Here is a 144,179-nt window from a genome sequence, read left to right as displayed (position 1 = left end):
GCTCAAGTCTCTTTTGAGAACATCAAGCGCACACTTTGCTAGGCTCCGGACCTTGCGGGTATCCCATACAAGGACATCCCGAATTCCCTGTGGAAACGGCCGCGGAGATAAAAAAAAAGTTGGCAAAGGGTGATCCGGTTCTGTTTGATTTATTGGTTCGCTCCAACCTGGTGCATGAAGAACTCACCAGGCTAGGCATCAACAGCATAATGCTGCTGAACAAGAAGGTGAACGTAGCACGGGATGTCATGCAAAGACTCCGTGATCTGCTGGATAGAGAAGTCGAAAGGCAAGATCAAAAATGAATGGAAACCATGCAGAGGCTGACCATCACCGAAAAGACGTTTACAGACCGGTAGCCACCCGGAGTTGAGACGTTGAACGGGAGTGCCGATCGAAAGTGAACCAGCTAGTGAACTCGATACCGAATGATGTCCCTTTGAGGACTTCGTATGTGGAACGTCAACAATCAACCACTACTGAAACCGCTCAAGATGTCAGTGTTAAATTAAACTCCAGCGCGACAAAAAGGGTTCATTTCACTGATGCGAAGGAAAAGTACCAGCCGTGTTCGGATTGTTCATCCGGAGATCAAACTTTGTCCGGGGAGTCATTCACCTTCGGGCCCGATCAGGATGACTTGTCCGGCGAGTCCATGTCAGGGCGACTGGGGGACAGAGTTTTGCCCGGGGAGTCGAGAAACTCATACACGAATCAGATGGCGACGGTTCATGTTCCATCAGCTCGAGCGATGACTCGAAGCCTCAGTCCTGGGAGAATGTGTAGGAGACTACCTCCAACTCCGACGAGTCGGAGATTGCGATTCATTCCTCATTAGTAGAATGGAAACTGCGCGCGTTGGTAGGGAGATGCATCAAGACCCAGACAGGGACAGATATACCTCCGATGAGGAGGGCACTGTAGTCGATAATGCTACAGATGAACTCGAGTTGATAGCAGTGTCGAAACTTCCGACTAGATTACTTCCAGATGCTACCAATCTGAAACCCTTAGAGCAAGAAGCAACACCTTTGAAAAAGATATGGTGTGTTAAATTGATGGATGATTATCATGCTCCGGAGTTAATAAGCGGACAGCTTAATGTGATGAAGACATATCTGAAAGCCAGGTACCGACTATCAGATCTTTTAAGGGCTGAGCGAAACAATAGGTTGACCAGTAAATTAAAGAAATGTATAGAAAACGGAGCATCCGACAAAGATGACTTGGAAGAAGACAGCTACAAGATCCTAATGCTTTTTTACAGCTTTTGCATGGGCTCCTTTTTTCAAGCGGGCAAAAGCGAGGAAAGCAAAAGGGAGCACCAAAACGGGGGGAATAGGGCCCGACAGCAGGAGCTTAGGCAATACTGTCAGTACGTAACCTTCTTTGTACACCGACTGCGGAGTTGCCGACCGTAGCCAAAACCAGACAAAAAATGTGACATGCGACATGTCTCGGCGATGGTGACAAACAGTCTGAGCAGCGACGTGGAGACAAATCCGGGATCATGGGCGGGTACAGGAGGATAAAAATGACAATAATAGGGAGATCCGAGTGGTCAGTGAAATGCGATAGTTGCAAGCAATGGATCCATTGGAACTGCACCGAACTGGGGAAAAACGGTCGGTGGAGCAAGGACTTTAAGGGGCCATGTTGTATAGAGGGGCAAACCTCGGCAGCCACCGGAACCCAGGCCTCTGCAACCACCAGGCCCCCCGACGGGAGATAAAAGACGGTATCAGAGGGAAAGAAGAAAAACGCGACGCAAAGACATAAAGAATGCCAAATGGGAAGAGCGAGCGAAAGTGGCTGGGAAAGCCTCTGACACACTAATATGGACGTGGAATATACAAAGGGCCAGAGTGACCTTTCCCAAAAGAATTCCTTTGGCTGACATAATGAAAGTTATAGCAAAAAGCAAAGCGGAAATCGTTCTCTTCTCAGAACTCAACGAGGAAAGAGCAGCAATGCAATGGATAAAATTCAAAGAAATATATGGGGTATTAGTCCATGGAAAAAAGAGCGGCATTTTCCTTTGGTGGGCAGTTAATTGGAAAACTTAAGGGTACCGGAGAGAGATCGGAACCAGGAGCACCGCCGTAGAAAACGACCAGTTAAGGCTCGTGGCAACTTACCAACCGATCTGGTGCGGTGAGTAAATGTAGTTCAAGGCTTACAGAGAAGAGTTAGAAACATGCGAAAGAACAAAGAAAGAGAGAACTACCCTCATACTAGTAGGTGACTTCGATTCCTCAATAGGGGACACCAGCCACCGGGACAGAGACCCCCCCCCCCCCCCCCCGAAGCAACCTTAAGTGTTTAAGGTACCCTCAGGGGTAACCCTCCGGGTTAAGCTAAGTGTTCTAATAACCCTCCGAAGCAACCCTCCGGAGTGACATAAGCCCCTTAACAACCCTCCTTAAGTGAAACTCAGAGGGACCACTCGGGACGATTTAAACATCCTAGATATCCCTTGAAGGTTGAAATAGAAGGTCGATTACCTTCAAGTTGTTTATATTAGTGATAAGTAGACCAGAAGATCCGGAGATTCGCGATCAATATGGAATTCTAAATCGCGTTCATCAGAACAAATTTTTCCGACTATTATTTTGGTTGTGTGGTTGCCTTGAGCTACTATTTAATAGGGAAGCTCGGGCAATCCGGGAACACACAGAGGAAGACATCGGTGATTGTATTAGGCAAGACACACTCACTTGAGAAAGAAAGTTGTTACCTACTCTCGTGCACTTGGAACTGTCCGATTGTGGGAGAGATTTTTGCTTAAATTCTAGACACTTTCGATCGGAGGTTGCCTTGAGCTACCCAGTAGTACAGCTCGTGCAATCGCAGGACACATAAAAGAAGACCTCGGTGAGTGTATTAAGCAAGAAACACTCACTTGAGAAGAGAGTGTCCTGCGCTTTGTTTGTTTGGAGTGTTCCAATTGAGGATTAATTTTTTTTATCTGTTATTGAAACCATCTTTGCTCTTTTACCTGATTACCTGAGGGGAAAAGATTCCAAACTGGACTCTAGGGCTGTGAGAGCGCTACCCATAACAATTGGCCGAGACTAATGTGAGTCGATGAACATTATATAGAAGTCTATGGCCCATACCCAATTCTGATGAATGTGGAAGGCATAAACCATTACACGAAACCTTACGCGACACTACAACTGACCAGCTAGGCCGGATCTACATCCGTCAAGAAGAGCTTAAGGCACGAAAAATCGATGCAGTCCACGGAGGCTGTGAAGCCGACCTAGCAGCACACGTGCTGGATGTGCCGGACAAACAACTCTCCAAGTAAGGACTGCTCGACACCGGAGCAGTGGTCAGTGTCATGCCCATAAGCACTTGGACCAGCAAATGCTTCGATAGGTCGAATTTGGTACCGACTAATACCAGACTGGCAGCGGCCCATCAAGGTGCAATCTATGTGGCCGGAAGAAATCCCATCGTCGAGCTGAAATTGGGAGGAAGACATCTCTGGATGAGTTTGCTGGTTTTCGAGAACATGGATGAGTCCGAGCAGTTCATCCTAGGACGAGACTTCGTGCGCAACTTCGACGTCACGATTGACCTCAACGACGGATTTATACGAATCAAGGACCCAGAGAGGAATTATCAAAAGAAACCCGTCAAAATAATCTTGATTGATCAGGCAAAGGAGCCAATTTTCCTATATCAGAAATGGAGATTGAAACCAAATTAAGCTGTAGTAGCGACGTTCAGGATGAAAAATTTAAATGGGCTCAGTAAAAACAGACAGGTGTGTCTGGTCTTCAACCCAAACAGAAAGAGCTCAGCTATTTTAGGAAGAAGCTTCTCACTCACTCAGAACGGATTTTGTGTCAGTGCGTTGTTGAACACACAGAAAACAGCGGTGACGATACAGCGAGGACAGAAGCTTGGCTATGACTTGCTTCTAAATACAGAGTATCAGCGGTCTGTGAATTTGAAGAGATTTAAAGTAACTGAGTGTCCATTACATGCCAACCAAGGATGTTTTTTGAAGAGAATAAATGAATTGAAGTCTTTTAAGAAATTGTTTTCAATGAAATCAGAAACGGACGATGGGCTGTCTTGTTGTTCGTATTTTTATGAGAGACCAACATAAACAGAATGGAATAAAACCAGTCCCACCTGAGATAGTGCACGTAAAAGCAAAATATCGGATAAGAAACGAATTACTTAGAGCAGTGTTGAATCGAAACGCGGACGTTTTTTCTAAACACAAGGCTGACATAGGTTGCCGCTATTTTGTAGAACATGTGATACAGGTACAAGAGGGTTCGGTACCTCACAGGGAAGGAGCTAGGAGAATGACCCCGCAAAGCAGAAGCATGCAGGAAAGATATTGAGATTTTATTGGAATATAACATGATTGAACCATAGAAGTCCCCGTGGGCCTGTGGAGTAATCATGGCTAAAAACAAAGGGGGCAACTTAGGTTTTGCTGTGATTTCCGTTACTTGAGCGCAGTAACGATAAAAGACGCCTATCCGATCCCCGCATTGATGAAAATCTCTCCAAAATGGGAAATACCAAATTGTTCACGCTGTTGGATTTGGGCTCTGCGTTCGGGCAATTGCCCCAAAGAAAGCACAATCGAGAGAAAACAGGCTTCGCGTGTGAGCTGGGACTGTTTCAGTGGAAAATGATGCCCTTTGGACTATGCAATGCGACGGCTACTTTTGATGGCCCAAGCACTCAAGAACTTGACTAAAAATTACGGGAACCTCATCATGTGTTACGTTGATGACGTTGTGATTGCAAATCCAACCTTAAAAGAAAACATAGAGAGACTGGATAAAGTCTTTACTTGCATGAAACAGGCCGGCCTGAAATGCAAACCCTCCAAATGTCAGATCCTAAGGATCTCAATCAAGTATCTGGGTCGCCTTGGGGACAAACATGGAGTCATACCACATCCTGAAGCAGTTGAAGCAGTGCTCATCTGGAAGGCACTGAAGACCGACACAGAGTTGATGAGCTTTCTCGGATTTGCTAATTACTACCGAGAGTTTATCAAAGGGTATGCTGATATGATATACCCTATGCAACAATTGATGAGGAATAAGGGTAAGGAATCCAATTGGGCTGACGATGCTCAAGTCTCTTTTGAGAACATCAAGCGCACACTTTGCTAGGCTCTGGACCTTGGAATGCCGACAGAGAAGCAGATGTTCGTGCTAGGCACAGACGAATCAGTAAATGCGATATCGGGCATACTTCACCAGGAGAAAGAGTGGAACAGAAAGACTGTTCTCCGACCAATTGCCTATGAGAGTAAAGTCCTAAGCAACACAGTGCACCAAAACCGGAGATTTTCGCAATGATTAGCGAATTACAGTGCACCGAAAGCGAAAATTTTTGCAATGATTATCTTTGTTGAAAAGTACAGAGCCTACTTAGCGAGTGCTCCATTTAAGTTGCGCGTAGACAATCGAGCCCTTGCCTGGCTAAAAACTTATTCGATGGACGGAAGCTATATCGATTGCTGGGTCGTGCGTCTGGATGACTATCACATGATTATGGAGCACCAAACACGTGACAAGCGCCAGAATGCGGATAGCCTTAGCAAAAAGAAATAGCTTTGTGAGCGATTGGAAGAGAACCAAGCAAACCAGGTAGAAATTAAGGATGGATTTTCCTTTCTGGACAACGTTACCTATGACAAGCTGCCACTCACCAGATGGCTGGATAATTCTGGGTATCCCATACAAAGACATTCCGAACTCCCTGTGGAAACGGCCGCGGAGATAAAAGTGTTGGCAAAGGGTGATCCGGTTCTGTTTGATTTGTTGGTTCGCTCCAACCTGGTGCATTAAGAACTCACCAGGCTAGGCATCAACAGCATAATGCTGCTGAATAAGAAGATGAACGTAGCACCGGATGTCATGCAAAGACTCCGTGATCTGCTGGATAGAGAAGTCGAAAGGCAAGATCAAGAATGAATGGAAACCATGCAGAGGCTGACCATCACCGAAAAGATGTTTAAAGACCGGTAGCCATCCGGAGTCGAGACGTTGAAGGGGATTGCCGATCGAAAGTGAACCAGCTAGTGAACTCGATAACGAAAGATGTCCTTTTGAGGACTTCGTATGTGGAACTTCAACAAACAACCACTACTGAAACCGCTCAAGATGTCAGTGTTAAATTAAACTCCAGCGCGACAAAAAGGGTTCAGTTCACTGATGCGAAGGAAAAGTACGAGCCGTGTTCGGACTGTTCATCCGGAGATGAAACTTTGTCAGGGTAGTCATTCACCTTCGGGCCCGGTCAGGATGACTTGTCCGGTGAGTCCATGTCAGGGCGACTGAGGGACAGAGTTTTGCCCGGGGAGTCGAGAAACTCACATACGAATCAGATGGCGACGGTTCAGGTTCCATCAGCTCGAGCGATGACTCGAAGCCTCAGTCCTGGGAGAATGTGTAGGAGACTACCTCCAACTCCGACGAGTCGGAGATTGCGATTCATTCCTCGTTAGTAGATTGGAAACAGCGCGGGTTGGATAAAGAGATGCATCAAGACCCAGACAGGGACAGATATACCTCCGATGAGGAGGGCAATGTAGTCGATAATACTACAGATGAAACCGAATAGATCTCCTATGTATTAAGGTAGGGAATAGAATTCCTATGTATTAAGATGGTTAGGTTTCAGATGGTAAGTTTCAGAAAAATTTTTGGCGTCCGATCTTACCATGTTTTAAGATAGTGTTTAGATTTCCCATGTATTAAGATAGTGTATAGATATCCCTCTGTATAAGGATTAGAAATTCCTTGTATTAACATAGGGAATATATTTCCCAATAAATTAAGATAGGGAATGGTAAGGTTTCAGTGTGATGGTAAGAAAATAGTAAGAAAAACGGTATTTTTTGGATTTTGTGTGGAAATGTCTAGTTTTTTCGCAAAAATCTCGGCATGCGTTATGTAATTCCTGAGTGTTACATGTAGAATGTGCAATGAAGAGAATATGTTTATAGGTTCATGGTAAATTCATGGTAAGATGTGCAAAAATTTGGAAATGCTTATAAAAAAATTGATATTTTTTCAAAAAACTTCAAAACACGATATGATTTGATCTAATTTTATTAGATGATCCTTTTTTGAAACTGTACTCAATCTAGCTTAAATTATGCTGAAACCTACTGAAACCTTAAAAAATTTTCAAGTTTTCGGAAAAAATTGCAAAAATTTCAAGTTTTTGGAGAAAACTGCCAAAATTTCAAAGTTTTTGGAAAAATTTCAAGTTCTGAAAAAATTGCAAAAATTTCAAAGTTTTTGGAACAAACTGCAATTTTTTGGAAAGAACTGCAAAAATATCAAGATTTCGGCTAGTTTTTTGTTGCTTCTGATCTAATTGAATAAAAAGTAAATATGTTTAGAGTTTAAAATTAAGCTCATATTGTATTTCAATTGGCATCATGTTGAGACACCGATACAAAACTTTGAATAGACATATAAAATTTTCCAAATTTTTCTCACAAAAAAATGAAATACGATAAATTTAAGCATTATTTGAGTAACAAAGAGCGGGTTATATAATGCTCTCAACATTAACAAGAAAGCTCATAAAAGCTGAATCGAAATTGAAACTTGTGGAAGATAGTGAAAATAACCGTAATTTTTAAGAAAGTAAAATAAAAATTATTCAAATTTATTAAAAATTTTCCATTTACAACCTTTTAATTGGATATTTAACTAATTTTTTGTCCAATTCAGGGAGAATTGAAAAAGGACTCTCAATACAAATGAACATTAAGAGCAATACTCCATAAAATTTCTAGATTTTTGCTCAATGATTAACTCAAATTTATACAAAAATTACAAATTCAGAGAAGTTGTTCACCTTAATAAAACAGAATTTCAGATCAATGATGAGAAATGAACAGTTAATAGCTAAAATTGACTAAAAACGAGATAAATTTTTCTTAAAAATTTATTCGATATTTGCTCAAATTCAACAAAATCTTCTTCATAACTGATGATTATCTCTCTGTTGCTTCAGCAACATAATTTCACAATTTTCCGTAGAAATGATCTATTCTTAAAGGTTATTCTTACTTTCTGCTTAATACATGATTCCGCTATTTAACACACTTTGCAAGAAAATTTAGTCAGAACTGGAGAATTTAATGAGAAAATAGTATCAATCGAACGAACAATTTGCTAGCAGAGATGAAATTAGAGCTGATACCGTCTGATTATTATGATAAAAATTGTAAATGTCTGCCTCAATATTCCCTTGTTAGGTGCTACAGTAAACTATTTAAGCAAAAACACACTTTTTGGGATAAATATCTATCACCTTTCTGGAAAAATAGTCATTTTTTTATGATTTTCTGTAGAAATGCTCTATGTTTTAAGGTTATTCCTGCTTTCTGCTTAATGCATGTTTTCGCTAATGAACACATTTTGCAAGAAAAATTAGTGAGAACTGGAGAATTTAGGAGGAAAATGGTATCAATTGAACGAACAATTTGCTGGCAAAGATGAAATTAGAACTGATACCGTCTGATTGTTACGATAAAAATTATAAATGTCTTCCTCAAGTTTCCCTTGTTAGGTGCTACAGTAAACAATTTAAGCAATAATACTACTTTTGGGATGAATATCTATCACTTTTCGGGAAAAGTAGTCATTTTTTCATGATTTTCTGTAGAAATGCTGTTTTAAGGTTATTCCTGCTTTCTGCTTATTGCATGTTTTGGCTATTGAACACACTTTGCATCAAAATTTAGTCAGAACTGGAGAATTTAGGAGGAAAATAGTATCAATTGAATGAACAATTTGCTGGTAAAGATGAAGTTAAAACTGATACCGTCTGATTATTACGATAAAAATTGTAAATGTCTTCCTCAAGTTTCCCTTGTTAGGTGCTATAAACTATTTAAGCAAAAATACAACTTATGGGATCAATACCTATCATTTTTCTGGAAAAAAGTCATTTTTTAATGTTTTTCTCCAGAAATGCTCTATGTTATAAGGTTATTCCTGCTTTCTGCTTATTGCATGTTTTCGCTATTGAACACACTTTGCAACAAAATTTAGTCAGAACTGGAGAATTTAGGAGGAAAATAGTATCAATTGAATGAACAATTTGCTGGTAAAGATGAAATTGGAACTGAAACTGTCTGATTAATACGATAAAAATTGTAAATGTCTTCCTCAAGGTTCCCTTGATAGGCGGTACGGTAAATTATTTCAGCAAAATTACAATTTTTTGGTCATTAACTATCGATTTTCTTGCAAAAAAAATATGAAATAGCTTCTTTTCTTATTTAAAAGGGAAGTCTCCTCAAAAATATCGAAGTGAGAAAGAATCGGTGTTGGTTAAAACATTTAAAAAAACATGTAAAAAAGGAGAATGTAAATGTATTTTTACAATTTAAGAAAAAATTAGGAGCAGCTCTATTAGTTATATTCTGAAAACCTCTGGAAATACGCAAGGGAACCTAGTTCCTAACATCTACATTATCAAAAAACTTCTAAAAGAGCGCGTCTCAAAAAATTGATTTAGCAAAGGAAATCAAGGTGCAAACTGGAACAATTGTGTATTTTTTGGATTTTTATTAGGCAAAAGAAAACTCTATATAGTAAAAAAAAATAATGAAATGTAGATCTTGAAAGCTGTTTTTGCTTTATGCTTCAAGTATCTTCTTCCGAAAGATGTCGGATTGAGTTTACTTTACAAAAACTATCTTCAAAACATCTGATTTTTCATAAAAAGTTACCTTATATATGAAAGGATAACAAACTTTTCTAACGAATTACACATAAAAACCAACCTTTGACACTTTTAATGTTGGAGTTTTTCTCAAAATATGGTTTATAATCTCAATTTTAGTAAAATTATCTCAAAAAGCCTAATGAATTAAATTGAGTTTCCCTCTCATTTTCTCAGTTTCTGCTTCATCTTCTATCTATCAAATTAATCCAATTTGAACAAAAAATTTTATTTGAAAATTGAATTTTTGATGGAAAAATTTATCTTTTCAACGAACGTTCAACACTCCGAAGCTGAATGAATAACGTGAGTCCTTTGCTAAACGTCTTAAATGATTTTCTCTACTTGATATTTTTATATTGCTGTTTCAACTCTGAATTTCTGTTTTGAAGTAAAATTTTGGTTGAGAATGATGTATATTTTTATCTTGAAATTTTCAAATGTTAGCAGAAGATACATTTTCCAGGACAACTATCAATTTTTTTTCTGAATTGTAGACAAAAAAGCAAAAGAAAACCATAATTTTTAGTAAATCAATCACCAATATCTGCTGCGCACTATTCTATGGTTACTCTTACAATCACTAAGCAAGGAAAACTTTAAAATGGTTACTAGGTAAAACCTTTCAATAAATCAATGTTTTTATAAATATCCAGTTTTTTATAGTTTTTGAACAAATACTTAAGCACTCCTTAGCGTGTGTGATTCACTTTTACTACAAATTTATCGCAACAAAATCTCCGCAAGCTTGCAACCAATGGAGTTTTTACTGTAGGTTAAAGATTTTCGGATTGATTTCCGTCGAAAGTTTCACGACAATTTGAACTCGATTTTTGCTGGTTTTACCATCAATCAGAGCCTTTGACTATGACAGAACAAGAATAAGGACAAAAAACTGTAAATTTTTTTCTAAAAAAATTTCAAATATAGTGTATAGACTTTTCAGACAAGGTAAAAAATTTTTATTCAATGTATTTACTACTATGTTTTTCTTAAAAATATATCAATTTTACCTTCTCTTGGAGTGTTTTTTGAGACTGCCGAGCACATACTTTAATTATATTGACACTGCTTCTTCTTGATATGATTAGTAAGTTCCTCGCTGCTAAATGTATAAAAGTTACAATTGGAACACTTTAAAACATCACAGTGCTTTCGATGTCTTGACGCATCTTTACGTGTGTATTCTCTTCCACATTCAAGACATGCAATTCTTTTGTTTCTATTAGGTAACGGTATCTCAATAGGAAGAAAAAGAAAAAAAATGGGAGATTTAGAATGTCCCAAATTTTCAGAAAAGAAAAGTTGAATAGGCTCAAAAAATGAGTAAAAGTGAATAAAAACAGCAAATTTCTTGAACAATTGTTTTTGACGTGAAAGAAAATCAGAATAGATACGCTATTTAGCCTAGCTGAAATGAAAATCATCCAATCTAACCCTGGAGTTGTCAAAAATTTGCTATCAACCAATCAGAATCGAGCATTCATTTTAAGGAAATTTTTATTTTTTTCTGATACCAACCAATCATAATCGAGCTTCAATGATCATGGAATTTTTAATAGAGTTTATGTCAACCAATCGAAACTGATTTCTACTTCTCATGGGTTTTTCAACAGTTTTGATATCGTTTGTAGTTATCAAGGATTTCTTCACCGGTAGTGTTTGTGATAATAACCAATCAGAATGAAGTATTCACAGATTTTAAAATACTTTGTAGATCAGAACCAAACTATGTTTATGAAACTTCCCAATCAATCAATTTAATTGAATTTTTCTAACATAACTAATGTATAAAATTTGATACCTTAGAGAGATAAATGAGATTTCTGGTCTGGTTTATACTGCTTTTTCGAGGCTGAATTCAAATTTTGAAATTTCAATCAAAATTTTTTCGATTTGTTCTATTTCTAACCAGTGAAAATAGAAATTACCGATATTTACATTTTTGTTGTTTTCTTTCTGGTATATTGTAATAAAAACAACCGGAAGTTTTTTAAATTTGGATAGTCGATTAAAAGATAATCTGACAACTCTAGATTTTGCGTTTGTATCAAATTCAAAACAGTAATCGAAATGATGTTCCTTATCTTCAATATTTGTTTCATAGAATCTTCCATTCTTTTGTTTTTAACTGATCGACCACTCATTTTGAGTCAGTTCTTCTAAATAAAAACATTGTTGATAAATTTGGCAGTACTCTTCTTTTCTGAAATCTCCTCTCCATCTTTTTAACAGATTTATTGAACTTTCTGTGTTTCTATACAAGTTAAAACTAATACGATCTCCATCGACGTCATCTGTCCACCACTCTTTTTGTTTTTTGTAGTAGTTCAACCTTAAAATCTGATAATTGTTCATTTCAGACATTGAAAACGCTTTTGATAGAAACATATTTCTTACTGAAATTAACAAAGAAACTTGAAAAAACTCGAATTGTTGAACCATTTTTACTTATTTTGTAACCAACATAAAGTTATTTCCCTTATTTAGAGAATGTTTATTTTTAAGTTATTTCATGTAGCCAATCAAAACCTCAAATTAAGGCAATTGAAAACAACCAATGAAATTCAGAATTTCGAAAAGTAATGATAATGTTACAATTAACTATACATTTTGTTTGTAATGTTGTTCAAATAAGACAACTTTTACTCAACTTTTGATACAAGCATTAATTAAATTTTTTTTCTGTACTTTCCTAAACAAATAGTGGAAAATTGATGATTGGATAGAGCTTTATGTCAATTTTGATTAAATTTTCATGTTTTGTCTGACTTTTCCTCAGATATCCCAGCTCTAAATGTAAACTTCAGTGACAAAAGATAGTTTTGAACCAACAATTTTTCAATCAACAAACATACAAAACATCACAAAGCATTAATGAGGCTTACAATTATCAACAAACAAAAAGTCTCCCAAAATTTGGGACAGTTTTTTGAATTCGTTCAAAGTATAGTTGACATAGCCAACTTGTTTCATTGTTTCATTCTCTTTTGCAGTAAAGAGTCGAATCTGAATGTAGGGTGGCTTGTTCACACTGTACTTCTTGATTGTGACACACACCCTCCTCATGTTGTATGTTGCTATTTCATATACTCTATTACAGATCTCCAGCTCCTTCCATAGTTGATTCTTTGCCAGGTTTGGCTTCATATATAGGTACGAGTCCAAGGTTTTCAGCATCGTGAATAACAGTATTCCGGATTGTCGATAATGCTTCACCTTCTTTTTCACTAAGATAGACTTGTTGGGACTTTTCAAATTGTCCCAAATCGTTAATTTTTAATAGTTGAAAGCAGGGCTCAAAATAAAATTTCCCCTTGTAGGATTTTTGGAACCAAACAAATCTCCCAATTCTTGTTTGATTTTTTGAAAACTCAATATAATTGGGACTAGTGTCTTTTCTTGAGTACATTTTTGAAGAACAGACTGATCAGATCAACAGAAATCAGAAAAATGATTTTGAGATTAATTGAAAATTGAAGTAAAATGTATGACTCATCATGATTTCCATTTATGGAAGTAATATCAAATAAGGAAAGTTTTGTATGAAATTTACATATACCGAAATCACGTAGGCGTGACTTTTCCTATATAAATCCACAATTCTCAGCAAAAATCATTCTTCCCAATGGCTGCTGCTATGTGTCAAGCTCTTCCCAGCTTTTGTTCAGATTATTGTAAAAAATCACTATTTATTTTCGTTTCCAGTGATTTTTACGAAAAATACATAGTAACACAGGATTATTGTGTCTCTACCCACATCTCTTTATGTTCTTTGGAAAATTGTAAGTTCCATTTGGTTTTAATAGGAATATCTCTTAGCCAAATTTTTCAGAGATTAGATAAATTTGCATACATATATCAAGAAATTGACTGTCTTTACACTTTGTTCGAACACAGATTCTATTCAAGTATTGTTACGTCAAGCGGAGAAGTGTTCAATCAGCTTAGACGAGCTGTTCAACATAACTTACGATGGAGAGGAGCCGAAAAGATGCCTAATATTGCAAAGAAACGACTAATTCGGAAAAAAATCAAAAGACCTTATTTATGTTCCAACCAGAAACTGGCTTCCACACAAACTCTTGGTTCAGCGTTTCTGGATAGATATCGAAAAATTCAAAACTCAAAATATGAACCTGATTTGTTCAAGATTATTGATTGCTTTATTGATTGTCATGGTTCTGAGCATAGTGATTATCTAAGCTTTGTGATAAAATAATCAATTGTTTTCAAATGTGCTCTTCAAAACTTACATCGATAAATCTTTAAAAACAAAGCTTTAGTTCAGGAGCACTTTATTCAAATGGTAAAAAAAAACCAATTTACAATTCAATGGGAAACTTGAAAAAATGTGTACAAAATCAAAAAATGAGTTAAATTTTGAGTTCCTTGTCACTTTCTTCTTCATGTGCCACACCATGTTTCCTTCTAAACAGAGCTAAGTTATCCTGTTGAACCTTCAATTTTTCTTTCTTGTACCTTCTATCACGAATTGTTTCAATTTTTCGCCAATCATGTAGGGAAATTCTTAAGGAACTGAAACACTTCTTCAGATCTCTGTAGAAGATGTCAAATTCAACCATTTTTTCAAAAATAGTCATTTGTTGTAGATGTTCACTTGTAAGCAAATGAAAACTATTTCCGTATCCCAGATCCACAACTTCATCAAAATATTTTTCATTTGAATCATATGAAAACCCGTACTTTTTTCTCGAAGGTGACTTAGACATAGCCAATTCTTTTCCAAATTCCCTAACTCTTCTACTCTCGAGTTCTCTCCATTCCGAAAGATCTATGATAATTTTCTCACTAGCGTGGGACATTTTATTAAATTTGCGAATCTTGACAGTTTCGGTGACAATTTCAAACTGGATGCAGTAACTCGCTCGTTCTATTATGATTGGTTTCAAAGTTTGAGATAGATTTCCGTTTTTCTTATGTTTTTCTTAAGATAATTGAATATTTGTTACAAGAATTTTGTCAAAAATAATTTTTTCTAACCTGAACAGTTTTTAAAATATAAATATAAATAAATTTTTTTACGTATACCTATCTAAGATTTTTTAATACACGTTTTTTCTTGGTTTTTTCAAAAATTGTGTTGAATTTTTTTTCATTTCTAAAATGATAAGGCAAAAAACGCAAAATTTTGATGTAAAAAGCATGTTGACTTATTGCTCAGAAAACTTCCAATACATTGGTTTTCAATTGTTTCTGATCAACAGACATGCAAAAATTAATTTTCTGAAGGATTTATTTTTGAATAAAAAATTCATAAAGATTAGCAATTAACTGTGCAAGAAAAATTGTAATGATTTATTTCGGCAAGATGGTAAAAGTGTTTCAATTTTTTGAAGCGTATGCAAAAATTGTTTCACTTTTTTTTGTAAAAATGCGAAAATTGTTTCAATTTTTTTGACAAAATGCGAAAAGTGTTTTAATTTTTTTGACAAAATGCGAAAAATGTTTCAATTTTTTTGACAAAATGCGAAAAGTGTTTTAATTTTTTTGACAAAATGCGAAAAATGTTTCAATTTTTTTTTGACAAGATGCGAAAAGTGTTTCACTTTTTTTGACAAGATTCGAAAAGTGTTTCACTTTTTTCCTACAAATGCGAAAAGTGTTTTACTTTTTTCGATAAAATGCGAAAAGTGATTCAATTTTTTTGACAAAATGCGAAAGTGTATCAACTTTTTCGATAAAATACGAAAAGTGTTTCAATTTTTTTGACAAGGTGCGAAAAGTGTTTCAACTTTCTTTGATAAGATGCGAAAAATGTTTCAATAAATATGACAATTTGGGAAAAGTCTTTCACTTTTTTTGACGAAATGCGAAAAGTGTTTCAATTTTTCTACAAAGTGCGAAAAGTGTGTACAAGATGCAAAATCCATTAGGTAAGTTTTAACAATAATTTAACAATGTGTGCAAAAATTATTCGAGTTTCTTAACATATGTGCAAGTTCGGAGTACTAAATTAGGTTTTAATTGCTTTTAAATAGTTTACTCTGAACCTCTCAACTATTCTCATAATTAAAATGAAATTGAAGAAATTAAATAAATACAAAGAACAAAATAATTCCAAACAACAATTATTTACAGAAACATTTAATCAAAGAACTGTCGAGCAGCAGAAGAGTTCTGTAGGTTCTCTATAGAACGCAGAGCTGGACGAAATACCATTGCTGGTGGTTGTTGTGGAGCCGGAGGCGTCATTGTTTCTGAGAAACCCTCATCTTCATCTATTGTGATGGGGTTTTCGGCTGATCCTGCCTCCTCCCAAGGAAAGAGGAAGTCGTCGACTGGTTGAGCTACAAATCTTGAGTCAGGAATCTCGGGGTAGTTCATTCCCACATGATCAGCAACTTCCTCCATCATTTGCATTTCTACAAGTTGGTTCTCTGTCATGGGAACTTGTGTCATATGATGTTCGTTGAAATCCCTTCGCAACAAAATCTTGAATGTGGAAGAGAATACACACGTAAAGATGCGTCAAGACATCGAAAGCACTGTGATGTTTTAAAGTGTTCCAATTGTAACTTTTATACATTTAGCAGCGAGGAACTTACTAATCATATCAAGAAGAAGCAGTGTCAATATAATGTTAAAGTATGTGCTCGGCAGTCTCAAAAAACACTCCAAGAGAAGGTAAAATTGATATATTTTTAAGAAAAACATATTAGTAAATACATTGAATAAAAATTTTTTACCTTGTCTGAAAAGTCTATACACTATATTTGAAATTTTTTTAGTAAAAAATTTACAGTTTTTTGTCCTTATTCTTGTTCTGTCATAGTCAAAGGCTCTGATTGATGGTAAAACCAGCAACAATCGAGTTCAAATTGTCGTGAAACTTTCGACGGAAATCAATCCGAAAATCTTTAACCTACAGTAAAAACTCCATTGGTTGCAAGCTTGCAGAGATTTTGTTGCGATAAATTTGTAGTAAAAGTGAATCACACACGCTAAGGAGTGCTTAAGTATTTGTTCATAAACTATAAAAAACTGGATATTTATAAAAACATTGATTTGTTGAAAGGTTTTACCTAGTAACCATGTTAAAGTTTTCCTTGCTTAGTGATTGTAAGAGTGATCATAGAATAGTGCGTAGCAGATATTGGGGATTGATGTACTAAGAATTATGGTTTTCTTTTGCTTTTTTGTCTACAATTCAGAACAAAAATTGATAGCTGTCCTGGAAAATGTATCTTCTGCTAACATTTAAAAATTTCAAGATAATAATATACATCATTCTCAACCAAAAATTTACTTCAAAACAGAAATTCAGAGTTGAAACAGCAATATAAAATTATCAAGTAGAGAAAATCATTTAAAGACGTTTAGCAAAGGACTCATGGTATTCATTCAGCTTCGGATTGTTGAACGTTCGTTGAAAAGATACATTTTTCCATCAAAAGTTCAATTTTCAAATAAAATTTTTTGTTCAAATTGGATTAATTTGATAGATAGAAGATGAAGCAGAAACTGAGAAAATGAGATAGAAACTCAATTTAATTTATTAGGAGTTTCGTGATAACTTTACTAAAACTTAGATTATAAACCATATTTTGAGAAAAACTCCAACATTAAAAGTGTCAAAGGTTGGTATTTATGTGTAATTCGTTAGAAAAGTTTGTTATCCTTTGATATATAAGGTAACTTTTTATGAAAAATCAGATGTTTTGAGGATAGTTTTTGTAAAGTAAACTCAATCCGACATCTTTTGGAAGAAGATACTTGAAGCATAAAGCAAAAACAGCTTTCAAGATCTACATTTCATTTTTTTTTTAACTATATAGAGTTTTCTTTTGCTTAATAAAAATCCAAAATATACACAATTGTTCCAGTTTGCACCTTGATTTCCTCTGCTAAATCAATTTTTTGAGACGCGTTCTTTTAGAAGTTTTTTTGATAATGTAGATGTTAGGAACTAGGTTCCCTTGCGTATTTCCAGAGGTTTTCAGGATATAACTAATAGAGCTGCTCCTAATTTGTTCCTAAATTGTAAAAATACATTTATATTCTCCTTTTTTACATGTTTTTTTTAAATGTTTTAACCAGCACGGATTCTTTCTCACTTCAATATTTTTGAGGAGACTTCCCTTTTAAATAAGAGAAGAAGCTATTTAAAATTTATTTTGCAAGAAAATCGATAGTTATTGACCAAAAAATTGTAATTTTGCTGAAATAGTTTACTGTAGCACCTAACAAGGGAAAGTTGAGAAAGACATTTACAATTTTTATCGTAATAATCAGACGGTATCAGTTCTAATTTCATCTTTGCCAGCAAATTGTTCGTTCAATTGATACCATTTTCCTCCTAAATTCTCCAGTTCTGACTAGATTTTCTTGCAAAATGTGTTCAATAGCGAAAACATGCATTAAGCAGAAAGCAGGAATAACCTTAAAACATAGAGCATTTCTACAGAAAATCATAAAAAAATGACTTTTTTTCCAGAAAAGTGATAGATATTTATCCCAAAAAATGTATTTTTGCTTAAAAAGTTCACTGTATCACCTAACAAGGGAAACTTGAGGCAGAAATTTACAATTTTTATCATAATAATCAGACGGTATCAGTTCTAATTTCATCTCTGCTAGCAAATTGTTTGTTCGATTGATACTATTTTCTCATTAAATTCTCCAGTTCTGACTAAATTTTTTTGCAAAGTGTGTTAAATAGCGGAATCATGTATTAAGCAGAAAGTAAAATTACCTTTAAGAATAGACCATTTCTACGGAAAATTGTGAAATTATGTTGCTGAAACAACAGAGAGATAATCATCAGTTATGAAGAAGATTTTGTTGAATTTGAGCAAATATCGAATAAATTTTTAAGAAAAATTTATCTAGTTTTTAGTCAATTTTAGCTATTAACTGTTCATTTTTCATCATTGATCTGAAATTCTGTACTATTAAGGTGAATAACTTCTCTGAATTTGTAATTTTTGTACAAATTTGGGTTAATCATTGAGCAAAAATCTAGAAATTTTATGGAGTATTGCTCTTAATGTTCATTTGTATTGAGAGTCCTATTTCAATTCTCCATGAATTGGACAAAAAATTAATTAAATATCCAATTAAAAAGTTGTAAATGGAAAATTTTTGATAAATTTGAATAATTTTTATTTTATTTTCTTAAAAATTACGGTTTTTTTCACTATCTTCCACAAGTTTCAATTTCGATTCAGCTTTTATGAGCTTTCTTGTTAATGTTGAGAGCATTATATAACCCGCTTTGTTACTCAAATAATTTTTTTGTGAGAAAAATTTGGAAAATTCCATATGTCTATTCAAAGTTTTGTATCAGTGTCTCAACATGATGCCAATTGAAATACAATTTGAGCTGAATTTTAAACTCTAAACGTATTTACTTTTTATTCAATTTGATCAGAAGCAACAAAAAACTAGCCAAAATCTTGATATTTTTGCAGTTCTTTCCAAAAATTTGCAGTTTGGTCCAAAGACTTTGAAATTTTTGCAATTTTTTCAGAACTTGAAATTTTTCCAAAAACTTTGAAAATTTGGCAGTTTTTCTCCAAAAACTTGAAGTTTTTGCAATTTTTTCCGCAATTTTTTCAGTAGGTTTCAGCATAGTTTAAGCTAGATTGAGTACAGTTTCAAAAAAAGATCATCTAATAAAATAGTTATTAAGTCAAATTATATATCAAATCATATCGTGTTTTGAAGTTTTTTGAAAAAAATCAATTTTTTTATAAGCATTTCCAAATTTTTGCACATCTTACCATGAACTTACCATGAATCTATAAACATATTCTCTTCATTGCACATTCTACATGTAACACTCAAGAATTACATAACGCATGCCGAGATTTTTGCGAAAAAACAAGACATTTCCACACAAAATCCAAAAAATACCGTTTTTCTTACTATTTTCTTACCATCACACTGAAACCTTACCATTCCCTAACTTAATACATTGGGAAATCTATTCCCTATGTTAATACAAGGACTTTCTAATCCTTATACATAGGGATATCTATACACTATCTTAATACATGGGAAATCTAAACACTATCTTAAAACATGGTAAGATCGGACGCCAAAAATTTTTCTGAAACTTACCATCTGAAACCTAACCATCTTAATACATAGGAAATCTATTCCCTATCTTAATACATAGCTGGGAGACCGGATGTACTATAGCCTATCTTAACACATGGAGGTCTCCACCCACCCCCCCTGATCACCTCACACATATACTACTGACGTGGAGACAAACCCGGGATCATGGGCGGGTACAGGAGGATGCAAATGACAACAATAGGGAGATCCGAGTGGTCAGTGAAATGCGATAGTTGCAAGCAATGGATCCATTGGAACTGCACCGAACTGGGGGAAAACGGGCGATTGAGCAAGGACTATAAGGGGCCATGTTGTATAGAAGGGCAAACCTCGGCAGCCACTGGAACCCAGGCCTCTGCAACCACCAGGCCCCCCGACGGGAGATAAAAGACGGTAGCAGAGGGAAAGAAGAAGAACGCGACGCAAAGACATAAAGAATGCCAAATGGGAAGAGCGAGCGAAAGTGGCGGGGAAAGCCTCTGACACAGTAATATGGACGTGGAATATACAAAGGGCCAGAGTGTTCTTTCCCAAACAAAATTTTTTTGGCTGACATAATGAAAGTTATTGCAAAAAGCAAAGCGGAAATCGTTCTCTTCTCAGAACTCAACGAGGAAAGAGCAGCAATGCAATGGATAAAATTCAAAGAATTATATGGGGTATTAGTCCATGGAAAAAAAGAACGGCATTTTCCTTTGGTGGGCAGTTAATTGGAAAACTCAAGGGTGTCGGCGAGAGATCGGAACCAGGAGCACCGCCGTAGAAAACGACCAGTTAAGGCTCGTGGCAACTTACCAACCGATCTGGTGCGGTGAGTAAATGGAGTTCAAGGCTTACAGTGAAGAGTTTTAGAAACAAGCGCACGAGCAAAGAAAGAGAGAACACCCTCATACTAGGGGATGACTTCGATTCCTCTATAGGGGACACCAGCCACCGGGACAGAGACCTCCTGAAGCAACCTTAAGTGTTTAACGTACCCTCCGAGGTAACCCTCCGGGGTAAGCTAAGTGTTCTAATAACCCTCCGAAGCAACCCTCCGGAGTGACATAAGCCCCTTAACAACCCTCTTTAAGTGAAACTCAGAGGGACCCCTCGGGAGGATTTAAACATCCTATATATCCCTTCAAGGTTGAAATAGAAGGTCGATTACCTTCGAGGGGTGTTTTTTAGTGATAAGTAGACCAGAAGATCCGGAGGTTCGCGATCAATTTGGAATTCTAAATCGGGTTCATCAGAAATTCCCGAACAAATTTTTTCGACTATTGTTTTGATTGGGTGGTTGCCTTGAGCTACTACTTAATAGGGAAGCTCGGGCAATCCGGGAGCACACAGAGGAAGACATCGGTGATTGTATTAGGCAAGACCCACTCACTTGAGAAGAGAAAGTTGTTACCTACTCTCGTGCACTTGCAACTGTCCGGTTGTGGGACAGTTTTTTGCTTAGATTCTAGATACTTTCGATCGGAGGTTGCCTTGAGCTACCCAATAGTGCAGCTCGCGCAATCCTAGGACACATAAAAGAAGACCTCGGTGAGTGTATTAAGCAAGAAACACTCACTTGGGAAGAGAGTGTCCTGCGCTTCGTTTGTTTTGAGTGTTCCAATTGAGGGAAGTCTTTTTCTTTTAGATTAAGTTTTTTTATCTGTTATTGAAACCATCCTTGCTCTTTTATAAAGAATGAACAAGAGAGCGCTCGCAAATGGTGAAGTTTGAGAAGAGGCGCCAAAGAGATGATTGGTCGATGGACAAGTTTTTGGACGACCTCGAATGGCTCAGAAGGAGGAGTAATACTGACGAGAGAATCTCAAAGCGATTATGGGTGAACTTAAAACCATGTTGGCCACACACTTTACCTTGTCAACGGACTCTGTACCCACGCCGGATGACTTACGCATGAAATCGCGTGAATACTTACTCATGAAACCGAGGACGCACAATTGCTATAGAAATTACGGCAACTACAGTGGGATGAAGACTGATACGAATTCTGGTTGGTATAAGTCTCGTGATGACATGGATAGGAGGAGGTAATGCACCAATTGTGGTTCGCTGGACCATCAAGTTTCAACATGTTCCACTCATAAACAAAACTTGGAAGCGATTGGTTACTTTCTTGACGATGTTGATGCAACCGACGAGGACCACGAAGAACACGTGAGAGGCTCATAATGAAGTATGTGCCGAGATGTTTCTTTTGTAATCTGGAAAGACATCTCAAATCTGACTGCATTCAGGAGGAGCTTTCAGGAGTCAAGGCTAGTCGAGCCCGCCTAATGAACGAAGCTGAGTCACGGAAGAAAAAACTGACACAAGGCACATTCACGACTGAGAAAGTGAAGACCTTGCCAGATGACGCAAATGCCTCGAGCCTGGAGGCTGATTCAACTTGTGCGCTCTACGTTGATTATGGCCTAGCGGCTCGGACCGCACTACGAATTGATCAGCAAGAATTGGCTACGAAAGAAGTAGAACATTATGGGTTAGGTCTGAACTGGAGAAACCCAAATAGAAAGAGCTCAGCTATTTTAGGAAGAAGCTTCTCACTCACTCAGAACGGACTTTGTGTCAGTGTGTTGTTGAACACACAGAAAAAAGCGGTGACGATACAGCGAGTACAGAAGCTTGGCTATGCCTTGCTTCTAAATATAGAGTATCAGAGTTCTCTGAATTTCAAGAAATTTAAAGTATCTGAGTGTCCATTACATGCCAACCAAGGATGTTTTTTGAAGAGAATGAATGAATTGAAGTCTTTTAAGAAATTGTTTTCAATGAAATCAGAAACGGACGATTAGCTGTCTCGTTGTTCAAATTTTTGTGAGAGACCATCAAAAACAAAATAGAATAAAACCAGTCCTACCTGAGATAGTGCAGTAAAAGCAAAATATCGGATAAGAAACGAATTACATAGAGCATTGGTGAATCGAAACGCGGACGTTTTTTCTAAACACAGGGCTGTCATAGGTCGCCGCAAATTTTGTAGAACATATGATACAGGTAGAAGATGGTTCGGTACCTCACAGGGAAGGAGCTTGGAGGTTGACCCCACAAAGCAGAAGTATGTAGGAAAGATATTGAGATTTTATTGGAATATAACATGATTGAACCATAGAAGTCCCCGTGGGCCTGTGGAGTAATCATGGCAAAAAAAAAGGGTCAACTTAGGTTTTGCTGTGATTTCCGTTACTTGAGCGCAGTAACGATAAAAGACGCCTATCCGATCCCCGCATTGATGAAATTCTCTCCAAAATGGGAGTTGCCAAATTGTTCACGACGTTGGATTTGGGCTCTGCGTTCGGGCAATTGCTCCAAAGAAAACAGGATCGAGAGAAAACAGGCTTCGCGTGTGAGCTGGGACTGTTTCAGTGGAAAAGGATGCCGTTTGGACTATGCAATGAGACGGCTACTTTTGATAGCCCAAGCACTCAAAAACTTGAGTAAAAATTACGGAATCTCATTTTGTGTTACGTTGATGACGCTGAGATTGCAAATTCAACCCTAAAAGACCACATAGAGAGACTGGATAAAGTCTTTGCTTGCATGAAACAGGCCGGCCTGAAATGCAAATCCTCCAAATGTGAGATCCTAAGGATCTCAACCAAGTATCTGGGTCGCCTTGGGGACAAACACGGAGTCAGACCACATCCTGAAGCAGTTGAAGCAGTGCTCATCTGGAAGGCATTGAAGACCGACACAGAGTTGATGAGCTTTCTCGGATTTGCTAAAAACTACCGAGAGTTTATCAAAGGGTATGCTGATATGATATACCCTATACAACAATTCATGAGGAATCAGGGCAAGGAATTCAGCTGGGCTGACGATGCTCAAGTCTCTTTTGAGAACATCAAACGCAAACGAGAACATTCCTCGTTAGTAGAATGGAAATAGCGCGGGTTGGATAGAGAGATGCATTAAGACCCAGCCAGGGACAGATATGCCTCCGATGAGGAGGGCACTGTAGTCGATAATGCTACAGATGAACTCGAGTTGATAGCAGTGTCGAAACTTCCGACTAGATTACTTCCAGGTGCTACCAATCTGGAACCCTTAGAGCAAGAAGCAGCACCTTTGAAAAAGATATGGTAATTGATGGATGATTATCATGCTCCGGAGTTAATAAGCGGACAGCTTAATGTGATGAAGACATATCTGAAAGCCAGGTACCGACTATCAGATCTTTTAAGGGCTAGAGATGTAACGAAAGAGATGTATAGAAAACGGAGCATCCGACAAAGATGACTTGGAAGAAGACAGCTACAAGATCCTAATGCATTTTTACAGCTTTTGCATGGGCTCCTTTTTTCAAGCGGGCAAAAGAGAGGAAAGCAAAAGGGAGCACCAAAACGGGGGGAATAGGGCCCGACAGCAGGAGCTTAGGCAATACTGTCGGGCCCTACCCTTCTTTGTACACCGACTGCGGAGTTGCCGACCAAAGCCAAAACCAGACAAAAAAGGTGACGTACGACATGTCTCGGCGATGGTGACAAACAGTCTGAGCAGCGACGTGGAGACAAACCCGGGATCATGTGCGGGTACAGGAGGATGCAAATGACAACAATAGGGAGATCCGAGTGGTCAGTGAAATGCGATAGTTGCAAGCAATGGATCCATTGGAACTGCACCGAACTGGGGGAAAACGGGCGGTGGAGCAAGGACTATAAGGGGCCATGTTGTATAGAAGGGCAAACCTCGGCAGCCACCGGAACCCAGGCCTCTGCAACCACCAGGCCCCTGACGGGAGATAAAAGACGGTAGCAGAGGGAAAGAAGAAGAACGCGACGCAAAGACATAAAGAATGCCAAATGGGAAGAGCGAGCGAAAGTGGCGGGGAAAGCCTCTGACACAGTAATATGGACGTGGAATATACAAAGGGTCAGAGTGTTCTTTCCCAAAAGAATTCCTTTGGCTGACATAAGGAAAGTTATAGCAAAAAGCAAAGCGGAAATTGTTCTCTTCTCAGAACTCAACGAGGAAACAGCAGCAATGCAATGGATAAAATTCAAAGAATTATATGGGGTATTAGTCCATGGAAAAAAGAGCGGCATTGTCCTTTGGTGGGCAGCTAATTGGAAAACTCAAGGGTGTATATCTTAAGATTTTTTTGATACTATTTCACTGGGTATTTGAGTGGAGTTAGTAATAACTTAAAACTAGGCTCACCATGTGTTTAACGTTTGCCGAGTCACTAATAGCATCTGTAAGATATTAAAAGGATATTTTTGATATAGAAGAAAGTTGAACAAGCAGGCTTAAGCTATTTTTCTAAAAATTCTAATTTTTGTTACTCGTTCTGCATTATCATCAGCGAGATCCTTAAAATATGAGGACCTCGCTTGTCACGAAATATGCAACGGAGAGACTTGTTAGGAGTAACAACTAAGATTCCCAGGCTGAGCAGGGGAAGCACGCGGAGGTTTAAGTCGCGGCCTAGCCAATCTCCGATCAGCAGCATCTCCGACGTTTTCGCTTGTGAAGCAACGAGTGAAGGTCATAGCAGGAGGCTCCCACGAGATCGAGAGCGAGTTTTGAGTCTAACCACAAGGAGACTGAGGGCAGCCCCGTCGAGAGCATGTTGGACGGACCCAGTCACGCCAGAAGCGGATGCCACATTACGATATACGCCTCGATTTTTGAACTATCGAACAGTTCGCATAACATTAGGATGTACGCCTCAATGTTTGAACCATTGAACAGATCTCTTGAAACGTTCATTTCTAAATCCTCGAGGACTGCTGAGAGAGGAGAGATGTCACGAAGAAAACCGAAGAAGCCGAAGTCGTACTAGGACGAGTCAGATGGTTGTATAAAAATCTGGATAGAGATGATGAAATTAACCTTTGAAGAAGAGAACCTATCCAAGAAACACGATTTGAGCGCACTGACAAGCAACTTGGAAGTCACGGCTGTGCAATGACGAAGAGAACGAATGACCGAGAGAGCGCTCGCAAAATCGTTGACATCTTGCTGAATTGTTTCGACTCGGATTTATAGGGGTATCAGACCATGGTGAAGTTTGAGAAGAGGCGCCAAAGAGAAGATTGGTCGATGGACAAGTTTTTGGACGACCTCGAGTCAGATGGTTGTATCAATATCTGGATAGAGGTGATGAAGTTAAATTTTGAAGAAGAGAACCTATCCAAGAAACACGATTTGAGCGCACTGACAAGCAATTTGGAAGTCACGGCTGTGTAATGACGAAGAGAACGAATGAACGAGAGAGCGCTCGCAAAATCATTGACATCTTGCTGAATTTTTTTGACTCGGGTTTATAGGGGTATCAGGCCATGGTGAAGTTTGAGAAGAGGCGCCAAAGAGATGATTGGTCGATGGACAAGTTTTTGGACGACCTCAAATGGCTCAGAAGGAGGAGTAATCCTGACGAGAGAATCTCAAAGCGATTATGGCCATAGCCTCGAAGTTCATGGACGGAGTAAAGGGTGAACTTGAAATCATGTTGGCCACACACTTTACCTTGTCAGCGGACTCTGTATCCATGCCCGATGACTTACGCATGATATCGCGTGAATACTTACTCATGAAACCGAGGACGCAAAATCGCTATAGAAATTACGGCAACTACAGTGGGATGAAGACTGACACGATTTCTGGTTGGTATAAGTCTCGTGATGACATGTATAGGGGGAGGTAATACGCCAATTGTGGTTCGCTGTACCATCAAGTTTCAACATGTTCAACTTATAAACAAAACATGAAAGCGATTGTTTACTTTCTTGACGATGTTGATGCAACCGACGAGGACCACGAAGAACACGTGTGAGGCTCATCATGAAGTATGTACCGAGGTATTTCTTTTGTAATCTGGAAGGACATTTCAAATCTGACTGCTCTCAGGAGAAGCTTTCAGGAGTCAAGGCTAGTCGAGCACGCCTAATGAACGAAGCTGAGTCACGGAAGAAAAAACTGACACAAGGCACACTCACGACTGAGAAAGTGAAGACCTTGCCAGATGACACAAATGCCTCGAGCCTGGAGGCTGAGTCAACTTGTGCGCTCTACGTTGATTATGGCCTAGCGGCTCGGACCGCACTACGAATTGATCAGCAAGAATTGGCTACGAAAGAAGTAGAACATTATGGGTTAGGTCTTAACTGGAGAGTATAGAGTTGCGTGAGAAGCTTGATATTCTAGAGAAGACAGTGAAAGAAGAGGACTACAGGATTCCAAGAAACGGGGTTTGAAACTAAATGTCATTTCAGGGAAGACCTTCGAAATGTCGAGAGAGGGGAAAAAGGTCAATCATATTGCTCGCGGGTCATCAGGTGGTGAAGAACGTAAGTGAGCCATCAGAAATCAGCCCGGTACATCTGGATACGTGGAAACGGCCGCGGAGATAAAAGTGTTGGCAAAGGGTGATCCGGTTCTGTTTGATTTGTTGGTTCGCTCCAACCTGGTGCATTAAGAACTCACCAGGCTAGGCATCAACAGCACAATGCTGCTGAATAAGAAGGTGAACGTAGCACCGGGTGTCATGCAAAGACTCCGTGATCGGCTGGATAGAGAAGTCGAAAGGCAAGATCAAGAATGAATGGAAACCATGCAGAGGCTGACCATCACCCAAAAGACGTTTAAAGACCGGTAGCCATCCGGAGTCGAGACGTTGAACGGGATTGAACGGGAAAGTGAACCAGCTAGTGAACTCGATAACGAAAGATGTCCCTTTGAGGACTTCGTATGTGGAACGTCAACAAACAACCACTACTGAAACCGCTCAAGATGTCAGTGTTAAATTAAACTCCAGCGCGACAAAAAGGGTTCAGTTCACTGATGCGAAGGAAAAGTACGAGCCGTCTTCGGACTGTTCATCCGGAGATGAAACTTTGTCCGGGGAGTCATTCACCTTCGGGCCCGGTCAGGATGACTTGTCCGGTGAGTCCATGTCAGGGCGACTGAGGGACAGAGTTTTGCCCGGGGAGTCGAGAAACTCATATACGAATCAGATGGCGACAGTTCAGGTTCCATCAGCTCGAGCGATGACTCGAAGCCTCAGTCCTGGGAGAATGTGTAGGAGACTACCTCCAAATCCGACGAGTCGGATATTGCGATTCATTCCTCGTTAGTAGAATGGAAATAGCGCGGGTTGGATAGAGAGATGCATCAAGACCCAGACAGGGACAGATATACCTCCGATGAGGAGGGCACTGTAGTCGATAATGCTACAGATGAACTCGAGTTGATAGCAGTGTCGAAACTTCCGACTAGATTACTTCCAGGTGCTACCAATCTGGAACCCTTAGAGCAAGAAGCAGCACCTTTGAAAAAGATATGGTAATTGATGGATGATTATCATGCTCCGGAGTTAATAAGCGGACAGCTTAATGTGATGAAGACATATCTGAAAGCCAGGTACCGACTATCAGATCTTTTAAGGGCTGAGCGAAACGATAGGTTGACGAGTAAATTAAAGAGATGTATAGAAAACGGAGCATCCGACAAAGATGACTTGGAAGAAGACAGCTACAAGATCCTAATGCATTTTTACAGCTTTTGCATGGGCTCCTTTTTTCAAGCGGGCAAAAGAGAGGAAAGCAAAAGGGAGCACCAAAACGGGGGGAATAGGGCCCGACAGCGGGAGCTTAGGCAATACTGTCGGGCCCTACCCTTCTTTGTACACCGACTGCGGAGTTGCCGACCAAAGCCAAAACCAGACAAAAAAGGTGACGTACGACATGTCTCGGCGATGGTGACAAACAGTCTGAGCAGCGACGTGGAGACAAACCCGGGATCATGGGCGGGTAGAGGATGCAAAGGACGATATTAGGGAGATCCGAGTGGTCAGTGAAATGCGATAGTTGCAAGCAATGGATCCATTGGAACTGCACCGAACTGGGGGAAAACGGGCGGTGGAGCAAGGACTTTAAGGGGCCATGTTGTATAGAATTGCAAACCTCGGCAGCCACCGGAACCCAGGCCTCTGCAACCACCAGGCCCCCAGACGGGAGATAAAAGACGGTAGCAGAGGGAAAGAAGAAGAACGCGACGCAAAGACATAAAGAATGCCAAATGGGAAGAGCGAGCGAAAGTGGCGGGGAAAGCCTCTGACACAGTAATATGGACGTGGAATATACAAAGGGCCAGAGTGTTCTTTCCCAAAAGAATTCCTTTGGCTGACATAATGAAAGTTATAGCAAAAAGCAAAGCGGAAATCGTTCTCTTCTCAGAACTCAACGAGGAAAGAGCAGCAATGCAATGGATAAAATTCAAAGAAATATATGGGGTATTAGTCCATGGAAAAAGAGCGGCATTTTCCTTTGGTGGGCAGTTAATTGGAAAACTCAAGGGTGTCGGAAAGAGATCGGAACCAGGAGCACCGCCGTAGAAAACGACCAGTTAAGGCTCGTGGCAACTTACCAACCGATCTGGTGCGGTGAGTAGATGGAGTTCAAGGCTTACAGAGAAGAGTTAGAAACATGCGCAAGAACAAAGAAAGAGAGAACTACCCTCATACTAGGGGGTGACTTCGATTCCTCTATAGGGGACACCAGCCACCGGGACAGAGACAGGGACGTGGCATGAAATAGATGGATTCATTAAACGGGTCAAAGACCGAAAAAGCGTGAAAAGCACATGGACAGCGAGGACAGAGAGGGTGTCGGATCTTCAAAAGGCCATGAGACTCCGGATCCAAGCCATAGAGACTTCCAAACCCCGCAAAGGATCACAGCCAATCGCATGAGACCGGTTACGCGAACCAAAGAAAGCCGAAGAGTACGGCAAAGATGTTGAGAGCAGACTTCAAGGGAGCGAAGACATCGAGGCAATACTAAAGGCAATGGAGGCAAGTGGGCAGCAAATCTGTGGAAAGAAGGCTAAATCGAGCCTAAACCCATTGATGGAGGAGAACTCTGATACGATAAAAAGATACCAACGAAGGATTCAGGATTTGACCGCCAAGGCCTAACGAGGAATAGACAAGGCCAAGGTAGAAAGGAATAAAGTCAGATTAGACATCAAGAAGAAGAAGAAAAAATGGGAAGATGCCAGATGGATGAGATTCGTCGGTGAGTTAGAAGAGGCTGAGATATCAGGAGACATCAGGAGAATGTACTAGACCCTTTGGAGAATTGGTATCAAGGACACGCAGACAAAGCAAGAAGACACCTTACCGCCGAAGAATACCGAGCGCATTTCTAAGAAAAGTTACGAAAGAGAGGCAAACGAGATTGAGGAAATATGTGCCAGCATACCGGAAGGGTGAGGTCAAGCTTTCATGGAAGCGGCCCTGGAGCTAGAAAGTGAGCTCACATAGAATAAGTTTATGAACGAATTTGTCAAGATTAAGGACAGCACAGCTGGAGTTGATGGTATCAGAATGACTGCAGCAAAAAATATGACAGCTCAGCAAATGAATGCTTGTTCAATTGCTTTACAAGAGCGCTACGAGAGCCGGCAGAAATGTGACCAGAGATAGTAAAAGAAGGATGGATAGTACCACTATTCAAAAATGAAAAAAAAAGACGACAGAAACACTTACAGGGGGTCAGCTTGCATCCAGTAGCCAGCCGTGTGATAGCAAGAATATATGCTACAAGATTGAGGAACTGGTCCGAGAGAGTGGGGGTGCTGTGAGAAACCCAGTCAGGTTTCAGGAAGGGACGTTCTACAGCAGACGCAACCCAAATGATCATAAGGATCGAAGAGGAGACACAGAGAGTCTTCAGAAAAACAGCACCAAGCTTGAATAGACTAGGAGCTACCCAACTGGATAAATTCAAGGCATATCCAAGGGTGAGTGAACCCATCCTTTGGTCCTTATTCCGGAAGTTGCAGGTACCAGAAAAGACAGTAAAGACAGTACAGGATCTGCATGAGCTCAACGCATACAGGATCATAAGGGAAGAGGGGATCTTAGCGATTCGTGCAAGAGGGTTAAGAGTGCGACTAGCCCTTTAATGTTTAACGTTTACCACGCACAGGCGATGGCAGATGCGGGAAAAAAAGGGGAACGGAACAGGAAGCACGCAGAAAAAACGTGGAACGTGGCCTCTCGTGAAGCTGGGTAGAAGGAAGCAGCCTACCACCGCAGAACACACGAACAGCGCTAAGGAGCTCAAACCGGAAAGATGTCACCATCATTGAAAGGTTGTTCGCAGATGACACGACGTTAATAGGCAATCTGGAGGAGCTAAGACAGGGCAAGGAAGTGGTAAAAGAAGTTCTATGGCAATATGAAGAGAAGTGTCACCCAGGAAGAGAAGAAAATATCCAGTTTGGAACGGAGACCGCATGGCAAACAAGAATGCTAGGTACGAGAATCGGAAGAAGAGAGGACGTCAAGGCCAGACTGCAAAGAGAATACCACGCCTGGATCAAGATTTAGCGGTGGTTTTGGCTATCAAACCTGAGCAAAAGGACAAAAGCAATAGTGGTGCAGGCTGTAGTTGAATCTTCATTACTCTTCGACATTAGCGTGAGGCTGTGGTTACAAGGAGACATCAAGAAGATGCAAGGCATGGTCGATAATTGTTACCGGTCAGTCTGGAAGCACGGAAAGGGCCTCCCTCTAATGAGAATGCAACAGGAGGGTGTCAACTCCTATGGGGTGCGCAGATAATTATGCATCGACAGTTTAAGGCTGAAGACAGAGAAGCAAACTCTGGAAAGGGTAGAACATGTTCTGAGAATGGGAAACGAAAGAACGATGAAGAAAGTCGTGTTAGGACAGTTGAAGATGGATGAAACGTTAGAAGGCAAGTTGAGGGTAGGGACAATATCCTACTGTAGTTCGCGAGGCCGGTGAAGACGACAACAACCTTGAACAGTTGACCCGAGACCGTAAACCCTCGAAAACATTCATCATGAGACGTGTCAACTTCATCCAAGACTGGATGAGGAGAAGATGAGCCTCATTGATAGGAACGAAAGTACGCCTGTCAGGACACAGAGGACGGCCCAGTACGACACTTTCTTTAAATACAGAAGAGAAGACTGTGCAGGAAGGTCGCAGGTAGAGTCCAACCTGAATGATCAATCCACAGGTCAACAGACACAAAGTTCATATGCCCCAAGTGCAATAGCAGCTTTAAGCCAACTGTCAAATCATGAAAGAAGGTGTGGAAAGCAGAAAATTAAAGTGGCCTGTAACCAGTGCCGTAAAACTATGTTGAAGACAAGCCTGAAAAATTACCGAGAAAAAAACTGTCACGGATGAAACGTCGCGAACGAACCATAAGAAGAAAACAATTTCAACTCCCCAGGGAACAATGTACACTATGGCACAAATTGATCGGAAAAACAAATATGTCAAGACATCGACGGGATATACACGGTAACGTCACATCAGCCAAGCCCGGAAGGGCGTAACGGCGAGAAGAAGAAGAAGAAGAAGAAGAAGAAGAAGAAGAAGCAATTTTACATGAAGAGAAATGATTTGCTATACATCAACAAAGATGGGATTGATCCCAATGTGGTGGATGGATAACTGTGATCTTACATTTTACCTGGAGTTAACCAGAGCGAGTAGAGGTTGATGAAACCCTACCGTTTGCTGAAGAGAACTGGGACTGCCCAGAGCAGACCGAAATAGACAAAGGAGTAGAGCCTGACTTTCCCTTCACCATGAAGACACGCCAGGGCACGAGGGGAAGGAACAAAAAGAAATACAACTCGCATGGTGAAGACTTTGTCGTGGACAGAATTGTTTTGGACGACGTGGCGGACTCGATAGTGGGTGTAGACGAAATAATGGAGTCATAGAAGATCGATCTGATCAATGATACAGAACAGGACTGGATCGAACATTGCTCGGACCCGGAGAGGGAAATTGAACCTGAGTTGGAGCAGATGCAAGAGCAAGAGTTGACAAGTTTGCCAGTGCTCAAATGGCTCCATGATCTACATGCAGATCCCAAAGAGACAATCCTGACGATTCAGGATATTGATCACACCAGGAACTCAGCGAGAGGGCACTTGATGGCTTGGAGTGAAAAGAAAGCCATGCAAGAAGATCTACAAGAGCTAACGGATAGCTCCAATCTGAAACAAAAGGAGTATGGCACTGTGATTATATCGGAGGCAAATGAAGGTGGACTGGAACAGCTGTTAAAAGTCTCTTCGAGGGTCGCCCTCCAGAGATACTTCGACAAGACTGAATGCATTTTTGTCTGACAAGACTGAAGGCGGCGTGTCTGGCATACCCATGCGTTGGGACCGAGTTGCAAGTACGGTTGGAATGGTGCCTGATGGGAATCAAGAAGTCAGTGTACGAGGCCAATAAAGATTCAAGATCGAAGGGACAGGACTTGGAACTCACGGAGACCCTGCGATTGTTCATCAGCAGAGACGAATCTGCGGTAGTATGGACGAAACGTGAAGATGCCATTTGTTTTGTGAGATTCGTGATGGATCGCATCCCCACACCTCTGTTAGAAGAATGCATAAAAGCCATTCAGCAAGGGGGATTTGATCGTGAACGGAATTTCCTGAGGGCTCTGCTGGAGTTATACAAGGACAGGCCGCTAGAGAAACCCACCAAGGAGTTCAATGATATAGAGAGCTATCGGAGACTGGAGGAGGTGAGGAGATACTACAAAAAGGAGCTCAAAGTGACTCGTGAATCAATTGAGAGAGCCAGAGATCCAAAGGACTACGCGACCTTGGTAAGTTGAAATCATTTCAGTACGTGTGAGGCATACCTGGAATGGCGTACAATCCCTTTGTGGATGAGGCAGCAAGGGATGCCTATTTTGACTTCGAACAGGTCATAGTTCTCGATTTTATGCCCGAAAGAATGAAAGAGATCAGCAAGTTGACCTTTCAACAGCCAAGACTGGGAATCATCTTAAAGGAGCCAGGGGTCTAATCCTCGGTTTCGGAGCTGAAAGGGCAAGTGAGCAGACGTCGCACTAGAGTTGGATGATGATGGAAGTCTGCGCGATTTAGCCGTGATACAATACCTATTGTCTCTGAACAAAAGAAGCAGGACGACAGGCCGACCACGGAACCGTCCGAAGGGAGTTCGCCAAGTGATTGGATGAAGAAGGGCACTTGCCTAGCCTACAGTTGTGGAAAGGAAGGACACGTGTGTGGAACTGGCCACTGCCTAAGTACACTACACAATGAACATCACTGCCAGCTAGCCAAGTTGTATGGAAGATTGAGCATTTGTCGGTCAAAAGTGCGATGGAATTGATTGCGGATTTCCATGGAGTAACGGAAGTCAACATGATGACCGCCATGGGATTTTACGGCATGATTAGCTCGATTGAGTCATTGGAACGCCTGAAGCGTGCCCATGAGCTGGTCACATTCTTAACTGTTGAAGTGTTCCCTGGAGCGTTACAGACGGAACAGAAAATTGGAGGCTGGCGAGAGGCTCTGGAAAACGAGATGAATCTGAAAGAAGTGAGGCATATCATAGACCCACTGGCTCGAAGTATATAGTGAGTGCAAGCTCTGCACGATACTGCAACAGTAAATATCCTACACTCATGATGGTTTTAGATGCTAGGACACAGCAGGTGTTGATCGATCATTTCTTCTCAGTACTGAAATACGTGCGATTGGCCAGAATGACTGAGAGGTTTTATGAATTTTTAACGAAGATCATTCGAGCTGTCCCAAAAAGTTTAGATGGCGAGTTGCAAGACGTAGTGGGTGAAAATTTTTTGAAGTGGAGTGAGGGTAATGTTAGTGAATTCCAGAGAAAGAAGGCGAGCAGAGCATTGCCAACTGAAATCGCCACCATAGATGAAAAGGACGGGATGCATTAAATCTTGCCAGAAGTAGAACCGTTGTTAGTAGCTTCATGATACCGGACCTGGAGGATCGTTTTAATGACTCATGGGGAGTATCCCGGCCACTGCCCTGCGCAGACGTTATGGTAGCCCAAACGAGGAAACTTAAAGTAAGTATGGTTCTTGAAGGTGCTGTTCTCTACAGGATTACTTGACCAAACCCAGCCTGTATCAATCTTGGTAGTTAGTGCCATGATGGCGGTGAGGTGGTTGGAAGCCAACGCGGGACTAGAGAAGAGGTGATGACTGTGCCGACACCCAAGCATCTGAGCAATGTGAAAATCAACAAAAAATTAGATCTTTTCAAAACCACCTGCAAGCTCCTGAGGATACCCAAAGCCATCGAGAGGATATGGGCAAGGCAGAGGTTGATGCCTTGGTTCCGTGCCGTAAGGACGTCGTCGATTTGTCGGAACACTGAAGTCTACCGATCCTTCCAACTAGATATAGGACCGGGAGCCTATAAGAGAGCGTCTCTACCTCATAGGAGCGTTGTGAATAGAGCGGTGAAAAGAGTAGCCGAGATGTCTTGCATCACCGAACACGAAAATAAAGAGGTCTTTAAAGCTGACCTAGAACGAAATTTGAGCCCCCACTCACATGCGCGTATGTGTTGCAAGTTTTAACCCGCTTCATGCTCAACACTGCACAAAGGGCAGTTTCACACATATAAGGCACAATTAAATTAGAGACACACTCGCCAACGTCAAGAACGAGGTTTGCCTTGACGTCAAGATTGATCCAAAACTTCAGCCGTTGCATGGCAAAAGCTTTGTCGTCAGTTCAACTACAACCGAAGTTGAGGCAAGACTTGATAATAAAACAAATGGACTCTGCGGATCGCGATTTAGCCGTGTTTCTTCGACAAGAAAAATTTTAGTGCCCATGCAAAAAGCTGTAGAACTACAAATTTTAGCAAAAAACTTTAAACTTAGAACAGAGTAGCTCCCTCCGGCTGATTTTGGAATGCACTGGTGGCGCTGCTCAAGCAATCACAGGGACGATAGCAATTAGCCGAAAACTCACTGGAAAAGACAAGAAAGCTACTCGGAAACAATAAACTACAGACAAATCAAAATTCGCACTCCTCAGGAGCTCTGTACTATGTATAAGGGGCGACAGATAGCTGCGCAAAATACAAAATTTCAACAACTCTGTAAACGCTTTTGTTGAGGACGGGCGGCTAAGATAAAAAAATATATTAACCTTACGGCGATGCATTTAATGCTAACACATGACTTCATTGATACAGTGACACAATTTGCTGATACATACTTATTAAAAGTATCTTTAATTATATGCACTTTTAAAACGCTGATATGGCTTTATTCAGCTTGTGCATGTATCGTAGCTAAATTTAAGGGCCCTTTCTCTGATAGTTTCTTTATTTTAAATTTCAAGTGAACTAATTACAGTTTAGTCCATTTCTACAGTTTTTGGTGAATTTTTCTAAAATTCTGCAAAACTCATTCCTTTTTGTCTTAATTTCAGTTATATATGGCACAGACGCATAGAACATGTTTCAATAGAAACAAATTTAATTCTTTAAGATTTTTGCGATCAATGCCCACTGAACATTATTTGGATGTCAATTTGAAACTAAAGCTGTGCTGAAAACGAAACGGTTTGCTTCAGAGTGCCAACCAAATGAAAAAAAGACAGCTGAGTAGTTCCTCAGCCTTTTGAAATTGTTTTGAAAACTAATCAAGAAAACTGTCATTTTCGCTGAAACCAATTAAGCAACAATCCTGAAGAATGTTAATAAAACCTTCTCCAAAAATTCACTTCTAATTGAAGTTGAGAAAAATGGAAGGTTGTCTATCATAAGAGGACCATGTTGTAACATTTTCTCAGAATCTACTAGCACCGGGGTATAGACAAAATCTCCATTGACCACTGGTTGACGTCAGTTACCTTATTTCTATTCGTGTCATTGTATTCGCCAAAAGATTTTTGATGTTTTTAAGGGCTAAACATCGTGTTACAGCATTTAGGTTATTAGCTTAGCTTTCAATCGCATATAAAAAAAATCACATAGATGGGTCTCGGATCCCCAGACAATGTGATTATTACTAATAACAGGGCTAAAAACCATAATCATGGAGATTGTCAGTGACAGTTATATATTAGATTCTTTGAGATGGGTTGACCCTTCTCTCAATTACTTATGGTCTGAAATAGTCATTATCTTATGTTAATTTGAATCCGTTCAGGGCATTACAGCAGCTAAAGTTTTGTAAATGTTCGTAAAACAGTCTCTAGGTGCCGGGCCTCAATTACGTTCTCTCCTAGAAATACTTTTTCTTGTTCGGGAGAATTGGGGTTTGACCCGAATATTCCACCTAACCTACCATTTTCAAACTACTTATCGCGTCTCCGTTTCCCGTCCGAAGGCTTAATTTGTATTTTTTTGTTTCACATGTAACAATGTCTTCCTTCTCTTTTTTTCTCATTCATCACACAGCCGTTTTTCGGCTAATGTATGTGCGACATTTTGCAATAAACATGGCCGTTTTTCATGTTCCTCGAATAACTTTTATCTCCAATCGAAAAGCTAAAAAAAATTTAATTTTCAGAATAATTCCAATTTCATTTTCTTCACGAATTTGTTTACAAGGTCTTTGATCTCGTATTCTCACTGCAAAGAAAGGCTCTGCTGTGCCATCCAGGGAATGGTTTAGGTTCTAGCAAGAGCATTATCACTGCTCAGCTTAATTTTTTTCAATCGAATAAGTTATCAAAAAGGCAAAACGGCCGAAAATTTTCATATTAAATAAACTGTCTGTTTTCCGTTTTTTTTGTTAATAACTCCGTAAACTATGGGTTTTTTCGGTTCTTCTTAGTCCCATTTCGTAATTCAATAAGGTCTGAATCTCTACCATTTCGTTTTCAGCATGCAACAGTTTAAAAACTTATAGGGTATTTTTATAAATAATTATCAGTCCTTTTCTGAGGCCTTCTATCGCATCATTTTGTCCAAAGTGTAATTGTGCACTGAAAAACTGTAGACTGAAATGCAATTAGTTCATTTGAAGTTTCATAAAGTTTTCGAATAGTCATGCAGCTCTTTAGTTTTGCTGATGGGACAGTGATGAGCATAGCCAACTGAAAAATGGAAAAAGTAATGATCGAATGGAAAATAAGAAAAAAAACTAGAAATGACTTGTTTTTTTTTCAAATGGAAAACTTATGATGCATTACTTGCAGGAACGGGACAAAAAGTAGCTTTATAAAGTGCTATAAAATTTAGTTTAAAAAATTGGCAAATCTCGGATTCTAGTTCCGACCGATAGCAATCTAGAGATTTTTAATCTCACGCACTAACCAGTGAGCCACGGACGTTTAATTGATCACAAACACTAACTACAATAGAAGCAGAGAACAGATCTTTAAAAATTCCAATGCTACAAATTGTGATTATGACTCAGAAGTGCCACCAAACAATTTACACTTTGCCATCAATTATTGAGCATTTTTAATTGCGATTTGGAATAGAAAACATAGCCAACTAATACTTGGAAAAGAGTATTGAACTCAAGAAAACTGGAAAAAAACGACTTGATTTTTCAAAAATCTTTAACTTTTGAATTCCGAAGCAAAAACAGATGGCTTTAAAGTTCTTTAAAATTGCACAACACTTTGCAATTTATGTTTGAATAATCCAATTTAAGGAAACTGGATCATTAGGTAAAACTTTTATTTAGCTGGGAAATTTGATACTTAAATTCCATTTTGAAGTTAGAAGTCGTAACCTCAACATTTTTGCTGTTCAATAAAACGGTTTGCCTTCGTTTAGATAGAAAACAATAGAAAAACTCTGAAATACACTAGAAACCACAAATCCAATCTCCAAAAATAAAAACTGGGCATATTTAAATTGTAAAAGTTTTCCTGAACAAAAAACCAAAAAAAAAAATTTGAATTTATCTCGTATAGCTCTTAGAAACTCGCACTGAGAAAATATCTATTAAAAATTTGCACTGCTAATTTGTTTGATGAAATAAATTGGAGTCGGATTGGTCGGAATGGAAAAAAAATTCTGTTGCTAATGAACAAAAAAACAGAATTATTCGAGTTATAATCAAAACAAAATATTATTTTTTTCAAAATTAAAAGATTTCAAGCTTTGCCATTGCTTTTCTCTCTCTGCAACCAAGTGAAAAATACGCAATAATTGGAGCACATTGGAGCAAATCAACAAGAATTTTTTTGGATTTTGCTTAAACCAAATTTTTAGCCTAATCATGATACGCGAGTCAGTGCTTGAACTATAATAACCCTTAAAATATATAGATTGTTTTCAAATAGCTGAAAAACTATTTACTTTTATCAAAAACCATTACTATCATTGTAAGATTCTCCTCACTCTTCCTTTGTGCTAATGATACCAATACACAGACGCACAAAACATGTCTGAAAGCAAGCACCTCATTTTTTAATAAATTTCGTTTTCCCCACTTGAAAAAAATTGGTTAAATTTTTGCGTATTAAAGTTGAGCTGAAAACAGAATTGTTTGCTCTGAGATTCTACAAGATCAATGACTTTGCAGTGATCAGTGAACCAACAAAAATGGAGAAACACGACTAAATGCGCAAAAACTTGATATGTATACATGACAGAAAAAAAAATTGGTTAAATAAGGTTTGATAAATGTTGAAAGAAGACAATTTATAGAAGGGAATTAAATTTAGTAAAATAAAAAAAAGGAATTTACACCAGCACGTTTTTATATTCTCATCGTATTAATTGTTCTCCTGCTGCTTTTTCCTCAGTTTTATTTTTTTTAGTTGCATTAAAACTAAAGCTTATTTTTGAGTAAACTCCATTGTGCTGCGGCGATATAGAAAATTGGTTCGCTCAGAAAAGCAATGAGATTTGTTTTGTAAAAAGGATCTGAGATATTCTCTCCGTGATATTTTATATAATCTTTGATATATCTTGTTCGGGAGAATTGGGGTTTGACCCGAATATTCCACCTAACCTACCATTTTCAAACTACTTATCGCGTCTCCGTTTCCCGTCCGAAGGCTTAATTTGTATTTTTTTGTTTCACATGTAACAATGTCTTCCTTCTCTTTTTTTCTCATTCATCACACAGCCGTTTTTCGGCTAATGTATGTGCGACATTTTGCAATAAACATGGCCGTTTTTCATATTCCTCGAATAACTTTTATCTCCAATCGAAAAGCTAAAAAAAATTTAATTTTCAGAATAATTCCAATTTCATTTTCTTCACGAATTTGTTTACAAGGTCTTTGATCTCGTATTCTCACTGCAAAGAAAGGCTCTGCTGTGCCATCCAGGGAATGGTTTAGGTTCTAGCAAGAGCATTATCACTGCTCAGCTTAATTTTTTTCAATCGAATAAGTTATCAAAAAGGCAAAACGGCCGAAAATTTTCATATTAAATAAACTGTCTGTTTTCCGTTTTTTTTGTTAATAACTCCGTAAACTATGGGTTTTTTCGGTTCTTCTTAGTCCCATTTCGTAATTCAATAAGGTCTGAATCTCTACCATTTCGTTTTCAGCATGCAACAGTTTAAAAACTTATAGGGTATTTTTATAAATAATTATCAGTCCTTTTCTGAGGCTTTCTATCGCATCATTTTGTCCAAAGTGTAATTGTGCACTGAAAAACTGTAGACTGAAATGCAATTAGTTCATTTGAAGTTTCATAAAGTTTTCGAATAGTCATGCAGCTCTTTAGTTTTGCTGATAGGACAGTGATGAGCATAGCCAACTGAAAAATGGAAAAAGTAAAGATCGCATGGAAAATGAGAAAAAAAACTAGAAATGACTTGTTTTTTTTTCAAATGGAAAACTTATGATGCATTACTTGCAGGAACGGGACAAAAAGTAGCTTTATAAAGTGCTATAAAATTTAGTTAAAAAAATTGGCAAATCTCGGACTCTAGTTCCGACCGATAGCAATCTAGAGATTTTTAATCTCACGCACTAACCAGTGAGCCACGGACGTTTAATTGATCACAAACACTAACTACAATAGAAGCAGAGAACAGATCTTTAAAAATTCCAATGCTACAAATTGTGATTATGACTCAGAAGTGCCACCAAACAATTTACACTTTGCCATCAATTATTGAGCATTTTTAATTGCGATTTGGAATAGAAAACATAGCCAACTAATACTTGGAAAAGAGTATTGAACTCAAGAAAACTGGAAAAAAACGACTTGATTTTTCAAAAATCTTTAACTTTTGAATTCCGAAGAAAAAACAGATGGCTTTAAAGTTCTTTAAAATTGCACAACACTTTGCAATTTATGTTTGAATAATCCAATTTAAGGAAACTGGATCATTAGGTAAAACTTTTATTTAGCTGGGAAATTTGATACTTAAATTCCATTTTGAAGTTAGAAGTCGTAACCTCAACATTTTTGCTGTTCAATAAAACGGTTTGCCTTCGTTTAGATAGAAAACAATAGAAAAATTCTGAAATACACTAGAAACCACAAATCCATCTCCAAAAATAAAAACTGGGCATATTTAAATTGTAAAAGTTTTCCTGAACAAAAAACCAAAAAAAAAAAAATTGAATTTATCTCGTATAGCTCTTAGAAACTCGCACTGAGAAAATATCTATTAAAAATTTGCACTGCTAATTTGTTTGATGAAATAAATTGGAGTCGGATTGGTCGGAATGGAAAAAAAATTCTGTTGCTAATGAACAAAAAAACAGAATTATTCGAGTTATAATCAAAACAAAATATCATTTTTTTCAAAATTAAAAGATTTCAAGCTTTGCCATTGCTTTTCTCTCTCTGCAACCAAGTGAAAAATACGCAATAATTGGAGCACATTGGAGCAAATCAACAAGAATTTTTTTGGATTTTGCTTTAACCAAATTTTTAGCCTAATCATGATACGCGAGTCAGTGCTTGAACTATAATAACCCTTAAAATATATAGATTGTTTTCAAATAGCTGAAAAACTATTTACTTTTATCAAAAACCATTACTATCATTGTAAGATTCTCCTCACTCTTCCTTTGTGCTAATGATATCAATACACAGACGCACAAAACATGTCTGAAAGCAAGCACCTCATTTTTTAATAACTTTCGTTTTCCCCACTTGAAAAAAATTGGTTAAATTTTTGCGTATTAAAGTTGAGCTGAAAACAGAATCGTTTGCTCTGAGATTCTACAAGATCAATGACTTTGCAGTGATCAGTGAACCAACAAAAATGGAGAAACACGACTAAATGCGCAAAAACTTGATATGTATACATGACAGAAAAAAAATTGGTTAAATAAGGTTTGATAAATGTTGAAAGAAGACAATTTATAGAAGGGAATTAAATTTAGTAAAATAAAAAAAAGGAATTTACACCAGCACGTTTTTATATTCTCATCGTATTAATTGTTCTCCTACTGCTTTTTCCTCAGTTTTATTTTTTTTAGTTGCATTAAAACTAAAGCTTATTTTTGAGTAAACTCCATTGTGCTGCGGCGATATAGAAAATTGGTTCGCTCAGAAAAGCAATGAGATTTGTTTTGTAAAAAGGATCTGAGATATTCTCTCCGTGATATTTTATTTTGCTGTATCAAGTTGAATCTAAGCAGGAAATTTTTTTTATCACATCTAATGCATGCTTGCAATTAAATCAAAGTAAAAAAAATCGGTTTTTGAAGAATTTAGCATGCGTTCATGGCTCTGACAAGTACGGCTGGTCTATTTATTGTTTTTTGCAGGTCTGATCAAGCTGAAATCAATTTTTTACTAGCGTTTATTAGTAAGCAATCGGCGGCATTTGCCATAAAAATTGTAGAATTGTTTAAAAATTCCTTGTTTTTTGTTTTCTGATAAAAATGCATGGTCTTTTGAATCAAATGCTTTCGAAAGACATCATAAAACTGCATGGATTATTTTAGTCATCAATACTCCTTCAAAAAAAATTTGTACCGTAAACTATGGCATCATCAGTTATTTGAGTATCGAAATACTTAAAATGTCGATGATGCCATAGTTTACGGTACAAAGTTTTTCGAAGGAATTTTAATGACTAAAACAGTCCATGCAGTTTTAGGGATCTATCGAAAGTATTTGATTCAGAAGATCATGAATTTTTATAAGAAAATAAAAAAAAGGAATTTTCAAACAATTATACAATTTTTATGGCAAATGCCGACGATTGTTTATTAATAAACGCTAGTAAAAAAACTAGCGGTTTTTTTTCGAAATTCGAATTTGTATGAGTACACTTACATTAGGACTTTAATAAATTTGTTAATTGTTTTGACAGAGATGCATGTACTGAAAACAAAGTACGTTGTGGTGCAAGGATAGTTTTCCCATCAATTATAGCCCATGCAGGCATCGTACAAAGGTGCAAAGTGCGTTTCTAATAAATTTTTTGTTATTACATCAAAGACTTCTTTTGCGATACAGTATGAAAATCAAACAATTGCATTTGCGGCCTTATAATTCTAGTTTGGAGAAAGCAAAACTCATTACCTTGACCATTTTTAAATTATCGAAAACTATATCACCAAACAATATTTTAGGAACCGGAATCAGAGAATTACCGTTGCCAAAACCCCTGATTTTGTTAACGAAATTCATTTTATTTTTTCATTCGTCAGTTTATTGAAAAATTCAGCTGGGAAATTCAGTTTTTCTGCAGTAGGATTTTCAAAATTCTTCGAATTTTGTAGTCACTGCAGTTTAAATCGTTTTTACTGAGAAATATCGAAAGCCCGCGTTTTGTTTATTTAAATGAGTTTGACATTCATGATCGAACCAATTGACTTCCAGACTGTTCTTGATTTAAGGAGTTTTTATGAACAATTTTCTCATTGGTGTATTTTTCTCCGAAGCTATGGTAACAGTACGAATATATCATCAGTTAGCCTTACCAAAAAACCTATAAAACCTTTTTTCACAGCAAACGAGATTGTACACCTTGGGTAACGGCATCTAAGTCAAGAAATTAACAAAAATTCTCTGGTTTAGTTTTCTCCTTTGAAACAATAATTTATTTCAGAGTTCAAAATTTCTAAGGGCCTAGAACCCTTCTGTTCTGATATTTGATTTAAAATAAAAGATTTGTTCCAACCTTCTCTTAAGATGCAATCAATATGACTGGATAAGCTGGCTGCAATTTTTGTAGGATCTTCAGGTGAATATACCTCGAGGCGATAAAGTGCACTAATTGAGTGAAAATTTTGTCTTTCTGAACAGCTAACGTAGTTGATATTTCAATCAGTGATTAGAAAAAGGTATGAGTTTTCTGTTATTGCATTCCGAATCTTAAGAGTCAATTCATCCCGTAGTTTTGAATAAAATGCTTTAAAGCGGTTCTATAAGATGTATTTAATTTTTTTTTTCTCTCTCACTAACAATACAATCGATTCCTAGGGAATCAGAACATTCTTCTGTGAATAGATTCAAGTCTGGTTGCAGTTTTAGTAATAGTGCTGGTGGTGACATTACGCCTCCTACTTTTGAGTTGTCGTGATCAATTCTTCTGCTATGTTGGAAGCAGGAATGCGTTGTAGGAGATAGGTTCGCTGTACCTCAATTTATCATTAGTGGTTTCAAAATTTGCTAAAATGTTCCTATCGCCTAGATCAATTAGTAGTTTACTCGGGAGATTTTTTTCTGATTATACTTTGGCAGAACCTATTATAAACCTATTTTTCTGATTATACTTAGTAGCTAATTTCAGTTCTCCTTTTTTTTGTTTCGAAGTTGTCAATGTCTCTTTGAGTGTTAGGAAAGGACCTGGACTTTTTGAAGTCAAAACTGCGAATTAAAAAAAGCTACTACTCCTCAAGACCAAAAACAGTCTGAAATTCAATAAGCATTTGGGTGCAAGTTACTAAAAAACCATTGAGATGTCTCTGAGTGATTTCAGTTTTCTATGTGTGAAAAACTATAAAGTGGCCGGATGATAAAAAAATTGGTATACTTTGCTCAGATGAAGACCTTTTCATTATTAAGTTGTTTCCGGAACGTATAAAATTAGTTTTCTGAAGAAAGTTTATAACTTTGCAGTTTTGATTTGGCTCACGTGACTTAGTTATATTTTTCGGTCTTTTTGTTATATTACAGCAGGCAACATCTAAATTGTTCCTTTTGAAAGTATCACGCATATTTAAGCAAAATTTTAACACCAACATCAAATGTAGTCCATTCGTATTCAGACTTTCTGAAAGTGCGCGGATTGAGAGTACTTTTCACTTAATTGTAGCTGCACATTTTGAGATCCCTAAATTTACTCGGCAAGGAGCAATAAGGTTAAATAGGTTAAATTTTTTGAAGATTGCTTTAAAACCCATCTTGTTTATAGATTTTTTATGCTTGGAGCAAAATTAAGTAAAACATCACAAGGTAAAGTAGTTAGTTACTCGTAGTGTATGGTGACTTTTTTGATCAAATTTTTATAATAGACAGTCATTAACACCAATAAACAAACTGACATGGTCGAAATACTTTATTTTATTATTTTTTACTATGATTATTTTTATTATTTTTTTGAGTTGTGTGGCCTCCGATACCTCTGGCAATTAGGATTGAGTAGCCTAGAACCAGTACTAGATGCTCTCGTCTCTCGGCAAGACAAGATGTTGTCTAATGCCCTCAAATATGCCCTTTTTAGTAGTCTTTTCTGGTTTTGAGCTCAGAATGATTGGAATGTGCCGCCTAGTGTTGTGTCGACTGATAATAATTTTTGATGCAATTATCGATTAATTGTCCTTTCTTTACTTCTATGTATGAGTTTGGGCCTTTTGTGCATTGAATGTCGAATTGAATAATTCTGAAAACCATTTCTAAAATAGGTTAGCTCATCACGTTTTTGTCAATGGTTTGAATTGAGATAAAAATCTCCGTCCAGCACCATTTGAAATTGATATAGTTTTTCTACCACATATATTTGGCTGCTTAGATACCAAACTCTCATAGTGTTAGAGAGGGAAAAATGCAATTTTGTCTTCTGAAGCGGCCAGTCTAATTCCTCCCTTTACTTTTCGATCATCTAGCTCGTTGCTCTGCATAGCTTTTTTTTGCTCAAGATCTTTCTGGGGCGGGCTTGACCCTTGGGGAAAAATTTTACGAAGTGAAACGTTTTTGGGTCGTATTTATTTAACTTTTTTAGAGCTCATTGCTGTCGCTTGTTCAAAAAAAAAGAAGAAACTGTCGAAAAAAAACAGCCAATCAGTAAAGTTTTTTAATTGTATTATATATCATTCAGTTCATCCGAAATTTTTTCTTCCAAGTGAAAACGCAAGTGTTTAGGTAATCCTTCAGTACTTGAACATTTGAAATGGCTGTATTTACATGATTATCTAGCAGTGAGTCGATACCCATTGGATTGTAAATGACAAATTTCACAGTAAAACACATAGGACCTTGGAACCATTGAATCTCCCTAGAGTCGCTATGATTCCCTTTTACACAATTGTTATGATGCCAGTTTTAACAACGGTCAAATCTAAACATATTTAATTGAACTGAAAGTCTAAAGCAGTGTTTGCTTAAACACTCATGTTTCTCCTCATCTTGTCGACCCGGCGCAAAGGTTAAAAATGACCTTCGAATAGATGCAAAGGGACTCTGCAAACCCATAATGAAACAGTTGGTTTTTTCATAGATGAAGAAAAATTGTTGAACATTTAAATTAAAGAAAATTCTAAGAAAACTCACAGATAAGGAAGTACCTCAACCAAGTTTGGAAACTCCAGCACTGGACTACCATAATCCCCTGGCCAGGAATTCTTTTCAACAGACGATAGACCCACTTGACAGTTCCATCTTTCAATCCCTCAAAGGTCGATCAGCAAACAGGCAAAAACTTTAAGCATAGCTCGGTAATCCTTAAATAAAGACTTAAAAAACTGAATGGATTGTTTCCAAATTTGAAATTGTATTGCACCAAATTTGAAATAAAAAAAAAACAAAACTACAAAAATTTGTTTTTTATTCAAGAACTGCGAGACTAGGAAGGATTACAAAAAGAATTAAGTCGGAAACTTCTCAATTTTCTTGTCAACTGCTTTTGTATCTATTGTTTTGTAAGTTTGTATTGTTTAGTTGTTTCACCGCCAACCGCGAAACCGCAAATGATGCGAAGCCCAAACTAACTCAGCGTTTTGTCTATTTTAATAAAATTCATGTTTTAATATTAACTTTGATGTAAAGATTTCTTTCAGTTGCTCTGTGTTAGTTTTTTTCCAAGACTTTTTCAAAAAAAATTCTTAAGAAACTAAGCCTCAGTTCTTTTAGCGTTTTTCAAATCGACAACAAGGAATCATTTTTAGTATTGCAAATCAACTTCAAAAACGTCGAGTAATTCCAACTTAATTGGAACTACTTCAAGAACTTTTTAAGTAACTTTAAACAAAATTATCAAACAAACTTATCTTCACAGTTCTATCAAAAAACAATTTATCATAAGGATTTTTTTGATTTTTTACAGTGCTCAACCCATGATCATTTGGAGTTCATTTTTTGAATGTCGGAAACAACAATAGCAGTAGATGAACTTAATGCAAAAGTTAGTAGTAAATTATGTTCAGAACAACAGTGGTAAAGTCATGGATGTTTTGTAACAATGTTACGCTGACTATGTTTGAAGGAGTTTTTGGGCAAAGTTTTTGTAATTCTAGTTTTCCTATTTTTTTGCAATCTCAAATTTTCTTTAAAAAATTATTTCAGTGCTGTTCTCGGTCTTATTAGGGTTAGTTTGTTATTATTATCAAATCCAAGAACATGAATGATGTGAGCGATACGTCGAAAACAGATTTCATGGCAATTGTGGAACCCTCAGGTTTCTAGAAAATAATCATTTTTACACTTTTGATGGTAAAAAATTTCTACCTTAAATTAGAAACAGTTCTATTGCTTAAAAGGACATGCAACCTGCATTCTCAGAAAAATGTCAAATCGGAATCTAAATCGAAGTTCATGAAAATAAAACCAATAGACTCGAGTCTGCATGAAATTTAGAAAGTTTTTTTCTAGTTTTGATGTTTCATGCGGAATATCCATAGCGAAAAGAACTTGCGGTTGCTTTAATAAGTCGAAGACTTGGCAAGTAGTGCTTGTAAGTACTTTAGAACCTCAGAAACATGTTAAACAAATCTGTCATAAAAAGACAAAATTGGCGAAAAGAATTTTTTTTAATGCGCACAAAGAAGCACTTGCTTTATAAAGGAAAATTTAAGTCCATATGGGTTGAATGCACAATTGATTTTGTTGTGAATGAACAATAAAACTGAAAAGTTTGCGTGTAATGCAAACAAAATTTTTCGTTACGAAAACTTTTCAAGATTTTCCTCGCTTTTTTCGCATATGAAATTTTTTATTCTGCTGAAAAACCGTAGTGCTTATTTTCATGTTTAAAAAAAAACATGAGAGCACTTGCGACCAATTACTCTACCAAAAATTTGAAATCTTAGTTAATTTGTAGCGCTCTGGTTTGAAAATCCTTTGTTGAAAAAACATCAAAAATACAAATTAAATTTAACTCGTTGCAACTTCAGTATTTTTTATGCCCTGAAAACAAACAAAACTTTGAAAACTGATTGTCAGCGAGAGATCGGCAATGTTGAAGACATACCTAATACGATTTAACTTAAGCTTTTTTTTGCTGTACAAGTATTCATTGCTGTTCATGGCTCTAGAGTGCGATAAAAGATATTTTCCTCTAAAATAAAATTTGACTGTAGAAGCAAAATTAATCAGAAAAGAAGTAAACTTAAGTTTCCAAAGAGTAACTGGCTATTCTAAAATCTTTTTTCTATCTGTTACATCAATCTGTACACTTCCATAGATGCGAATATGAAAAATTATGGGCAGCAAACGATGAGCATGTCTTCCCGATGTGGTCATTCTACCCCGATCTCAACCATGAGTTTAGATGCATCTAAGAAAAAACACACGGCAAAAAAAATTGCGAAAAAGTATAAGTTCAAAAAACTGTGTACTAAGATTAAATTACAAAAAACTGATTGGATGTACATATTAAACTGCAAATAACAAAATATGACGAAGAATTGCGTGACAAAAAAATATTTCATAAATATTTTACGCCTTTCAAAAAGTTGTACTAATCCCAACTCAAATTCTATACCAATGGTTTTTTTGAAGTAGTGTAAGGAACACAAGCAGTAGATGGCTTTGATGCAAAATTAGTAACAGAGTTTGTTCATAACGAGACAATCAGTGAAAATAATTATGGTGGTTTTGTAATAATGTTATCTTGGCATGATTTAAAGAGTTTTTCAGCCGCAAATTTTTGATCCTAAGTTTTCTAATAGTTTTGCAACCTCAACCTTTTTCCACTGAAATTAGGTTATTAGAAGAAACCATTATTTTGGTTCGCAATTTTGTCCGGCTATTTACGTTCTACCAAACGCAAAGTTATGAGTAAAACAATCGATACGTTGCAAAGCGTTTTCATGGTGACTTTGGGACCCTTGGGACTTTGGACAACAGTTGTTTTCACAATTGCGATGGGAAAGAGTTTCCACCTTAACCTTTGATTTTTCAATAATTTAAAAAAGACTTGCAAACAACCTTCTCAAAAAAGTTTTTCTCGCGAAGTTAATCTTACCGTCAAGAAAAATTCCAAGTTGCAGTCAGTAAGATATTTAGGTTTAATTTTTCAGTATTTGATGACTTTTGCTAAGACATCTTTTTTGACGAAGAATTTTTCAAATTATCGAAAGCGGTTTAGTCCAGGGAGAAAATAAGTGAGACATCTTGAGCCTAGTTTTTCAACAAAGTCGATGGTCACCTATGGTTGCTTTGAACTCTTTACATATCAATCTATTCAAAAAACCTCGCGACGCCAGCAATAAAATTTTGGGGGAAAACAATAAAAAAAATATAAAAAAATTGAGAAACTATTACGAACTAGCTATCAGAGAATTTTCACACCTTCCAATTGATTTGGCACACCCGTACATCAGATTTTTTGAGAGTTTGTTCAATTATCACTCGAATTAGTCCGGCAATTTTTTTTACCCTTAAACAGTAACAACTTCAATGACAAGCTCAAAAATTTAAATCATATCTGCTGCATATTGTAGAACTGAAACTTGACCATTTACAAAAATTGGAGAATCTGCAAATCGCAAGATCAGAACATTTGTTTCTAAATCTTAGCTCATGAGGTCAGTGGTACCTGGTATAATTGCAAACAGCGAACAATTCAAGAATGCATACACATTTTTATTCACTCCAAAAACCAGTGGTGTGGAGAAACGTGACATCATTTTGGATCAGAAGGGTTCTATCAGGTATGACAAATTCATAACATTGTTTGCAAGTACATATGACTGGTGAATAATTCGTTCAATAAGAATCCGGAACAATTTCTTTTGAAGGCCAACAACATGCCGCACATCAACTCTTCTACTGCAACAAAGGATGACTCTACGGAAAATCCCGAGTCCCAAGAAGAACAGTATAAATTTTTAACATACTTGGACAAATACCCGGCAAAGGTGCTCAGGGTTAACTGATAGAAAAAATAACATTAGAAAGACCGAAAAATTACAACAGTCGTAGGTTACAAATATTGGAAGGATGAAAACTCATTTGATTAAAAGCCAATCTTGAAATCAGAAAAAAAAATCAAAAAAGATTACCTTAAACCATGGCAGTGTAATGATCTAAGTGAAAAAAAAAACTAACAGGACTCAAAGCTGCAGTATTTTTAATTGACGAACATTTACCAACAAAAACATTATCAATCCAACGTTCAATGTCAGTTTAACGGCTCCCAGCCCAAATTTAATTATTGTAATAAAACAAGATGTTGCACACGGTTTTCGGTCAGCGTCTTTTGACTTGCAGGAAAAATGAGAATTTGGACCAACAAAAAAACCGCCCGAATAACCCTTCTAAGCAGGTAACAATTAGGGCCAAATTTAAGAGAATAACGTGAAAGAATGCAAAATAACGATTCAGATTTTTCAGCATTAGAAAATGCAGAGGCGCAAACAAAACAATAGAAAAATTATCAAACATGAAAAGGTTGTTGAAAAACAAAAACAGTGACAACGGTCCCGCATTATTAATATTGAACAAAATGATAAACACAACCGATTCGCCAGCCTATTCAGTCACATATTTTGCACTGCCATTCAAAAACCCCGCGTATCAGGGTGAAATCGTGCGAAACTGGCGAAAACTTGTCACTAGACCCAGCCTGCGTTGATAAATTTGCCAATTAAACCACGATATCTTCTTGTTGCAGTTGACTCCAAGTCCGACTATTTTAGAGAACATTCAAACACTAATCGACAAAGTCGTGGTTAGTTAGGTCAAAAATTTTTATTATACAAACAGCAAGGAAAAGTCCTTAATTGCAGAGAGAAAAATTTTCCTTGAGAAAATTTGTATATGAATACTAAGAGGATAAACTCACATAATCATAAAATTCAATACAAATCTTCCATCAAAGAGTTTTAATTTAATTTTACAAAAAGCAGATTGAGCTATAATTCTATGAGTTTGAAGTAAGTCGAGAACTAGTGAAGAAAGATTCATAACAATAATGACTGATGACCTTTCCAGCTTTATCAATACTGTTGACCCCTCTTCCTTTTAAACACCTTAGTTTCAACTGCATCGAAAGTTTAAATTAAAAAAAAAAATGTTGCCAACTTCGAAACTCTTCTCAGCCTTTTAATTGGAAACTGTCAATTACAAAAATTACTTTCCTCACTCAGATCCGAATGTAAGTAACACTAACTTCGTGTACTATGAGAAACCATAATTTTTTCAAGCACTCAAGTTTCTACTTTTTTTTAAGGTTCAAAACTGTCAGAGATGGAAATTAATATCAAATAACATTTTCTACAAACAAGAAAGATAGAAAGATAACACATTCTCCAAACAAAATTTTGCAGCAAACTTATACGTTGACGTTTCGCTTGTTGAATTAAAGTGAAGTTTCATTAACTGGACATTATCCATTATTCAGTAGTCAGGAACACAGAAGCGCCGCTTTTATTAGTCTTTGATAAGTAAAACACTGACCATCGTAAAATCTTTCGTATTTTGGACTTTTCAATTCTTCTAAGAGTTCTGTGCTTTCGCGAACAGATACTGGAGAAATTGTTTCATTCAATGGCGGTGGCAAAGTTGTTTTAATTTCGGATTTTCAAAAAAAACTCAACAACTGGACAAATTGTTCCCATGTTACTACACTCAAGCAAACCTACCAAATTGATTGGGGCCATTACAGGCAACGCGATTGTGGTTCTGGTGCATTAGCACTGGAATAAGGAAGAGTAACACTTCTATTGGCTCAGCATTTTCTGGGTAACAATTGTTCAGGGAGTTCCTAGACTGATAGCGGGTGCAACACAATCACCATTAGAAAAGCAGTCAAAGAGCAGCTTGAAGAGAAAGTTTCAAAAAAACCTTCTTTTGAAAATACTTTCAACTTTTCTTGTTACTTTTCAACTCTTCTACTCTCCCGGCGTACCTATGATCGAGGTAAAAGTTACCGACGATAGAAAAACTTTCTTCGATCCTCAACAAACTCGTTCAGAAATAGACCTACAAATTGTTTTGAGCAATGGTAATTTGCATCGAACGCCTGCTAAAGAAGCGGAAAACAGAAACACACTACTTTTTGTTATCAACACGTTATCTTCTGAGTGCTCATTGTTTTCGAATAGGAAATAAATGAACGACACGCTGAAGCTAAACTGGAGTTTGCGTCATTTGCAATGGACGGAGCAACATGGAACACACTCACACACTAAGAGTTTTAAATAAACAAGAAAATTTTCGAAAACAAAAAATGGATAGTTTAAATAGCTGTGATCTCTTTACATAATTAAAATTGTGCTCTGTGAAATTTTTTTATGTGATGTTTGTTGTTTATATGATGGTTTTGTTACTGGTCGATACGTTTGATAAACCGTTTGTGAATATTTTTGAGCAACGGAGGGTTTTACCCGGAGGGAGCAACGGAGGATCGAAGAAAGGATCGAAGAAAACCGTTTGAAAACAAAAAAGTCCTTAATTGCAGAGAGAAAAATTTTCCTTGAGAAAATTTTTATATGAATACTAAGAGGATAAACTCACATAATCATAAAATTCAATACAAATCTTCCATCAAGGAGTTTTAATTTAATTTTACAAAAAGCAGATTGAGCTATAATTCTATGAGTTTGAAGTAAGTCGAGAACTAGTGAAGAAAGATTCATAACAATAATGACTGATGACTTTTCCATCTTTATCAATATTGTTGACCCCTCTTCCTTTTAAACACCTTAGTTTCAACTGCATCGAAAGTTTAAATTAACAAAAAAAAATGTTGCCAACTTCGAAACTCTTCTCAGTAAAGAGAAAATTTGCCTTTTAATTGGAAACTGTCAATTACAAAAATGACTTTCCTCACTCAGATCCAATTGTAAGTAACACTAACTTCGTGTACTATAATAAACCATAATTTTTTCAAGCACTCAAGTTTCTACTTTTTTTAAGGTTCAAAACTGTCAGAGATGGAAATTAATATCAAATAACATTTTCTACAAACAAGAAAGTTAGAATTATAACACATTCTCCAAACAAAATTTTGCAGCAAACTTATACGTTGACGTTTCGCTTGTTGAATTAAAGTGAAGTTTCATTAACTGGACCTTATCCATTATTCAGTAGTCAGGAACACAGAAGCGCCGCTTTTATTAGTCTTTGATAAGTAAAACACTGACCATCGTAAAATCTTTCGTATTTTGGACTTTTCAATTCTTCTAAGAGTTCTGTGCTTTCGCGAACAGATACTGGAGAAATTGTTTCATTCAATGGCGGTGGCAAAGTTGTTTTAATTTCGGATTTTCAAAAAAACTCAACAACTGGACAAATTGTTCCCATGTTACTACACTCAAGCAAACCTACCAAATTGATTGGGGCCATTACAGGCAATGCGATTGTGGTTCTGGTGCATTAGCACTGGAATAAGGAAGAGTAACACTTCTATTGGCTCAGCATTTTCTGGGTAACAATTGTTCAGGGAGTTCCTAGACTGATAGCGGGTGCAACACAATCACCATTAGAAAAGCAGTCAAAGAGCAGCTTGAAGAGAAAGTTTCAAAAAAACCTTCTTTTGAAAATACTTTCAACTTTTCTTGTTACTTTTCAACTCTTCTACTCTCCCGGCGTACCTATGATCGAGGTCAAAAATACCGACGATAGAAAAACTTTCTTCGATCCTCAACAAACTCGTTCAGAAATAGAGCTACAAATTGTTTTGAGCAATGGTAATTTGGATCGAACGCCTGCTAAAGAAGCGGAAAACAGAAACACACTACTTTTTGTTATCAACACGTTATCTTCTGAGTGCTCATTGTTTTCGAATAGGAAATAAATGAACGACACGCTGAAGCTAAACTGGAGTTTGCGTCATTTGCAATAGACGGAGCAACAGGGAACACACTCACACACTAAGAGTTTTAAATAAACAAGAAAATTTTCGAAAACAAAAAATGGATGATGGATTAATTTTTCCGTAATCAGTCGAAGCTTAAGAGTTTAAGTCTAAACAGTGAAACATACCTTCAGAAGACAGAGGCTGAAAAAATTGTAGATGCTTATAAAAAACAAAAACCTTTTTTGGATAAAAACAAGCTTTCCGGTGATGAAATAAGGAACGAGGTCTACTGTACAAGTACCAACGAAAGTTCCGAACGTTATTATTTTTTCAAAAAAAATTTGTATTGGGTAAAAGAGTTAACGTGGACTAGAAGAATAGTAAAGAAGAACAGTATGAAGTCCCAAGAAGAACAGTATAAACTTCTAACTTACCTGGACAAAAACCCGGCAAGTGTGCTCAAGGTTAACTGATAGAAAAAATAACATTAGACAGACCGAAAAAATGTAACAGTCGGAAGTTACAAATATTGGAAGAGTGAAAGTTCATTTCGGCAAAAACCAATCTTGAAATCACAAAAAAAAATCATACAAGATTACCACGAACCATGGTAATGTAATGATCTAAGTGAAGAAAAACACCAACAGGACTCAAAGCTGCAGTATTTTTAAATGACGAACATTTATCAACAAAAAAATTATCAATCCAACGTTCAATGTCAGTTTAACGGCTCCCAGCCTCAATTAAATTATGATAATAAAACAAAATGTTGCAAACGTTTTTTTGTCAGCGTCTGTTGACTCGCAGGAGAAATGAGAATTCGGACCAACAAAAAACCGCCTGAACAACTTTTCTAAGCAGGAAACAATTAGGGCCAAATTTAAGAGAAAAACGTGAAAGAATGCAAAAAAGAGATTCAGATTTTTCAGCATTAGAAAAGGCAGATGCGCAAACAAAACAATAATTATCAAATTTGAAAAGGTTGTTGAAAAACAAAAACAGTGAAAACGGTCTCGCATTATTAGTATTGAACAAAATGATAAATACAACCGATTCGCCAGCACACATTCAGTCACACATCTTGCACTGCCATTCAAAAACCCCGCGTGTCAGGGTGAAATCGTGCGATACTGGCGAAAACTTGTCACTAGACCAGCCTGCGTTGATAAACTTGCCAATAAACCCACGATGTCTTCTTGTTGCAGTTGACTGCAAGTCCGGTTATTTCGGAGAACGTTCAAAAAATAATCGATAAAGTCTAGGTGGATAAAGTTAGTTAGGTCAAAAGATTTTGTTATACGGACAGCAAGGAAACGTCCTTAATTGCAGAGAGAAAATTTTTCCTTTAGAAAATTTGTATATAATTACTAAGAGGATAAACTCACATACTCTTAAAACTCAATACAAATCTTCCATCAAAGAGTTTTAAATTATTTTTACAAAAAGCAGATTGAGCTATAATTCTATAAGTCTCTAAAAATTCTATAATGAGTTTGAAGTAAGTCGAGAACTAGTGAAGAAAGATTCATAACGATAGTGACTGATGAATTTTCCAGCTTTATCGTTAATGTTGACCCCTCTTCTTTTTAAACACCCCAATTTCATCTGCATCGAAAGTTTAAATTAATAAAAAAGGTGGCCGACTTCAAAAATCTTCTCAGTAAAGAAAAAATTTGCCTTATAATTGGAAACTGTCAATTACAAAAATTACTTTCCTCACTCAGATCCGAATGTAAATAACACTAACTTCGTGTACTATGACAGACCATAAATATTTCAAGCACTCAAGTTTCTAGTTTTTTGAAGGTTCAAAGCTGTCAGAGATGGAAATTAATATCAAATAACAACTTCTACGAACAAGGAAGTTAGAAAGATTGCACATTCTCCAAACAAAGTTTTGCTGCAAGCTTATACGTTGACGTTTCGCTTGTTGAATTAAAGTGACGTTTTTTAAACTGGACATTATCCATTATTCAGTAGTCGAAGACACAAAAGTGCCGCTTTTATTAGTCTTTGATAAGTAAAACACTAACCATTGTAAAATCTTTCGTATTTTGGACTTTTCAATTCTTCTAAGAGTTCTGTGCTTTCGCGAACAGATACTGGAGAAATTGTTTCATTCAATGGCTGTGGCAAAGTTGTTTTAATTTCGGATTTTCAAAAAAAATTCAACAACTGGACAAATTGTTCCCATGTTACTACACTCAAGCAAACCTACAAAATTGGTTGGGGCCATTACAGGCAACGCCATTGTGGTTCTGGTGCATTAGCACTGGAATAAGGAAGAGTAACACTTCTATTGGCTCAGCATTTTGTGGGCAACAATTGTTCAGGGAGCTCCTAAACTGATAGCGGGTGCAACACAATCACCGTTAGAAAAGCAGTCAAAAAGCAGGTTGGAAGAGAAAGCCTCAAGAAAACCTTCTTTTGAAAATAATTTCAACTTTTCTAGTTACTTTTTAAAAAAATTCCAACCAGCGATATGACTCTTCTACTCTTCCGGTGTACCTATGATCGAGGTCAAAGTTACCGACGCTAGAAAAGCTTTCATCGATCCTCAAGGTACTCGTTCGGAAATAGACCTACAAATTGTTTTGAGCAATGGTAATGCGTCGAACGCCTGCTAAAGAAGCAGCAGACAGAAACACACTACTTTTTGTTATGAACACGTTATCTTCTTCTTGTTCATTGTCTTCAAATCGTAAGAAAAATAACTTGGCATTGAAGGTTTTCATTATGAAGACAACCTATCGGCCATTGATGGCAATGAAGGAAGAGTTGTTAGTAGAATTGCAATTTTTTTTGTAGTGTTAGCAGCACCTACTGACTAGTTTGACAATTGGAATGTCTCATAGACATTCTCCTAATAGTTTTATTGTCTTATTCGAACATGCAGCCAATCACTACCTGATTCAAATATTCGAAGCTAATCTCAGAAAGATGACTGTGACTGACTGTGTTCTCTAATTGATAAACATACAAAAACTATTCTAGCTACTGCAGGAGCACAACAGTCGCGATGAAGGTATGTTTTCACACTGGCCTTACAATAAAAAAAAGTCATCCAAAAACAACCTTCGATTTGAAAATTTTTTCCCTTTTCGACGATTTTTGTACAGTTTATTTTGGAAGCAAGGCCGCCGATGAAATTACTTCGGACATCGAGTGGTTCAACTATTGCAATGACGCTGATAACACTTCGCACGACTTACAACTTCTGTTTGGGGATTTTTGAAGCGGTTGTTTCTCAGAAACAGAGCTGCTCGAAGAAAAAGGATCTACCTCAAACCCGCCTATATTTAATCGACTAACCTAATCGAAAGCTTCGGAAGAAAGCAACAAAGAAAACCGAGCGCAAGAAAAAACAGAATATCAAATAATCTGTTTAGATTCGAACATTTTGATACGTTATTTATTGTTTTTTCTTTTGATACTTCAGTTAAAACATGCTGGGGTCCTGACCACTTACACTTAACCAGTTGGAACGAACTCGTATTGAGCTCATTCACTGGCATTACATGAACAGCTGGTTGCCTCAATCTAACTGTTAAATCAATCAAGGTGGGCAGTTTTTTATTCAGTTTTATTAAGCTTGAAAGTAACTTGACAAAATTAAAAATCAAGAACTGATAGCCACATGAAACTAAGACAGAAAAAATGTTCGGGAGTTTGTAGAATCAAATTTTTTTACTAAAGGTAATAACCTGCGGGAAAAGGGGCTGCTTCGCGGTAATTAGAAGGATTTCACTACAAAACACTGGATTTTTTTTAGACTAGATTGGAAATAAATGAACGACACGCTGGAACTAAACTAGAGTTTGCGTCATTTGCAATAGACGGAGTAACAAGCTTTCCGGTGACGAAATAAGGAACGCGGTCGAATGTACAAGTAGCAACGAAAGTTCCGAACGTTATTATTTTTTCCAGAAAAATTTGAATTAGTGGCACAATCGACAATCATAGAAAAAAAATAAGGTGGCCCACAGTTTTTTAAGAAATTGACTTCAAAAATCAATAGAAAAATCATTAAAATATTTTTAAAAACTTCAATTTTTTCCAAACTTTTAGCGGAATTTTCTTAAATTTCTGAAAGCTCCCAAAAAAGGCGCAAAAAAACCCAATTTTTTTTTTGAACTAAGCAAAATTTCCGTGGCTTAAAATAGGCGTAAGTCAGCTTTTTCAATGCTGCTCGCATGCTTCAATCGCTAGCGGTTAAGCTAGAGTTAGTATTTGCATTTTTTTCTCGAAATTAACTTTTCGAACATTTTTACTGCCGTTCAAATCACGTTTTTGATTTGATATATCACTTCATCCATTCTGAGGATAATTTGTGCGAACTGATTCTGCAGTGGAAACAATAAAAGAAAAAAAATAAAACACATTCATCCAGGGGCAGCCAATATGTAGTAATTTTCCAAAAAGTGCCGAAAAACAGCCTTTTTGACCAGCTCCTCAAGTCAACCCACAAACAACGCACCCGCCCCCGCCCCCGCACCCCAACCTATCTACACCCCCCCCCCCAACGTACCCCCAACCCACGGCGTTCCCCTCACGTACCCCCATCCCCCCACGTACCCCCCAACGACGACGTACCCCCCTCTCTGTAGTTAGGGGACAACCAACTCTAGTACGGGTAAGCGTGGGGGGGGGGGGGAGTTGGTGTGGGGTTTATAGGTAACTTTTTGTAATTTTTCATAACTCGATTGAAAATAGGAAAAAACGAAATTAAGCGAGAGAACAAAATAACTCACTTAATTTTAACAAAATTATGAAAAAGTGAAAACAACACACAAAAAGATTTGAATAAATAGATTATAATCCATTATAATCGATTAAAATGGATTATTTTTCTTTTGATAAGATTTTTTGAAAATAATCGATTATAATCAATTATATTGGGTTTTTATTGCTTAAAAAATAATATCATTATAAATTTTTGTTATTTTGTAGAGACTGACAATGAAAATCCAATATAATCAATTATTATCTATGAAACTTCAGTGCGGGTTTAAAATCGGAAAGCTTAAGCCATTCTGTCATGAAAAAGCGTGAAGAAAGCAAAAACGTAGGATGCACCTGGGGCAGTTCAATAGCCATAATTATATAGATACATTTTACAAATCGCAAGCTTAATTTAAAAAAATGCACATTCGCATTGAAAACTGCTTGGTACCTGAAAAACTCATCGTTCTTTTTTAACTGGTGTAAAATCATGCAGAAATTGTTTGCCTTTTTATAAAAATAGTTTTCTTAAAATTTCAAGCTAGGCGCTGCCAGGTCAATTATGTTGGGGTGAGAGGCGGTTTTCTGCCCTTAGCTAAAATAACAAGAAATTCAGGATGGATGAAATGATATAGCAAATACACAAACCATATGCGTTTTTCAGTTGAAATGAAATCAAGTTTGTTTAGAAACCGATATACCCAGCATGCTCCCAGCAGTGAAAACGACAATCTTATCGGCTCTTTTCCAGTTTCCCCCCCCCCCCCCCCCTTTCATTTTTTCTGAAATTCATTACATGAAAGTCTTTTAAAAACAATCTTTAGTGAACAGCTGAACAAATTTTCACAAAATTTCTAACATGAAATTTGCCGTGTGAACAATTTTTGAGCATCTCTTTTTGTAATTTAACAAAGGGGGGGGGGGACTGGAAAAGAGCCATCTTATCCAACAAAAAACTTACCCAAGTCTAAACGTTCAATTGAATATTTTATACATCTGAGAGTAAAACTATAGGAATTCAACAACATGCTTTTTGTACAGATCGGGCATATTCACGACATTTTGCAAAAATACTATTAAAAATTGAATATAATAAAACCAGCTGGTGTTCTAGCAAAAAAGTTGACTGCTTTGTGTTCAGTTTCCTTATCAGATGTTTTGGAGAGATTCAGAATAGGTAGATTTTCCCCCTCAATCGATCTTCTGGTAGATGCTCTTTTTTGGAGTATTCAACTTCGGCCCTTCAGTTTTTGTTCAAGATGTCTAATTATTTACTATATACTTGGGGTTAGTGGATCTGAGATGGGTCTTAGGGGAGGGTGTCGAGTGAGTGTTGATTGGTGTTCATTTTGGGGCTGTAGTGGTGCATGATCAAAATGAGGTGTAGTGTTGCAGCTGGAACCTCTTCACCTCCCCGTTCTTCACCCTGGCCCTGTCCTTCTCTGGGGAGATAGAGTGGGCCAGTTTTTCTCTCAGAGTATTTCCTGGACTGACTATGAATGTGTAGAGTGCCATGAAGGGAATGCACAGCATGGACGACAGAGTGATGCACCAGCCAATCAGTTCGCACCACCTGAAATAACAAACAGCTACAATAGCATGAAAAAAAGAGCTTTTTATCGTGAGTTATTCACGATAAAAAGCTAAAACTTGGTCAAAGCGGTCGCCTCAAAAGCATAGCCAACTTTTGACAATTAAACAAATGCAGTTTCTCAATTGTTTGAAACTTAACTCTGCGCACTAAGTGAATGGGTACTGGTACTGGGCTCTTAGCAACTATCTTTTCGCCGACTTTTAAGAAGCAAAGACTAGATGTTTCCAAAACATACTAAAAGTTCCCGAATATACTAACCGCTAGTGTCAAAAAACATTCCGGTGAAAAAGAACAACAGTTATTTGACATCCATCAATAACTCTCAGTGGTTATCATTAGAGATTTTGAAACTTTAACGTTTATCCAGCTTACGATTTTTTTTCTTCGAGTTACTGAAAAATTCGATGATCATGAATTGGATTAAGTTCATGATTAAAATCAGGGATGGAAGACGCCCTTTGATACTGTTTTAGGATGCCGATTTCCTTCACTGAAAAATGATTTGGACATGGACACTTACTTGGGGTAGACATACTCCTCATACATGGGGGGAGAGTATGTGGCTATGCAGGACAACAACACAGCCAGGAGGAAGAGGGGCGACACGAACTTCCACACGAAGCGCCATCCTCTTCCAGGGGTGAATCCCATCATCTCTTGGATGTCCTCACTGAACTGCTGCGTGCCGTAGAGCCAGAACACCCCAATGGCCTACAGCGGAGTCAGTTACTTCCAATAAAATCTGTCCCATTTAGAATACAGCTTGTGATACTGCTACTGCAATAGCAGTAGGATGATGTAACCGTAACCTTCAGTGAATTATTATACTATATTATCATAGTGTCCAAGGTCACGATATCTAAGACTTTGGTACACCGCTGAGAGTTCAGAGTACTGAAACCAAATCCGATCTCAGCCATTTAAAAGAATTGAGATAACTATTTATTCAAGTCCAAAAATAAATTCTTTTGAATTATCATTTAGTTTTTCAACAAGATACTTTGTAGGATATCAGTTGGCGCAGTCGGAAGGATTCTCAGCTCAGGACAATCGCACTGATATGAGAATACCAGTATTTTGGGCTACATCGAATTTGGACCCACCGTAGCAAACTAAAATCTGGTTAGAGCAATTTCTAATGGCAGTCACAGTTAAAGAAAATGTTAACCCAGAAATTATGCGACCCGGAAACGATGAGGATCCAAAAGACATACTGCAAGAATCACCACCAAGACCAAAAACACAAAAGAGGGAGAAGATAAAACTGCGAAAACAGCCAGAAATCTCAGAGATAAATTAGCAAGAGACCGGGTTATCCTGGATAATGAGGGGAGAATAACACGTAGGCCAAAGGTTGGTCACAATGTTTAATAAAATGAGGTACAGAAGAAGCTTGTATCCAGACTATTTCTCTCTTTAGGAATGGAAGGGAAGAAAATATTCTTACAGAAGAACCCCCTGCCGAAATTGCCAAAATGTCTTTCAAGGAAATCACTGAACTAGCACCGACTTCATGCTCAAGCAGTAAGATTGGAGTTAGAAACCTTAGAAACTTAGAAGTTAGACTTACTTATATCTAAGACGAAGAACATGACCTTACAGGTAACAATAACTTTCGAAACGCTTGCCTCCGAGGAAGTACTCAAGCGGGCCATAAAGTTTGATCATAGTAAATTGACCACAATGGCAATTCAAATTACGAATCTAGCAACAGCTACAGGGACGAGTACTAGTTATAATTCAGGATGGAAGATCACGCAGTAGCCAGTAATGGCAGAGCAAAATTCGAATGGAAGTACAGAGAAACAACTGTTCAAGAGGGAAAAGTATAGAACACCGAACAACACTAGATCCACTACTTCCAGTAGACAAACAAAACCCTGCAAAAAATGTGGACGTGCATTTGATTAGGGACAATTGAAATCTTGTCCAGCTATGCGGAAAACCTGCAAAAACGGCAAGAAACCTGACCACTTCGCGAAAATGTGCAGATCTCAGCAAAAAAGTGAAACTATGGAGGATTCGGACAAGTCGGAAGAAGAATGTGACCTTATCAAGGAAGTCTTTGAATCATGTAGAGATTTTGAAATAGTGTCAATACAACCACACTTATCAGAGGGTGAGAGAATCTCAAGAGAAGTTGGGGGGAGTATCCATGAGAGAAATGCGACAACGTTGGGAGAGAAGGTGAGCGTCCAAAAGATTGACCTACTCAGAGATCCAACGTCAAACGAAATAAAATCGCTCAAGGCCATGGTACGGATAGACAACCAGATAATTCAACTGACCGTAGATACGGGAAGTTCAGAGTATTTTCTAAACTGGTCGACAAGGAAAGAAATCATAGATAAATCGAAAAGGGCATGATTCATACCAGCCGAAAAATTAAACCTGGCGGCCCATTTTGTAGGTTACAACAAACAACCCATTTGTAATCTGGAAGTCTTTCATGACAAACCTACGATCTGCAGGCTGGGAAGTGAAAGATGCCATGTTCTTGGTGACAGAATGTAAAACCAGATGTATAATGGGTTTGGATCTCCAAGGACAAGTGGGGATATCGACCAGGCAGAAGCCAGCTCCAAGAGAACTGTCAAGGTTTGACGTGCTTATGTGTGAGCAGTCGGAAGGTTGGAAAAACAAAAATTAAATGCAAGACAAGGTAAAAATAAAATAAATTGTAAAATTGTTGTTAGAGGGTCATATTACTAAGTTGGATAAACGTACAAGCGATTGTTTGATACCTCAAATTGTAAAAACAGTCAAGATGGACGATTCGATAAAAACTGGCACTCGATGCAAAACCGATAAATAGGTCACTTTTTAAAAACAAATCTTGAATGCCGAGTTTTGACGAACTTATCGATGAAGTAGGTCAGATAGGTACTGAAAAAATGGGGCACTGTCTATTTCAAAATACTAGATTTGAAATATGCGTATAGTCAGTTAAAATTGGCTGCAGACACAGCTGGTCAGTGTAGTTTTTTTTATTGTCGGGGAAAACATCACGAGAACATATTAGTTCCTAACAGGGTTTTATGGTTTGGCCGACATGCCGGCCGAGTTCCAAGGGCCATGGACAAAACGATCAATCGCGGAAAGGTCACTTTTGTTTCCCAGACGATATTCTCATTGCATCAAACGGGGTTGAATCAGAACATGAAAAATTAGTAACGAAGGTACTAAAAAAATTTGAATGACGAAAACTAAGCGTTGAAAATCTCGAAAAATACTTTCTTTAAAAATCAGGTAGACTGGTTAGGACATCGTCTATCGGATTCGGGTATTACACCAAAATTCACGAAGACAGAAGCCATTCAAAATCTCAACCCACCTTAATCGTTAAAATAACTAAGATTTTTTCTTGGTAGTATAAATCACTCAGAAAAATCTATTTGAACGGCAGCAAGTCTGACGGATAAACACCACCAACGCCTAAAAGATGAAAATTAAAAAAGCTCAAAAACCATGAAACAACCATTAAAAAAAATCGAGAGGTGGAATGAATAAACAGTCGTTCTCAAGGTTATAAAAAATGCAGTAGCTAATTTATCAAAAGTACCTTACTACGACGCAAATTGGAAAACAAGGGTTAAATGCGACGCAAGCCACAATGATCTGGAGGCCACACTTGAGCAACAAACTGAAGATGGGTCGTGGGCTCCCATCTCGTTCGCATCTAGGTACCTAAATGTGCAAGAAAAAAATATTCCAAAAGTGAACTTGAGCTACTTGCAATTGTTTGGGCAATTGACAGATACAAACATTACTTACTCGGTAAAGAGTTTAACATTGCAACGGATCATAAAGCCTAAACATCAGCACTGGATGGGAACCAAACAAACAAAACGTATCAATCCTGGTTGACACGGTGGGTTGATAGGTTATTGCCCTATCCATTTAAAATAGATCACATTCCAGGGAAGGACATGGGCATTTTCGATTATTTATTGCGTGATCCGTATAATGATCCATGGCTCGAATCCAAGTTAGACAAAAAGTTTGTGGTAGCAACAATTAACTGTTTTCACAGAGCTTTAGACTGCATAAACAGTAGGCTAGAAAAAACTGGTTCGCTCAACCGGAATGAAATTATTCTAGAAAATTCTAGAAGGAATGTAGCGAATAGTTCATCTCCTCCTGGTTGCTATGGCAACCAAAACGGTCAAAAACGAACATAGCTCGACCGGAACGAAATAATTCAACATTCGTGACCGTCCAAACAGCTAAACAGCAGTTCTCAAAGAAAACCACACATTTTTTCTCCGTTTCAATTCAGCAACCAGTCGATCTGCAATACTGTAAAAACAATTCAAAATCCAGCGAGGAAAAAAACAGACTCACGGAAGGAGATGTCAGAAAAAAAATTATAACCGATCTTACGACTGTTGGTCAGATTCAACCCAGGAATGGAGAAGCGGGTACAGGGAGGAGAGTAACTTACACCCGCCGTGGAATCGATCCATGAACAACACAAACGATATGTCAGAAGAAGAAGAAATTACAGAAACATTACAGAGAACTAAAAAAATAATCAGAGGGATTCGACGGAACAGAGACAGCTCAGATAGTGAAATAGTGAAACGTGACCCCAGTCCAATTCAAGTGGCAACTGTCGGAGGAACAGCATTGAGAGGCGGACAGCAAATTACTATCATTCTGGCAAATGATTTGGTGGGAAGGAGTCGAGCACACCACCAAACAGCACCCGCGAACTGGGAGCCGCGACGGAGGAGAGCTCACTAGTGCCAATAAGTATATCACTGGCACAGCCAAAAGCAACACAAATGAACGAAGTACAGGTGATCCAAGTTGATCTTACGACGACAGATGATATTGACGACGAACAAGAGATCTGTACAATGGAACCACCTAGCAGAAGGACATAGAGTTCTTGAGAGGACCAGAAGATGCTAAGGCAGTCAAGAGAGGACACCTTGGATAATCTTTTGAAGCTTTTCGATAACAACCTCCTGGCTGAGCTAATGTCAGAAGATACCTGGTTGGATCGGCTCAGATGAGAAATAGAACGAGGAGAAAAACAGGGCTCCGAACTGATGAGATCATATACAAACCCTCTGTGGTCACAGACGGCGGTGCAAGATGACTGCATTCTGGTAGACAGCAGATTGGCCGTACCAGTAGAACTGCGACAGGCAGTTCTCAAAAGAATACATCGAGGACACCCGGGACAAGAATCTATGCTTGGGGTTTCATGATACCTGTGGTGGTTCCATATGCACAAGGACATATTAAATCTCACGGTAGAATGCCGTAGTTGCACCAGATATGGTACGAACGCAAAAAATCTATTCCTAAAAATCTGTAAAACCTCTACCATTGCTTACGCAGCCGGGTCAGGAAGTATAATTAGATTATGCGGGGCCGTTAAAAACCATAATCGAAAGAAATCTACCTACTAGTAGCTATAGATAGATTCTCGAAATTTCCGTCAGTGAAGGTCACGAAATCGACGAGTGGAGAGTGTACGGTAAAACTTTTGCGAACCTACATCAACAGACATGGCATTCTAAAATCAATCCGATCCGACCCCTTTTCGGGCTTCAAGGGGAAAACACTTTAAAAATTCTGTTCGTTTTGTTATATATTATTAAATGTCCTTATATTTGAAAACAAAATTGAACAAAAATTCTGTCCTTTGGGTGACCATCGTGGTTGCTGACTAGTCAAATGAACCATACAAACAATGAAACGAAGACTGAGGGTAATGTTTTTGGAAGAAAACAAACAATCGATCAAAATCTGTCTCAGTACAATAATTCGTGTTTTACCATAAAAAAAAATACACCAGGGAAATTCAAGTTTCTCCATTTCAGGCACAACTCGGTAGACTCCCGAAAAAAGAATTTAATTTTATACGTGACAATTTTATGAATAACTCTGACTATTTAGACAAACAAAAACTGGAAGGATTAGCGTGGACAGCGTCGCAAATCAAACGGAGGATCGGTCAATCCAGGGAGAATTTGAAAATCATACGGAGGGGAGACCTCGATAGTGACACCAGCCCGATGTACAAACAACAACTGAGCACGGATCGGGATCGTCAACGAGCAAAGGCACTCAAAGAGCTGTCGGAGGCAAACGCCCGGCGGAACGAAGAACGCAGAGACGCAGCGAAGAACGGCATTGTATATGCAGCCGGCCAGTCCAACCCTAATTTCAGAAAGAAGATGAAATATTCATGGGAGAAAGGATTCATCAAAGATAAGGAGGAAGAGCCCACGCGTTCTCCAAAGAAAACTTACTGCGCAAAGACGACCTAAAGAAAAATGGACAGGCACTCACAAAGCCGTTAAAAGTAAAAACAACGTAGGAAACGGTGTCAACGGTGTCAACGGTATCAACGGTGTCAACGGTACAGACTTCCGCAGGATCAATATACCGGAAGTGAGACATCGCAAAAGCATTAAATAACCTACAACCTGACCAAGCAAAAGGAGAAGGTAAAAGTCCATCTGCAGAGCCGCGGAAGAAACTTCAAAAAAAAGATCTCCGGAAAAGCTGGAGGAGAGTGAACAGGCTGATTCTGCAAACCCTATAGAACGTTTCCAGCAAAGCCAAAACATAGTAACCTCAAAAGATACAGAAGCTGGGGGGCTTCGACGTCGCCATCAATATAGCGAAACTAAACACAAGGGATCCGAGTTCGTCAAGCGAACCAAAAACGCAAGAAGAGGTGGCACTTAAAAAGACCGAAAAAAATCAAAAAACAAAAAAGACACGGTTAAGGGAAAGTCGGAAACAACCGATAGACAAGCTGCTAATGCAGAAACAACGGACAAGGTCACACAATTGAGCTCAGTGCCCAGAAATTAACAGAAAGCAAAACTAAAGAAAGTGGTCGAGACAAAGTGCTCATGAGGGGATTACAGAAGGTGACAGATAAACTGAGAGGGAAAAACCAGTCGGTGGACGAAAGAGACGAAAAAATCGAACCTCCACCGGGGTCATCTGATGTCTTCAGGGTGGAAGACGCAGGAGTTAGAAGAAGCTCACGTCAAACTAAAAACAAAGAACCACATAGCTTTGAGAACCCAGTCAAATAATCCATGAAAGAAATTTCGGAGGAAGAACTATCGGGGGAGCACTCCTAAAAGCGGTTTTATAAGAGTATAGAAGGCGTCTAGCAGAGTTCAAAACACGAAATGACAGAGCATTAAAGGCGAGATTGGGGGGCTCCTCAAGAGACATCTATTCAGAAGAAAATTCGGTTACGCCACGTTGGACAAAGGAGTAGATTAGAACCTTAACTGGAGGATAGAACTGGATGAAAGTTAATGGAATCAAACATAATTCAAAATTTGAATTTACTGAAACTTTTTAAAACTGAGTTTAAAAACTCCTTTTATTACTATAATTTTTTTCTATTTTATGGAAAAAAAATTCACTCGAGGCGATTATGTGATACTGCTACTGCAATAGCAGTAAGATGATGTAACCGTAACTTTCAGTGAATTATTTTATTTTATCATAATGTCCAAGGTCACGATATCTAAAACTGTTTCTATATTGAACAGTTTTGAAATAATTAAGACCTAGAGCTAAAACTACTTCAAAGCCCTTCTTTTGCGCATGTTTTTCTATTTTTTTTCGCTCTGAGTACAGAATTATTTCAAAACTTGAGATCTTTTCCTATAATTGTTATAACGCCCTATAAAAACCAATGCTGAATTGGGCTTATTCCTTTTCGGTTAATCATTCAGAGTTAAATTCAATGTCGCCAATCAATTTTTTACTCAATTCAGCAATATAAAAATCATATATAAATGTAATCATTTATCATGGAGCGTTTTTGACAGATTAAAGAAACAGCTTTTTAGCAGACAGTTTTTTTGGAATTACATCATAATACAACTGATGAACAATTTATTGACAGACGATTATATCACGGTTTTTCAGCAAACTATCATTTGGAAAGTAGAATAATCAAATTTAGCCCTAGAACTGATTCTTACACAAAATTCTACTCGACTCGAATTTAAGTATAATTGATGGGCTGTCATGTCACTACTTGCCGATAACAGCTTTGAAGTTATTGGTCTGACTTGATAATTGTTTTTAGCTGAAAAATTGGTCAGCTAAAAAAAACTAGACCGGCCAATTGTCATTTGAAGCAATTTTTATTTGCAGAAATGACCATATGGAAAAACTTTTACTTTATAGCTCGTGGAATCTTTTCTCTGGCAACGTCTTCACTTTTGGTCTAAAGGAACGGCGTTAATTGAAATCGGTGTTTCAAAAAAAGAATTTCTGGAACTAGTAGAGCAATGCAAAATAGTTTTGCTCGCTTTGCTTTACTGCGTTTTTAGAGAGTCCAAATTTCGAACATCTCAAGTCCACAGCTACAATTAAAATTTTAATCTAGAAATTTCTGTCAAGCAAAAACAAACGAGAAAGAAAGAAAAACTGAAAAAAAAAGAAAATCTATTTTTTTGAGGAAACCCTTGTTAAGGTCAAACTGTGTCAAGAGTCAAAATGAAATTTATTAAGTTTTATTAGCGCAATAAAAGAAAAGAAGCAATCTCCCGGGTTGACCTCCATACACCGAAAATGCTTATCATACAATTCCATACATCAAGTGTGTGGGAAAATGCTTGTCATACAATTTTCATACAATTTCTAAAAATGGTTGAAAACTGGTATAAACTCGTTTCTGTGGCTGTTTGATTCTAATAAAACAGTCTGGTGATAAAAACTGAGGTTTTCGTTTTTTGAAAAAAATGCTTATCATACAATTCCCATATATGGAAATTGTATGACTGGCATTTTTTTTGATGGCGACACAAAGTAATTTTGAAAATTTGGCACAAACATTTTTTTGTTTTTTTTTTCAACCGCAAATCGAATTTCGTACGCAAACAAACATTTTTCGAAAAAAAATGTTTGCAAGCAAAATTAAATATTTTGTGTGCGTAAAGTAGTCCAGGATACGATAAAATTGGCTTTTATTTTCTTTTCACTTATACATTTTTTTTCAAAAACGCGGAAAATTCCTATTTCTTCTGTATGGGGTGTTAATGTATGCCTTGCTCAATGTCTCATAATTTGAAAATTCCAAAATTTAAAATAATCATCATTAAAAAATTCTGCCAAAAAATAAATGTTTGTTACTTTTGTTATATCAATTGTAAAAGACAGCCACATTCAGGTCGTTTTCTATGCCTTGTCAATGCAAGACCGGCCAACCTTTGGTGTTTTGAGTAACCAAGGTCTTTGTCACTTGTGTTCGGTTGCAACTACAACCGAAAATTTTTCAGAAACTAAATTTAGAAAGAAAAAATCAAATATTTTGGTTTATGGAAAAACACACTATCATACAATTTTCATATATGGAAAAATGCTTATCATAGAGTTTTCATACAATTTTCTGTACGTATGGAATTGAATGAAATTGTATGACAAGAAGTTTCTCATATATGGAAATTATATGATAAGAAGTTTTGGTCAACCCGGGCTGCCAGTTTTGACCAGTTTTGCATGCAATCTTGAATTTTCAATCAATCAAAGACGAGACAATTTATGCATAGAGTGATTTCTTAAATTAACTCCACCTATCCAAAATTTTTGCTAAAAAAGTTAGTGAAGAAAAACTAGGTCAGAAAAATTAGTTAAAAGAGCCATTGACCTATTTGGTTAAACCTTTGCACGCAAAAAAGAGGTTTTCTGAAAAAAATGATGTCTCTAGGTTTTTTTTTTTGACCTTCAATGCAACGTTCTGTCAAATTAGAAAGAAAGCTATTTTTAACTAAGACTGTCTGTTCAAACTTTTTAGATTGTTAAAGGTTTTTTTAACACATCTTTTCAAAATTTCCTTTTCGTTTGGGTGATTGAACAATTTGGGTTATTGAAATGATTGTTTTTGCAGTAGGGAGAAAAAGTATGGTACCATTTGATGGTATCATTCAGTGAAATTAGTTGTTTTTTTTTCAATCATGTTTTCGCGATTTAATGAAATTTCATTGCATTTTGGGCTGAATAGGCTACTGTAGTGCTGAAAAATAACCAATAAGATGACCTTTAGGTCAATTTTTAAACTCATTTTTCTTAAATTGGGATACATTTGGCTGAAGGTTTCAGTTCTGAGTTAAAAAAAAATTGACTTTAAAAATTCTGTTTTAGTTCATTCAATCCGGTTGTTTTGATTCAGCTTTGTAGTAGCTTATTTAATCCAAAATGCAGTAAAAAATTAAATCGCAAAAACCTGCGTGAACAACTAAAATCAATTTCAATTAAATTTAACATCGGAACTCGGGGAACTCTTGTTGCCTACTGCAAAAAAAAACACTTCAATAACTCAAAAATTTTTAAAACGAGAAAGGATTCATTTAAAAACACGTTTTGAAAAACACTCTGTTTAGAATTACCTTTAATTTGTTTTAAAAATAGCAAAAAGAAATCTTCTGTCAAAATAGCAAATTTTTAAAAAGTGCTATTTTCAACTAATTCCGTCTTTCCAAATTCTTATAATAATAATAATAATTGTGTTTCCTGAGAATCGTAGAGGAGCTATCAGTAGGCCTTAAAAGTCCTGTCGAGGATAGTCCATTTGTATTATCTCCCCACATTCCAGACAGTGTTATTTTTGCTGAGCGAAGCTGTTATTTGCGACTCACGGCCTATTTTTTTGCGTCTGGAACTTTTACGTGGTACCACTATTGCAGCCAAATTTGGTCAGGTTGTGGTAGACCTGAAGCTGGAGGTCAAGTGAGAGCTTGTCCTCACACACTATCATTGCCATGGCATGGGATCGAATACACGATCTGACGATTTCAAAGTGAACGCCTTACGACTGTGCTAAGTGCCTCTTGAATTGTCAGACTTCTATAGAGCTAAAATGACCTTAGACTTATTTTAGGGAACTTCTATGGAAAGAAGCAAAAAGTTAGAACAGAGACAAAATTAATTAAACAGAGCGAATAACCTATTTTAGAATATTCACCATGTGAAATCCAATTTTTTATTCAGAGAGTAAAATAAGCAGAAAGCTTAAGGTCGCCTAAAATTTCAACTTTGCATGAATAAAACGCTCAAATTTGGCTCTTTTTTCAATAATTCTGTCTGCCCCAAGCTTTTGCCAATTATCATATTCTTATTTTATATAATTTGCAACAAGTTTACTGGAAAACGCCCTGCGGGTACTAAAAACAATATCTGACTTCGAAACTAACATTATAAGTTGCAAAAATATGTTGAGGTAATTTTCGAATCTTTTGCCGATGCTTTTTGAGTTTTGGGAACTTTTTAGCCTTCAAAATAGCTCGGCCGATTTAGTTGAATTGAAATTTTTGCCAAACTGGTTGGCAACGTTCGTTTCGGTCAACAAATATGAAGCAACAGCTGCTCATTTTGACGTCTGACAATAAAATTATACTTATTTGAGCACGCAAAATGCTGAATTCACCTTTCCTGAAATTTGAAAAATAAAATTGTTCAAGGAAAACGATTCAATCAACAATTAGACACTAGCTTTAGTATGTTGTAAAAAACTAATACAAACAGAAATAATTACAAAGAGAGAAAGTTTTGCATTAAGATTTAAATGACCTGGAGATTTGTATCAAAATTAGCTTCTGCATAAGAAATTTGCTGAATTAGGTCATTTGCATTTTATACTGGCCCAGTTTTTACAAGACAAAATAATTAAAACGAGCAAGTTATCAATTTAAGAAAAGATTTGCACGCAAAAAATATTTTCAGACAGAAAGGATGTCTGAAAGTCACTTAAAGTTTCAAATTTGCATGCAAATTTGCTCAAAACCAGCAGATTGCTCTACTTAAGGATTCTGGTCTGTTCCATTTTTTTGCAACTACATATATTTGTATTTACTGGATAACAGTTTAATTGTTTGAATATTTGATCCTAAAGCTAGAAAAATTTCGAAATTATTTCAAAGTTTGCCTTTTCGTTGGTGTTTCCTGTTTTTTATCCAAGAAAAAAGCATGATACATGGTTGTTGAGGATAAAATATCAGAAGAGCTGGCCTCAAGAGGAATCAAAAATTGATATCTTTGAAAAATTGCAATTAAATTGCATTGCTATACTGAAAGTTCAAGTGCAACTTTGAAAACTTGGTTGTCATTCTTTCGCCTTATCACTTTCTCAACGTCAGAACCATAGTTAACGCCAAATTGTTGGCAAAATCCTTTTCGGTCAACAGATCTGATCGAAATTATTTAACCTAAAACTGCTCATTTCGAAGTCGGATTTTAGCTTCTCGCTGATTTTTACAGCTGAAACCAATAACTGAAAACTAATTAACCTACGAGTTGTAGTTTTTTACGCAATTTTTCAGTTAAATTACTATGACCTTCAAGCTGAAACTTAATAAAAATAGTTATTCGAAGCTTTAGCTTTTTGACGGCATTTTATTTGTTACTTTTTGTTGGCTTTTTTGACAGTTCAAAACGCAGTTAATCAACTTAAAGGAATGAGTTACGACCTATTGGTTATACTCATAGAGTAATTTCAGATAAGTTACACCATCTGCTCGTCACGCTATCTTATTTTCGGCCGGATAGGTTCGTGCAACTTCTTAGTCTAATACCAATCTTAATTGTAATCTTATATCTCCTAGTCTCGATAGATCTAGAGTATACTGGTTTGATACGAGTCGGTCTCTTTGGAGAAGGCAACTAAGTTCTAAGTTAAATTCAAATCTCTCTGGTGCTGAAACTACAAGTAATTTCAGCAGTTACGAATAAGTGGGTTGTTAGTTCGATGGAGTATAATTGGTTAGTATTCAATATTTTATAGAGATAAAATATCAGAATAATATCCAATAATAAGTTCTAGTTTAGATCTGGTTCCACCCATCCGGGGTTTACAGAGTTTTTGTTCTTTAATGTTCTACTGTAATGGAGGATGGATGATGATGTTCTTTTTGAAGTTGCGAGCATCTTTCTTTTTCTTTTTGAAGGATCGTTAAAGGAAGCTCCAGGAAGCTGGAATCGTAGGTAAGAATTTGTCGTTAGGTTGTGACTGTTTGTCACGATTGTTTCGGGAGGTCGGATCATGATGTCTGATCGGTTGTGATGGTCATTGGTTCTGTTGTGTAGAGAACAACAGTGCTCCAATCTCGTTCGGAAGTGGCGTGAAGTTTGACTTTGGGTGAAGTGCCTAGTGACTTGGATCTGTACGTATACTTGAACATCGAGATGGCCATTGTTCTGGTTCAATGGGTTTTCTTTGTTGCGATGCCAAGTCGTACTTTAAATCCTTCGATTGAGTGACTGTTGGCAGCATATCGGTTGTGTTTTGCCATTCCGTAGTTGGAGTGTGATTGCGTTGTCAAATTCTTTGCTGCTCGTCTTTGGGTTGTGTGTATTCTATATACTTCTTTATATCCTTTACATATAAAAATCTATGTTAATTTTTGTTTTCGGTTAATATCTTATATCATTTTTATCGCAAAAGGGTTTTTGTTTAGTTCGGTTGTTTTAAAGAGCTACTCACCCTTTAGTAACTCTCGTCAAAAATAGGGAGTGGGTCACAAAGCGTGGTTGTAGCGGGGTTAGCCGGGCTATACAGCATGCTCAGGACGTCCCTCTGGTGGGTTAGGCCAGGAGTAGGATATAATTTTGTTGGATCCTATTTTTTGTTAACCTTTTATGTCTTTTTCATTATTGGATTTTTCCTTTGTTGTTTTGGTTGTGTCCTTTTCTCAAAAATCAAATCGTTTGGTTTGGTTTATTATTTCGACTTTTTTGTGTTTTATTCGTTCTTGTTCAGACTTATAAATAGTCTTCAAAAGAATGAAATATCCAGTTCTTAAGCTGGTTTAATCCGGTTTGGGTTTACCGTGGGTTTTCTTTTCTTAGTCATGCTGTTAAGTTGTGGTTTGTGGTGTTTAATAAGCTGCGTTGGTTAGTTTGGATTATTATATAATTCCTTTCCAACCGGGTTAAGGGAAATTTTGAAACTTGTGAATACTGGTTAGAGTTGTTATCAGTAACAGTTAAAACTTAAATTTATTATGTTAAACGATTCTTCGTGGGCAAGCTGTGCGATTGTGGATAGAATTGTGGGCGAGTCAATGTGTTTAAACTATAAAGAAGTCTTTTGAAAAGGTTACTACTGCTTTTCAATTTATGTTCAATTTTTATTAATTGACTACTTGAAAATAGAGTTTTACGGCATTTTTTGGGTCGAAATTATTAATTTATTTTCATTTTAAGTAGATTTACCGCATATGGGAAAAGAGTGTATATATTAATTTACTGCTGTTTGGGGTAAATTTTACTGCTTCATTTACTGCAATGGTTTATTATAAATTTATGATTCTAAGAAAGTTTTCTGTTTTTTATTTCGTTTTTCTGTTTTTGTGCTTTGAAGATAATTGTGCTTTGAAGACTAAAGAAAAAGAAAAAAAACATTTATAAAGAATGGTTAGTTTTATTTCGAAATTATTAGTATAATTTATTTATTTCATTTTACCTTAATTGTCGGGGAAAATCTATGGGGAAAAACGTTGTGGATGATTTTGGATGAGGTTAGTAATTTTGCTAGCATGCGAATGATGTTTTTAGTTTGAAGAAGTGAGGAAAGCAATTGGAGTGCTCTAATGACTTTTAGTTCTTCAGTGCCAGGTGCGAATTCATATGGTATATTTTGGTTGAGGTTATAGAGTTTATGATTATATTTTGTGTTATGAATGAGTTCTAGGATTGGGACTTCAATGGGCTGTAGTAATTTGTGTGGGACGATTAGTGGACGGGATTCTTTTACGTTGAATGTCTTGGTTAAGGGACAGTAAGTTGTTTAGTTCGTAACATGCTGTCGTGTGAACAGTGCAAATCACGTTCTTTGGGTGTGAGAAAATGAAAAGTTTAGTGAGCAGATGTTAATTTTACTAAAATATGAATCGTAAGCTTGAATATCACGAAATGCTGCTGAGATGATGTGATCGTGTTTTTTATCTAAAGAATTGAGGTTAGAAACATAGGGTGTTCTAATGTAGAATTTTTCTGATAGCTGTGGGTTAGCAAATTTATCGTCCTTGAGAAAGTTATCTTCATTTGGTCTGTTGATGTGATGGTCGTAATGATCTATGGAATTTTCATTAGCTTTAGGTGCGGTGAATGTAGTTAGTGACTGGTTATATCCGATGCGTGTAAATTGTTTCGGAGTTAGTGCTGTCGTTAGTCGGTAGAGTTCATTTTTGCATTGTTCGTTATCATGTGGGTTGTTATAAAATGATAGTGATAGTGGATTAGAGAAGTGGTAGAATGATGTCCATGAGAGTGTTGGGTATAGGACATGCTCATCAACGTATTTTGGGTGTTCGTCATTAGGGTCTGAAAAGAAATATGTGTATTGGGGAAAAAAGGGTAAACAAACTTTAAGGATTTTTTAAGTGTTAGTGTGATTTGGGTGATTAATATATGTTCGGGTTGTGCCTTGGTGAGAAGGAAATGGATGATTGGGAAATTTTCTTTTGAAGGTTCGATAAGCTCGGTTGGTAATAGATGAGGATGGGCTTGACGAGGAAGTTGGTTATAGTGAAGGTGTGTAATCTGAAGAGGGAGTGGGACTTGATGGGTTTGATGATATTAGGGACTGTGAGAGTTGATGAATAGTTATTGTTTGAGGGTGCTGTAATTGTTGCTGAAGTGTGGTCTAATTGTCTAGTTCATAAGATATTTGTGTGTCTTCGGGGCTAATATTGTTGGATCTTTCACTGGTTAAGGTGTCACGTTGGAAATGTAAGAGGGAGTTGAAGGAGGTTCATTTCTAGTTTGGGAGTGGAGGGGTTGAAAAGATGGTTGGGAAAAAGTCGATGGGCTGGGTTCGGAGTTGTGAGATTCATCAGGGGTCTCGAGATCTGAGTTTTCAAACTGGGAAATGGTATGATATACAGTGATTTTTGAATTAGTACCTGAATCCATGCCAGATGAAGTGTTAACATTAGGTGATTCAGGTGGGGGAAAGCAAAAAGTGGTATGACAGGGATGTTGTTTTGAAGGTTGGCTGGGTAGGAAATTGAGCGATGGAGTGATCCAACTTGGCGGCTCATCGTGGGCTGAAAAAATGGTTGTTCTGAGAACGAAAATTAGTGGTATGTGGTTGTTTGATTTTTTTTTTCGTATGTGTTGTCAATACTAGATTGTTGTGTTATTATGTGTTGAGTTGGGCTTTGTGGATAATATGGTCTTGAAGATATGAGATCTGTCAGTGCTATGTTTCCAAGATTTCGTTGTACTAATGATAATAGATGATTATGATTTAGGCTTTGTAATTGTGGTGCCGTAGGTGTTGTATTTGTGTTGTTTTGTGAATCGTCATATGTGTTCGTTGTAGTTGATAATTGTGTATTGTATTCTTTTATTTGAGCGTCTAAAAGTATTTTATTCATTGATGTCGAAAAAACTCCAAAAAATCCTGCAAAGAGTACGCGTGCTGCGATTGATCACTTTTGTTTACGTGTGTTTACTTGTATGTGTATAGCGCATGTATAGTAAGTTCCTTTTAGTAGAGAGAAAAGAAATCTAAGAAAATTAAACATTGCGTATAATATAGTCAATCTATCTAAGATGTAGCTGGGCCATCGTAGAAAGGCAAGTTAGTTTTTCAAACTTACAGAGCTAAAAATACTGATTGGTGATATGTCTGTATTTTTCGCCATTTAAAGAAATGTAACCTTTGATGTCTTTAAAATATCCGCTATAGTCTTGTTCTTAAATGTAAGAAATGCCCGCTGTTTCTGCAAGTTTGCGTAAATTTTGATCGACGGATTGTCGTTGTATTGTGTCCATTTTTGTGAGTAATTCTTGAAATTGTTGTGTACGGATGTGATGTTGAATGTCGGTGTTGGAGTATATGCCGATCGATTGTAAATCGATATTTGGGTTGCGGTCAATAGCTCTAATGCTTTCGGGGGAAAACTTTTTTAATGGTCGCATGAGTGTGGGATATGGGGTGAGAAGGTAGTATTTGTCTTAGTCGGGATCTAGTTGTACTACATGGTGGCTATTTTTTGATCCACATGGGACTGCTGTATCCCAAAAATAAGTTCTTCGTGAAAGTGTGTCAACAAAATGTACGTTATTTTTATAGAATATGGGGATACTTTTGTTCCATCTTTTCTCTTCAAAAACATTTAAAGGTGATACTTTTTTGGTACAAGTGTAATACCATAGGATGTTTCCTTCATAATCAATGAAATTTGATCAGTTGCCGGATAATAAATATCCTGCATAAAATATTTTTAGAACTGCCAGTGCAAGTGATTGTTAAATTTATGTTCTTTCAAGTTCGCATAACTGATGTAATGTTTCAAGTTCTGATAACGAAATTTCTTGAACAATTCTGCTTATTGTATAATCTAATTTCATATCTAGGTGTACGTCATAAGGAATTGCGCCAAAATAGGTGTTGTTCAGAAGTGAAATTTCATGTAAACCTGTATTGTCTTTATCGTGTGGTTTTATTTTTTCACCAGTGTTTCCTGTGTTTCTTAGAAAGTTGACTGGGATGTATGGTTTTTCATCGATTGTTGTATGATGTGTTGCAAGTGGATTTGTGAATAATTTTCCTGTAGTCATGTCAAAACCTTGTTCGTATTCAACAAGAATTTCTGAATATTGTGATTTATAAAGTGGTTTGGTGTATTTACATGCAATTTCTGTTTCCGGGTAAAATTGTCAATTTGTTTTCTATATTATGGATGTTTCAAAATTTGTAAAAACTGTGTGCAATTTTTTCAGGGTTTACGTTTTCACAAGGAATTGATTCAACAAAAATTTTTTGATGGAATTTTATCATGCTAGTGTGCATTTTTGCTACTTGAAATGTGGTACATGTGTCTTCAGAAACCAAACAATTGTTGCTTGCGTTTGTGTAGTGGTATTGCAGTACCCCTTGGTCATTTTTGCAAGGAGCCTGATTCCTTGATAAAATATAGTGTCATATTTTAGATCTCAAGTCAATTGTAGTTTTTCAAGTTGTATTTTCCATTCAAAAAACATAATTTCTTGATATCCTTTATTTTTTGTGTCTGCTTTACAATTTGATGGATTGTTTATTCCAAGGTGTGGTATCCCGTTTTTATCAAGAAGATCGTAAGTTAATCTTCCAAGTGCGCCGTGAAATGGCAATTTATCGTCTAGTCTAATATGGCCTTGGTATCTTTCAAGTTCGGCTTGATGCGCAGAGTCTGGAAAAACTTGAAATTTTACCAATTCTCTAGTTGTGTCTTTGTTTGATGTAAATTTGATGCTGTGAAGTTCGTTTTTACAACCGTCAGGGCTGAGATGTAAACGTCTTTCGATATTACTTTGGTAGAAAGATTCATGATCTAATCGATTTTTTTTCCGTTTGAGACTTGCGAACAATGTACTTTCTTTTCGGAAAATGTCGCTGTGAATTTATATCCTGTTAGTGTAGTAGCTCGTGCTTTCGAGTAGAGTGTAGCTATTAAGTTTGTTGTTTCTGTAGCCTGTGGTTCGGATTCGCATTGTGTGACTTGATTTATTGCGTATTTATGTAGTGTTTTTTGTTCGTTTTCTTCACAGTCACAGTGTGTGACTAGTAAATCCTGAGGTCCTGTTCGGGGGGAAAGGATTGTGATTTGGTTCTGAACAATTAAGAAAAAGAAGGGTTTGGAAAATGAGTATCTTTAAAAGATACATGTGTATGATAGTCTGAATATGGATTATAAAAAGTTATCTATCCAATTGTCTTTTCGGTGTATCTCTCGTATTTGTAGATTATTTCAGCTGTTATAAATGGGGGAGGTAAAGATTGAGCTATTATATTGGGAGGGGCTAGGGGTGATGGATGTTGAATTATATTTTAGTGTTAAGTTATCTTGTTGTAGTATTTGTATGTTATGTTATTGTATGTCTTTGTGGATATCGTGTCTGTATTGTAATCTGTTTAATGCCCAGTTAATTAATCTGCTGTTTTCGCGATGTTGACCAAAGAATGGAGGGGTTGCTACGAATGTATTCAATGTAATCGTAGGGGTATGTTATTAGACGAATGTTCTCGATATCGAGCGTTGAGATTTGTAGGAAAATTTAGAGGATATGGTGTTGGTGAATTTGACTTAGGGAGGGGGTTGAGGGAAGTGATAATGTTTCTGGTAATGATAAGATTGTGTCAGATGAAACGTCATTGGGGTCATTTACTAAGTTTGGTTGACCTTGAGTGAAGGCTTGTGTCATCCAATATGGGAGATGTTCTGTAGTAGCTGGGTGATTAAAGGGATTTTCTCGAACTTGTTCAGATGTAGGAGTTGAACATAAGTAATCTGATGGGATGTTTGAAGTGCTTGGTTGTGATGCGGGTGGGGGAGTACTTTGAATTGTACTGCTGGAGAGGTCTATAGGGTTTGCTATTGGTGACTGAGGTATGTTGAATTGAACTCTGGGGATTTGCAAAATTCTATTTCATCTTGGATGTATAATTTGTCTATTTATTTCAAGTGTGATTTAATTTTGGCTTTGATGTCTTGCTCTATTAAGATCTCTATGGGTAGGGGGATATGTATTATATACTGGTTCGTATTGTGGTTCGCTTAGAGGTGCGTCGCGAACGACTGGTTCTAAGGGTTCAGACAATCGTGGGTGTCTTTCTTAAAAAATGTACGGATTGTCTTCAAAAGAGATGGGCGTTGATGATGGGGTTATTTGTTTGAGTATTTGTTGGTGTTGTTGAAAGTTCTTGGGATGTTGTTGGAGGGGACTGGTGTGGGGGTTGTTGATTAGCAATTTTGGAAAAATTTCAAATATGATTATTTACGAAGAAATTTTATGTTTATTGTAATATTCTTCGATGAAGAGAATTAAAAATATTGTTGCCAATGCGAAAGTGATGATAGTCTTTTGCATATATTTGCATATTGTCATTATGAGGGATGTCAGAAATGTGAGAAAGATTAAAGAAGAAAAAGATCTGTAGAGAAACATTTAGATAGTTACTGAAATATCGTACCTGAGTAGGTGGTCAAAGAATTATGCAAAATTAATGTAGGTTTGGGATAGGGAATAAAAAATGATGAAAAAATTGCAAACAATTATCAAGAGGAGGATGAGTATTTCTAGGGTATCGGCTATTAGGATTATACAGAATTTGAAAAAAAAATTGAAATGATTTGAAAAAAGTTTGAAAGCATATCTTGAATATGGCTTACTGTTTGTGAAAGAAGCATTTGAAGAAATAGTTCGTTCCATCGAATTGTTTTTTTTTTATTTTTTGAGGCTGAATTAAATTTTGGTCGGATTTTTTATTGGTTTTTCTGTTCAGGGGAATTTTTGTTGTTTCGCAAGGGTCTTCCCAGTTTTGTGTTATTTATTGGATGATTGGGGGTATCTAAGAGATATTTGTACTTTAGGCTGAACGATCATGTGCATTTTCTTTTTTAGGCTAGTTTAATATTTTTTCTTGAGAGAGTTTTGAGGTCTAAGTTGGGAAATTTTTGTTGATCTTTGTTCTATTTGATAGGGGAGGGTTTTAAGTTTGAAATTTTGTTCATTTCAATTGTCAATTTTTAGCGGGTTGCTTATTTTTGTCCTAGAGGTCTTTTAGCTATAGTTAGAGATATGCTTGAAGGTTAATATTTGTCGACTAAAGAAGTCGTGTTTTGAAATGAGGTGATGATTCGGAAAGATTTCTATTGGCTGAATTTGAAGTAGATTGTTTGAGGGCTTTTTCAGCATGAAAATTGAGAAATTGTAATGATGTTTAAAATGATTTTAAGAGTTGAAAATGTTAAGTAATATTAAAGTGGTTTCTGAAATTCATTTTTCATTACTTTTTAGATTGTGGAATGAATGTTTTATAATCTTTTCGTGGCTGATTTCGAAGTCGCGATAATTGTCTAAGTTAAGATTTTTCTTTTTGATCTTGTGGTAGAATTTTTTCTTCTAATTTTCGAAATTTTTTTCTTTCTGTTTGAGGTATTTTTTTCTTATCTAATTTTGAAGATGTTTGTTGATTAAACTGAGTTTAATTTTTTTTTTGTTCTTATGGTTTCAAGTTAGAGTGCATATCAGTGCTTTGATTTTTTTTGTAATCGGAATTTTTTTGAACAATTTTTGATCCTGTAAAGGAGTATAATTGAGTTAATTCGCGAAGAGCGTGTTCTTTTGGATAATAAGGTAAAAGAATGTTTCTGTGTTGAACAATTTTTTTTAAATCTGAATCTGCAAGTTTGTATGTTACATCAGTGGGTTTATCAATTATTTGATATGGTCCTTTTCGGAATGGTTGTAATTTTTTCAGAAATTCCCTTTTGTGTTGTAAAACTTGAAATTAAAACGTATGTTCCTTTTTTTAAGTTTATAGCTGGTGTGAATCGAGATTTTTTTTGGGAATTTATATTTTATCTTTCTAACAGTTTTTTGTTACTTTTTGATAAATTTCGTTGGGCTTTTTATCTCTGTTTAAAATCCATTCGGTATGTGTACCGGAAGCTAATTTTAAAATTTGTGGGTGATCAAAGTGGTCTTTTATTTACGTGTGTTTACTTGTATGTGTATAGCTAAAAATACTGATTGGTGATATGTTTGTATTTTTCGCCATTTAAAGAAATGTAAATTTTGATGGTTTTAAAATATCCGCTATAGTCTTGTTCTTAAATGTAAGAAAAGCCTGCTGTTTCTGCAAGTTTGCGTAAATTTTGATCGACGGATTGTCGTTGTATTGTGTCCATTTTTGTGAGTAATTCTTGAAATTATTGTATACGGATGTGATGTTGAATGTCGGTGTTGGATTATATGCCGATCGATTGTAAATCGGTATTTGGGTTGCGGTCAATAGCTCTAATGCTTTCGGGGAAAACTTTTTTAATGGTCGCATGAGTGTGGGATATGGGGTGAGAAGGTAGTTTTCATCGGGATCTAGTTGTACTACATGGTGGCTATTTTTTAATCCACATGGGACTGCTGTATCCCAAAAAAAAGTTCTTCGTGAAAGTGTGTCAACAAAATGTACGTTATTTTTATAGAATATGGGGATACTTTTGTTCCATCTTTTCTCTTCAAAAACATTTAAAGGTGATACTTTTTTGGTACAAGTGTAATACCATAGGATGTTTCCATCATAGTCAATGAAATTTGATCAGTTTCCGGATAATAAATATCCTGCATAAAATATTTTTAGAACTGCTTGTGCAAGTGATTGTTAAATTTATGTTCTTTCAAGTTCGCATAACTGATGTAGTTTTTCAAGTTCTGATTATGACATTTCTTGAACAATTCTGCTTTTTGTATAATCTAATTTCATATCTAGGTGTACGTCATACTGAATTGCGCCAAAATAGGTGTTGTTCAGAAGTGAAATTTCATGTAAACCTGTATTGTCTTTATCGTGTGGTTTTATTTTTTCACCAGTGTTTCCTGTGTTTCTTAGAAAGTTGACTGGGATGTATGGTTTTTCATCGATTGTTGTATGATGTGTTGCAAGTGGATTTGTGAATAATTTTCCTGCAGTCATGTCAAAACCTTGTTCGTATTCAACAAAAATTTCTGAATATTGTGTTTTATAAAGTGGTTTGGTGTATTTACATGCAATTTCTGTTTCCCGGTAAAACGTGTCAATTTGTTTTCTATATTATGGATGTTTCAAAATTTGTAATTACTGTGTGCAATTTCTTCAGGGTTTACGTTTTCACAAGAATTTGAATCAACAAAAAATTTTTGATGGAATTTTATCTTGCTAGTGTGCATTTTTGCTACTTGAAATGTGGTACATGTGTCTTCAGGAAACCAAACAATTGTTGCTTGTGTTTGTGTAGTGGTATTGCAGTACCCCTTAGTCATTTTTGCAAGGAGCCTGATTCCTTGATAAAATATAGTGTCATCTTTTAGATCTCAAGTCAATTGTACTTTTTTAAGTTGTATTTTCCATTCAAAAAACATTATTTCTTGATATCCTTTATTTTTTGTGTCTGCTTTACAATTTGATGGATTGTTTATTCCAAGGTGTGGTATCCCGTTTTTATCATGAAGATCGTAAGTTAATCTTCCGTGTGCGCCGTGAAATGGCAATTTATCGTCTAGTCTAATATGGCCTTGGTATCTTTCAAGTTCGGCTTGATGCGCAGAGTCTGGAAAAATTTGAATTTTTACCAATTCTCTAGTTGTGTCTTTGTTTGATGTAAATTTGATGCTGTGAAGTTCGTTTTTACAATCGTCAGGGCTGAGATGTAAACGTCTTTCGATATTACTTTGGTAGAAAGATTCATGATCTAATCGATTTTTTTTCCGTTTGAGACTTGCGAACAATGTACTTTCTTTTCGGAAAATATCGCTGTGAATTTATATCCTGTTAGTGTAGTAGCTCGTGCTTTCGAGGTAGAGTGTAGCTATTAAGTTTGTTTTGTTTCTATAGCCTGTGGTTTGCATTCGCATTGTGTGACTTGATTTATTGCGTATTTATGTAGTGTTTTTTGTTCGTTTTCTTCACAGTCATAGTGTGTGACTAGTAAATCCTGAGGTCCTGTTCGGGGGGAAGGATTTTGATTTGGTTCTGAACAATTAAGAAAAAGAAGGGTCTGGAAAATGAGTATCTTTAAAAGATACATGTGTATGATAGTCTGAATATGCATTATAAAAAGTTATCTATCCAATTGTCTTTTCGGTGTATCTCTCGTATTTGTAGATTATTTCAGCTGTTATAAATGGGGGAGGTAAAGATTGAGCTATTATATTGGGAGGGGCTAGGGGTGATGGATGTTGAATTATATTTTAGTGTTAAGTTATCTTGTTGTAGTATTTGTATGTTATGTTATTGTATGTCTTTGTGGATATCGTGTCTGTATTGTAATCTGTTTAATGCCCAGTTAATTAATCTGCTGTTTTCGCGATGTTGACCAAAGAATGGAGGGGTTGCTACGAATGTATTCAATGTAATCGTAGGGGTATGTTATTAGACGAATGTTCTCGATATCGAGCGTTGAGATTTGTAGGAAAATTTAGAGGATATGGTGTTGGTGAATTTGACTTAGGGAGGGGGTTGAGGGAAGTGATAATGTTTCTGGTAATGATAAGATTGTGTCAGATGAAACGTCATTGGGGTCATTTACTAAGTTTGGTTGACCTTGAGTGAAGGCTTGTGTCATCCAATATGGGAGATGTTCTGTAGTAGCTGGGTGATTAAAGGGATTTTCTCGAACTTGTTCAGATGTAGGAGTTGAACATAAGTAATCTGATGGGATGTTTGAAGTGCTTGGTTGTGATGCGGTTGGGGGAGTACTTTGAATTGTACTGCTGGAGTACAAAATGATGTCTAAAATGATTTTAAGAGTTGAAAATGTTAATTAATATTAAAGTGGTTTCTGAAATTCATTTTTCTTTACTATTTAGATTGTGGAATGAATGTTTTATAATCTTTTCGTGGCTGATTTCGAAGTCGCAATAATTGTCTAAGCTGAGATTTTTCTTTTTGATCTTGTGGTAGAATTTTTTCTTCTAATTTTCGATGTTTTATTTCTGTTTGATGTATTTTTTTTAATCTAATTTTGCAGATGTTTGTTGATTAAACTGAGTTTTATTTTTTTTTTGTTCTAATGGTTTCAGGTTAGAGTGCATATCAGTGCTTTGATTTTGTTTGTAATCGGAATTTTTTTGAACAATTTTTGATCCTGTAGAGGAGTATAATTGAGTTAGTTCGCGAAGAGAGTGCTCTTTTGGATAATAAGGTAAAAGAATGTTTCTGTGTTGAACAATTTCTTTTTTGTCTGAATCTGCAAGTTTGTATGTTACATCAGTGGGTTTATCAATTATTTGATATGGTCTTTTTCGGAATGGTTGTAATTATTTCAGAAATTCCTTTTTGTGTTGTAAAACTTGAAATTAAAAGTTATGTTCCTATTTTTAAGTTTGTAGCTGGTGTGAATCGAGAATTTATTTGGGAATTTATATTTTATCTTTGTAACAGTTTTTTTGTTACTTTTTGATAAATTTCGTTGGGCTTTTTATCTCTGTTTAAAATCCATTCGGTATGTGTACCGGAAGCTAATTTTTAAAATTTGTAGGTGATGAAAGTGGTCTTCATCGTGGGTATGCAGCGGTAGGTTGTAACATATTGATTCTTTAGTGAGTTGACAATAGCCGTGTGTATTTTTTGAAGAGTTTGCTGTGAACATTATCGGTTTTCGTGACTTTTGGTTGAAAAACATTTCATATGGTACAGTCCTAAAATTGTTGTGATATTTGAATTATAAGGTAAAGAGGAAAATTATACACCAGTTGACCATTCAATATCCTGTGTCATTTCCGTTAATGAAACATCTGAGATATTCTTGTAATGAACGGTTCATACCTTCGACTAGTCCATTAGTCCAAGGTGCATGAGATGTACGTGGTTTATGTTTAAAATTATATAGGTGGCATAATGTGATAATTTCGTTATTTATAAATTCAGTGCCATAGTCTGTAACCAGGATTTCCTGTAATCCGAATTTTGCTATCCAGTGTTCATAAAGTGTTGTGTATGCCTAAAAAGCATTACAATGGGGTACTGGTTTAAGTGCTACGTACTGTGTAAACGCGTCAACTAAGACCATTATATATGAGTTTCCTTCTGAGGATGGTGATATTGGTCATTTGTATCAAATGATTTTCTGTGATTGCAATATAGACTTTGTCCTTTAAAGTCCTGTTTTTCTGCAATTGGCTTTTGATTTGGGTGAGGTTTATTTAATTGACAAGTAATGCAATTGTTGCATAATTCTTTAATCCAAATTGGTGCATTTGGAAAGTAAAAACTTTGAGTGAATTTTGAGTATGTTTTTTTTCTGATCATGAGTGTCCTTTAGTGTGTAATGAATGTGAATTATGGAACGCTATAAGCATCATACTTAAAGGTAGACAGGGTACTTTGAGATCAAGTGTTTGGTATCCTAAGTTGTTTGTATTCTCGTTTATGGAGGTATTATTAAATTTTCTGAAATATCTATGAAGTGTTTTATTTCTTAGAATTGTGATGTCAGCTTTATTTGGTTTGGTTTTATGTTTGTGCCAAAATTTTAGTTGTTTAATGATTAGGTCAAGGTTTTAGTGTTTCTGTAATAATTTAGGTGTGATTTTTTTGTGTTTTTGTGTTTGGTAGAAAAATGTTTTCAACTTCTATCTTTGATAGAAGTATTGTGTCTAGAAGATCATGGAGGTTAAAGACTTGATTTATAGTGTATTTTGAGTCGTTATTTAATGGGCCTAAAAAATTTATATTATCAGTCAAGTTTTTTTTTCTACTAGAGGGAATAGATCTTTTCTAATGATTGCTGTCTAATTTATTTCTGTTGAGTGTTGTTTTTAATCCATGATGAGTATGGAATTGGTTTAAATGTAGATTTATCTAGTATATCAGCTTCGTAGTGGTTGTTTTGACAATCTAAAAATAGTGGAAAATGATGTGGATTGTTTATTTGTGATTAGTTTATGTCAGTTTTACTGCATATTTGCATTCTAATTGTGGTGAAGTTTCATCTTTTGCGAGGAAAAATTTAATGTTTTGTGGTATCTCTACAGTGTTTTTCTTGTTAATAATTCAGGTGGTGTGTTTCTACTAAGAGTATCTTGTAGTGCAAGGTTTCTCCTGCTGTCCAAACTATATGTAAATTGGGGAACTTCATTAAAATTAATGAAAATCTATAAACTCTATGGTTTGGGTTCGATTTTTGTGTAAAAAGGAAAATAATGGGTTTATGATCTGTGATTAAAACTGTTGGATGTTTTGATCCAAGTATTAAAAATTTATATTCTGTAAGTGTATATATTATGGCTGTGCATTCTTTCATAAGAGTCGAGAGTCTAAGTTCAGCTTGTGTGAATAGTCTAGAGTTTGCTGAAACGAGGTTCATTTTATTTGTTCCATTATGGGATTGTAATAATGCTGTACCGATGCCAAAATTAGAGGCATCTCATATTGCATAAAATCGCTGATCGGGATCTGGAATTGTGTTTGAAATTTGTTCTGTGCGAAGAATTTTAATTTCTTCAAATCGTGTTTGGTGTTCTGTTGTCCATTCAAAATTATTCTGTTGTCTGAGGATAATCTAAAATGGTCTTAAGTATAATTGCATTTTATACATGTGTTTTTTAAGAAGTTTTTTATACCAAAAAGTTCTTGTTTTTTTTTCTGTTGGATGGTGGTTGAAGTTTTCGAATTGCATCTATACGAGATTTTGATGGAGTTATAGTGTTTCTTTCTATAATATGTCCAAGAATCTTTACTCGTGTTAGAGAAAAACGTGATTTATCTGGGGCTGCTTTCAAGTTTTCGTGTAGTAATATCTGATGATATTTTTGTAAAACAGTGAATATTTCGACCTTGGTTTGTGATTGCATAAAAACATCGTCTAAATATGTGATTGCATTTTTCTTGAGTATGAGTGGTCGGAAAATTTTACTCAAAAATGCTGAGAATGCTACTGGTCCTATGGAGTGCCATAGAATGATCTATTGAATTCATATTGTTGATTTCCGATAACAAACTGTGTTAATCGTTGTGATTGTTCGTCTTACGGCATTTGATTATATGCACTATTCATATCTGTTGTTGTGAAATATTTACTTTTTATTTTTGTGAGAATTATTTGAATTGTTCCAATGGGCCAATTACATTTAGATTCATCAATGAGTGAATTGAGATATCTCGCAAATAGAACTATTTTTTAATGATTTTCATTTTGCAGGATGATAACGGGATTTATAAATTTGTTTGCTCTTGATTGTTCTTCATTATTTACTGGAGAAATGATTTCATATTAATCTAGTATGTCTAATAGGCTGTTAATTTTGTCCTGTAAGTGAATTGGAACTTTACTCGCTCATTGCTTTTTGAAAACTGCATCAGCTTTTAAAGGTGAATGTAGTGGTGAAATTAATTTTCCAACATCAAATTTAGATGTCGCGTAAACGTTTGGGTTTTTTAATAGTAAATCGGCTAATTGTTCAATTTCTTTTTGTGTTATCTGAGAGTGTTGAAAACTGAACCTTGTTAAGAATTTTTGTTGTTCTTCTGTATATTTTGATATTTGAAATGTTGGTTTGAAGTAAGGTGTTTTCTTGAAATAGTCTGTGTTTCGTTTTTGATTGCTTATTATATTAATCATTGATAATTCTTCGTCAAGAATTGTTGATTGACATATATCTAGTAGTTGTAAGAACTTGTTTACTCTGTACGCTACTTCCTTAGTGGGAGAAGTTGTCGCGTTAGCTTCACAATAACCTAAGAGCCCTAAAGGTAGGGTTGTTTTATATGGAGAATTATTATAGACATGTAAGGAAATGAAGTCTGAGTCTGAGTTTTTCATGTACTTGGTAGATCAGATTGTTACTCGAAAAAATTTATCAATTGGTCTGAATTCAAGGTCAGAAATGTAGAGATGTTGTTTTTTTGTTTTTATCTATTGGTGAATTCGTTTGATTGAGAAGTTATAAACAGAGCATGCTAGTGATTTCAAGTGTTTTCGTTCCTGATTATATATAGGGTAAAATTTGGAGAAGAATGGTGATTGCTTGTTTTTTCTTTTGAAGAAGGTTAAAGCTGTTTTATTGATTCTTGTGTATTTATCTTTTATATGAGTTCTGCTGTTTAAAAAGTTAATCGTTGGTATACATTTAGTAATAAATGGGATTCCAAAGATATTATGTTTTATATCGGCGATGCGGAAGGTATGTTTGAATGGTTTGTTCAAGAGTCTGTTTTGTTCCACTGTTCGAGTGGAAACAAGGAAGAGTTGTAATTTTTCATACTTTGTTAAGGTTGAGCTTTGTCCTGTCGCTAGCCTGCTTGCTGTTTTTAAGGGTATTATTTTTGGATGTAAGGTTTTTGTTTCATTCTAAGTGGGAATGTTGATGATGTTCGATTCTGCTCCAGAATCTATTAGAAAGTCAATTTCAAGGTCTGGTGTTTAAAATTCTTCCTTTTTTGAACTTTCTAAGAGGAATGGAATTTTTTCTTCAGGTTGTGTTTCCTTTGGTAAATTTTGGTAGAACATTCTACAGGCTTTTCTTCTGTAATTTATTCTACTATGTTTTCTTTTGATTTTTTTATTTAGAGCTCTTGTATAATAGTTTAAAAGAAAGTGATCATGATTTTGATAGATATGTGAATGTATCGGTTGTTCGTATATACTGGGTTCGTAATCAGTTTCAACATGTATCATGTTAATTGAAATTGCATTGTCTGTGTCGCTTTCACTGATTCGCAATTGATGTGGTTTAATTGCATTTCTGTGCTTTCTGTATTATCAATACCAGGGGGTCTGATTGGATTTTTTTAGTTGTTTGTACCTGATTGATCTGTCTTTGATGTTTTGGTGTATTATTTCTAAGTTTTTGTTGCGAATCTGGATAACGTGTGTTTTTTCTATGTGGTGATTGAGAGTAGTTTCTTTGTCGATTGTTATAACTTGAATTTCGGTTTTGTGAATTAGAGCGTGATCTATTTTGGGGGTTGTTATAACTTATCTTTGATAGTTTGATCTGTTGTTAGAGTAATCAAGTGATCTATTGTTTTGATATCTTTGATGTCGATCATTTGAATAATTTCTATTCCTATTGTTGGAAAACTTTCTAATTCTGTTTTATGAAGAGTTTCTAGATCCATCATTGGAATAGTGTCTAGAGTGCGAATGGGAACTGGTTTCAAACGAAAGTTCAGGTCGGCTTGAATTCGATCTTGAATAGTTTTTTCTATACTGATTATTTCGTCTGTTTGATCGACTATATCTGTTTTGTGAGAAGTTTTGGAAATTTCTCAGGTTTGGTGATCGTCCTCTATAGTTTGAATGATAAGGTGATTGGTGTCTAGAATTATTTGCGTTATTTGGACGTGGTTTTCCGGAACTATTATTACTGTGAATGTTTTTGTTAGGTAAATTCTGTTCTTTTTTAATGTACTGATGAAACAATTTATTTGGTTCTTTTGTGGTTGTTAGAGTCAAAAGATCAAAATTTGTGACGATCACTTTTGTGGTTTATTTTGATTATCTTGCTGTTTTTGTCTGCATTCGGCAATGCTGTATCCATATCTTCGGCAATAATTGCACCATTTTTTGAATGATGGTTTACTTTTAAACTTTGGGCTTTTCTCCTAGAAAATTAAACTTTCAATGATTTTTTCAGATAAATCTGTATCAGAGTCGTGTAAATTATTTATTTGTGAATTTGTGGTTTGGATGTTATTGACCAATTGTAGCGTTAGTTTTTCTGTTTCTTCTAGTTTCTTTCTAAAGTCTAAGTCTGGTTGTTGAATGGAGGAAGAATGTGATGCTCTCTTTTTATTGCTATTTTTTGTAATTGATGTGTTAGAGTCATCATTAAGATTTCTGTCATCTTTGTATTTTTATAATCATGACTGTTGAGTGAATTTGCTTTTCGGACTAACGTTTCAATTTTTACTGCGAGTTGTTTAATTGTTTCATTCGGTAGTCTACGAATTTCATTGAATAAAACTCTTTGATGTTGTTTGTTTCTTTCAGAGTCAAATTTTTTTGAAAATTCTTGTGTGAATCTTTTCCTATCTGATTTTATTTCTATAGGTAAAACTGAAAACCATTTTTGGGCTGCGCCGTCAAGTGTGGTTCGGATTAATGATGTGCTTCTATGTATCCAATTTTGATGAAGTGGCGTATTTACTGGTTCAGGTCTTATATTTAAAATTAAATTTGCTTTGACTGCGTTCAGATAATCCTCTACAGAGTATTTACGATCTGTGCCTGACAACACCATTGGTGGCTTATTTGATGATATCGTTGATCCACCCATTAGATATGGATTCATAGTCATTTGTAGTGATTCTGCGGCATTTGGATTTTGAGAAAAGTTTGTAAGTTGGTTTTTTGTTATTTTATGTTGTTATGCTATATGTTGTAGTGGAATTTCGTTATGCACTTGAGTTGGTTGATAAGATTGTGAATTGATTGGATTTTGTGTTTGAAAAATATTATTTTGGAATGCTGGAATTGTTATAGGTTGTCGTAATTGTTCATCTCGGGTATATGGTTCAAAAATATTTGGTTGATCTATGCTGTATGAACGAGGTCTTTGGCTTGGATAAAATTGTTGAAAATTTTGATTATAATAATCTTCATCATTTGATGGAAAACGGTTAGCTGTATGGTAAGGAGGTAGGTATCGATTTTTATTATTTTTGTTTTGTTGAAGAAATGGATAATTTTAACTTTGATCTTGTGAAGTTTGTGGATAATCATTAGAATTTACTGAGTTTGATGATGGTTGTTGTATATTTTGACTTTGTGGGTATAAGTAGTTTTAGGTATTTCTACTAGAAGGTTTAGTTGCTTTTGGTCTATTTACATAGTTAGAATATGTTCTGTAAAATTATTTCTATGTGATGTTCTTTGTTTTTGTGATGGTTTTATCAGTGGTCTAAATGTTTGGTAATCCATATGAGAGTATTTTGGAGCAACGGAGGGTTTCTCTGTAGATTGTTTTGTTACCTTTGGTAATACTGGATTTTTTGGTTTTGGAGTTGCCAGATTTGGGTGAATAGGTGAGATAATTTGTTGCGCTGTAGTGGTTATTGTTTCAACTATTTCTTCAGTTACGAAATGTGATGGGGTTTGAATATCTTGTTCTGTAAAATTTCTAGTTCCGTTTAAGTTGTCTTGTTGTAAGAAAAGGGAATTTAAACTATTGTCTCCTGCTCTATCGGGAAATAATGAATTGTAGTTTAAAGGTGTTGCGTCAACTGTAAGTGGATATACTTTAATATAATCTTTGTAAATAAAAATTGTCCTAATTGCTTGGCTTGGTATATCTGTAGGTATATTAATAAATGATGTATGGGACCATTAATGGTCCCAAACATAATCTGTTTACTCTGCTAAAACAGTATCGTCATCTGTATTTTGTGGTCTAAAGTCTTTTCTTGCTAGTGAAAAGAGGTCAATATTATGAGCAAAATAATCAATTATGAACCATGTTAAGATTTTTTGTAAATCGTGTTTAACATGTTGTGTGTTGTCATTACTTGTTAGATTTTTGCGCATTGCGTTAAAAAATTGAGAAAACATTCCAATTTCGTGTCTTATTGTTGTATATCGAGATGTTTGAACTGGTAAATCTCCTTGAGATTCAGTTGTTTCTAATATAGATAAATAGCTATAAATAAGTGAAAATACATCGTTGGTGAATATTGAATTTGCTCTTTGTGAGTTTTGATGTTGTATATTTTTTATTTATTCTGTGAAAACTTCTGTGATTTTTTCTGAGAAAATTCAATATCTACGTCATCTGTTTGAATTAGATATCTGTCATGAAGTGCATTTGGTGAACTGATTTCTCTTGTATATATTCCGTTTTGTTGTGTAAGGTTGCAAGTTCTTTTTAGATAGTGGCCAAGGAGTTGTTTTTTGATTTTTACTTCGGGAAATTCCTTTGTACATGGACTATCTGCTTTTTCAAATAAATTTGCGATTAAATTCTGAAAAAATTGTACTTCTCCTCTAGCTTCAGCTAGTGGGTCTATTAAAATGGGAGAATGGAATTTTCTTTGCGGTTTTCTTCATTTCGAATCATTTTTGTGTTTTATAACTGTTATTTTCAATGTATTTTTTTTTGAAATTTTCAATGTTTTTTATTGGTTGATTCCAATTGTATAGACGTATTGGTTTGTGTTTGCTTTTTTATGACTTTTTAATTCTTCGTTTTCCTTTTATTGATGATGGTGATATGGTTTCTGAGTCAGAAAAATATAGTTGATCGTCAGATTGATGGTTTTTTTAATTGAGTCTTTTAAATCGTGGAGTTCCTGTATTGCGCTTGTTCCTGATTCTGAGACTGCGTTTCTTTGTTGTGAAAGTCGTTTTCGAATAAATTGTTTTCCTTTGCTTATAATTTTCTTCCTAAGTGTTTGTCGTTTTTTTCTTATGTATCTAATTGTTTGTCTGTGTGGTGTGATAACAAGGTCGTTTCGTCATTAATTATACAGTTGTGTAATATATTGTTTGTTTATTTCCTAAAATGTCTCTTGACATAAGGTTTAGGATGATGGATACAAGATTGGGATTAGTAATTTCTAATGTCTTAAACTGTTAGTTCTTACGATTTTTTGTGGTTAGCTTAACTTGGGTCATGTATTATAGGGTTAGAGAGAAGAGCATATATGGATTCTTGAGAATTATTTTAACTTTCTCGTGGCTAATTCTAAGTTAAGATAGACTTACCTAATCTTACTTAGCGGTAGTCATTTGTGATCAAGTGTTGGAGAATAGTAAATTGATCCACAAGGTTCAGGTATAATTAGAACACAAGTAGTTTGTTAGATAGTATTTTAGGAAGGACTTACTAAGCTTAAATGCTATCTTGGGTCAGTTAAGAGGTGGAGGTCAAGTGAAGGATGAGTAACAGAAGTTCTTCACTGTTTATCTTAATTAGAATGGTTAATTTTTGAAAAATTTCTGAGAATTCTGGGTCTTTAATAAGGGTTGGGTAGTGAATCGACCTTTGGGGTCGTTAGACACTAATTAATTTGGGAGCGGGAGAACAAAATTATTCTATTAGACCCAAGGATAAGCCTTGATGGTCAGAATATTTAGGTAAAATTAGTTTAATTTAAGATCCAAGGGAAGCCTTGATGATCAGTTTTTTAAATGAAACTAATTTAAGTGAAAACAAGGAAAGGCCTTGATAATTTTTTAATAAACGATTAAGTGAAAGAAAAAGGTTAAAGTTTAGTTTTGATGATGTTAGTGTTTTTGAGATTTGCTGCTATGCTTTAGGTGATGAAGCTGGGATGAAATAATGATATATATATTGACAATTTATGCTTTATACTAACTAATTTTTGTATTTTCTTACTTGAAAAATATTTCTTCCAAGATGTTTTGAACTTACTGCAGATTTTTGGAGAGAACGAGTAGGGTTGTTTTTATCGGTCGTTTTTGTACAATTATTAGGTTGAGTATCATTAAATATTGTTGAAGATTTTTCTTCAAAATTCTATGTCAGTAAAGGAAAGTTTAAATTTACTGCTAATATGATTCTAAATATAAAATTTTGAGTCGGCTTTTGCCGTACGAGCATGAAATCTATTGGTAGCTTTCTTCCTAATCGTATGTCGTCTCTTGTCCGAGGTCTTCTTTCAATACCGGGTAGTTCTCGTATTGTTCGGAATTTTGGCTCTGATCTATTGAGTCGTGGAGACATTTCTACTAAACTTTTGTCATATAACATTTTTTTTAAATGTTGTATTTGTCTAATTCTAATCTAATGTTTTGGTTAATGTTTCTAATCTATGTTGGTTAAGGTCTTGTTCGAGACTTTTGGTCGCACCAGATGAGTTATGACCTATTGGTTATACTCAAAGAGTAATTTCAGATAAGGTACACCGTCTGCTTGTCACGCTATCTTATTTTCGGCCGGATAGATTCGTGCAACTTCTTATTCTAATACCAATCTTAATCATACTCTTATATCTCCTAGTCTCAATAGATCTAGAGTATACTGGTTTGATACGAGTCGGTCCCTTTGGAGAAGGCAACTAAGTTCTAAGTTAAAATCAAATCTCTCTGGTGCTGAAATTACAAGTAAATTTCAGCACTTACAAATAAGTGGGTTGTTAGTTCGATGGAGTATGACTGATTAGTATTCAGTATTTTATAGAGGTAAAATATCAGAATAATATCCAATAATAAATTCTAGTTTAGATCTGGTTTCAGGAATATCTAATCAACTTTTCCTTAACTTTTTGTCTTATCTTAACTTAATTCGAGAAAAACATGTTTAAACTTTCAAATTTTGGTTCGTCTTTTTTCGGATTACTTAAATAAGCACTGTATATCTCCGAATTTAAAAACGTTGTCCATTTACTTTGTTAAAAGCTACTTTAAAAATGGACCTCTCTGAAAAAAGCGCAACCATTTTTTCATATCTTTTTTGACGGATCCATGCAGTCTTGAGAAATCGGTTGCATTTTTTACCTCCTCCATTGTCTCAAGCAGGGGCGGATCTAGGATTTTCCCGAGGGGGGGGGGCGGATTTTCAAAAAGTTTTCAAAAATTTAAACGAACTTTTTTTTAGGTCGACCAAATTGATTTTTCGAGTTCCGAGCTCTTTTAAAACACTAAAAAGACTCTGTTTGGGCTGAAAAAAAAACAAGTCAAAAAGTCGTTTTTGGGCACTCTTTGAAAAATTTTGACAAAAAATTGCGTTTTTTGGCGCGCGCTCCCCCTCAAAAAATAGTATATATGGGCACCTTAGGCCTCTCAAAGTTAGTATATATTGGCGCCGAAGGCGCCTTTAGAAAAATTTTAGGGTCGGTCGGCCCTAAACGGATTTCTTTGAAAGTACCAAAGGGGGGAACCTTTGGGTCGGCAGGGGGTCGAATCCCTGAGAGGGAGAAAGCGTCCGCGGACCCCCCCCCCCCCCGCACCCTCTAAATCCGCTCCTGGTCTCAAGATCAAAATTCTTCTCCGGGATTTTAAACCTTTGCTTTTTTTATTGGACCAGTTTCATCCAAAACCAAAAAAAAGCCCGATTTCTCTTTATCGGCAAAAAAGCTTCCGAGCCTGAATAAAACGTTATCTACTTAATGAGAAACTGTAGAATTTGAAGGAACACACTGTTTGAAGATGAACGCTGAATCGAAGTAATATAAGTAGAAAAAATCCTCCGTCCTCAAGTGCCCAATTCTCAAATTAAAAAAAGAGAAGTAAATGATAGTAGTTTGTTTGATTATATGTAACCTCGAACATGACTGTGCATAGGATTGAAGTGGAGGCGGCATATGCATCGAACAGCTGCACCAGGTATGCTCCCCCGTACGTGGTGTTAGTCAGACCCACCAAGAAGGCCACACCCACTATCAACAGCGTGAACAACTCCCGGTGCTTGCGCAGAGTAGTTTTGAAGTCATCGGAGATACCTGCAGATTGGCAAAGGTAGGAAAAGTACTTCAGAAGAAATGAAGAATAGCTCTTACAATTTTCGAAATAATATAGTTTTTGATTCATGACAACTTCGGATGGTGACATATCTGAATTTGGCTAAGAACCTGCAATCATCCTTCATTGATTCCTGTGCAACCAAACCAAAATAGTTCAAAGTTACCAGCGAGGTTTACCTGCAGAGCAAAGATGGATAAAACTATGAACTCAAAAATTTCTCATCAAAAGTATGAACAATCAGCTAACAAAAACTGTCAGATTTATTATTAAATTGCACTATTATCTGAGAAAATTGACTGCTATGAAGCCCTGGTTACTCGCTGTCGAAACATTTTTTCATTAGCTTAAAACACTAAGAAGGATAGAAGGTTAGTTAATTAATGATTCATAAAAAGAAAACGAGGATTCCCGGGTTGATCAAAACTTCTTATCATACAATTTCCAGATATGAAAAATTTCTTACCGTACAATTCCACGCAATTCCATACGTAAAGAAAATTGTATTAAATCTCTATGATATGCATTTTTTGCATATACGAAAATTTTATGACAAGCATTTTTCCGTAAACCAAAAATTTGATTTTTTTCAACTTTCATTACGAGGCCAAACTTTGCTTTTTGGGAAATTAAGCAGATTCCGCAAAAAGAATGCTCCCTTTGTTATTTTTTTATTTACTTTCTTAGAGTGTTCCGAGACAATTTTAACATGTTAGAAGACATGTCTCTGGAATCCTGTAAAATACAGACACAAAACTGTGAGCCTACCCAGTCCACAGTTTGGCCTCGTAATGTTAATTTCTGAACATTTTTGGGCTGTGTTTGTAACCAAACGCAAGTGACGAAGAACTTGGCTTACACAGAGCGACAAAGTTTTGACGGTCTCGCATTTATAATGCATATAATAACACCGGAATTGTCTTAGAGCTGTGTTTCACAAATGATATAACGAAAGTAACAAACTTTCAATTTTTGACAAAAGTTTTCAACGTTGATTATTTTGAAAATTTGATTTTTGAAATTATCAGTTATCAATCAAGCAATATATAAGCATGCCAATCTTAAGAAAAAGTAGTTTGGGACTTAAAGTAGTTGAAAAAAGACATTAGAAGAAAAGGAAAAAACCAACACTAGTGTATCCAGGACTACGTTATGCGCACAAAAAATTTAAGTTTTGAAAGCAAAATTTTTTTTTGTGAAAAACGTTAGTTTGAGTACAAATTTCAATTTAAGGTTGAAAAAAAATTGGGTTAACTTCAAAATTTATGTGTCGCCATCAAAAACAAATGTTAGTCATACAATTTCCATATCTGGGAATTGTATGATAAGCATTTTTCAAAACACAAAAAACCTCGGTTTTTTCATCACAAGGCTGTTTTTATTAGAATCAAACAGCCGCAGAAATTAGTTTCTATCTTTTTTCAACCATTTTTGCGAAATTGTACGAAAATTGTTCGACAAACATTTTTCCATATTCTTGATGTATGGAATTGCATGATAAGCATTTTCGGTGTATGGAGGTTAACTCGGGTTGTCTACGTGAACTTTTTTAGCGTTCTGTTTTTTTTGCGGAGTTGACTTGATCGCTACCCCCAAACATGCTTACAATTCATGTTTGGACCAAAGGTGCAAGCCATCCTGTTGGTGGTCCTATATACGGTTCGCACCTAAAGTGATTTTCAAGTTGCATCTTCAAAAGTAAGTTACTGGGTTAATTTGCTATTTCCATCTGTCCTACAGCATCCTAGTGAAAAAAAAGATCTGAAAATTGAACTTATTTGCTGATATCGACGGTCACGGCCTTATCGCGTTTATATTTACTGCAACTTTTCGGACCTTGGCGCGATTCAAGTCGCTTTTTAGCGCAACTCAAAAACCTCGGCGCAACGTAACTCGCGGGCCTCTACTCCCGGTTAATGATTCCCAGCTAAAACACATTTCCACTTGAACGAATGCGTCAACCATTAACTTGAAACACAAGGGCAAAAACTAAATCGAATGGGGAGCACCTGTGATGACGGATTCAAGTCCCCCCATTGAACTGTCCAAGCCCAGAGTGAGTAGCATGAGGAAGAACACTATGGCCCACACATTGGGGTATGGCAGGGCACTTATGGCCTCCGGGTAGACGACGAACACGAGACCATGGCCCTCAGTGGCTACCTCCTCTATCGGCACGTTGTTTTTGAAAGACATGTAGCCGAGGATGGAGAAGACGACGAATCCGGAGAGGAAGCTGGTGAGACAGTTGATGGTGGAGGTGCAGAGGGCGTCTATGTAGCAGTTGTTGTGGAAGTTGTTGTAGCTCGAGAACGCAATCAGAACTCCGAACCCCACTCCCAGCGAGAAGAAGATCTACACGCAATACAAAGCATACTCCCAATTGTCACAACAAGTGCTCGAATTGAGTTTATACAGTTAACACGTATCAACGGGGTTTATGCTTATCAGATAGTTAACACTTCCCTATCAATATTCCCTACCAAAAAATAATGTCCGTTTCAAAACGCAAAATACCTTAACAAATAAAAAAGCGAAAAAGTATTGGGAAATTACCTACGATACCACCAGTTATAATTTTGAATGAGCTTTGCATAACGAAGAGAGTATAAATGACCTGAATGGCAGCGTCAATCCAAACACCCGGTTCTGACAACTTGGACAGGTCTGGCTGCAGATAATACTTGATACCAGTGGCTGCCCCTGGCAGAGTGATGCCCCTGACGAGAAGGATAAACAGCATGATGTAGGGTAAGGTGGCGGTGATCCATACTATCTTGCCAGACATCTTGATTCCTGTGCAACCAAACCAAAATAGCTCAAAGTTACCAGCGAGGTCTAGAGTATGTATTCATAAATGCAGGGCAAAGATAGACAAAGAATGGAACTCTAAAATTTCTCATCAAAAGTATGTATATTCAGTGAATAAAACTGTAATAAATTGAAATACTAATAAACGGAGATACTAATAAATTGCACCATTATCTTAGAAAATCGACTGCTTTGAAACCCTGGTTACTCGCTGTCGAACCATATTTTCATTAACTTAAAAAAGTTTTCTCAAAAACGATTCTATTTTAAGAAAAAAAAACTTTTTTTTGTTTTGTTTTTGGACAGCCAACTTAGTCTAAAAAAACAAAAAAAATTTTTTTTCTCAAAACAGAATGTTTTTTTTCTAAATGATGTGACAAAAAACGATCTGAAAAAAAATTAATTTTTAAATGTTGCACAGTCATTGTAAAATAGGAAATTGACATCACTTTTTATAGAAAAATGACGAAGAAAATAAATGAAAAAAATAAAACAAAAATCAAAAAAATTCAAAAATATAGGCTCGCTCAAAATTAGACAAAAAATGTTGGGAATTTTTTAATGTGGTTCGAATAACGACTGTAAGGGCTTTAATATGATATATCACTCAACCCAGTCCGATGATTATTTCTGCTACCTGATTTTGCGTGGAAAACAAAAAAAACACACTGAAATACACCCAAATACAAAGTTCCTCCTCATTTTTAATGGTCCGAACATCAGGGATAGCCGGTTACTGTGCAAGTAGGAGATAATAATCCAACCATAGTTTTTAGAAAACTACAAGAAAAACGTTTTTTTTTTAAAATTGGTGTAGTTTTTTCGGCGTGGTGTGATAAAAGAATCTGACAAAAACTATAGTTTAGGCATACTCGACAGTCAAAATAATATAAGCAATCAGGGCAACAGATTTTGAAGAAAAATGGATAGAACAACAAAACAAAAAAACGTTTAAAAAAGTTTTAAAGTTCATAAATTTTAAAATAGCCTCAAAAATCTCCAAAAACAACACTACTCGAGTAAAATTAAATATCGCATTTATATCGTAAACCGCCTAAATTAAGCATAATTAAGCGTGCTCGCTCGCGTTACCCGCTCTGGTTGGGACAAAAATAAACAAAAACCTCGAACCGGTTTTTCTTGACTCTGAGAAAACGTTTTCAAACCGGTTTTTCTGGACACTGTGAAAGGTTTTCAAATCCAGTCCAATGATTATTTGTGGTAGCTGATTTTGCGTGGAAAACAAAAAGAAAAAACTAAAATACACCCGAATACAAAGTTCCTCTCATTTTCCAAATGGGCGGAACAAGAATGGCCCCAAAACAAAGCATTACAATCCAATGGACGGTGAAATAAGTCACTGATGATGATGATGATGATGAACACTAGCTGGCTACTTTGTACTTCAAAGACAGATTGACAACTACCTGAGTAAATTAAAGGAGTGAGTAATATAGAGATTGACTAACCCTTCCAGAGAGAGAAGTAGAGGAGTGTGAAAATGGCGAACAGACAGAGAGTGAGTTCCCACTGCACTCCCCCCATGTCGTGCAGACCCTCACTCTTGTGCAGCCCCAATACCCTCCGCTTGTAGTACTCCTCCGCTGGAGACACCATCCCTCCTCTTCCACCCCCACCCTCACCAACAACAGAAGAGTTTCCACCTTCAGTGTCTGAAATCATCGCAGTGATTTCGCTTCAATTGTTCAAAAAACTGTTCTTAGACAAGAAAACATATGAAAACGAATGCGTTTCTGGTATGGGGCACAACAAGGTTCTTCCAAATAGCTGAAAAGGTCTTTGGCAGCTCCCTTCAGAAACGAAACAGCTGCAGATGCCGTCAAATAGAGCGTAAAATAATCAACTGCAGCTTAAATTGAAAGCGTCTATCGTGGCGCACACCAGGGGCCGATCTAGGATTTACTCGAGGTGGGCGGGGTTCGGGGGGCTGCGGATTTTCAAAAAAAAATCGAAAATTTTGTCGACCTTTTTTTAGGTCGACCAATTTGATTTTCCGAGCTCTCCCAAAGTACTAAAAAGACCCTCAATATTCTGGGCCGCAGTCAAACTTATAAACAAAAAATAGGCCAAAAAAGCGTTCTTAGGCCATTTTTGGGAAATTTTTTCAGCCAAAAAGGATATCTTAAAATAGTTCAAAGGGAGGACCCTTTGGGTAGGCAGGGGGTCGGATCCCCGAGGGGAGGGGGGCGTTCAACTCCCCGCCCCGATCCCTAAATCCACCCCTGGCGCACAGTATGCTTCAAAAACTTCAGCACCTAAAAATCAACTTTTTTTCTTTGATGATGACAAAACTAGACGTGCAAATGCTGTGGTGTTTTCTTGTTTAACTTCTAAGTGTTCGCCTCTTTTCTGACAACTGACCATTGAGTTTACTAGATCCGACAGTGCATAGCTCAGTGTTCCAGAAGAAGTCGCAGGAGCCCCAGGGCAGTTGGGTGCGGAAGGAATTGAGCAGGTAGTAGAGTGCCCACGCGATGATCACATTGTAGTAGAAGGCCACGTAGAACGCTATTATACAAGCCGAGTAGCCCACACCCTAGCACATACACAAACCACACGTGCTCACTGCTATATCACTAGTTGTATATGCTAATACACGTGCTGCTTCAATGCTTTTACCATATAAATCCGAAACCCCTTTTATCTACATCATCTACCAGCCATTTACTCATATACTGTGTTTTTTTACACTGTGGAAAAAATGTGTTTATGTGTTTTTTTTTGGAAAATCCAGGGCTCATTTTTGAACAAGTATGGTTTTTTCTATTCCTAGCGCAACTCTGGGTTTCATATGAACAACTATGAACAATATAAATTTTGTGGGGTAACTTGTAAAAATGGATTGCTTACCTTTAGGAGAGGACAGATTTTCCAGACCGAGATAGGTCCCTCCCTCTGATACTGGCCAAGAGCCAGTTCCATGTAAAACAGAGGAATGCCCCCAAAAATGAGCATGAGAAAATAGGGAATGAGGAACACCCCTCCCCCATTCTTGTAGCACAGGTAGGGGAAGCGCCACAGATTCGCTGACACAACATAAACATAAGCTATCTTTATGCATTTAGTTGATTTTTTTCATCAATTTCCAGTTGATCGTGCTTAACATACAACTAGGTTTACCTGGAAAATATCTTGAACATCTTTAAAAAGACATGTACAGTGGTGCAGTTTTTCATTGTGGATACATCAAACATCTCGCTAAAACTAAGCAAACTTGCTTTATCTAATTTGTTGCATAAGCTGAGCCAGCTCGACTGGCATTTAGTTTTCCGGCATTTTTAAAATTTGATATAAGAATATCTTAGACAACCAAGAATAGTTTTTTGTCATCGTTGATGAAATCCCAAATTTTCAAAATATCGCTTCTTAACTACTGAGTAATCGAAGCTAAGTAAAAATCACAAGAGAATGAGGAAGCACCTATTTGAGTTATAACCTAGTAGCTAGAGTAATTTCAGATAAGGTATACCATCTGTTCGTCACGCTATCTTATTTTCGGCCGGATAGATTCGTGCAACTTCTTAATGTAATTCCAATCTTAATCTTACTCTTATATCTCCTAGTCTCAATAGATCTAGTGTATACTGGTTTATACGAGTCGGTCTCTTTGGAGAAGGCAACTATATTCTAAGTTAAATTCGAATCTCTCTGGTGCTGAAACTACAAGTAGTTTCAGCACTTACAAATAAGTGGGTTGTTAGTTTGATGGAGTATGATTGGTTAGTATTCAATATTTTATAGAGATAAAATATCAAAATAATATCCAATAATAAAGTCTAATTTAGATCTGGTTCCACATATCCGGGGTTTACAGAGTTTTAGTTCTTCAGGGTTTTAATGTATTGAAGGATGGATGATGGTGTTCTTTTTTTTTTAAAGTTGCGAGCATATTCATTTTTTCCGATTATGAAGAAGGATTGCTTATCCGTTGCTCCAGGAAGCTGGAATCATCGATATGAACGTTTTCTTAGACGGTGGCTGTTGATCTCGGTTGGGTTTGGGAGATCGTACCAAGATTGTTGATTAGTTGTGATTGAGTGCTGGTTTTGTTGAGTATAGAGCAACAGTGCTCCAAACTTGTTCGGATTGTGGCGTGAAGCTTGATGTTTGGGTGAAGTGCCTGGTGACTTGGATCTGAACGTATACTTGAACATCGAGATAGCCATTGTTCGGTTTCAATGGGTTTCCTTTGCTGCGATGCCAAGTCGTACTTTAAATCCTTTGAGTGTGGTGACTGTAGGCAGCATATCGGGTGTATTTTGCCATTCCGTAGTTGGAGTGTGATTGGGTTGTCAAGTTCCTTGCTGCTCGTCTTTGAGCTGCATGTAATCTATATAATGAATTGTGTTATTAACATATACAAATCTTTAATAATTTTGTTTTTAGTTATGATCTTGTATAAATTTTTATCGCAAAAGTGATTTTGTTTAGTTGGTTTATTTTTAAGAGCTACTCACTCTTGAGTAACTCTGGTCTAAAATAAGAGTGTGGTCACAAAGCGTGGGTGTAGCACCTTGGGTTAGGCCGGCTATAGAGCACGCTCAGGACGTCCTCTCTGGTGGGTTAGGCCAGGAGTGGAGTATAATTTCATGCTCTCTTTTCTGGAGGGTCCTTTTTGTGTTCAACATTTTGTGCCTTTTTTGTTTTGGTTGTGTCCTTTTCTCAAAAATCTAATCGTTTGGTCTGGGTTTGTCTTTCGACCTTTTCGTGTTTTATTCATTCATGTTCAGACTTGAAAATAGTCTTCAAAAGAATAAATTATCCAATCCTAAACTGGTTTTAATCCGGTTTGAGTACCGTGGGTTTTCTTTTCTTAGTCATGCTGTTAAGTTGTGGTTTGTGGTGTTTAATAAGCTGCGTTGGTTAGTTTGGATTATTATATAATTCCTTTCCAACTGGGTTAAAGGAAATTTTGAAATGTGTTAAAACTGGCTAGAAATGTTATCAGTAAAAGTTAAAACTTAAATTCATTGTTTTGAACAATTCTTCGTGGGCGAGCTGTGCGTTGTGGATAGGATTGTGGGCGAGTGAAGATTTTAAGATTATAAAGAAGCGTCTTTGAAAATGTTAGTACTGCTTTAAATTTAGAGGCAACTTTTATTATTTTACTATTTTGAAATTATTAATTTTTGGGGGTTGGAGTTATCAATTTTTTTCATTTTAAGAATATTTACTGCATATGGGAAAAGAATTTATATATCAATTCATTGCTGTTTGGGGGGGGCGGGGGGGGGGGGGTAAATGTTACTGCTTCATTTATTGCAATTGGTTAATATAAATTGATCATTATAGAAATAAGTTTCCTGTTTTTTTTTAGTAAAGATGATTAATGATCGTGCTTGTGAAGACTAGGGAAAGAGAAAACATCAAGAATGGTTAGTTTTTGTTCAAATATGTTAGTATAATTAGTTTAATTCAGATTACCTTATTCGTCGGGGAAGAATCCATGGGGAAAAATGTGGTAGATGGTTTCTAATGATGTTAGTAGTTTTGCTATCAAGCGAATGATGTATTTAGTTTGGAGAAGTGGCCAAAGCTATTCGAGTACTTTGATGATTTTGTGCTCTTCAGTGATAGGTGAGAATTCTTATGGTGTATTTTGGATGAGGTTTTAAAGTTTGTGATTATATCTGGTTTTATGCATGAGTTCTAGGATCGAGATTTCAACGGGCTGTAGGAATTCGTGAGGGACGATTAGTGGGAGGGATTTGGATACGTTGAAGGTTTTGGTTAAGGGACAGAATAAATACATCTGGCAGATGGGATCATAATTTCGGAGGATGCCTTGTAGGTTAGTATCTTTAATACAATAAGTGAACTTAAGAAAGAATGGTGAGGTATATTTTGAGTTAATGTATTGATATCTGTGGTTAAATTGTCCAGCTGGTGTTTTTTGAGTGTAATGATGTTTAATAAATTTATAAAAAGTTTAAGTGTGTGTCTGTTTAATTCGTAACATGATGTCGTGTGAACAGTGCAAATCACGTTCTCTGGGTGTGAGGAAATGACAGGTGAGTGAGTAGTGGTTAAACTTGTTAAAATACGAATCACAAGCTTGAATATCACGGAGTGCTGCTGATATGACATGATCGTATTTTTATTTAAAGTATTCAGAGTGAAAACTTATGGTGTTTTAATGAAGAATTTTGTGGGTTAGTAAATTTACTGTTGTTGAAAAAGATGTCTTCGTTTGGTCTAATGATGCGATGATCGTAGTGATCGATGGAATATTCATTAGCTTTAGGTGCGGTGAATTTGATAAGTGATTTTTTATATCCGATTTGTGTAAATTGTTTCGGAGTGAGTGCTGTTGTCAAATCGTAGAGTGATTGCTGCATTGTTCGTTATCATATGGAGTGATATATAATGGCAGTGACAGTGAATTAGTGAAGTGATAAAATGATGTCCATGATAGTGTTGCGTATAAAACGTGCTCATTAACATAAATAGGGTGTTTGTCATTAGGGTCTGAGTGAAAGTAGGTGTATTGGGGGAAAAGGGTAAACATACTTGGAGGAATTCTTTAGTGTTAGTGTGGAGTGGGTGATTGACATATGTTTGGGCTGTTCCTGGGTTAGAGGGAAATGGAGTATTGGGGAATTTCCTTTGAAGGTTCGGTAGGCTCGACTTGTACTGGATGAGGATGGATTTGACGAGAAAGTGGGGTATGGTGAAGGGGGGTAATTTGAAGAGGGGGTTGGGATTGATGGATTCGATGATATTATGGATTGTGAGAAATGGTGAATGGTTAGTGTTTGAGGGTGCTGCAGTTGTTGCTGAAGTGTGATAAAATTGTCAAGTTCATGAGATATTTGCGTATTTACAGAGCTGTTGTTTCCAGAAGGTTCACTGGTTAAGGGGGAAAAAGTAGGTGTTTCATTTGAAATAGGAGAGGGAGTGGAAGGAGGTTCAAAAGTTAATTGGGAGCGGAGAGGTTGGAAAGTAGGTTGGGAGAATGTAGATTGACTGGGTTCGGAGTTGGCAAATTCGTCAGGGGTCTCGATATCTGAGTTATTAAATTGGGAGACGGTAATATATACAGTGGTGTTTGAATCAGTGTCTGATTCCATGCCGGATAAAAGTGTTATGTTTTTTGGTACAAGTGTAATGCTGTTTTTTGGTACAAGTGTAATACCATAGCATGTTTCTTTCGTAGTCAAAAAAATTTTGATTATTTAATTGAGCGATGGAGTGATCCAACTTGGCGGCTCATCGTGGGCTAAAAAGATGGTTGTTCTGAGAAAAAGAAATTAGTGGTATGTGGTTGTTCTATAATTTGCTCGTATGTGTCTTCGGTATTAGATTATTGGGTTATTATGTGTTGACTTGGGCTTTGTGTGTAAGTTGGTCTTTGAGATATGAGATCGGTCATTGCTATGTTTCTGAAATTTCGTAGTACTAACGATAAAGGACGGTTATGATGTAGGCTTTGTAATTGTGGTGCCGTAGGCGATGTACTTGTATTTTTTTGTGAATCGTCATATGTGTTCGGTGTTGTTGATAGTTTGGTATTGTATTCTTTTATTTAACCGTCCAAAGTATTTTTTGTATATTGATGTAGAGAAAATTCCAAAAAATCCTGCAAAAAGTATGCATGGTACGCTGGCTTGTTTGCTTACTTGTGTGTGTATTGCGCATGTATTGTAGAATCCTTTTAGTAGAGCGAAATGAAATCCAAGAAAGTTAGAGTTAAACATTGCGTATTTTATAGTCAATCTTTCTAAGATGTAGTAGAGCCATCCTAGAAAGGCAAGAAACTCGTTTTTCAAATTTACGAAGTTAAAAATATTTATTGATGATATAACTTGTGGTCTGTATTTTTCGCCATTTATTTAAATGTAATCTTTTATATCTTTAAAATATCCGCTGTAAACTTGTGCTTATATGTCTGAAAAGCTTGCTGTTTCTGCAAGTTTGCATAAATTTTGATTTAAGGATTGTTTTGTGTCCATTTTTGTGAGTAAATCTTGAAATTGTTCTGTACGTATGTGGTGTTGAATTTCGGATTTAGAGTAAATGTCGATCGATTTAAAATCGATGTTTAGATTGCGGGCAATAGCTCTAATGCTTTTTGGTGAAAACTTTTTTAATGGTTGCTTGAGTGTAGGATATGGTGTGAGAAGGTAGTATTTATCTTCATCAGGGTTCAATTATGCTACATTATGGCTATTTTCTGATCCACATGGGACTGCTGTATCCCAAAAAAAGTTCTTCATGAAAGTGTATCAACGAAATGTACTTTATTTTTATAGAATTTTGGGATTCTTTTATAGCATCTTTTATCTTCAAAAACATATAAGGTTGATACTTTTTTTGGTACAAGTGTAATACCATAGCATGTTTCTTTGGTAGTCAAAAAAATTTGATCTGTTTCCTGACAATAAATATCCTGCATAAGGGATTTTTAGTACTGCTAGTGCAAGTGATTGTAGATTTTGTGTTCTTTCAAGTTCGCATAACTGATGTAGTGTTTCAAGTTCTGATAGTGACATTTCTTGAAAAATTCTAAGAATGGTGTAGTCGAGTTTCATGTCTTGGTGAATGTCATAATGAATTGCGCCAAAATAAGTATTGTTCATAAGTGAAAGTTCCTGTAAACCTGTATTGTCTTTATCGTGTGGTTTTATTTTTCCACCAGTGTTTCCTGTGTTTCTTAGAAGGTTGACTGGGATGTATGGTTTTTCATCGATTGTTGTATGATGTGTTGCAATGGATTTGTGATTAATTTTCCTGTAGTCATGTCAAAACCTTGTTCGTATTCAACAAGAATTTCTGAATATTGTGTTTTATAAAGTGGTTTGGTGTATTTACATGCAATTTCTGTTTCCGGGTAAAACGTGTCAATTTATTTTGTAGAATATTAATGTTTCTAAATTTATAATTACTGTGTCTGATTTTTTCAGGGCTTACGTCATCATAAAAGATTGATTCAATGAAGTGTTTTTGGTGAAATTTTATTCTTCTAGAGTGTGTATTTTTGCTACTTGAACTGTGGTACATGTGTCTTCGTGAAACCAAACAATCGTTGCTTGTGTTCGTGTAGTGGGATTGCAGTATCCTTGGTCATTCTTCCAAGTTAATCGGATTTCTGGACAAATTAGGGTGTCATCGTTGAAATCTTGTGTTAATTGTATTTTTTCAAGTTGTATTTTCCAATCAAAAAACATTATTTCTTGGTGTCCTTTATTTTTTGTGTCTGCTTCACAATTTGAGGGGTTGTTTATTTTAATGTGTGGTATCCAATTTTTATCATGGATATCATAAGTTAATCTTCCATGTGCGCCGTGGAATGGAAATTTATCGTCTAGTTTTATATGACCTTGGCATTTTTCAAGTTCGGCTTGATGTGCAGAGTCTGGAAAAACTTGAAAGTTTACCAATTTTCTGTTTGTTCCGTTATTTGATGTAACTTCTAGTCGGCGAAGTTCGTTTTTACAATCGTCAGGGCTTAGGTGTAAAAACTTTTCAATATTGCTACGGAATAAATATTCATGATCTAGTCTATTCTTATTTCCGTTTGAGACTTGAGATCAATGTAACTTCTTTTCGGAAAATGTCGCTGTGAATATATATCCTGTTAGTGTTGTAGCTCGTGATTTTGAGTAATTTGTAGCTAATATGTTCGTTGTTTCTATAGCTTGTGGTTCGGATTCGCATTGAGTGACTTGATTTATTGCATATTTATGTAAGTGTTTTTTGTTCATTTTCTTCACTGTTATAGTGTGTGACTAGTAAGTCCTGTGGTCCTGTACGGGGGAAGGATTGTGATGATCGGGTTTTGAAGAATTAAGAAAGAGAAGGGTCTGAAAATTAGTATCGTTAAAAGATGTGTATGATAGTCCTGAGTATGGATTATAAAAAGTTATATATCCAATTGTCTTTTTTGTGTACCTATCGTATTTGTAGATGATTTCTGTGATTATGAATGGTGGAGGTAAAGATTGAGCTGTTATGTTTGATGGGGCTAGGAGTTAGGGATGGTGACTTATACTAATTAGTCTTACTGTGATTTCAAATTTTAGTGTCAAGTTGTCTTGTGTAAGTGTTTGTATATTATGGTCTTGAATATCTTTGTGAATTTCCTGTCCATTTTCTTATCTATTTAGTGCCCAGTTGTGTAATGTGTTAATTTCGTGATGTTGATCAAATAATGGAGGGGGTGCTACGAATGTATTCCAATCTAATCGTAGGGGTATGTTATTGGTTAGGTTTTCTCGATATCTAGCGTCGAGATTTGTAGGAAATATTGAAAGAAATGGTGTTTGTGAGATTTGACTTGAGTAAAGAGTTGAAGGAAGGTAGTGACAAAGTAGTGACAAAGTTGTGTCAGATGAAATGTCTAATGGGTCGTTTACTAAATTTGGTTCACCTGAATAATCTGATGTTAGTTTCGAGGTGTTTTGTTGTGATGCGTTCGAGGGAGTACTTTGAATTGTACTACTAGAAAGGTCTATAGGATTTTCTATTGGTGACTGAGCAATTTTGAATTGAACTCTGGGGGTTTGCAAATTTCTATTCCGTCTCGGATGTATAATTTATCTGTTAATTTTGAGCGTGTTTCGATTTTGACTTGGGTGTCTTCCTCTATTAAGATCTTGTTTGAGAGGTGGGTATTTTTTATATACTGGTTCGTATTGTGGTTTGCTTAAAGGTGCTTGGCAAAAAACTGGTTCAAGTGGTTCGGACAATGGTGCGTGTCGTTCTTCAAAAGTATATGGATTGTCTTGAAAAGAGACGCGTGTTAATGATTGGAGGTTATTTGTTTGACATTTTGTTGGTTCGTGTTGTTGGAGGTTCTTGGGATGTTGTTGGTGGGGACTGGTGTGGAGGTTGTTGATTAGCAATTTTGGAAAAACTTCAAAAATTAAGTATTTTTTACGAAGAAATTTTATGTTTATTGTAATAACCTTCGACGAAAAGTATTAGAAATTTTGTTGCTAATGCGAAAGTTATGTTGGCCTTTTTATACATTTGCATATTGTCATTATGAGGGATGTCAGAAATGTGAGAAATATTATAAAAAGAAATATATACTTTCTAGAGAAAAAAAATTGAGCTAGAGAAAAAAAATTGATGAAAAAATTGCAAAAAATTATCAGGAGGAGGAGGAATATTTCAAGGGTATCGGCTATTAGGATTATACAGAATTTGAAAAAAAATTGAAATGATTTGAAAAAAGTTTGAAAGTATATCTTGAATATGGCTTACTCGAAATATACATTTAGATAGCGATTGAAAAAGTTTGAAAGTATATCTTGAATATGGCTTACTCGAAATATACATTTAGATAGCTATTGAAATATCGTTCCTGAAATGTGAGAAATATTATAAAAAGAAATATACATCGAAATATACATTTAGATAGCTATTGAAATATCGTACCTGAGGATGTGGTCAAGGATTTTTGCAAAAATAATGTAGCATATTGTCATTATTGGGATACATTTGCATATTGTCATTATGAGGGATGTCAGAAATGTGAGAAATATTATAAAAAGAAATATACATCGAAATATACATTTAGATAGCTATTGAAATATCGTACCTGAGGATGTGGTCAAGGATTTTTGCAAAAATAATGTAGGCTTGAGCTAGAGAAAAAAAATTGATGAAAAAATTGCAAAAAATTATCAGGAGGAGGAGGAATAATTCAAGGGTATCGGCTATTAGGATTATACAGAATTTGAAAAAAAATTGAAATGATTTGAAAAAAGTTTGAAAGTATATCTTGAATATGGCTTACTGTTTGTGAAAGAAGCATTTGAAGAAATGGTTCGTTCCATCGAATTGTTTTTTACTTTTTGAGGCTAAATTCGATTATGGTCGGATTATTTATTGGTTTTTTGACTAGTGGGTTGGGTTCGGCAATTTTTGGTGAAAGGATGTTTTGAGGGCTCCTAAGGATCTTTCTAGTTTTGTTTTTATTTATTTTATGATTGGGGCTATCTGAGAGATATTCGTGCTTTAGGCTAAATGATCATGTCCATTTTGTTCTTTAGGCTAATTCAATATTTTGCTTGAGGGTGTTTTGAGGTCTAAGTTGGGACAATATTATTGATCTTCGTTCTACTTGACAGGGGAGGGTTGTAATAATGAGATTTTGTTTATTTCAGTTGTCAGTCTTCAGCGGGTTGCTATTCTTGACCTGGAGGTCTTTTAGTTATAGTTAGAAATTTGCTTGGAGGTGATTATTTGTCGGCTAAAGAAGTCGTGTCAAAATAAGGTGATGATTCGGAGAGATTCTTATTGGCTGAACTTGAACTAGTTTAGTTATATGCTTTTCATTATGAATTTTGAGAAAATTTACGGGTGTTTGAAAGATCTGCCGACAAGTGAAAATGTTAATTCATTTTAAAGTGGTTTCTGAAATTCAACTTTCTTTAGTATTTTAGATTGTGGAATTAAAGTTTTATAATTTTTCTTGGCTGATTTCTAAGTCGTGAAGATTGTCTATGTTGAGATTTTTATTTTTGATCTTGTGGTAGAATTTTTTCTTCTAAATTTTTTCTGTTCTGTGTGAGGTATCTTTTTGTTCTCCAAATTTTGAGATGTTTGGCTATTTTTTTTGGATAGAATTCATATCAGTGCTTTGATTTTGTTTGTAATCAGAGTTACTGTGAACAACTTTGAGTCCTAAGGAGTATAATTGAGTCAGTTCGCGAAGAGCGTACTCTTTCGGATAATAAGGTAAAATATTGTTTCGGTGTTGAACAATTTCTTTTTTGTTTAGGTCTACAAGTGTGTATGTTACATCAGTGGGTTTATCAATTATTTGATATGGTCCTATTCGGACCGATTGTATTTATTTAGTATTCCATTTTGGGTTGTAAGATTTGGGATTAAAACGATTTTTAAATTTGTAGCTGGTGTGAATCGAGATTTTATTTGGGAATTAATATTTTGTCTTTGTAACAATTTTTTTGTTAACATTTGATAAGATTCATTGTGTTTTTTATCTCTGTTTAAAATTCATTTGGTGTATGTATCCATCCAGAAGCTAATTTTAAAACTTGTGGATGATGAAAGTGATCTTCATCGTGGATATGTAGTGGTAGATTATAACATTTTGATTCTTTAGTGGGTTGAGTTTTTTGATGAGTTTGCTGTGAACATTATCGGTTTTCATGGTTTTTGATTGAAAACCATTTCATGTGGTGACAGTCTTAGAATCGTTGTGATTTGTGATTTATAAGATAAAGGGAATAGTTTTTATATCTGTTGACCATTCAGTATATCTTGTGTCATTTCCGTTAATGATACATTTGAGAAATTCTTGTAATGAACATTTCTTGCCTTCGACTGTTCCATTAGTCCAAGATGCATGAGATAAACAAGGTTTGTGTTTAATTTTATATAAGTGGCATAGTTCAATAATTTCGTTGTTTATAAATTCATTGCCGTTGTCTGCAACAAGGATTTCGGGTATAACGAATTTTGCTATCCAGTGTTCATAAAGGGTTCTATATGCGTAATAAGCATTACAATGTGGTACTGGGTTAAAGGCTACGTAGTGTGTAAATGCTTCGGCTATGACCATTATATAAGATTTTCCTTCTGAGGATGGTGATGTTGGCCTTTTGTATCGAATGAAATTCTCTGGTTGAAGTATGGACTTTGTCCCATAAAATCTTTTTTTAGTGCAATTTGTTTTGATTTGGATTGTATGGAGATAGGTTGTTTAATTGACATGTTATGCAATCATTGCATAATAATTTAATCCAAATTGGTGCATTTGGAAAGTTAAAGTTTTGAATTAAATTGGAGTATGTTTTTTCTGATCCTGAGTGTCCTTTAGTGTGTAATGAGTGGGAAGTATGAAAAGCTATAATCATCATACTTAAAGGTAGAAGGGTACTTTGAGATCAGATGTTATGAGATCAGATGTTGAGATCAGATGTTCTAAAATATCTGTATTCTCGTTGATAGAGGTGTTTTTAAGTTTTCTGAAATATCTAATAATAGTTTTTTTCCTAGAGTTGTGGTATCGGCTTTAATTGGTTGGGTTTTGTATTTGTGCCAATATTTTATTTGTCTAATAACTGGATCAAGGTTTTGATGTTTTTTGTTATAATTCTAGTGTTATTTTTTCTGTTATTGGGAGGAAATTGTTCTCAATTTCCGTTTTTGATAAAGGTATTCTATCTAGGGGATCATTAAGGTTAAAGACTTGGTTTATTGTATATTTTGAGTCATTATTTGGTGGGCCTGATAAATTTATTTTATCGGTTAGGTTTTCTTTTTCTATAAAAGGGAATAGACCTGTTTCAAATGATTTTTGTTTGATTGGTTTTTGCTGTGAATTGTTTTTGATCCATGAAGATCTATCTTTTTGTTCTCCAAATTTTGAGATGTTTGGCTATTTTTTTTGGATAGAATTCAAATCAGTGCTTTGAATTTGTTTGTAATCAGAGTTACTGTGAACAACTTTGAGTCCTAAGGAGTATAATTGAGTCAGTTCGCGAAGAGCGTACTCTTTCGGATAATAAGGTAAAATATTGTTTCGGTGTTGAACAATTTCTTTTTTGTTTAGGTCTACAAGTGTGTATGTTACATCAGTGGGTTTATCAATTATTTGATATGGTCCTATTCAGACTGATTGTATTTATTTAGTATTCCATTTTGGGTTGTAAGATTTGGGATTAAAACGATTTTTAAATTTGTAGCTGGTGTGAATCGAGAATTTATTTGGGAATTAATATTTTGTCTTTGTAACAATTTTTTTGTTAACATTTGATAAGATTCATTGTGTTTTTTATCTCTGTTTAAAATTCATTTGGTGTATGTATCCATCGAGAAGCTAATTTTAAAACTTGTGGATGATGAAAGTGATCTTCATCGTGGATATGTAGTGGTAGATTATAACATTTTGATTCTTTAGTGGGTTGAGTTTTTTGATGAGTTTGCTGTGAACATTATCGGTTTTCATGGTTTTTGATTGAAAACCATTTCATGTGGTGACAGTCTTAGAATCGTTGTGATTTGTGATTTATAAGATAAAGGGAATAGTTTTTATATCTGTTGACCATTCAGTATATCTTGTGTCATTTCCGTTAATGATACATTTGAGAAATTCTTGTAATGAACATTTCTTGCCTTCGACTGTTCCATTAGTCCAAGATGCATGAGATAAACAAGGTTTGTGTTTAATTTTATATAAGTGGCATAGTTCAATAATTTCGTTGTTTATAAATTCATTGCCGTTGTCTGCAACAAGGATTTCGGGTATAACGAATTTTGCTATCTAGTGTTCATAAAGGGTTCTATATGCGTAATAAGCATTACAATGTGGTACTGGGTTAAAGGCTACGTAGTGTGTAAATGCTTCGGCTATGACCATTATAAAAGAGTTTCCTTCTGAGGATGGTGATGTTGGCCTTTTGTATCGAATGAAATTCTCTGGTTGAAGTATGGACTTTGTCCCATAAAATCTTTTTTTAGTGCAATTTGTTTTGATTTGGATTGTATGGAGATAGGTTGTTTAATTGACATGTTATGCAATCATTGCATAATAATTTAATCCAAATTGGTGCATTTGGAAAGTTAAAGTTTTGAATTAAATTGGAGTATGTTTTTTCTGATCCTGAGTGTCCTTTAGTGTGTAATGAGTGGGAAGTATGAAAAGCTATAATCATCATACTTAAAGGTAGAAGGGTACTTTGAGATCAGATGTTATGAGATCAGATGTTGAGATCAGATGTTCTAAAATATCTGTATTCTCGTTGATAGAGGTGTTTTTAAGTTTTCTGAAATATCTAATAATAGTTTTTTTCCTAGAGTTGTGGTATCGGCTTTAATTGGTTGGGTTTTGTATTTGTGCCAATATTTTATTTGTCTAATAACTGGATCAAGGTTTTGATGTTTTTTGTTTTAATTCTAGTGTTATTTTTTCTGTTATTGGGAGGAAATTGTTCTCAATTTCCGTTTTTGATAAAGGTATTCTATCCAGGGGATCATTAAGGTTAAAGACTTGGTTTATTGTATATTTTGAGTCATTATTTGGTGGGCCTGATAAATTTATTTTATCGGTTAGGTTTTCTTTTTCTATAAAAGGGAATAGATCTGTTTCAAATGATTTTTGTTTGATTGGTTTTTGCTGTGAATTGTTTTTGATCCATGAAGATCTATCTTTTTGTTCTCCAAATTTTGAGATGTTTGGCTATTTTTTTTGGATAGAATTCAAATCAGTGCTTTGAATTTGTTTGTAATCAGAGTTACTGTGAACAACTTTGAGTCCTAAGGAGTATAATTGAGTCAGTTCGCGAAGAGCGTACTCTTTCGGATAATAAGGTAAAATATGTTTTCGGTGTTGAACAATTTCTTTTTTGTGTAGGTCTACAAGTGTGTATGTTACATCAGTGGGTTTATCAATTATTTGATATGGTCCTATTCGGACTGATTGTATTTATTTAGTATTCCATTTTGGGTTGTAAGATTTGGGATTAAAACGATTTTTAAATTTGTAGCTGGTGTGAGTCGAGAATTTATTTGGGAATTAATATTTTGTCTTTGTAACAATTTTTTGTTGACATTTGATAAGATTCATTGTGTTTTTTATCTCTGTTTAAAATTCATTTGGTGTATGTATCCATCCAGAAGCTAATTTTAAAACTTGTGGATGATGAAAGTGATCTTCATCGTGGATATGTAGTGGTAGATTATAACATTTTGATTCTTTAGTGGGTTGAGTTTTTTGATGAGTTTGCTGTGAACATTATCGGTTTTCATGGTTTTTGATTGAAAACCATTTCATGTGGTGACAGTCTTAGAATCGTTGTGATTTGTGATTTATAAGATAAAGGGAATAGTTTTTATATCTGTTGACCATTCAGTATATCTTGTGTCATTTCCGTTAATGATACATTTGAGAAATTCTTGTAATGAACATTTCTTGCCTTCGACTGTTCCATTAGTCCAAGATGCATGAGATAAACAAGGTTTGTGTTTAATTTTATATAAGTGGTATAGTTCAATAATTTCGTTGTTTATAAATTCATTGCCGTTGTCTGCAACAAGGATTTCGGGTATACCGAATTTTGCTATCCAGTGTTCATAAAGGGTTCTATATGCGTAATAAGCATTACAATGTGGTACTGGGTTAAAGGCTACGTAGTGTGTAAATGCTTCGGCTATGACCATTATATAAGAGTTTCCTTCTGAGGATGGTGATGTTGGCCTTTTGTATCGAATGAAATTCTCTGGTTGAAGTATGGACTTTGTCCCATAAAATCTTTTTTTAGTGCAATTTGTTTTGATTTGGATTGTATGGAGATAGGTTGTTTAATTGACATGTTATGCAATCATTGCATAATAATTTAATCCAAATTGGTGCATTTGGAAAGTTAAAGTTTTGAATTAAATTGGAGTATGTTTTTGCTGATCCTGAGTGTCCTTTAGTGTGTAATGAGTGGGAAGTATGAAAAGCTATAATCATCATACTTAAAGGTAGAAGGGTACTTTGAGATCAGATTTTATGAGATCAGATGTTGAGATCAGATGTTCTAAAATATCTGTATTCTCGTTGATAGAGGTGTTTTTAAGTTTTCTGAAATATCTAATAATAGTTTTTTTCCTAGAGTTGTGGTATCGGCTTTAATTGGTTGGGTTTTGTATTTGTGCCAATATTTTAATTGTCTAATAACTGGATCAAGGTTTTGATGTTTTTTGTTATAATTCTAGTGTTATTTTTTCTGTTATTGGGAGGAAATTGTTCTCAATTTCCGTTTTTGATAAAGGTATTCTATCTAGGGGATCATTAAGGTTAAAGACTTGGTTTATTGTATATTTTGAGTCATTATTTGGTGGGCCTGATAAATTTATTTTATCGGTTAGGTTTTCTTTTTCTATGAAAGGGAATAGATCTGTTTCAAATGATTTTTGTTTGATTGGTTTTTGCTGTGAATTGTTTTTGATCCATGAAGATCTATCTTTTTGTTCTCCAAATTTTGAGATGTTTGGCTATTTTTTTTGGATAGAATTCAAATCAGTGCTTTGAATTTGTTTGTAATCAGAGTTACTGTGAACAACTTTGAGTCCTAAGGAGTATAATTGAGTCAGTTCGCGAAGAGCGTACTCTTTCGGATAATAAGGTAAAATATTGTTTCGGTGTTGAACAATTTCTTTTTTGTGTAGGTCTACAAGTGTGTATGTTACATCAGTGGGTTTATCAATTATTTGATATGGTCCTATTCGGACTGATTGTATTTATTTAGTATTCCATTTTGGGTTGTAAGATTTGGGATTAAAACGATTTTTAAATTTGTAGCTGGTGTGAATCGAGAATTTATTTGGGAATTAATATTTTGTCTTTGTAACAATTTTTTTGTTAACATTTGATAAGATTCATTGTGTTTTTTATCTCTGTTTAAAATTCATTTGGTGTATGTATCCATCCAGAAGCTAATTTTAAAACTTGTGGATGATGAAAGTGATCTTCATCGTGGATATGTAGTGGTAGATTATAACATTTTGATTCTTTAGTGGGTTGAGTTTTTTGATGAGTTTGCTGTGAACATTATCGGTTTTCATGGTTTTTGATTGAAAACCATTTCATGTGGTGACAGTCTTAGAATCGTTGTGATTTGTGATTTATAAGATAAAGGGAATAGTTTTTATATCTGTTGACCATTCAGTATATCTTGTGTCATTTCCGTTAATGATACATTTGAGAAATTCTTGTAATGAACATTTCTTGCCTTCGACTGTTCCATTAGTCCAAGATGCATGAGATAAACAGGGTTTGTGTTTAATTTTATATAAGTGGCATAGTTCAATAATTTCGTTGTTTATAAATTCATTGCCGTTGTCTGCAACAAGGATTTCGGGTATAACGAATTTTGCAATCCAGTGTTCGTAAAGGGTTCTATATGCGTAATAAGCATTACAATGTGGTACTGGGTTAAAGGCTAAGTAGTGTGTAAATGCTTCGGCTATGACCATTATATAAGAGTTTCCTTCTGAGGATGGTGATGTTGGCCTTTTGTATCGAATGAAATTCTCTGGTTGAAGTATAGACTTTGTCCCATAAAATCTTTTTTTAGTGCAATTTGTTTTGATTTGGATTGTATGGAGATAGGTTGTTTAATTGACATGTTATGCAATCATTGCATAATAATTTAATCCAAATTGGTGCATTTGGAAAGTTAAAGTTTTGAATTAAATTGGAGTATGTTTTTTCTGATCCTGAGTGTCCTTTAGTGTGTAATGAGTGGGAAGTATGAAAAGCTATAATCATCATACTTAAAGGTAGAAGGGTACTTTGAGATCAGATGTTATGAGATCAGATGTTGAGATCAGATGTTCTAAAATATCTGTATTCTCGTTGATAGAGGTGTTTTTAAGTTTTCTGAAATATCTAATAATAGTTTTTTTCCTAGAGTTGTGGTATCGGCTTTAATTGGTTGGGTTTTGTATTTGTGCCAATATTTTAATTGTCTAATAACTGGATCAAGGTTTTGATGTTTTTTGTTATAATTCTAGTGTTATTTTTTCTGTTATTGGGAGGAAATTGTTCTCAATTTCCGTTTTTGATAAAGGTATTCTATCTAGGGGATCATTAAGGTTAAAGACTTGGTTTATTGTATATTTTGAGTCTTTATTTGGTGGGCCTGATAAATTTATTTTATCGGTTAGGTTTTCTTTTTCTATAAAAGGGAATAGATCTGTTTCAAATGATTTTTGTTTGATTGGTTTTTGCTGTGAATTGTTTTTGATCCATGAAGATCTATCTTTTTGTTCTCCAAATTTTGAGATGTTTGGCTATTTTTTTTGGATAGAATTCAAATCAGTGCTTTGAATTTGTTTGTAATCAGAGTTACTGTGAACAACTTTGAGTCCTAAGGAGTATAATTGAGTCAGTTCGCGAAGAGCGTACTCTTTCGGATAATAAGGTAAAATATTGTTTCGGTGTTGAACAATTTCTTTTTTGTTTAGGTCTACAAGTGTGTATGTTACATCAGTGGGTTTATCAATTATTTGATATGGTCCTGTTCGGACTGATTGTATTTATTTAGTATTCCATTTTGGGTTGTAAGATTTGGGATTAAAACGATTTTTAAATTTGTAGCTGGTGTGAATCGAGAATTTATTTGGGAATTAATATTTTGTCTTTGTAACAATTTTTTTGTTAACATTTGATAAGATTCATTGTGTTTTTTATCTCTGTTTAAAATTCAATTGGTGTATGTATCCATCCAGAAGCTAATTTTAAAACTTGTGGATGATGAAAGTGATCTTCATCGTGGATATGTAGTGGTAGATTATAACATTTTGATTCTTTAGTGGGTTGAGTTTTTTGATGAGTTTGCTGTGAACATTATCGGTTTTCATGGTTTTTGATTGAAAACCATTTCATGTGGTGACAGTCTTAGAATCGTTGTGATTTGTGATTTATAAGATAAAGGGAATAGTTTTTATATCTGTTGACCATTCAGTATATCTTGTGTCATTTCCGTTAATGATACATTTGAGAAATTCTTGTAATGAACATTTCTTGCCTTCGACTGTTCCATTAGTCCAAGATGCATGAGATAAACAAGGTTTGTGTTTAATTTTATATAAGTGGTATAGTTCAATAATTTCGTTGTTTATAAATTCATTGCCGTTGTCTGCAACAAGGATTTCGGGTATAACGAATTTTGCTATCCAGTGTTCATAAAGGGTTCTATATGCGTAATAAGCATTACAATGTGGTACTGGGTTAAAGGCTACGTAGTGTGTAAATGCTTCGGCTATGACCATTATATAAGAGTTTCCTTCTGAGGATGGTGATGTTGGCCTTTTGTATCGAATGAAATTCTCTGGTTGAAGTATGGACTTTGTCCCATAAAATCTTTTTTTAGTGCAATTTGTTTTGATTTGGATTGTATGGAGATAGGTTGTTTAATTGACATGTTATGCAATCATTGCATAATAATTTAATCCAAATTGGTGCATTTGGAAAGTTAAAGTTTTGAATTAAATTGGAGTATGTTTTTTCTGATCCTGAGTGTCCTTTAGTGTGTAATGAGTGGGAAGTATGAAAAGCTATAATCATCATACTTAAAGGTAGAAGGGTACTTTGAGATCAGATGTTATGAGATCAGATGTTGAGATCAGATGTTCTAAAATATCTGTATTCTCGTTGATAGAGGTGTTTTTAAGTTTTCTGAAATATCTAATAATAGTTTTTTTCCTAGAGTTGTGGTATCGGCTTTAATTGGTTGGGTTTTGTATTTGTGCCAATATTTTATTTGTCTAATAACTGGATCAAGGTTTTGATGTTTTTTGTTATAATTCTATTGTTATTTTTTCTGTTATTGGGAGGAAATTGTTCTCAATTTCCGTTTTTGATAAAGGTATTCTATCTAGGGGATCATTAAGGTTAAAGACTTGGTTTATTGTATGTTTTGAGTCATTATTTGGTGGGCCTGATAAATTTATTTTATCGGTTAGGTTTTCTTTTTCTATAAAAGGGAATAGATCTGTTTCAAATGATTTTTGTTTGATTGGTTTTTGCTGTGAATTGTTTTTGATCCATGAAGATCTACTTCGTAGTGATTGTTTTAACAATCTAAATATAGTGGAAAACGCTGTAGATAATTAATCTGTGGTTGATATATGTCCGTTTTTACTGGATATTTACATTGTAATCAGTGCATATTTGAATATTTGCATTGGTGAAGTTTCGTCATTTGCTAGGAAAAACTTAATATTTTGTGGGATTTCGACTTTTGTTTTCCTAGTTAATAATTCAGGTGGTGTAATTTCACTAAGAGTATCGGGTAATGCGAGGTTTTTTCCTGCTGTTCAAACTACGTGTAAGTTTGGGAACTTCTTTAAAATTAGCTGAAATCTATAAACTCTTGAGAACATTTTATTGGGAGGAAATTGTTCTCAATTTCCGTTTTTGATAAAGGTATTCTATCTAGGGGATCATTAGGGTTAAAGACTTGGTTTATTGTATATTTTGAGTCATTATTTGGTGGGCCTGATAAATTTATTTTATCGGTTAGGTTTTCTTTTTCTATAAAAGGGAATAGATCTGTTTCAAATGATTTTTGTTTGATTGGTTTTTGCTGTGAATTGTTTTTGATCCATGAAGATCTACTTCGTAATGATTGTTTCAACAATCTAAATATAGTGGAAAACGCTGTAGAATATTAATCTGTGGTTGATATATGTCCGTTTTTACTGGATATTTGCATTGTAATCACTGCATATTTGAATATTTGCATTGGTGAAGTTTCGTCATTTGCTAGGAAAAACTTAATATTTTGTGGGATTTCGACTTTTGTTTTCCTAGTTAATAATTCAGGTGGTGTAATTTCACTGAGAGTATCGGGTAATGCGAGGTTTTTTCCTGCTGTTCAAACTACGTGTAAGTTTGCGAACTTCTTTAAAATTAGCTGAAATCTATAAACTCTATGGTTTGGGTTTGATTTTTGTGTAAAAAGCGAAATTATGGGTTTATGATCTGTAAAAAAAAACGGTTGGATGTTTTGACCCAAGTATTAAGGTTCGTATTGTGTGAGTGTATATATTTTGGCTGTGCATTCTCTCATACGAGTAGAGAGTCGAAGTTCAGCTTGTGTTGATAGTCTAGAATTTGCTGAAATGGGGTTCATTTTATTTGTTCCGTCATGAGATTGTAATAATGCTGCACCGATGCCAAAGTTAGAGGCGTTGCACATAACATAAAATGGCTGATCGGGATCTGGAATTTTGTTTGAAATTTGTTCAGTGAGAGGAATTTTGATTTCTATAGGATTTGCTCTTGGTGACTGAGCAATGTTGAATTGAACTCTGGGGGTTTGCAAATTTCTATTCCGTCTTAGATGTATAAATTGTCTGTTTTTTTTCGAGCGTGTTTTGATTTTGACTTGGGTGTCTTCCTCTATTAAGATCTTGTCGGAGAGGTTGGGTATTTTTTATATACTGGTTCGTTTTGTGGTTTGCTTAAAGGTGCTGGGCAAAAAACTGCTTAAGGGTGCGTGTCGTTCTTCAAATGTATATGGATTGTCTTGAAAAGAGATGCGTGTTGATGATTGGAGGTTATTTGTTTGACATTTTGTTTGTGTTGTTGGTGGTTCTTGGGATGTTGTTGGTGGGGACTGGTGTGGGGGTTGTTGATTAGCAATTTTGGAAAAACTTCAAAAATTATGTATTTTTACGAAGAAATTTTATGTTTATTGTAATAACCTTCGATGAAAAAAATTAAAATTTTCGTTGGTAATGCGAAAATTATGTTGGCCCTTTTATACATTTGCATGGGATGTCAGAAATGTGAGAAATATTATAAAAAGAAGAAAAACATCTGTTCTACTGAACAGATGTTGAAACATTTAGATAGTTATTGAAATATCGTACCTGAGGATGTGGTCAAGGATTTTTGCAAAAATAATGTAGGCTTGGGCTAGAGAAAAAAAATTGATGAAAAAATTGCTAAAAAATTATCAGGAGGAGGATGAATATTTCAAGGGTATCGGCTATTAGGATTATACAGAATTTGAAAAAAAAAATTGAAATGATTTGAAAAAAATTTGAAAGTATATCTTGAATATGGCTTACTGTTTGTGAAAGAAGCATTTGAAGAAATGGTTCGTTCCATCGAATTGTTTTTTACTTTTTGAGGCTAAATTCGATTGTGGTCGGATTATTTATTGGTTTTTTGACAAGTGGGTTGGGTTCGGCAATTTTTGGTGAAGGGAAGTTTTGAGGCCTCTTAAGGATCTTTCTAGTTTTGTTTTTATTTATTTTATGATTGGGGCTATCTGAGAGATATTCGTGCTTTAGGTTAAATGATCATGTCCATTTTGTTCTTTAGGCTAATTCAATATTTTTGCTTGAGGGAGTTTTGAGGTCTAAGTTGGGACAATTTTATTGATCTTCGTTCTACTTGATAGGGGAGGGTTGTAATAATGAGATTTTGTTTATTTCAGTTGTCAGTCTTTAGCGGGTTGCTTATTCATGACCTGGAGGTCTTTTTATTTTTGATGTTGTGGTAGAATTTTTTCTTCTAAATTTTTTTTTGTTCTGTGTGAGGTATCTTTTTGTTCTCCAAATTTTGAGATGTTTTGCTAATTTTTTTGGATAGAATTCATTTCAGTGCTTTGATTTTGTTTGTAATCAGAGTTATTGTGAACAACTTTGAGTCCTAAGGAGTATAATTGAGTCAGTTCGCGAAGAGCGTACTCTTTCGGATATTAAGGTAAAATATTGTTTCGGTGTTGAACAATTTCTTTTTTGTTTAGGTCTATAAGTGTGTATGTTACATCAATGGGTTTATCAATTATTTGATATGGTCCTCTTCGGAATGATTGTATTTATTTAGAAATTCTTTTTTGTGTTTTAAAATTTGGGATTAGAATGTATGTTCTGATTTTTAAATTTGCAGCTGGTGTGAATCGAGAATTTATTTGGGAATTAATAATTTGTCTTTGTAACAATTTTTTGTTAATATGTGATAAATTTCATTGTCTTTTTTATCTCTGTTTAAAATTCATTTGGTGTATGTATCCATTCAGAAGCTAATTTTAAAATTTGTGGATGATGAAAGGGATCTTCATCGTGGGTATGTAAAGGTAGATTATAACATATTGATTTTTTAGTGGGTTGACAATAACCTTGTGTATTTTTTGAAGAATTTGCTGTGAACATTATCGGTTTTCATGGTTTGATTGAAAACCATTTCATGTGGTGACAGTCTTAGAGTCGTTGTGATTTCTGATTTATAAGATAAAGGGAATAGTTTTACATCTGTTGACCATTCAGTATATCCTGTGTCATTTCCGTTAATGATTCATCTGAGAAATTCTTGTAATGAACATTTTTTGCCTTCGACTAGTCCATTAGTCCAAGATGCATGAGATGTACAAGGTTTGTGTTTAATATTATATAAGTGGCATAGTGCGATAATTTCGTTGTTTATAAATTAAGTGCCGTTGTCTGCAACAAGGATTTCGGGTATAACGAATTTTGCTATCCAATGTTCATAAAGGGTTGTATATGCGTAGTAAGCATTACAATCTGGTACTGGGTTAAGTGCTACGTAGTGTGTAAATGCTTCGACTATGACCATTATATACGAGTTTCCTTCTGAGTATGATGATATTGGCCTTTTGTATCGAATGAAATTCTGTGGTTGAAGTATAGACTTTGTCCAATAAAATCTTGTTTTCGTGCAATTTGTTTTTGAATTGGATTGTTTGGAGATAGTTTGGTTAATTGACATGTTATGCAATCATTGCATGATAATTTAATCCAAATTGGTGCATTTGGAAAGTTAAAGTTTTGAATGAAATTGGAGTATGTTTTTTCTGATCCTGAGTGTCCTTTAGTGTGTAATGAGTGGGAATTATGAAAAGCTATAAGTATCATACTTAAGGTAGAAGGGTACTTCGAGATCAGATGTTATGAGATCAGATGTTGAGATAGGTTGTTCTAAAATATCTGTGTTGGAGTTTGTTTGCTGAAATGGGTTTCTTTTTATTTGTTCCGTCATGAGATTGTAATAATGCTGCACCGATGCCAAAGTTAGATAGCATAGCATAAAATGGCATAGCATAAAGTGGTCGCACATAGCATAAAATGGCTGATCGGGATCTGTCGCAAATAGCAGAAATTGGCTGATCGGGATCTGGAATTGTGTTTGAAATTTGTTCAGTGAGAGGAATTTTGATTTCTTCAAATCGTGTTTGGTGTTCTGTTGTCCATTCAAAATTATTCTGTTGTCTAAGGATGTTGTAGAATGGTCTAACTTGTTTTACTTAAGAAATTTAGCATTCCAAGGAATTCTTAAATTTTCTTTTTATTGGACGGTGGTTGAAGTTTTTGGATCGTATCTATGCAAGATTCTAATGGAGTTATAGTGTTTCTTTCTATAGTATGTCGAAGAAACTTCACGCGTCTTAGAAAAAAAAGGTGATTTATCCAGGGCTGCTTTCATGTTGTCTTGTAGTCATATCTGATTATATTTTCTAAGATAATGAACATTTTGTCTTTTGTTTGTGGTTGCATAAAAACATCCTCTAAATATGTGATTGCATTTTTATTGAGTATGAGTGGTCGGAAAATTTTACTCATAAAGGCTGAGAATGCTACTGGTCCTATGAAGATTCCATATAATAATCGATTCAATTCATATTGCTGATTTCCAATAACGAATTGTGTTAATAGTTGTGATTAATCGTCTAACGGCATTTGATTATATGCACTATTCATGTCTGCTGGTGTGAAATATTTAGCGTTTGTTTTTGTGAGAATTACTTGATTGGTTCAATAGGCCAATTACATTTAGATTCATCAACGAGTGAATTGAAATATCTTGCATCTAGAACTATTTTCAATGAGTCATCTTTTGCTAAAATGATAACGGTGTATACAAACGTGTTTCCGTTTGGCTGTTCTTTTTTATTTACTGGAAAAATGATTTCATTTTTTTCTAATATGTGAGGTAATCGGTTAATTTTGTCTTGTAAGTGAACTGGGACTTTACTTGCTCGTTGTCTTTTGAAAACGGCATCAAGTTTTAGAGGTAAATGTAGTGGTTAATTTACTTTTCCAACATCAAATTTAGATGTTGTGTAAACTTTTGGGTTTTTCAATAGTAAATCGGCTAATTGTTCAAATTCTTTTTGTGTTATCTGAGAGTGTTGAAAATTGAACTTTGTTAGAGTTTTTCTGTTCTTCTGTGTGTTTTGATGTTTGAAAAGTTGGTTTAAAGTAAGTTGTTTTCGTGAAATAATCTGTGTTTCGTTTTCCACTGCTTATTATATTATTTATCGATAAGTCTTCGTCAAGAATTGTTGATTGACATATATCTAATAGCTGTAAAAAATTATTTACTCTATACGCTGCTTTCTTTGTGGGAGAAGTTGTTGCGTTGGTTTCACAATAACCTAAGAGTTCTAGAGGTAGGTTTATTTCGTATGGAGAGTTGTTATATACATGTAAAGAATTTATGTCTGAATTTGAATTTTTCATGTATTTGAGAGATGAAATTATTCCTCGAAAAAATTTATGAATTGGTCTGAATTCAAGGTCAGACATGCAGAGATGTTGTTTATTTTGTTCTTTATCTTTTCGATGAATTTGTTTGATTGAGAAGTTATATAATAGCCTGCTAGTGGTTTCAGTTGTTTTCGTTCCTGATTATGTATAGGCTAAAATTTGGAGAAGAATGGTGGTTGCTTGTTTATTCTTTGGAAGAATGTTAAGGCTGTATTATTCATTCTTGTGTATTTATCTTTTATTTGATTTCCGCTGTTTAAAATGTTAATCATTGGTATATATTTAGTAAACAATGGGACTTCAATGTTACTATGTTTTATATCGGTGATGTGGAAGGTTTGTTTGAATGGTTTGTTCAAGATGTTGTTTTCTTCCAATGTTTTAAGGGAACAAGGAAGAGTTGTAAATTTCCATAATTTGTTAACATTGATCCTTGTGCTGTTGCTAGACTGCTTGCTGTTTTCAAGGGTATTAATTTTGGATGTAATATTTTATTTTCATTCTAAGTTGGGATGTTGATGATGTTTGATTCTGCTCCAGAATCTATTAAAAAATCAATTTCAAGATCTGGTGTATGAAGCTCTTTGCTTTTTGGACTTTTATAGGAGGAGTGATCTTGTCCAAATTTTTCTTTAGGTTGTTCTTTTGGTAAATTTTGGTAAATATGATTTGTACTTGAACTTTCTACAGGTTCTTCTTCTGTTATCTCATGTACTATTTGTTCAAATGTTTTGTTGTTGTTTATTGGTTTTTTGTAATAAGTTAAGAGAAACTGATCATGATTTTGATAGATACGGGAATGTATTGGTTGTTCGTAAATAATAACTCGTGGTCATTTTCAACATGTATCATTTTAATTGAAATTCCATTGTCTCTGTCGCTTTCACTGTCTGTGGATTCGCAATTTATTTGATTTAATTGCAATTAAGTGGTTTCTTTTTTATCAATACCAGGAGGGTCTGGTTGACTTCCTTCAGTTGTTTTTGCTTGGTTGATTTGCATTTGATGTTTAGGTGTACTACTTTTTTAATTTTCTTGGGAATTTTGATAACGTGTATTTTTCCAATGTGGTGATTGAGAGTAGTTTGTTCGTCTGTTGTTATATCTTGAATTTCTGTTTTGTGAATTTTCGCGTGATCTATTTTGATCTTTGATAGTTCGATCTGTTGTTAGAAGATTCGCGTGATCTATTACGATATTTATGATTTCGATCATTTGAAAAGTTTCTATTCTTATTGTTGAAAGAAATTCTATTTCTATTATATGAAGAGTTTCTAGATCGATCATTTGAATAACTTCTGTTTCTTGAATTTGAATGAGAACTGGTATCAAACAAAAATTCAGGATGGTTTGAACTTGTTCTCGAATAGTTATTTCGATACTGATTATTGCGACTATTTGATCGACTATATCTGTTTTGTGAGAAATTTCGTGAATATCTTTAGTTTGGTTATCGTCCTCGATAGTTTGAATTATAAGGTGATTGTTATCTAGAGTAACTTGAGTTTTTTGGAAGTGGTTTTCGTGAACTATTATTAATATGAACTTTTTTGTTGGGTAAATTTTGATCGTTTTTCTTGTACTGATGAAATGATATAAGTAGTTCTCTATATTTTTGTGGTTTTTTTATTGTCTTGTTGTTTTTGTCTGCATTCGCCAATGCTGTGTTCGTATCGTCGGCAATAGTTGCACCATTTTTTGAATGATAATTTACTTTTAAAATTTGGGTTTTTCCCGTAGATGTTTAAGACTTCAGTGATTTTTTTAGATAATTTTTTCGGAGTCATGAATTTGATTTATTTGTGAAGTAGTAGTTTAGATGTTATTGACATATTGTAGCTTTAGGTTTTCTTCTAGTTTCTTAGTGATTTCTGCTTGTTCTAGTTCATCTACTAGCTTCCCAAAGTCTAAATCTGGTTCTCGGATTGAGGAAGGATGTGGTGCTCTCATTTTTATTGCTTTTTTTGTAAATGAGGTGAGAGAGTCATCATTAGGATTTGTGTCATCTTTGTATTTTTATAATCTTGGTTATTGACTGAATATGCTTTTTGAACTAATGTTTCAATTCCTACTCCAAGTTGTTTAATTGTTTCATTGGGTAGTCTACGATTTTCATTGCATAAAATTCTTTGATGTTGTTTGTTTTGTTCAGAATCAAACATTTTTGAGAATTCTTGTGTGAATCTTTTCCCATCTGATTTTATTTCTATAGGCAAAACTGGAAACCATTTTTGGGCTGCGCCGTCAAGTGTGGTTCGGGTTGAAGCTGTGCGTTTATGTATCCAATTTTGATGAAGCGGCGTATTTACTGGTTCAGGTCCTGAATATAAAATTAAATTGGCTGTGACTGCATTGAGATAATCTTCTAGAGAGTATTCTGGGTCTGTGAATGTAAATACCATTATTGGTTCATTCGATGATATTGATAGTTATGGATTCCTAGGTATACATTCAATGTCATTTGTAGTGATTCTCAGGCATTTGGTTTTTGAGTAAAAATTTGTAAGTTGATTTTTTGTTATTTCATGTTGTTGTAAATAAGATGGCAGTGGGATTTCGTTATGCATTTGGGTTTTTTGGTAAGACTGTGTATTTACTGGATTTTGTGTTGAAATAAATTTTTGTATGATGTTGGATTTTTTCTAGGTTGTCGTATTTGTTCATCTCATTTGTATGGTTCAAAAGTATCTGGTTGATCAATGCTGTGGGAACGAAAGCTTTGGCTTGGTTAGATTTGTTGATGATTTTGATTATAGTTTTCCTCATCATCTGATGGAAAATAATTAGCTGTGTTATAAGGAGGTTGATTTCTAGTCAGGTATATTTTTATATTATTTTTGTTTTGTTAAAAAAATGGGTAATTTTCACTGCGATCTTGTGAAGAGTTTGAAGCTGGTTGAGTTATGTTTTGACTCTGTGTATATAAGTAGTTCTGAGTATTCGTATTAGAGGATTTTGTTGTTTTTGATCTATTTATATAGTTTTAATTATGTTCTGCGAAATTATTTTTATGTGATGTTTTTGTTTACATGATGGTTTTGTTACTGGTCGAAACGTTTGGTAATCCCTTTGCGAGTATTTTTGAGCAATAGAGGGTTTTACCGTGGATTGCGTAATTGTTTGTTGTAACGTTGGGTTTTTTAGTTTTGGGGTTGTGTGATGGAATGTTTTGAGCTGATGAATCGCCTTGAGGTTCTTTTAATTCTAATATAGATAGATAACTATAGACTTGCAAGATAACTATGCAAGTGAAAATGCAACGTTTGTTATTATTAAATTTGCTCTTTGTGAGTTTGATGTTGTATATTTTTTATGTATTATGTAAAAACTTTTGAAAATTCCACATCTACGTCATCTGTTTGAATGAAGTATTTGCCATGAAATGCAATTGGTGAACTGATTTTGATTGTGTAGATTCCTTCTTTTGGTGTGAGACTACATATACCTTTTAGATAGTGGTCAAGAAGTTGTCTTTTGATTTTTACATAGGGAAATTTTTTTGTGCATGGACTATCTCTTTTTTCGAATAAATTTGCGATTGAATTTTGGCAAAATTGAATTTGTACTCTATTTTCAGTTTGTGGATGTATATAAAAATGGGAGTATGGAGTCTTCTAGAATTTCTTCTTTTCGAATCATTTTTGTGCTTTATTACTGTTAGCGTGTAATTTTCAATGTGTCTTTTTGGTTGATTCCTATTGTACAACTGTACTGGTTTCTTTGTAATGACTTTTTTGTTTTACATTTTCTTGTGATTGATGTTGGTGACGTGGTTTCTGAGCCAAGGAAATATAATTGATCGTCAATTTGATGGTTATTTTTTATTGAGTCTTTTAAATTGCGGAGTTCTTGTATTGCGCTTGATTCTGAGACTGCGTTTCTTCGCTTCAAAAATCGTTTCCTAATAATTTGTTTTTGTTTGCTAATAACTTTCTTTTTTAGTGTTTGTCTTTTAGTTCTTATGTATCCTATTGTTTGTCTGTGTGGTGTGGTTACACGGTCGTATCTTTCGTCGTTAATTATACATTTGTGTAATATAATTGATTGTTTATTTCCTAAACTGTCGCTTGACATAAAGTTTAGGATGATGGATGCAAGATTGGATTTAGTGGTTTCTAATGTCTTAAATTGTTAGTTCTTACGATTTTTTTTTGGTTAGCTTAACTTGGGTCATGTATTGTAGGGTCGGAGAGAAAAGCATATATCGATTCGTGAGAATGATTTTTACTTTCTCGTGGCTAATTTTAAACTAAGATAGACTTACCTAATCTTACTGAGGGGTAGTGATTTGTGATCAAGAGTTGCAAAATAGTAGATCGATCCACAAGGTTCATGTATAAATAGAACACAAGTAGTTCGTTAGATATTATTTTATGACTTACTAAGTTTAAGTGTTTTAGCCTGGGTCGTTTAAGAGGATGGGGATCAAGTGAAGTATGAGTCACCGAAGTTCTTCATTGTTTATCTTAGTTAGAATGGTTAGTTTTTGAAACATTTCTGTTAATTCTGGGTCTTTAATAAGGGTTGAGTAGTGAATCGACGTCTGAGGTCGTTAGACACTAATTAATTTGGTAGGGGTAGAAGAAAATTATTCTATTCGATCCAAGGATAAGCGTTGATGATCAGAAGTTTAGATTTAGTTTAATTTATTTTAAAAACCAAGGGAAGCCTTGATGATCTGTTTTTTTAAATGAATTTAATTTAAGTGAAAACAAGGATTAGCTTTGATATTTTTCATTTCATAAAAGTTTTAGTTAAAAGAGGCTTTAGAGTTATGTTTTGATGTTGTTCGTTTTTCAAATGTGCCGTTAGGTTTTAGGTGTTGAAGCTGGAATGAAGGAATGATTTATATTTACTAACAATTTATGCTTTGTACTAACTATTTTTTTGTATTTTTATTTTCAATAAAAATCTTTCCAAGATCTTTTTAGTTTACTGCAGATTTTTCAAGGAGAACGACTAGTGTTGTTTCTATCGTTCGTTATTTTATAGTTATTAGGTTTAGCGCCATATAAGGTTATTGAAGATTTTTCAGTAAAAATTTATGTCAGTAGATGAAAATATAAATTTACTGCTAGAAGTATTCGAAATATGAAAGTTTGATCTGATTTTTGTCCTACAATCATGAAATCGATTGGTAGAATTCTTCCTTTTCGTTCGTCGTCTCTTGTCTGAGGTCTTCTTCCAATACCGGGTAGTTCTCGTTTTGTTCAGAAAATTGGCTCTGATCTATTGAGTCGTAGAGACATTTCTACTTGTAATCTTGTTTTTAAAATCTTGTAATTGTCTAATTCTAATCTAATGTTTTGGTCAATACTTCTAATCTAAGTTGGCTAAGGTCTTGCTCGAGACTTTTGGTCGCACCAGATGAGTTATAACCAGTAGATAATACTCATAGAGTAATTTCAGATCAGGTATTTTGTCTGCTCGTCATCTTGTTTTCGACCGGATAGATTCGTGCAACTTCTAATTCTATTACCAATCTTAATCTTACTCTTTTATCTCCTAGTCTCAAAAGGTCTGGTGTATACTGGTTTATATGAGTCGGTCTCTTTGGAGAAGGCAACTATATTCTATGTTAAATTCAAATCTCCTTGGTGCTGAAACTACAAGTAGTTTCAGCACTTACAAATAAATGGGTTGTTAGTTTGATGGAGTATGGTTGGTTAGTATTCAGTATTTTATAGAGATAAAATATCAGATTAATATCCAATAATAAAATCTAGTTTAGATCTGGTTCCACATTTTTGAATTACTGATTCGGTATTTATCAAAAGAAATAGAGAAAGACTATTAATTATTTTTTTTTATCTTGAGAAGAAAAAATGATGTCCATGGCTTAGCTATTGTCACAAGAGATTGACAAAAAAATAATATATTTTTTTCTGTGATCCAGGACATAAGAAGAAAAATTATATATAAATTATACGAAAAAAAAAACTCGAATAGCTGAAGTTATTAATATTACTAATTATTATATTGATTTCAAATGAACGTGGTGTGAAAATAGCCTATCCCAGAGCAAAAAATTCAATAGTTTGAAAAAATTAAAACAAATTACCAGGAAAAAAACAAGAAACGGCATGTTTTGAATCAGGGCAAACCAAGAGAGTAAAATTTTTTTCTCTGTTGCCTCGTCAGAGCGCATAGTCCATTTAGAACAACCAATCGTTTAGTCGAAACGCATCGGCTGAATAAGCCAATTAATTCAAGATATCATTTTTTTTGTGCTCCTACTAAGAAGCTACAAAACAGATTTAAAATAACCTGACTACAGCCAAAAAAAAATTCAAAAAAATGGCTAAAATTAGTGATGAACTGAACTTAATTTTTTGTTGGTCGGATATTCATAAAACCTATAATTCCACGTAGACTACTGTTTTACTATTGCGTCTTGTTTTTAAAATGATTCATTTAAAAATTCAGTTTATTTGGATATTATAGTTATGGTTTCAAAAGTTTTCTTAAAATGTATTTACATTTCAGCATGCAGTGTCCGTTTCCAGAAACATATTCGATACTTGCTATAGGCAAACTTTTTACATTCTGATTTACAAAAGGTTCAATAGGTTACAAAAGGTATAATTACCCTTACTAAAAAAAATACATTGATATAGGTGGAAACTCGCCTAAATCTACTGCGTATCCGATCACAGACAGGAGGAAGTCCGCCTTGGTGCCCCAACTGACTCTGTCGTCACAAATGTCCTTGAGGTGTTCACTCCCGAAGCTCCCGCTCATCGCATTCTTCCCTTTCCCCTCACCCTCACCCTCACCCTCTCCCTGGTCCATTCCGAACTCAATGATCTCACTAGTCTTTGCCGGGAACATCGAGTATCTCTCGGCGAGGCTGTTGCCGGTGCCTGTCGTTCGAACCCGCAGGTCCAGAGGGTCCTCCGAATCGTTGTCAATCACAGTCTCTCGGTCTCCAGCAAAGAATACTGGCGAAAAGTGTTGCGTTGGTCTGTCGGCCATCTTGATGTGTCAGCAAAGTATTTAAAACGTTCAGAGGAAACGAGCAGCATTTGCAATTTAAAAAATGATATCTATGCCATTACTTTCAAACTGAAGGTGACACCATTTGTTAGGTACTATAAGTCTTCGTAGAGCTTAAAGTTTTATGCCGCAAGCTAAAGTTTTCAAAGCTCATAACTGTTACTTTAGAGCGAACATAAACTGTGAGTGTTACGATTAAATTACACGCACTCACTATTGAGACAATTTTATTAGGCAACTTGACGCACCTGGTAAAAGTAGACGAAACTGCCAATGGCTACAAGGGATCTATATTTTAAAGATATAAATGGCACAATGCTCCCAAGAGACAGACTAACAGTCCCCAGGAAGTTTTTTTTAGAATCAAAAGGAATATTTTGAGTTGGCATAAGCGGTCAAAAAGATTTACTACCCAGTCAGATTCACAAGTTTGGGACTTAAGGCCTTAGCGTGAACAAATTGCGAATCTACGGAATCTTAAGAACTGTGCCAACAAAACTTAGTCAACAATTAAAGGGAGCCTTGTTACTCCTTCTACCAACAGACTCCTTTAAATCGATGTCGCTTAAACTAGTTTTGAAAGAAAACTGATTTTTGGGCCAGGTTACAATGACGTGCTCGTATCAATGTTGTATCTGTTCTTTATAACCATTTCCATAGTCAAATTTCTCGCCTTTTCAAGAAAAACTGTTTTGGGGAAACAAGAACAAATAACCGTATGTCATCAAAAAATATATTGGGTCTATTATTATTAATCTATGGAGAAAACAGTTACTCCGAAATAAAAAAGCCACAGCAAACAATGCATTCATTCATTTTCTCTAGGTGGGATCGCTTTTTAAAAAAAACTCGAAAATCTTGTCGACCGTTTTTTTTAGTTCGACCACGAGTTCTTCCATATCACAAACAGACCCTGTTTTGGCCATCATTTTGCACCGCAGGCAAATTTTTGAAAAACAAACCGAAAAAAAACGTTTTTTGAACACTTTTGACCGAAAAATCGTAGTTTTCGGCGTGTGTTCTCCCCTCAAAATTATATTAGTACATAAAGATGCTTTTAGAAAAATTTTAGTGTCAGCCAGCCAAAAATGGAGTTTTTAAAATAGTGCCAAAGGATCCTAGAGAGGGAAGCAGCGTCCGCCCACCCCCACTCCTCCTAAATCTGCCACTGCAATTATTCCTTTTCTTTTACTCTCTTTGCTCCCCCCCCCTTTCCCACGCTTTGTTCCTTTACCAAAAAACACACAATATGTTGCCATGAGTTTTTTTGGTAGTTTATAGAGAAGTATAAAGAACGTACCTGAGATGTGAGTCTGCTCTAAGTTGTTCCGTGCTGTGCTAGTTTTCTCTAGTCTCATAACAGTTTTTGCACTTAAGAAAAATCAGCAGGAGTAGTTATGGAGTTGAACAACTAACTTAGCATTTTAGATTGTGGTTCCCAGATAACAGTCGGGCTAATTACCATTTTGGGTTACCATGACAACACAACGCGTGCGATAGTTCTGTGCTCCGAATCTGCAGTTGGCGAGATAAAAGTGTTGCCAGAATCTTCAAGTGGAGTGAACTGCATTTAAATGAGGTGCATTTCCAATACAACTCGCTGATGAAAACGATCTTTGTTATAATGCCTAACAGTTTTATGTGAGCCATCCGATCGGTTCAAGACTCTAATAAGTATAGAAATATCAACTCTAGTTAAGTTCATTAGCTAAACAATTGGGAATCACCATTATTTCTGTTTAAAAAAAAACAGGAGAACTGGATATTAGATAAAAACCACTAAGTGTAAATATCTAGTATAGATTAGTGTATATATAGTTATTAGTGTAAATATCTATCAATAAATACTATTAAATCTGCAATTAAATCGGCTATCTTTGAACAAAAACAAGCGCTAGAAACTCGACAACGGATTTTATAACAGGCCTTATAGTCGCAAACAAAGTTTAAAACATCGAGTTTTGGTCGCGATAGTCTAAAAAATAGTCGCGATGGTCTTAAGACTGGTAGCAATAGACTGAAAATGGGTGCCGATAATTTAAAAATTGGCCACAATACAAATTTAAAATGGGTCGCGACAAACTAAATCTTGGTTGCGAAAGCTTAACATTAGTCGCAAATGTATGGTCGACAAAACATTTTATAAACGATCTCTTTGTTTCTTGATTCAAAATAGGAATGGACAATGGTTAAATTAATGGGTGGATAGGTTGTTTCCTTCTAATTCCAAAATCAGCCACGTATCAGGGAAAGATATTGAGCTTACCAATCTTCATTCGAGATTTCTTTCTGGAAAAACCCTTCATATCTCACATGACAATCATGAATTCTTAATCTCAAGCAGCATCAAGATTAACGAGAGTATATTCACAAATATTAAATAATAGGTTTAGAAAAAAACTGAGAACTGCAGAAAAAAAAACGAAAAATACAATGAAAACTCATTGAACGCTTGTAAAAGTAACACTCAATTCGAGAACATACATCCGTTGGGTGGAAAGTGCGAAAAAATAAAACAAACCGAATGTTCTTTCTCATGCTTAAATACTTCACCGACACAAATCAAAATTTTTATTCGAACCAATCTTGCTGAGAGTTGTGTACAAGCATTTGCACGCTTTGTATTTTTGAAATTTTTTTAATTAAGTTTTTTTTATCAGAAAAGTGTTATTTTTGTTTTCTTTCTTCAATTTAATTAACAGTGTGCTCTAACAGTGGCTCTAATCACACAGTAGTACCCAATAAAGGGCACAAAATCAAGAAGTCAGATTTAGCGTTCAGACCAAAAAATTCTATTGTTCCGACAAAATTCGGTTGTAAGAGTCAACCATTACTTAATTTTCTGATTTAGCAAGCAAGAACAAAACAGTACCATCACGAAGAGACAGGACAAAATTAGCTTTGTCGAAAAAGAGGAAAATATCAACAAAAGATCACTCTTTCATCAAAGATTATCTTTGCTTTCTCTCGGACACATCTTCTTACTTAGTTTTCGGTCACTGGGGCAATATCTTTTGCGTCTATATGGAGAGAATTCATTCAACATTTCCAGTATCCAAACTCTCATCTCTAGTATCAATCTTCCGGACGATCAGCAGTAAAAGGACACTCAGAGGACACCATCAAAGTATACAGCGGAAAACCCTATTTCATTTGAGAACTTCCGGGAGTCTTTGGAGAGAGACTTTTTTTAAATAAAGTTGCGGCGACTGATATATTGGTAAATTTAGAGGAGGAGTCTGTTTTAACACAAATTTAAAACGTATATTAGACAACCACTACGTTAGAATCTTCCGGACGGTTCTAGCATTATGCGGCCGAAATTTTTATTTATGCATCTACTGCCCTGTTTTTTCATTTGAGCGATTATGGACCAAAAAACGACAAAATCACTGCTGATACTTTGTAGAGTTCGTAGGATTTCTTTGGTTTTCGGTGTGAGAACATGTAATGAAACTTGCTTTTCGTGAGTTTATTGTGAGCTTCAACTCCTTATTAGATATTTGCTGTTTTTTTGAAGTCCCTCAGACTTTTGACACCTCGTTATTTGTATAGAAGAGATATAGTTTCAACTCAAATATTCCAATTTTAATTTTTTTTATCGTTATATTCTCAAGTAGTTGAAGAGTGAGCAGAGGTGGGGGGAGTGGTGTGGTGGCTGCAGACCCCAAGTGTGAAAAGATAATGTATAGATGAAGACCATGTAAAAAGACCATGTGAAGACCATGTGAAAAGATAATGTATAGATTTTGCTACGTATTAGAATTAGCAAACAGAATGAAAAGTATAAAGATAGGAAATAGGTATTCCAAGGTTTTAAAATGGCGAAAAGGTTTTCCCAATGTATAAAGATTAGTCATACCAAGTTACAGATGGTAAGTTTCAAAAAGTTTTTGGCGTTCAATTTTTCGATGTATTAGGATAGTGTATAGATTTCCCTATGTGTTACTAACAGAAAACCAGTTTATTAAGATATGATATAAGTTGTCCAATAAAAAAAGGTTGAATATACTTTTTCGACGTTAAGATGGTATGTTTCGGATAGTATATTAAAAAAAAATTGAAATATTTTTGGTCTCCGATTTTCCCGTGTGTTAAGATAGGGTAGGGATTTGTTCATTTTTTAGGATGGGCCAGAAATTTCAATGTTTTAAGAAATGGTATAGATTATGTATTGTTTTCAGTATGTAATCTTTTAGTATCATAAGAAAATGGTAAGAAAATTGAGTTTTTGGGAAGAAATCTCAAGTTTTCGAAAAAAGTTCAAAAAAAACAAATTTTGGCAAATGTTTTAACTGCTTCTCTCATAACTGTGAATTATCAATGAATTTTGTAGGTACAGTATAAAACGAAGCCTCATATGTATGTTAAATGGTATCCTGTCAAGACAAATACACGGATTTTCCATAAAACTTTTTTTTTCTTCATTTTTCCTTAAAAATTGGAAACACGATAAGACTTGGTCTAGTTTGAGATCGTTCGTGTACTATGTACTGACTATCAAATTAGCTGAAATTAAGCTGGGATCTAGGCCTTAACAAGCTTTTGTATGCTAATGTATACTTAAGAAGCCCTTTTCTCCAACTAAAGGTAAAGTTAAATTACAAAATCATTTCAATTAAATATTCTTAGCAAAAATCCTTGAAATTTGTTGAAAAAAGTTTATGATTCAAAATTTTCTCCGTTTTTTTGTGGATATTATTAAAATCAATACAATTTTTGAGAAATTCCAACATTATTGCTGAGCTGAATTAAACTCTCTTTTTGTTCAAATTTTTATCGCATTTAATATTTTGGTTTTATATACGGAAAATTTTTGAGGCAATTTCAGAGACAATCTTGAAAAACTACATTTTATATTTAGAAAAATCATTCAGATTTCGAAGAACACACTTTTTCTCATAATCCACATATTTTTGCGTTTTCGTTTGTAGTAGTTCTGAATCGATCTTGGTTAAAGCTATATACAAACATATTAGAATGTGATTATATTTTAACAAAAAATTTCATAACTTATCATAGTCCCTCATTTGCTTCTACAACATTAAATATCAACATTTTTCCAAAGAAGTTTTAAATTTTAAAACAATTCTTGTTTTGGGTTTTTATTTAGTTTCTCGCTATTGAGCTCACTTTCCATGAATTTTTAGGCAGAATTGGCGACTTTAGAGAATATAGAAAAACTCTATGGAAAAATGTATCAATAAACTGAACGTTTTTGTCTTCGAGTTGCTTACTTCGGAAAAAACCTCAAAACATCTGAACTAATATGTAAATTTACTCAATTCATCGAAAATTAACAAACACTCCATTAAGTTACAGATAATTATACATAGTTGACTGATTCTATGCTCTTTTTTTTAAATTGTTACTTATAATCTAAATTGGAACAAATTGACCTCAAAACTCTCAGAGAATTCAGTTCTGCTCCGAGTTGCCAAGCAACTTCAACTTGAGTCTTTCTTGGTATCTACTTAATCGGCTTTTTTCAGATTGATTCTATTTTGAACAAAATATTCCTGGAAAACTGTATCATTTCAACATTATTTCAAAAATCCCACGCAAAATGACAGCAAAAACTCCATTAGCTAAGAACATGTAGAAAAAATTCTGAGCCAGATAGTTTGTTCTTGCTTTAGCCTTATTTTTTACATTTTGAGTTGGATTTCCATTGTATTTATGTATACCATATTCTGAAACGTTCAACGTTCTGAAAAGTCACTTCAGCAAAAATATTCCAGTTTCCATGTTTTTGTCATCGCCAATTTTCAAAAACAGTTATCAAAAACAGAACTTTGATGCATAAGTACAAGTAAATCTGCAATTGAAAGTCAGAATACTTCTCAAAATTGGCCACAATACTTGTCTCAAGACCTTAGTTTTATGGTTACCTAACATCCAGTGGGTGGAAAGTGTCAAAAAAAACACACCGAATGTTCGTTCTTATGCTTAAATACTTCACCGACACAAATTAAGTTTTTTTCTCGAACCATTTTTAGTTAGAGTTGTATACAAGCATTTGCATTCTTTGAATTTTATCACATTGTACCTGGCTCTAATCACACTGTAGTACCCAATTAAGGGCACAAAATCAAGAAGTCAAATTTAGCGTTCAGACCAAAACATTCCATTTTTCCGACAAAATTCGGTTCTGAGAGTGAACCATTATTTAATTTTCTGATTTAGCAAGCAAGAAGAAAACAAAATCTTCACAAAGAGACAGGGCTCTGGACTTCCCGCACTCTCAACTAGCCGGCAGTCAACACTAGTTTTGTAAAAAAAAAGAGGAAAAAATCAACAAAAAATCATTCTTTCATCAAAGATTATCTTTGCTTTCTCTCGGACACATCTTCTTACTTAGTTTTCGGTCACTGGGGCAAAATCTTTTGCGTCTATATGGAAAGAATTCATTCAACATTTCCAGTATCCAAACTCTCATCTCTAGTAGCCATTCAGAATCTTGCGGACAATCAGCAGTAAAGGGACACCCAGAGGACACCATCAAAGTATACAGCGGAAAACCCTATTTCAATTGAGAACTTCCGGGAGTCTTTGGAGGGAGACTTTTTTAAATAAAATTGCAGCGACTGATATATTGGTAAGTTTAGAGGAGGATTCTATTTTAATACAAATTTTAAACGTATATTAGACAACCACTAACGTTAGAATCTTCCGGACGATTCTAACAGTAAGCAGCCAAAATTCTTATTTATGCATCTACTGCCCTGTTTATTCATTTGAGCGATAACGGACCAAAAAACGACAAAATCACTGCTGACACTTTGTAGAGTTCTTGGATTTCTTTGGTTTTTGGCGTGAGAACATGTAATAAAACTTGCTTTTCGTGAGTTTACTGTGAGCTTCAACTCCTTATTAGATACTTTCTATTTGCTGTTTCTTTGAAGTCCCTCGGACTTTTGACACCTCGTTATATGTATAGAAGAGACATAGTTTCAACTCAAATATTCCAATTTTAATTTTTTTATCGTTATTTTGTCAAGTAGTAGAAGAGTGAGCAGAGGTGGGGCGTGTGGTGTGGTGGCTGCAGACCCCAAGCTTGAAAACAAAGAATAGAGCATCCTTGTTTTACTACTTGATTGCAAGCTGCGGTCTGCAAGCTATGTTTTAAGATTGGGACAAGATTTTCTATGCAATAAGATAGAATATGGGTTTACCATGTTTTAAGATATGAGGATTTAGACGGTAAGATCGTAAGTTTCAAAAAATTTTCTCAGCGCAGGATCGAAAAGTTTTTGGCGTCCGATTTTTCCATGTCTTAGGATAGTGTAAAAATTTCTTTATGTGTTTCTAACAAAAAACCATTTTATTAAGATAGGATGTAATTTGTCCAATAAAATAATATGAATATACTTTTTCGATGTAAAGATGGTAGATTTTGGATAAATTTTTTTTTTTAAAAAATGAAATTTTTTTGGTCTCCGATTTTCTCGTGTTTTAAGATAGGGTAGGGATTTGTTCAAATATTAAGATTGGCCAGAAATTTCCATGTATTAAGAAATGGTATAAATTATGTATTGTTTTCAGATGTAATCTTTTAGTATCATACGAAATGGTAAGAAAATTGAGTTTTTGGTAAGAAATCTCAAGTTTTCGAATTAAGTTCAAAAATAACAAATTTTGGCAAATGTTTCAACTGCTTCTCTCATAATTGTGAATTATCAATGAATTTTGTAAGTACAGTATAAAACGAAGCCTCAAATGTATGTTAAATGGTATCCTGTCAAGACAATTCGACGGTTTTATCATAAAACTTTTTTTTTCTTCATTTTTTCCGTAAAAAATGGAAACACGATAAGAGTTGATCTAGTTTGGGATCGCTCGCGTGCTATATAGTATACTGACTATCTAACTCAAAACTCAAATTGAATGAAATTAAGCTGGGAGCTAGGCCTTAACAAGCTTTTGTAAGCTTATGTATGTTTAACAAGCCCTTTTCTCCAAGTAAAGGTAAAGTTAATTTACAAAATCATTTCAATTAATCATTCTTAGCAAAATTTCTTGAAAGTTGTTGAAAAAAGAAATATAATTCAAAATTATCTCCGTTTTTTTGTCGATTGTTAAAATCAATACATTTTTGAGAAATTCCAACATTCATGCTGAATTGAATTAAACTCTCTTTTTGTTGAAGTTTTTATCGCATTTATTATTTTGGTTTTATATACGGAAATTTTTTGAGGCAATTTCAGAGACAATCTTCAGTAACTACTTGTTTTATTTGAGAAAAATCCTTCAGATTGCGAAGAACACACATTTTCTCAAAATGCGCATAATTCTGCGTTTTCGTTTGTAGTAGTTCTGAATCGATCTTGGTTAAATCTATATTCAAACATATTAGAATGTGGTTATATTTTAGATAAAATTTCATAACTAATCAGTCTCTCATTTGCTTCTACAACATTAACCTACACAATTTTTCCATAGAAGTTGTAGGTATTGAAACAATTCTTGCTTTGAGTTTTTTTTAGTTTCTCGCTATTGAACTCACTTTAAATGAAATTTTAGGAAGAATTGACAATTTCAGGAGAATATAGAAAAGCTTTATAGAAAAATGTATCAAAAAACCGAACGTTTTTGTCTCCGATTGCGTACTTCGAGAAAATAACCTCACGACGTCTGAATTAATATGTAAAATTACTTAATTCAACGAAAAATAACAAACACTCCATTAAGTTACACATAATTATCCATTTTTGACTGATTCTATGTTCTTTTTTTCTTGATATGTTTCTCATAATCTAAATTGGAGCAAAATGACCTCAAAACTCCCAGAGAAATAAATTCTGCTCCGAGTTGCCAAATAATTTCAACTCGAGTCATTCTTGGTTTCTGCTTAAACGGCTTTTTTCAGATTGATTCTATTTAAACAAAATCTTCTTGGACAACTGTATCATTTTAACGATAATTCAAAAATCCTACGCAAAAACTCCATTAGCTAAGAACATGTACAAAAAACTTCTGAACCAGATAACTGTTAGTTCTTGCTTTCGCCATAATTTTTAAATTTTGAGTTGGATTTCCATTGCATTTATGTTACCATATTCTTAAACGTTCAACGACCTGAAAAGTTACTTAAGCAAAATTATTCCAGTTTCCATCTTTTTGTCATCGCAATTATCAAAAAACAGTTATCAAAAACATAATTTTGATGCATTAGTACAAGTAAATCTGCAATTAAAATTCGAAATTGGCCACAATACTTGTTTAAAGACCTTAGTTTCATGGTTACCTAACATCCGTTGGGTGGAAAGTGTGAAAAAAAAACACACCGAATGTTTGTTCTTATGCTTAAAAACTTCACCGACACGAATTAATTTTTTTATTCGAACCGTTTTGAGTGAGAGTTGTGTACAAGCAGTTGCACTCTTTGGATTTTATTACATTGTACCTGGCTCTAATCACACAGTAGTACCCAATAAAGGGCACAAATTGAAGAAGTCAGATTTAGCGTTCAGACCAAAAACCTCCATTGTTCCGACAAAATTTGGTTCTGAGAGTGAACCATTATTTAATTTTTTGATTTAGCAAGCAAGAAGAAAACGAAATCTTCATAAAAAAAACAGGACTCTGGACTTGCAGCACTCTCAACTCGCCGACAGTCAATACTAGTTTTGTCAAAAATGAGGAAAATATCAACAAAAAATCACTCTTTCATCAAAGATTATCTTTGCTTTCTCTCGGAGACATCTTCTTCCTTAATTTTCGATCACTGGTGCAATAACTTTTGCGCCTATATGTGAGATGATTCATTTGACATTTCAGGTAACCAACCTTCCATATCTAGTAGCTATTTTGAATCTTTCGGACACCCAGCAGTCAAGGGACACCCTTATAAAAAAGTTGCAACGACTGATATATTAGTCATAACTTTGGAGGAGGATTCTGTTTTAACACAAACTTAAAACGTATATTAGACAACCACTATTAGAAATTTTGAACCTCCGGAATTCTTTGGAGAAAGACCCTTCATTAATAAAAATGCAGTGACTGATATATTGGTCATAAATTTAAGGGAGGATTCTGTTTTAACACAAGTTTAAAACGTATATTAGACAACCACTACGTTAAAATCTTTCACTATTAGACAACCACTACGGACCAAAAAACGAAAAAATCACTGCTGACACGTTGTAGAGTTCCTTGGATTTCTTTGGTTTTCGGTGTGAGAACATGTAATGAAACTTGCTTTTCGTGAGTTTATTTTGAGCTTCAACTCCTTTTTAGATACTTGCTATATGTTGTTTCTTTGAAATCAATCGGACGTTTGCCACCTCCTTACTTGAATAGAAGACATTTAGTTTCAACTCAATCAATCTAATTAATCTTTTTTATCGTTAGTTAGTCAAGTAGTAGAAGATGGAGCAGAGGTGGGGGAGGGGTGGTGGTTGCAGACCCCGGGCATCAAAACAAGCAATAGAGCATCCGGTTTTCAAGCTGTGTTTTAAAATAGGGAATAGATTTCCTATTTATCATGATAGAATATTGGCTTACCATGTTTTAAGATACGAGGTTTGAGATGGTAAGCTCGTAAATTTTAGAAAATGTTCCTGGCGCCGGTATTTACCATGTATAAAGATAATGTATAGATTTTTCTAGGTATAAGAGTTAGCAAAAAACTCAAAGTATAAAAATAGGGAATAAATTTTCCAAAACATTACAATGGCTAATAGGTTCCCCAATGTATTAAGATAAGTCATAACAAGTTAAAGATGGTAGGCTTCAAAAAATTTTTGGCGTCCAATTTTTCCATGTATTAGGATAGTGTATAGATTTCCCTATGTGTTAGTAACAGAAAACCAGTTAATTCAGATAGGATATAGGTTGTCCAATGAAACAAGATTTTTTATACTATTTCGATGTTACGAAATGGTATAGATTATGTAATGTTTTCAGATGTAATCTTTAAGTATCACAACAAAAGGGTGGTTAATTTGAGTTTTCGGGAAAAAATTTCGAGTTTTAGAAAAAAAATTCTAAAAAACCAAAACTATGGCAAATATTTTAATTGCTTCTCTCATAATTATGAAATATCAATGAATATTGGAGGTAAAGTCTAAAATGAAGCCTCAATTCTATGTTTAATGGTATCCTGTCAAGACAATTACACGAATTTTCCACAAAAATTGTTTTTTTTCTCTTCTTTTTTCCTCAAAAATTGGAAACACGAGAAGACTTGGTCTAGTTTGAGATCGTTCGTGCTCTATATAGTGTACTG

At 35.4% G+C, this 144,179-nt stretch overlaps 1 protein-coding gene across 2 annotated transcripts; it reads right to left on the bottom strand.

Moving 5' to 3' along the window:
- Window positions 1–59,618: 59,618 nt before the first annotated feature.
- LOC134843763 (sodium-dependent noradrenaline transporter-like) lies at window positions 59,619–134,445 on the bottom strand. 2 transcript variants are annotated; one of them, XM_063860025.1, is made up of 10 exons: window positions 134,247–134,445; window positions 132,580–132,925; window positions 101,816–101,991; window positions 101,327–101,501; window positions 100,414–100,617; window positions 98,751–98,929; window positions 98,143–98,488; window positions 95,936–96,114; window positions 60,772–60,962; window positions 59,619–60,230 (listed from the first exon to the last, which is right to left on the bottom strand). In XM_063860025.1, exons 2-10 carry the CDS (start codon window positions 132,923–132,925, stop codon window positions 60,029–60,031), a joined length of 1,998 nt encoding a protein of 665 aa, XP_063716095.1. In that variant the 5' UTR covers window positions 134,247–134,445; the 3' UTR covers window positions 59,619–60,028. The 2 variants fall into 2 exon arrangements, with proteins under 2 accessions (XP_063716095.1, XP_063716096.1); XM_063860026.1 differs by lacking the exon at window positions 134,247–134,445 and having other exon boundaries at window positions 132,580–133,290.
- Window positions 134,446–144,179: the final 9,734 nt, after the last annotated feature.

This window comes from Symsagittifera roscoffensis, chromosome 4 (genome assembly GCF_963678635.1).
Source record: "Symsagittifera roscoffensis chromosome 4, txSymRosc1.1, whole genome shotgun sequence".
Classification (NCBI taxonomy): domain Eukaryota; kingdom Metazoa; phylum Xenacoelomorpha; order Acoela; family Convolutidae; genus Symsagittifera; species Symsagittifera roscoffensis.
The sequence above is the reverse complement of the archived record's forward strand: the minus strand, read 5'-3'. Positions and strand labels throughout refer to the sequence as shown.

Coding starts and splice junctions, on each gene's coding strand:
- LOC134843763 (XM_063860025.1), bottom strand. CDS start 132,925: ATGGCCGACAGACCAACGCAACACTTTTCGCCAGTATTCTTTGCTGGA. Junction 101,502..101,815: donor AAATCTGTCCTCTCCTAAAG/GTAAGCAATCCA, acceptor TGTATGTGCTAG/GGTGTGGGCTACTCGGCTTG. Junction 60,963..95,935: donor TATGCACAGTCATGTTCGAG/GTTACATATAAT, acceptor ACTCCGCTGTAG/GCCATTGGGGTGTTCTGGCT.